Genomic DNA, 140481 nt, shown 5'->3' on the forward strand with positions numbered 1-140481 from the left:
CTCTTCTCTCAAAGAAGACACTTTGAAAGCTAATCACAGTTCAGTTCAATCAGTCACTGATATCAGATTTCGTTCAGTCACTTATCTCAAATCCAACGATGCATCTGTCAATTCACAGTTCCATTCAAAAAGGGGAAAAAAACATCCTTCCCGAAGAAATGAATGTAAACAACCCGATTTCAGTCTCTGCTGTCCTCTTGATAACTTCCTTCTCCTCTTCTTCTAGCGTTCGATTGGGTAGCTCGCCATCAACGGAACTTTCCGATGAATTCAAAAAACCTGACCTATTAAAAAGCCAGAGATCGCAACACAATATATATTTATCTTTGTTCAATATCTCTCAGGTAAGTTATTTCCTTATATTACAATAAACATTCACAAAATAAAAGGTTTTTCAATAATTTTACATTAAACTCTCTCTCTTTTTTCAGGCTCACGTGTATCACGTCAAAGCAACGTGAACTACAGCTCCGTGTGAGACTAATTAACTCAACGATTTAACTTATATTACAAAATCACATAGCCTACAAATAACACATACATCTTACAGTTTCAATAAACATGTGTATTCACAATTGTCTTGTGCTTATTTCAAAATAAACAGCGATTGAACAATAACTCACCACATCCAGTATTTCCACACGGTAATACCTCAAGATTAACATCCACACGAACATAAAATTAACTTTCTTTCAACCTAACTGTCTCTTCATGAAATCCAAAACATTTTAAACAAAATCAACAATTTACACTTATATTTCCTCCCTTTAGAAAATACTTGCTCTAACTTATTGCTCTCCTGTCGGTTGCTTTGTTAGATCCCGCTGATTCCTAATGACTCAGCAGGGCGGAGTTTCTCAGTCTTCTCTCATTGGTCAATTCTATTGTACATCTTATTCAAACTATTCCTTTTCCACATTTTATTTATTCCTCCTACATTATATTTCAGTTTAACCATCATATATAAGTTATAATTGATTTAAACTATATACAATTATTTTTATGAATCCTGAAATTAAGTCAGGGTTACAAAAATCAATTGTATTGTTTTGACCAAATTTTTGCTCTGTTATGGGGTCCGCACAGCCATGTTGGAGCCCAGTGTGGATGCCTATGTGCATTTATGACAGGCCGATACTGATCAATACTATCGCTCTAACCCAGCGGCCTACCAGGAAAATACCCAGTGCTCCCGATGGTCAGTCTGCTACTGTGCATGACCTTTCAGATGAAGAAAGAAAAAAACCTGATTTATCTTCCAGAATATACAGTACCTAATGTACTCCTATCCTTAACCAAAACCTAAACCTAACCTTACCCATAACAGTGCTGACATCAAAATTGCTTTTTATCCAAATGCTTCTTTGAATGGATTCGGAAACATATGAGTAGTTCAAACCATAACCCAAATTCTTAACCTAACCCTAACTCTAGGTTAGTTCAAGTGACGTAAAAAAAAAACCCTTCCTGGGAATTTGCTGCATAGTTGCACTTGTTTAAATTTGGCCCATTTCCAGCAAATTCATATTGACAGAGAACAGGCTGATGAGTGACAAAATTACAATTTGCTTTTCTATAGCAGCTCTAATGATTTGTCTCCACAGGAAAATCAATACCACCGATCAAAATTGAAAACTTCTAAATTGCATATCAGTTGGTCTCCTATCCGCTATCTTCATATTTTTCAGCGTATCCTTTCAGTGTAGGGGAGGGTACTTCTCCTTAGTATGTTTTTAAGACTGACCTGAATCCCCACTTGCAGTCCTTCATTCCAGAAGTGCTAAGCCTCCAGACAAACAAACACTCACACATAAACTTGATTTCCCTCTCTTCACTTACTAAAGATACTGCAGAGCAAAACAGCTGTTGTATTTCCCCTTTCAGAGTTTGTTTGTGTCTACAAACCTCTTGTCAGAATGCATTAAGAACAACAGCAATTTTAACCTGGAAGCTCCATTCCTCCTCCATCTCTCACACTATTGTTTTCTATTATTATCTCTCTCTCTCTCTCTCTCTCTCTCTCTCTCTCTCTTGCATATATGTTTCATGTGTTTCAAGAACACTTGTTTAACCCTGAGGTTTAAGCTCTGAGGGTGATTCAAAAGACGTTCTGTTTAAAGGCTAAAATAAAAGGCATATAACTGGACAAAACAAATTATCTATATATCTATCTATATCTATATCTATATACTATATATATATATATATATATATATATATATATATATATATATATATATACATATTTAGAGAGAGAGAGAGAGATTATGACTCAAAAAACTTGAGCCAAAAAAATATTTTGTGTTTATATGACAAAGCAATCAAAAGTTATAACAAAAATAATGTATCCTAGTGTCCAAAACCATCTCAAATTGTGTAAAACTTCTCCAAACAAATAAAACATAATAATGTTTAACATGCAAACAGAACAATGATTATGTCAGGATGTTGGCTTTTGGCCTTCTGTGTGTTTCTGTCTGTCTTTGTCTCCCCATGTGTGTTTGTGAGTTGGTCTGTTCTGGTGGTGTGGCAGCTCCCCCATTGATTACTTCTCACCTGCAAGCCATCTTCTCATCACCAGCCTGCTCTGTTGACTGAGTTCTCAGTCATTCATCGCCAGATTGTTCAGTCTACCAGCGTGGTACAAACATTAAGGCCAACTTTAGTTTAGATTTTAGTTCTTTTGCTTTTCTCGTTCAGTATTTTTTTGTGTGCTTATGTGTGTTTCCATGTGCTTCAGATTCACCATCCAAATGCCAACCTGTATTCAACCACTTACCTCTTAAGTCATCTTCAGATCCACTCTCCATCAAGCCTGCCATTCCAAGCCATCCAGCTCACTGCTCTGCTCAACCATTACCTCCTGCCTGTCCTATCCTCAGCCTCCAGTGGCAGATCAATCCCCTGTCTGCTCATCTTTCATCTATTCCCAGTTTGTTATTAAATACCATTTTATTATACTATCTCTCTCCTTATCTGTGTTCAGCAAATTGGGTCCAAATCATTGTTCAGGCATAACAGAACAATCTGGCCACCATGGACCCAGCTGACACAGACTCAGTCCATAAAGCTCTCCCTGGGCAAGGCATACTTCTCGGACCTCACGAAAGACAGTTATGGGATCTCACTGACAGAAACCAAGCCATAAAATGTCAGATCTAATAAAGTATATAACAAACCATAACAGGCCCTCACCAGGAGAAGGGGGAGTACTGGTGAACCGAACTACATCCTCCTCAGTGTCTTCTCTCCACCTGCAACTACATGCTACACTATGTTTTAATCAGCAGTCCCTTCCTCTGTTAACTCTTGTGGATTCAGGTGCTGATATCCGCTTTCTCTATGTTAAGTTTGGTTCCCAGACCGGCATTCTGACTGAATCACTGAACACTCCTATCACCGTAAATGTCTTGGATGGAGGAATACTCTTATTCTTAACCAATTCCTGGTCCTGTCAGGAAATCACTGTGAGTACATTCAGTAATTTTATATCCTCACCTACATCTCCTCTGGTCTTAGGACATACCTTGTTACGAATTCATAACCCACACATCGACCTCATGAAAGATAATAAACTGCAGTATATCCTGCCACTCCTTCTGTCTGCAGTCTGTTCTACCTCCATCTGAGGTCGCTGTAAAACAATCCGCCTAGAAATGACTTGGGTGAGGTCTTCAGTAAGGAGCGGGCCCTCTCTTTGCTGCCTTATCACCCTTATGACTGCTCGATAGATCTTCTGCCTGGCACCCCTTTGCCCACCAGTTGTTTATATGAACTCTCCCGACCTGAACGGGAGGCCATGAAGAAATACATACACAATTCTCTTGCAGCTGGCATAATCCGCTAATACCCCTTGGCGCTTGCTTCTACTTTGTGGCTAAAAAAGATGGCACTCTCCGCCCTTGCCTCAACAACATCACCATCAAAACCAAGTATCCTCTCCTTCATTAACTTTGCATAATGCATATCACTTGGTGAGAATTCAAGACTGGGACAAATGATAGACTGCTTTCAACACACCCCTTGATCACTTTAATATCTTGTGATGCCTTTTGGACTCGCTAATGCCCCTGCAGTGTTCCAGGCCTTGGTGAATGATATCCTTTGTTATTTCCTCTTCGTTTACAATATCCTGATCTTTTCTCGCTCCCCTTCAGAACTCATCAGTCATGTCCGTCAGGTCAAGGCAGACAAATGTGAAGTCCATGTCAATTCAGAAAACTTCTATTGTCGATTCATCAGGGACTACAGTCGTGTGGCCACAAATCTCACCAAGCTCACATCAGCTTCCATCCCTTTTCGTTGGACTGTTGAAGCAGATCAAGCCTTTGCTAAACTTAAGGATTTGTTCACTTCAGCCCCAGTGTTGATCCAGTTTGACCCATCTCATCAATTCATAATGGAAGTGGATGCTTCCGACTCTGGTGTGGGAGCGATTCTGTCCCAACACTCCGCCCTTGATGGCAAACTCCATTCCTATGCCTTTTCCCCCCGCTTGACCAGTGCTGAATATAATGACATCAGGAACCTTGAATTACTAGCTGTCAAGTTAGCCCTGAAGGAGTGGAGGCAATGGTTTGAGGGAACTGAACAACCGTTTCTGGTATGGACTGACAATAAAAACCTGGCTGGCATACAGACAGCCCGCTGGGCTTTATTTTTTTGGGTGTTTCAATTTCACTCTCACTTACCGCCCTGGCTCCAAGCACGGCAAACCCGATGCCCTCTCCTGTCAGTTTGTACCTGAGGAGAACCATTCGAGCCCTGAAACCATCCTTCCTCCCTGTGTGGTGGGGGCTGTTACTTGGGAGATCGATTCAGTGGTCAGAGAAGCTCAACACACCCAACCTGGTCCTGGTAATGGAGCCCCTGGATGTTTATTTGTTCCTGATGCTGTTTGTTCCCAAGTTCTCCAGTGGGGTCATGCCTCCACGTTTAGCTGTCACCCAGGTGCCAGTCGCAACCTAGACTTTCTTAAAATACACTTCTGGAGGCCTACCATGGACACTAATACTCGAGCCTCCATCGCTGCCAGATCTGAATGTGCTCATGGGAAGGCTTTGCGTTGTCCTCTGGCTGGTCTGCTTCACCCATTGCCTTTTCCCAGTCGCCCCTAGTCACACTTCACCCTCGACTTAATTACAGGATTGCCCCCTAACAAGGTAAAACCACCATCCTTACCATTGTTAACCACTTCTCCAAGGCAGTACTTTTCTTGCTCTCCCCTGTCTCCAATCGTGGACCACAATTCACCTCCCAGGTCTGGAGAGCCTTCTGCCGGGCTCTTGGAGCATCAGTGAGTTTATCTTCTGGCTTCCATCTCAATCCAATGGGCAAACAGATAGAATCAACCAGTAGTTAGAAGCAGCATTACTATTTGTAACAGCCTGTAATCCCTTGTCCTTGAGTAACTTGCTTGGATTGAGTACACTCACAAGTTCCTTCTCAGCTCAACCAGGGTCATGTCTCCTTTTGAGTGTTCCTTGGGATACCAGCCTCTATTTTTTCCATCCCAGGAGAATGACATTGCTGTTCCATCCATCCAAGTTCACCTCAACCGCAGCTGTAAGATCTGGATAGATGTTTGCTCTTCCTTCCACCATTCAGCTGACAACAACCGTCATTTTGCTGACTGCCATCGGATGACTGCACCCAATTACCAGCCAGGTCAGAAGGTATGGTTGTCATCTAATAACATCCTGTTGAGATCGGAGTCCAGGAAGCTTCAAAACATTGTTCAGGCTTAACAGACAAAAGGTTTGCATAGCAATAATAATTTTTTTTAATAATACGATTTCACAGAATGAGTTTCATTCGTGCTATTTGAGTCATCATTGAGTCTGTGTACTTGGTGCCATCTCCTGGTGACCATAGGTAACAGTCACCAATCACAAGTCTCTCTGCCCAAATATGGACTTTTTTACCAACCAGAAACTAATCCGATTGGTTTAGCATTCCATGACATTACATTTCCAATGACACCAACTGATCCAGAAGCTAATGAGTTTTCAGCCAGATTGCAAGATGCCAGATGTTGTGTGCACTGTGCACATTGTGCTTCGTGTCAATTATCTAATGATGTGTACGTCCGATTATCTTGTATGTGGGCCTCCTTTAAGTATTGGTGATATTTTTTGTTCTGTAAATTTTTCGTAAAGCTATGAGCAAAAACGAGGCATCAGGCACATGGCTATTTGATGAGATTCATGTTTACCAATTACCATAATATGTACAGTAAAGTATTAATATATTATCAAAATGGAACACTTCTGGTTTGTCTGCAATTTTCAAAGCACTTGTTCAGTTTTTGTCAAAATATCTACATGCATTGTAAAGTAGAGTTTCTAAGCTTTCAAACAATACTTTGTTTTTGGTAAAGACTGTAGTTCTTAATATTTTGATTATGGAGTGGAGCTTAATGGGTTAATTTCGTAACATGTGCATGCATGAATATATAAATTACATGGAAAGCATAAGATAAGTGAGCTTAAAGGGATGTTCCCTAAAAATGAAAGATCTGTCATTATTTATTAACCCTCATGTTATTTTAGTTTCAGTCCCCATTAACGTTCATCTTTTTTTCATACAGTAAATGGTAATTCAAGCTTTCTTTCCACCTAACATCTTCCTTTGTGTTTCACAGAGGAAAGAAAGTCAAACAGGTTTGGAACAACATGAGGGTAAGCAAATGATGACAGATATTTGTAACACCCTTTAACATCAGTCTGGTCGAGTCATATTTGTATGCTTCTGAATTTCAGGCATTAGAACAAGGCTAAACATTATTTTACATTCTATTTTTGTGTTATTTGCGCACAAATATAGCAAAAACACGTCGAATGTTTTAGGCTCTTTTTAAAATAAAATGACTTCTTTCCATTTCGTTCACTTCAGCAAAGCACAAGTATATATATATATGGGTTAACTACAACCAATATGTCCTCTATTTGTCCTTCAGATAAGAAATGTAAAAGCATATTTTGGTTTCGTCGTCACTGCGATTGGTCTCGGTCTGACAGTTCTTTTTCCAAGCTCACTTGGAAAGGTGGCCCCGGTTTGAGAGCAAACTGGCAGTTTGGATGCGCTCATCCGATGCGCTATTGTGACTATATTGACACTTGAGATTCCTCTCACGTTCAGAGCAGAGTATTTAATCGGTGAGTCACATTGCTCGTGGCATGAAATTGTAGCCGGTTTGCAAAATAACACATTTTCTCTTCACAACAGAAAAACAACACATCCTTACAACGAATTTGGAATAGCCAACGGCGAATGTATAAAATTAGAAATTTGTATAATAATAATAAACAAATATAAAGACATTTGGGTAGTTATGTCCCTGCAGATTGAATGGCTAAAGGTATGAACCAAATCGGAACGCTCTCTCATCTGATGCGCACAACAGGCGTAATATAGGTTTCCATAAACTTGCAATGCGTTGTAATAGCGTAAGGTAGTGAATGTGGACACTACGACAGCCGCAAGTAGAAACATAGTAAACAGATTGCACTAAAAATAAACCATGCGTAAAAGCACTTGAAAGTACTTGATATTTCATTCATGTCAACTTTTATTTTGAATTTCATGCAATCCGTTCATAGAGCTGCCTGGAACAGCGAAGCTGTTGTATATATGGGAGAAAAATTACTGAGCCTATGAAAGGTGTATTTACAGTCGTTTGCGTAATTGCACATCGACTAATTGAGCAAGTTCTTTTAAATTCGTCCTTACATTTCGATCTATTAATACACTGAATTTAATTCAAAAAGGGGGCTGAAAGGAGCAATCTGACATATTCTGACATTCAGATTCCTTGATTTCAAAACCGTTTAAACGCTTGAATTTGGACACAATAAACAAATTGATTCCGTATGCGTCCAGACGTTAACAGGTATAGAGAAAGCAGGTCAATGCATCGGTCTTTCCAATGACTTTGAACATGTTCAGTATTATTGAAGCGCAACACGTTGGAAAGGACTAAATAAACACCAATAATTGTGCGTGTATAACAATAATACAGAATCAATTATATCCCCTCTTAATTCTCCTTGATCACTGCTGGAGTTATAAATGTTAGTCGCAGGGTGGACTTACCAGGGTCACCCTTTGCTCTCTTGTTGATCAGTGCCAATCCTGGGACACCCGGTGCATGTCCTTACAAAGACGCATCCAATAATGTCAATCAAATTCCGTGATCACAATCCACGTCTCGACATATGTACCATAATATCACGTAAAGAATTAGCAGGATCGCAAAAATAAACAGAGCAACCAGTATTGCTTTGGTGACTGGGGATATTAAAGACTGCATGTTACCGGCGAGCTGGAGAAAGCACACACCGTGAGCGCAATGATGATGGATACGCGTTCAGGCGCCAGAAGCGTCTATTCCGGCCATCTGCATTGGTGCGTGCCGAGTGGGGAACCTTTAGTGAAACGCGTGGGCTCTTCAAAAACATGACACCCGAAAGCAGCACTGGCGCATCAATTGGTGATCTCTATGCGTGAGTACCGATTGCGCAAGGGGGTAGGCTGCTGAGGTCTCCTCAGACCACCCCATCGTCCAATACTACTCACACAACACATTTTGAGTTCAAAAGTTAAAAGTGAAAAATGAAAAGAACAAAGACAAGAAAATAAAGAAAAATACGAAAATCCTCCATAAAATACATCTTTTGATAGCTGTTTATTCGACTGTGTTGTGGAAAATTGGTTAGTGAAACTCTTAATGTTTGAAATATGTCCTTGGTCTTGGAGCTTTCAGGTTTTGAAATAGGTATCCTTTAATTTTTTGCATATTGTCTCAAAGCCATCTATAAAAAAAAAACAAACAAAAAAAAAAAAAAAAAACAGGTGTTCCGACGAGGTGATCCATAAGAGAAGAGGTGATTTTCATCGAGGTAATATATTTTCCATTGCAGGTAGATTCATTCATACTTAAGAGCTGTCTTCGCGCTTTGTTGCAGAGCATGAATATAACACTAGATGGCGAAGGAAACCAGCCCTTTTGCAATTTAACGCCTCAAATAATAATAATTATTATTATTATTTTATAATGATTTTAATTATTATTATTATTAGGAAATTATTAACATGATTAACATTACTATATAATAATAATAATAATAACAATAATCATACAAATCATATACTAATGATATAAACAAATATTATTATGATTATTATTCATATTAGGATATTATTATTATATGCCTAATAATATCAATTATTATTATTATTATTATTATTATTATTATTATTATTAGGCTATTATTAATATTTTTAAATAATAATAATCATAAAGATAATCATAAAAATCATAATATTAATAACATTAACGATTATTATTATGATTCATATTAGTATATTATTATATATGTCTAATGTTTTATTTTGCTATAGCCTATTTGATATTATAATTAGACTATTATTATTATTATTATTATTATACTATACTAATCATTCAAATCATAATCATAATAATAAAAATTATTATTATAATTATGATTAATATTAGGATATTATTATTATATTCCTTATGATTTATTTTGTTATAGCCTACTTATTATTAGGCATTAATAATAATAATCATCATCATAATAATAACACTTATTATTATGATTAGTATTAGGCTATTATTATGTGCCTAATGTATTATTTTGTTATTGCCTACTTGATGTTATAATTAGTCTATTATTATTTTTTTATTTATTTATTTTTTATTATGCCTTCCACATTTGATAAAATATGAAGTTAATTCTCATTTTTAGGTTGAGGAATTCTACGATTTAAATCAAGACTGAGTTGACCATGATACATAACTATGGAAGCTGGTTTCCGCCACAGATAAATAAAAAATGTGAGTTTGAAAGTCAATATAATGAGATATTAAGCCATTATTATGAGATAGAATCTCAAATTAATGAGAACATTTCTCATAATAATGACTTAGTATATCATAATAATAACGAGAAACTTTCTCACAATAATGACTTAGTTTCTCATAATAATGACTTAGTATCTCATAATAATGACTTAGTATCTCATAATAATGACTTAGTATCTCATAATAATGACTTAGTTTCTCACAATAATGACTTAGTATCTCACAATAATGACTTAGTATCTCATAATAATGACTTAGTTTCTCACAATAATGACTTAGTATCTCGTAATAATGACTTAGCTTCTCATAAAAATGACATGGTATCTCGTAATAATGAGAAACGTTCTCATAATAATGACATAGTATCTCAAAATAATGACTTAGTATCGCATAATAACGAGAAACTTTCTCATAACAATGACTTAGTATATTATAATAACGAGAAACTTTATCACAATAATGACCTAGTTTCTCGAAATAATGACTTAGTATCTCATAATAATGAGAAACTTTCTCATAATAATGACTTAGTATATCATAATAACGAGAAACTTTCTCAAAATTATGACTTAGTATCTAATAATGACATCCCAGCTAACAATGACCTATCAGTTCGCTGACGTTTTTTGGGTAGCATGCCAACCTATGGCAAGCACTCATTGGTCCACTAGCGATTTTTGGGTGGCATGTCGCCAGTGGTATGTCATGGTTGGGCCTCCATCGGCAGACCACTGGCCAGCTGATGGCAATTCGGTCCACTGTGGCAGACCACTTAATGCATTGTTTATAACTTCACTTGATAAGAATTAAATTGCACCTCAAAATACCATGCATATTTGTTTAAAAATGCCCATCAATTTCCACATAATGAAATTGCATCACAAAATGTATTACTGCAAACTGCTTTTATGTGTTCTGTTGAAGGTTCATCTTTGTGATAGAGAGTTTTGGTGAATATAGGACAAAAATGACAGTAAATGTATCTTTATTTTACAATTATTTATTTTACAAATAAAAATTAAATCAAAGTAATGAGACTGGTTTTAAGACACAAAAATGAAAAGTTTTGGTATAGAAAAATTAACAGGTAATATGCTCTGTATATGCAAGCACACTTAAATAAAGGGGTACGGTGTTTATAAAAACACGTATATAATGAAATCTTAAACTACAAAAAAGTGCAGGGGTGGCATTTTGCTCCAGTGAATATTACATTTAATCATTTAAATTACTTGACCATGAAAAATGTGTTAGGGTCACATAAGGATTGTTAATTATTTCTATAATGTTTACTCTTTGTATATATGCATCTATACATTTAAGTATATTGTGTTGATGACTTTTAATGGATGTGCACTGAATGCTTGTATACTGCTACTACAGAATGTACTCAAAGCATGTCGAATGTAACCACTTGACTAGAATGTTTTTTTTTTTGTAAAACATTTCCTTAATGTGTCATAAATGTAAACCTGTTGCACCATTTTATTTTATTCAGCTTTTTCTTTATTTTTTATTTGTAAAATATTTAAAGGTAAAATACAGCTGTATTTCCTGTAATTCTCACCTCTGTAATCACCAGAATGCAGGAAGTATCTCTGAAACTCAAATTATTTTGGAAAAACGTACAACAAAAAAAGTACAAAAATACAGCTATAAAAGCTAAACCTGCTTTACATGTGCTTCTGGACATCAGTTAATATTCTGCCCATGGTTTGAGCCTTATTGTGATGACTGACAGCCACTGACAAAAGACAATTCTGCCGCTGACCTGCCTCTGTTTGGGGCAGCTGCCAATAAATTATGATATCTTTTTAATAAAATATGCAGTGTAATATTAGTCTTGAAAAGCTATTTCTTCTCAGTGTTTAAAACATTATCATATTAGGGGATCTACATTAATGCTATGCCCTTTACTTTTTCAGTCTTGACATTATTATGTTTTTTTTTTTCAGACTCTGATCAGCACAACACCAGCAGGTCTAGGGCCACAACCTGCAAGGCCATCTACAGGTATATTAGATAAAGAGTGCAAAAATAGATTGTATTAAAGAGTTAGAGTACAGAAATGCAGAAGGTGGATTCATATTGGTCTGATGTGTTGTCACTGTGATCAGCAAGTCTGTGGATCCAAGGGCTCAACAAGAAACATATTTTGGCTGCAAATCAATTATAAATCCTGGAGGAAAGTACATGATTTAAAGACAGATATTAAGATCTTAAAAGAGGCTATATACTCAGAATAACTGGAAGCCAAAACTGTAATACACATAATAGCAAGGCCTAAAGCCTCTGAAACCTTGCCATTTCGCACTCATTATATAATGTACCTGTAGATGGTGTTGCAGATTTTGGCCATGCTGGTGTTGTGTTGATCAGGGTTTAAAAAAAATATTAATTAATGTCAAGATCGAAAAAGTAAAGGACATAGCATTAATGTAGATCCCCTAACATGATAATGTTTTAAACACTGAGAAGTAATAGCATTTCAAGACAGTAATATAACAATGCATATTTTATTAAAAAGGTATCAGCCTATTCATAGAATGCACAATTTATTGGCAGCTGCCCCAAACAGAGACAGGTTAGTGGCAGCATTGTCCTTTGTCAGTGGATGACAGTTATCACAATAAGGATTTTATACTGTAGCTTTATATTTGTACTTTTTTTCCTTTACTTTTTCCAAAGAAAATGTGAGTATCTGAGACACTTGCCACCCCTGCTGGTGAATTTTGAATTTGAATAAAAATGTAAACTATGAACAGCAAATACAATTTTTGGACAAATATTCTTGGGGAAAAAAGTAGCTCTCCTCAAATTAAGTGTGGTAATGAAGATGTTTGTAATATTTTGTACCTGCATGTAGGAACCTCATCCTGTAAATAATAGCAATGCAAACTTCTTACAAAATAATACTAAGTATGCCAATAGAAAAAAGCATTTTTAATATGATCATATTGTATTACAGGTATAATACAATCAAAATACTACTGTTAGGCCTAATATTTTCTATCATAATTGATTGATAGTCCCTTACAGTGTGTTCTTAGAATTAACGAATCACAGACGTAATTTTCTCATCACTAGGAATACTGCATTGAAAATGTATTGAAATTAACTGATCCAATTGAATAAAATAAGATCTGAGTAACAAAATGTAGCTAAACAAACATCCTTTCTGTATTACCAACTGCTCGTTTTGAAAAAATGTTAACCACTCATAAAATCAGTAAAGTACCTTATTGTGAGCAAATATCTTTCTGTTATGGACATGAATTGGTTAAAAGGACAGTGGCCAGTGGTGAACGAAATTTAAATAGTCCATGAGAAGATGCCGTGTAAATTCACAGGAATCATACATAAACAGCGGCATATGCCGTGCAAATTCACAGGCATCATACATAAACAGCGGTATATGTCGTGTAAATTCAGCGGCATCAATAATAAAAAGCGGCATATGTCGTGTAAATTCAGTGGCACCAGCCACAAACGGCAGCACGTCCCGTAAAGTCAACGGCATCTGAGCACGACACCGGAAGTGCTGCTACTAGATGCCGCTGACGCGATTTGAGCCTGCTGTCTCAACCGAGGCAAGCCTCTGGCGGCATGCTAGCCAAAAAACGCTGATAGGTCATTATTATGAAATACTAAGTCATTATTATAAGAAAGTTTCTCGTTAAATATGAGATACTAAGTCATTATTATGAGAAACTAGTCATTGTTATGTGAAACTAGTCATTATTATGTGAAACTAAGTAATTATTATGAGATAGGGCCTACTAAGTCATTTTAATGATAAATGTTCTCATTAATTTCAGATAATATCTCATAATAAGCTTAATATATCATTATATTGATTTACAAAATCGCATTTTTTATTTAACTGTGGTGGAAACCGGCTTCCATGCATAACAGTGAACACAACCCTTTACAAAAGCGCACGCACTTAAAAAACGCAAACAGGGCGTGGCGAGGCGCGTCTTTTTCATCCACTGTTTTGACTCACGCTAACTAGGCTACGCAGAAAATTATTGAATAGGACCACGCTTAGATCACTCAGAGGGGTGGGTAACTTTGGTTGCTGCTCTAAACTTCACTTTTCAACCACTTGTAATGTAGTTTAAGTAACGTTCATGGCTTGTGAAGCGTTCATACATCTACGTATTATTGACAGAATTTTTTAAATTGTGATCTTGTTGAAAACCTGACCGCACTGAAATTGTGTATCTTTTTTTATAGCAAGATGACTTCATACCTGTGGATTTTACTTTTGGCAAGTATTGTGGCAACAAGAGCGCAAGGTATAGTGATTTCCCTCTCTAAACATTTCTTGTTCTGTTTACATTATGTTTTAGTAACATCGTTCAGCTTTGTAACAGTTTGTCCTGTATAGTTAAACGTAGAAACGCAACAGTTGGCTAAACAGTGAGCGGCGGCAACGTCAGTTGGAATTAAACAGAGTTTGCTATTATTTATTTGCCCAGACATCACAAGAATTGGTCGAATATTTAAGTTTTCAAAAGAACTGCACATACATGGGATTGACACTTGGAATTAAAAATTTTCCACTTGCATGCTCACTCACCAGCTCATGGGGAGAATTGCATGAGAAGTTTTGGCACAAAGTACTTAAAGTTTCTGTGACATGGTAACATTGCCTAATACATTTAAAAGTATGACCAAAAATGACAGAGATTAAGCAGAGCAATCAACTCAGAATATCTCCAATTAGACCCCGAAGGTCACAGAAACCCCCCTTTTCAACCAAAACAAATTCTGCTCTGAACTGCTTTTTACGGAGAGTTGCTTTGGAACACTGTGTACTAAATGCATTTGATCCCATGACATACTTCCTGTGATGTTGTTCCTGGATTGGGCAGCAAAGCAAACCACAGGCATTCTCCTTTGTAATAAATGGAGCAGTGACTGTAGACATTTGTTTAGGAGGATCTTTTGTCATTCACGAGTTTCACATGAATGCAAGTTTTACTTGTTGGTTAAGCTAAAGTATTCTACTTTCAGGCACACCCAAATTCAAATTTGAATGTTTTTCATTTAATACTTGTGACACTTAAGTTTGCACCAATCTTCGCTTTACCAGAACTGTGAATGTAACTTGTAGCCTTTGGGCTGAGGAGTCAACTGCTTAAAAACTACTCCGATAAAAGGATAAGTCTGTTGTTTTAGTTCTGACTCAACAGCCCGTCATCAGTAGTTATGGGTAGAAAACAAAAACAGACCATTGCCCTGGCAACATAACTCAGAGGAAGATCTGGTGTTGCGTTTCATGTGGCACACACAGGCAGTGGCACACTCCACCTCATGTGGGTTTGGTAATCTGAGAACAGTCTCTTCCCCCTCCCCCAATAAAATGATTCTATTTAGAATTTTAACTCAATTTAAATGATCAGCTTCTTCTGAAAGTATGCTGAATTTAAATATTTTTTAAATTCAATTATTTATAGACTCCAAGTTTAAAAGTTGTACTGAGTATGTCATATGGATGTCAAAATACTGCATCTCAAAGGGCAGCGTCATTCTTTCAGGAGATCTGGCTTGCTGCACATGCTCGGCACACACACACACTTAAATGCTGTTCACTTCCCCTCCTCGCCGGAGTTCACTGGGAGATTACAATTGTATTGTTCCTGTGTGGTGAAAGCGCTGATTTGTGTCTGCCTGTGCTGCACATTCTCGACACCAAAGTTCGCTGGGCGATTTCTTTGTGATGATTTTGACATAAAAAGACTTCTCACTTAATAAAGTGCTTGTTGCATCTGCTCACTTTGCATATGCTCGACACACACGCAAATTTACATGCTGTTCGCTTCCCCTCCCCACTGGTGTTCGCCAGGAGGCTTCACACAGGCTGTTTTCTGTGTGTTGTGTTCACAAACTATGTTTTCATAAAAATCAGAAATGTGCTGTCACAAATATTGAGAAGCACGCAGTCATACACTGCTAATTCACTGCCGCAGGTCTCTGGGATGATACACAAATGTTTCTTTGTGTTGTGTTCACTAGAGGTCGACCGATTAATCGGCTGATTTTTTTTGCATTTTTTAACATAATCGGCATCGGCCAATATCCAAGTATATCAAGCCGATTATTATCATCTGTGGGCACATCTGTGGGCAGCCTAGTGTTGTTGTGGAACACATGTTCGACGCACGCTGCCCCTAGAGTCATTTTCCAGCAGAGTGAGTAGACCTCATCCAGTGCCTCAGGAAGGAGCTAAGTTCCTTGGAGAAAACAGTAAGGATTAAATTTGCATAACTTCTTTACATTTAATTAAAAACTTTTGATATGTTACTGCCAACTTCAAGAAAAAACGCGACAAACGCGATAGTTGACATGACGTTCGGCTACTTTGGATATTGATAGCGTAGTTGAAGTTGCATTATCACAGCAGAAGGGTTGCTATCATGTCATAATAAGTAAGCAAGAATTTTGCAATTACAGACAGTGAATCTGAGACTTTTATTTGTTCTGTTTGTATGTTTTATATTTGAGAGGGTTGTCACTCAATGCAGAGAAATATGTAATAAAAAAGAAACCAAAGCACTATAGGCTATTGAAGGACTGGCTTTGGTAAGCTCGGACGTTATCAGTTCTGCTGTCGGTACTGGAGAAATTAAGAAAATACATGTATTATTGCTATAAAGAGAAAGTTATTTTATCTCGCCAGCCATTTCTATGTATAATAATATGAAACCATTTGTCTGTGATGCAATTTAGCTATTCGCAGTCAGAGAGGGAGAGAGAGATCTCGCTCACGCGGTGCCACAGTGAGCACAACACGAGCCCTGCTTAATGAGTGACGACGGAGGACAGAACTGGTTACACTTTAGATCTGTGATATTAGTCTGATTTTATTTTAGATTTCACCTTCCAAAGATTATAAAAAGAATATTTATACATAAGCCGCATTCTGTCTAGCGCAACTTCCTTCCCTTCACAGCGGTGCACTGACATTTCTCCCTAAAACTCAAACTTAACATCAGAATCAGCACGATCGGTGATTGTTTTAAAATGCAGTCTAGCTACTGTTGCTAAATTGTGGGACGCGTTTAATAATAAAAAGAGCGCAAGAGATACCGTTCCCAAGGCGGCGCACGCTCCGAAACAGACCGCAACGAGACGAGCAAAGTATAGGCTACTTTGGGTTTCATGTGCGCGTCTAAACGATCAACTATACACAAAAATATGTCAAAACGATCGGCTTGGAGATTCACTTAAACACAGTTTATGTCTTAAATGGATATAGTTATGGAAATAGTTGGGAGAAAATATGGTGCATCAGGAGCCTATTAGATCTGAACTTGGTCTTAAAGGGGAAGCTGTCTAATAAACATGCTGACGATTGAGCCATTACTGCGAATCAAACAACAAAAGGCAAAGAGAAAATCACTTACAGCTCTTGAATTAATAACTTCTGCATTAATAAGCATTAATCTATCTATGATAAACTATGCAGTGTTATTTTACAATTGATTACATTATTAGATTTCTTTTTAGACCACACCTGAACGGTAATGTTAGTAGACCTTCCTGAAAATAAATCACTGTGCCTATATAATGTTTATCTTTGTGTAATTGTTTATCTTTGTTTAATATATATATGACAAAAAGAAACGTTAAGAATACCGTTAAAGTACCGGATCGATAAGCAGTATCGGTAAGAGTAGTAATATCATTAAAACCTTAACGATACCCATCCCTAGATATGCCTGTGCTTCTCTTGGATGCTCTGAATATTGGATTACATGTCTGGATTGCCGCTTAATTAAAGCTGCATTTGGATCTCAACCTTCGTGTCTCGGAGCAGTTTGTAACTTTTTATTATTTATGCAATATGTTTTTACATTATACATTTTTAATTTAAGTGCAAATTGGTCAAGTGTAAAATAAATGTATTTGTTGAGAAATTTTGTCTATCTTAAGTAATTATTTGTGTTACATTTTATCTTTCAAATAAAAGGTTCAAATAAGAGGTTAAAAACAAGCACATATTGGCCAAATATTGGGCAAAATAAATCGGCAGCATTAATCGGCCAACGGCCGACCTGGATTTCAAAAGATTGGCATCGGTCTGAAAAAACCCATATCGGTCGACCTCTAGTGTTCACACAACCAATGTTCTCACACAAAAGTGAAAGCACTTGTTGCGGCAGACGCACGCACACATTCACACGCTGCTCATTCCCCACCATCGCCGGGATGATACACAAATATGTTTCTCTGTGATGTTCACATAAAGGAGACAGCATCCGCTGTATGAGACGCACACACATCACACGCTGTTCACTCCTCGCCAAAGTTTGCCGGAATGTTGCAATGTTTCCGTGAGATGTGTTAAGGAATGATTCTTACAGAAATTAGAAAAGGGCTTGTGATGCCTTCTTGAGACACAAACCCCAGTAGTTGATTGGGACTGGGATATTACACAGACTACCTCTATGATGGGCTATTATTTGCCCGATCAGAGGCTCTGTTGTGCGAGTACAGCTTCAACCTTTTAACAACATCATGTTGGATCAGGCCTTGTGGTAATCACGGATGTGTTCAGGCAGGCGCCCAGCCTTTGGCACCTAGCACTTCAGTCGTCTGGAAATACTAGATCTCTCTTTGCCTTGAAGGCTTTTAATTCCAAGGTAGTGAATTGTCACGTTCTGAATCGATTGGACATGACCGTGGTAGCTTACATAAATACCATGCCCTGCTGGGGTGAATGTCATTCTGCAAGATACAGCGCTGTCTGCAAGATGCCTCTATGTGCTAAGTGCTGTGTGTTTACAAATTGGTGCTTTTCACATGGTGAACACTCTGTGAACTGCTCCATAGCTGAGATCCTTACGTTCTTCCAAGAGCAGCACATCGACATTTAAGTAGCAACTATGTGAGCATATCACGCCCCGGAGGCCCACATTCTATTATTCAGTTCTTCAAGGGAGCGAGGCGCCTAAACCCCCTCGCCCTGCTACAGTCCCAGCTTGGGACCGAGCCCCCCATTCGAACCATTGGAATTTGTTGAGTTGCGTGTGCTTTCTTTAAGACCGCACTCCTATTGGCTCTGGCCTCAGTTAAACGGATGCTGATATGCAAGCACTGTCGATTCATGTCTAGAATTCGGACCAGGGCTTTCAAAGCCACCAAGCCCAAAAAAGGCTATATGCCTAAGGTGCTTTCCATGCCCTTTAGGGCATAGGTAGTCCACCTAAAAACCTTTGCTTCCACAGAGTCTAATTCAGATGAGGACCACTTAACATATTTATTGTGGCTTGTGTGTGCATTACACATGTATGTGGAGTGCACCCACCAGTTTAGACTGTCAGATCAGCTCTTCGTTTGTGATGGAGGACGCCAAGCAAAGGCTCTCTCACTTGATCGATGATGCGATCGCCCTCGCTTATCAATCACAGGAAGTGAGATGCCCTGTTGTCGCGAAAGCGTATTCAACCAGAGGCATAGCATCTTTATGGGCATGGACAAATGTTGTATCCCTACAGGATGTATGTCTTGCAGCAGGTTGGCCTTTACAGAACATGTTTGCAAGGTTTTATAAACTAGGCGTGGCATAAGGAGCCCAAGCTCCTTATTAAAGGCAGGCTACCTGTTATAATTTTAAAACCGACTGTGTAGGCTGCTGTCCAATTTAATCCCACTAGAAATCACAAACACTTCCAAAAATAATAAACCTACCTCTGGTTATGAAAGTTACATTTATACTGTGTATATTATATAACTTGTATATATTCCCAGCATAAGTTTAACTTCCGTCTGGTTGTCACCATGTGGGGTTATTCATTATTCAATTTCATTATACAATTGAAATTTGTTTGTAATGAGTCACTGTCTGGCAGGCCTGTGACCTCATATACATATTCTTTTAAAAGTGTTTATACCCTAGTGTGTATCTCAGGTATGATGTCATGTAGTGCGACATGATGGGACTCCGTTCCCCGTTTTCCACAATTTCAAGTGAACTGAATCAATAGGGAACATCTTCTGTTACACATGTAACCTCAGTTCCCTGAGATGAAGGGAACGGAGACATTGTGAAACCTGGCCGCACTACTACTTCAGAGTGTCTAGGTCTGAGCGATGCTTTCTTGTCCTTCAGTCAGAAAATTCTTAAGAAATTATGTTTGTGCATTTGGAATACTATATGCAATAATTGGAAAGATGTATTAGTTATTTTTAAAGACATATTTCTTTTACTGCTTATTAGGGATTTCATAAAATATTGATTATTGATCGTCAGATTATTTTAACGATATATTTTTGAGGCATCAATATATTAAGATTAGCCAACATTTAAAATAGAAGCCTATTTACTCAGTTGACCTCCGTTTTACAGTCTGGCATAATAGCATTGGGAGACCACGAGAGGGTGATATACCATTTACTGAAGCGTGCGCACACACCCACACACAGGATGAGCTGAAGTGGTGCAGGAGAGGTAGTCCAAAGTTATGAATGTTTTTGTACTTGAAGAATTAACAAAGCGACATTGAGTTTGCAGGTTAGTGAAACTGTTGTAACATCGCAAACTGAACGATTAGAAATGAGATATTTATTATGTAATTTCTCTGTATGAAGCCTTTCTTTCAAACTGTCAAACCACAAAACGACATACTTGTAAATACATTGTGTTGGCTCTATTAGGGTTGGGCAATATACCGGTAGACATAATATACTGGTAGAAATTTGCCAACTGTATACATTTTGGATTATCGTCTCTATCGTGGTAATGCAAAATTTCCACACGAGAAATGTGTACAGCACATAACATGTATGCATTACACACACTGTGGGATAAATGGAGGAAGGCGGAGTGTGACTGCTCATTCCTCATATTCATTTGAATGAGAAGATGAGAGGAGTTTATGAAGGGCAAAAGTGTTTCCTCCATTGTGTGGAATTGGTTTAGCTTTAGAAAATGCAATACTGAGTAGAAAACAGCGATTTGCAATGTTTGTACATTTGTGTAAGTCAATATAACCATGTGCGCGTATATATTAGTGGTAAGGGCTTCACGTGAGACTGATTGAAATAATGAAACACAGTTTTTCACTGACCGCTGCTCGTGTCATTAGATGAAAAGCTTGTCTAGAACGTATTCGATGAGAGACTGTTAAAGCAAATTCAATGACAATCATCCCGTGCTCCAAACATGCCTCCCATCCAAACACGCACAGCTTTGCTTTGTTCGAGTTTTGCGCATGCAGTCTGAAACACGCAAGTGCATGTGAGTATCGGTCATCCCAGTCACTTCATTTGTGCTCGTGTAACAGAAAAAGTGCAGATCACACCTGTTACTCTTTCTGGTTTCTCTTGATATCAAGTGGGTTTTTAAAATGCACATCAAACGTCTTTCTAAAATTCTGTTCGAATGATGTTTGATATCAGCAAACAAACCAGCCATATGTTCCTTAATATATTTTCTTTATAGAGATTATTATAAACACAGAGCATAATTAAGTTTTTTGTGGATTTTTTTATTGATTTGTTATTTTACTTTTTGCATTGCTTTGAGATGTTAAGTTTCTTAAGGAAAGTTATAATAATAATAATTATTAAAAAAAAAATGTGTGCACATCATCAGAATGAAATGTGACATGTTTTGTCAAATTCAAAATAAAGAGAAAATTATATAAGATTTTATAAGATAAGATATAATTATCTTATATTATTATATAAGATAAATTATATGAGATTTTAAGTTTTAATTTATAAAGTATTTAATTGACTGACTGAAAGTTTAACAAACGCTTTATTATAATTGAAACTTTAAACAATTTTTTATGGAAGTATGTGTAAAAAAAAAAGTCCTGAAAATGAATAAAATAGAATAAATAAGAACGCTATCATAATTATAATAATAAACCGAATTATAAACATGATAAAAAATAGCATGTAAATATAACATGTTATATAACTAAAGCATGTTAGTTTACATGTTAGCATAGCATGTTAAATAACTACTAGATAAAAAATAACATCAGCTGTGTGATCTTTAAAGTAATGTCCTATGATTATTAATAATTAACATATACTGTAGGTGCGCGACAGCACAGCCATACTTCTCCTGTCTGTACCTTTAACTCAGTGGTTCTCAACTGGTTTTGCTTCAGAACCCAGATTTTACATGGGAAATGAAGTGGCGACCCACACTCAAAAAAATGAAATGTTGGATTTTCTAAAAAAAACTTGGTCAAGTGGGTTCCATATAGCTTTAAGTAATCTCAACAAAAAAAAAAGTTAATTTGCATTTACAAAAAAGGTTTATGTTAAGTTGACAAATATTCCATAAATACAACTACAGTGAGGGAAAAAAAGTATTTGATCCCCTGCTGATATTGTACGTTTGCCCACTGACAAACAAATGAACGGTCTATAATTTTAATGGTAGGTTAATTTGAACTGTGAGAGACAGAATAATAACAAAAAAATCCAGAAAACGCATGTCAAAATTTTTATAAATTGAATTGCATTTTAATGAGGGAAATAAGTGTTTGACCCCTCTGCAAAACGTGACTTAGTACTTGGTAGCAAAACCCTTGTTGGCAATCACAGTGGTCAGAAGTTTCTTGTTGCTTGGCCACCAGGTTTGCACATATCTCAGGAGGGATTTTCTCCCACTCCTGTTTGCAGATCTTCTCAAGTCATTAAGGTTTCGAGGCCTTTTAGAACCTTCAGCTCCCTCCACAGATTTTCTATGGGATTAAGGTCTGGAGACTGGCTAGGCCACTCCAGGACCTTAATGTGCTTCTTCTTGAGCTACTCCTTTGTTGTCTTGGCCGGGTGTTTTGGGTCCTTGTCATGCTGGAATACCCATCCACGACCCATTTTCAATGCCCTGGCTGAGGGAAGGAGGTTCTCACCCAAGATTTGACGGTACATGGCCCCGTCCATTGTCCCTTTGATGCGGTGAAGTTGTCTTGTCCCCTTAGCAGAAAAACGCCCCCAAAGCATAATGTTTCCACCTCCATGTTTGACGGTGGGGATGGTGTTTTTGGGGTCATAGGCAGCATTCCTCCTCCTCCAAACGCGTCGAGTTGAGTTGATGCCAAAGAGCTCGAATTTGGTCTTATCTGACCACAACTCTTTTACCCAGTTCTCCTTTGAATAATTCAGATGTTCATTGGCAAACTTCAGACGGGCCTGTACATGTGCTTTCTTGAGCAGAGGGACCTTGCGGGCGCTGCAGGATTTCAGTACTTCATGGCGTAGTGTGTTACCAATTGTTTTCTTGGTGACTATGGTGAGATCATTGACTAAAAATCCTCCTGTGTAGTTCTGGGCTGGTTCCTCACTGTTCTCATGATCATTGCAACTCCACGTTGTGAGATCTTGCATGGAGCCCCAGACCGAGGGAGATTTGCACAAACAAATAGCTTTTTATTTGCAATACAGCCAAGCCTTGTAATAAATATTTTATTAAAAGAAATACTAGAAATTAACATGACATCAACTCAAGATTGGCAGCACACCCAAAATGCTACAGAACTCGACAGGTTTTTTAGCCCTTATTAAATGGTGCATTTGTGGCTTGCATGTATTTTTGATCAATAAAATAAAAGCAAAAAATAAATAAATTCCACAGTTCTGAGAAAGAAATAAAATTTAAAAACAATATAAGCCGCAACATTGTACAGGAATAAGAAACCGAACATGCAATGATTTATTCCATAAGTACCTGGATTTTGTGTGAAAGTTTGTTTGCATCAAGTTCCATTATCACCTTGTGAAGAAACTCAAAGGTGTACTTGAGATCAGATGATAGCTCCGATTCAAGCTATATATTACAGCACTTTCACTCCTTCAACAATTATCCCAACATCCAATGGTGGTTCTTGAGGTCATGCACCTTCAGCTTGGACAATTAATTTTCAAATGACTATATTAGCATGTCTCTCTCAGCTTTCTCAAAGTCGACGTCCTAAAACAAGAAGAAAAACAACAATAACAGTTAAACAGTTTTCATTTTATTTATATAGTAATTAGTCTACTATTGCACATAATTTCTTCATATGTTTTTGTACCGTCTATCACAAAGTGTATTTGGAGTCCACATTGTAAAAACAACCTGTATTTAATGTATCCTGGGTCATATTTCCTTTAATGTTGCATAGTTTTGTTAATGGTTTTCATGTTCAAGGACATGCATCAAGTGACATTATTTTTGTTGTTGGCGTCAACAACAAAAGCAACAGGAAGTTTTCCCTGCCCCCTTTTAAAAATTGAAGAGCATATTTACTTATATGAGCCCATTATTATCCCATTTGTTTCCTAAATTCAAAAATAATTCAAACAGAACATGCATGCACAGAAGGAAAGGCTCCTCATTACCATGATTTAGGTCAGTGTAGCTAGTCTTAAATAATAGTAATAATAATTACAAATTATAGTATTTATGAAAAAATTTATCCTAGATGAAACACATCTTGAAACTTTAACTACAACTGCTACTGCTGATATAAAATGAGGTCTAATAGATTCTACTTTTAGATTATTTCGTATGAAACTATAAAATTTTGTAAAAATATAGCAGTTACTTTTACTCATGTAAAACCGTGTAACAATTTTGTAAAGATGATGTATAATAAAAAGGAAAAATCTGCATATTACAGTGTTGCTCTTTTCCTCCTCAGTGCTGTTTAGCATGTCTGGTCTGCTTACTGTTTGATGGGTTTGACTAGACTTCCTCCGTAATGCTTTAAACTAGAAAAGTCTCACTAAAATGTAAATTGGTCACATCAGTTTTGAGGTCTGCGCTCCGCATCATCGAGGGAAGCCCGGTTGTTGCAAGCGCACCAGAAAGAAGAGCAGATCATGATTGTGAGCTGGTTCCGTTACACTTGTGCTATTTCGAGATTATTATTAAATCTGCCTTGGGAGTCCTAAAAAGGCTATCACTTGTGCGGCCGCCAAAATATCTTCAATTGGAGAACTATGTCATTGAACCATCATGAGGTGTCTTAAGTGATTCTCGTATGGTCAAGTATTTGGTAAAAATGTTGCTGCTAATGTATTCTACCTTTTTAAATCTGTGATAAAAGCTGCTCTGGTGTCACCAGTGTATCTCTGTCATACTTCTCTTTGTGAGCAGTGATGTAACAGTGATTTAAATTTAAATCTTTCATGGCAGATTCCATGTCCAAACACCCTAAATAGATGGTTTTCCCTGTGAACTCTGTAAACAGAAAAATACTATTTCAACTGGAAAACTTGGTTTTCGTAGTCAATTTTATGGTATTTCTCATTTTGTCAAATTGTTTGGAACAAGCCATCTATACATATAGATAGCAGTAATAACACTAGCCTACTTTTTCAATCTAAAATTGTCTGGCAGGCCCTATTCAAATCTACTGCTGGCTGCCAGTTACCCATCTCTGGAATAAGCACATGTAAAACTGGGCAGGGCCACAAAATTTTTAGTGTGTGAAAGTGACCTGTTAAATTCCAGTCCAGGCTTTTACCCTCAAGGAATGTCTCTCTCACACACTCATAATTGTTTTAGTTTTTTTTTTTTTGTCTTACTGTTTGGTCATGCAAGAGAAATTAAGCAGAAGGAAAGGCAATGTTACAGATACGTTTTATTAATGTTTTGCCACTAACTTCTCACTGTATGCTATTAGTCACTATAAAGCTATTAGATGTTATACTTGAACTAATTTGAGTTGCTTCACTTAAGGTCCTTGTACAACCTTTTTTGGGTTTGTACTATGTGAAGTGGTGCCACATGCAAGTCTCAAGCTCAAAAGAGGTTAATTAGGTTCCACTTTTTGGAAAATGAATGTCAATACATTTCAATAATCATTTATGGGTTGTTAATTTAATAAGTATTTCACACATTGAGTCTATAAATGAGATGCATGTACATTTGTTGCTTGCAATTGAAATGTAGGGAATCAAACAAGATTGCTGTTCAATTGGCTGGATGCATCATCTATTGACAATTTGGATTTCTCAGGGGACACAAATTAATTGAGATATGTAACTGTTATGAGACTTAAAAGTGCCAGTTTTCTAGACTACATTATTAAGCTCAACCTTTTTCAGGTCAAGCACCCTTAGTGGACACAATATGTAACAGGGTCTCTGCTCCATCTCTCTCTATCCATTAACACCCACAAATTATAATCTCTCATCATTTGCTCACATTTATGGCATCTTAAACTCGTATGAATTTCATTCTTCAGCAGAACACAAACAGGGATATTTTAATGGAAATATGATGTCTGTTTGTCCATAGAACGCAAGTGAAAGGTGACTAAATTTTCAAGCTCTAAAAAGCACAAATGCAAATTTAAGGTTATCAAAAAAACTGTTTTTTTACTCCATGCATTCTGAAAGGATCTAATAGTTTTTTGTGGGAGAACAGACAAAAATATTACTCCTTTTTTGACAAAAATTTATATATATATTTTTCGAAAAGTTTCTGCCAATGTCCACAATGACAGTTGTTGATTAAAAAAAGAAAATTAGCTCTAGTGCCCCTTGCAGGAATGCTGAGAATGCAGCGTGTTCTTGCGTTGTGTTATAAATTGAGCGCTGACACATTTCACAACGCAATGACGCATGAAATCGAGGTTGCGTTGCTAGGTGCATTTGTGGTCACGTACTTGCGTAGAATATGTTTGGGCCTTAAACTTTCACAGCTTCAGGTCATGTAGATTGCAAATTATGTGGGAACTATAAAAAAAATACCAAATAAATGATATCAGAAGCACTCTTCTTGTTGAATAAGTGGAGCCGGAGCTGCTGCTCAGCTCAAGCAAAACTTGCATGTCGAGCGACTTTAAAAGGAAACACTCTGGCGTTACATCTTTAATGCAATTGTATTTAATGCATTATAGCTTTATTAAAGTTAAAAAAATCAGGAAGTAGTTCGTGTAAATAACTACAAACTCCAAAACTGGCATTACTCTGTGTGGCCAACACCTCTTCTATCAGTTGCGTGAATTGTCCTGATCTAAGATTGAAGAGATTTATACTGCACCTGCCTGATGCACAATCTGTTGCAGTGACGCTCGTCCCTCGAGCATGTGCGCTTAATGCAGATAGATTATAACGTGATGGCTTGTGACTTATTGAATCATTATATATGTGTCACTGTGCATTTCTTATCATAAAGAAAATTGGTCATATGCAGCTTTATTAATAAAAGAGAGTTTGTTTTTGTGAGTTAAAGATGGATTAAAGTGAACAAAAACGTGAGAGCGTGTAGTCTTTGCCCCATTATACATTGCAACAAAATAAGTTTTTAAATTTTGTTTTTGTTTTGGCTTGTTTTCCAATATAAATATCTAAATCTCCTTTAAAACAACATTTACTTTAGCAGCTATACTGCAGAAGAAAACATTTTATCTGAGAATGTTGAATATAATATTGAAAATATAAATATTTTGAAAAATCTAAAAAATGCAATCACCTGAGAAACGGCATATAAGATATATAGACTTGCTTTTAGAGAATAGATCTTGTATATAAGTATATTTTGTCTTTACTGCACATGCAGAAGTATAACCAATTTAAAAAATGCACTTATATACAAAATACATATCTTAATATCTTATGTTGCTTCTCAAGTAAATGTATTTCTAGACAATTTTAAATGGAACACAAGACAAAACCACTTGATATTAATAGGATTTTTTGCAGTGATTTTTTTTTTAATTTACTGAATTAAATCTAATAAAACGTCTAGGTTACGAATGTAACCTCTGTTCCCCGATGGAGGGAACGAGACGTTGTGTCAGAGAAGAGACACTAGTGGTCTCTCTTGAGCACCGAATATACCTCTGATCTATGAAAAAAGGCCAATGAGAAGTTGGCAACTAGTATTTGCATACCCCGCCCCTGGACATACAGGTACAAAGGCTAGGCAAATACTAGAGTTCATTCAGGATTTTTCTGAGGAGCCGGAAATGGTCCAGCCACTACAGCGGCTCAGCGAAGTGGCCGGGAAGGACACAACGTCTCGTTCCCTCCATCGGGGAATGGAGGTTACATTCGTAAGCTAGACGTTCACCTTCTGTCGCTCTCTCTCCACGTTGTGTCGGAGAAGCGACACTAGGGGTCCAATTTAAATTACGCCATGCGCTGAGCCTTGTACATGGTCTGACACAGGAGCGGGCAGGTGTTTTTACGTGCCAGATGACCAGCAGTATCAGACTGCACGTACCCTTCCCCAATGCCCCACCACAGTCATCGGAATCCTTTTGGTTACCCTGACAGGGGAACAAGGCGACGCTTGCCAACCTGGGAACAGGTCAAGCCTGGCTGGGCCTCTTTTCTCTCTATGTTTCTCGCATAGAGCAATAGACAGCCGGGGCCCTTACACGCACTGAGGGAAGGGGGTCTTACCCAATTTCCTGTTCTTTCAGGTGGAAAAGACCCTGCGGAGACCACCCCTACCCAGCTTGGGAGGTAAGGTGGTGAATACATCACATGTGTTTTTAGGCAACACGTGGAAGTGGCGCGGTGGAAGATCCAGCCTCAGCGAGGGGGAGTTGCTACAACACGGCGACCGGAGGACAGCCGGAACTGCCTAAGGAAAACGCGGGTCCGCTTGTAAGGGGACCGTATCGCGGAAAATACACACAGGGGGACTCCGCGTAGGAGTCTTCACCCTGTGGAGCACCTATTCCAGTACAGGGTAGATTTGAGTACCCGCAGTGGATTGGGTCTGCAAGTTCCTCCACCGAACTGCGGACCCATGAGGGCTAGGGAGGAATCGACCAGGGATTCGAGTTGAGTGGAATCTCCTGGGAAAAAAGATGCACAGTTTTACCTCAGCTGAGGAATGGGCGCTATATGCTAGCGATTCACCCGGCCAGCCCATCAGCGTGTTACCGAGTTCTACTGGCTCGGACCTGAGAAAACATGGGATGAAGCTGCCTCAACCCTAAGATTGTATTATCTCCTAAAGTTGTTGGGTTTCGCCCAACCCGCTTCTCTACAAATGTCTGCCAGGGAGGTACCCCTGGCCAGTGCCCACGAGGACGCAACACTCCTTGTTGAGTGAGCTTGGAACCACAAGACAGCGTTTCCTTTCCGCTGCCCCCCAAAGCATACAAAGAGCTGCTCAGAGTGTCAAAAGCTCTGCTTGCGGTCCAGATAGGTACGCAAAGCACGTACCGGACACAGCAACGATGGGGCTGGGTCTGCTTCCTTCCGGGGCAGCGCTTGCAGGTTCACTACCTGGTCTCTAAAGGGAGTGGTAGGAACCTTGGGTACGTAGCCAGGTCACGGTCTTAGGATCACATGATTGTCTGCCGGACCGAACTCCAGGCAAGTGTCGCTGACAGAGAACGCTTGCAGGTCCCCAACCCTCTTGATGGAGGCAAGGGCAGTCTTAAGAGAGAGGACCAGGGACCAGACGTGGAGTTTCCAGAGGTCTGGATGCGGATGCCAGAGCGTGCCCTGCCCCTGAGAAAGAAGGCCCTTCCTCAGGGGAATTCGCCAGGGAGGGGCTGTCGCGAGGAGTACGAGGTCCGAGAACCAGGCCCGGGTGGGCCAATATGGAGCCACTAGTGTGACTTGCTCCTCGTCCTCCCTGACCTTGCACAGCACCTGTGCAAGAAGGCTCACTGGGGGAAATGCGTACTTGCGCAGCCCCGTGGGCCAGCTGTGTGCCAGCGCGTCTGCCCCGAGGGGATCCTCTGTTCGGCCATACCAGTGGGAGTGGGAGGTCTCTCAGGAGGCAAGCAGGTCTACCTTGGCCTTGCCGAATCGTTCCCAAATCAGCTGGACCGACTGGGGGGGAAGCCTCCACTCTCCACTGGGCAAGTGTTGTCGTGACAGCGCGTCCGCTACCACATTGAGTTTGCCGGAGATGTGAGTGGCACGCAGCGACCTGAGTCGACGGGCGATTCGTGACGTGGTGGGAGCGTTCGCCGCCATGGCGATTTATGTACGCTACTGCAGTGGTGCTGTCTGACCTGATTAGGACATGTTTGTCTCAAATTAACGGGAGAAACTGTCGCAGGGCAAAGAAAACAGTCATCAACTCTAGGCAATTGATATGCCAGCGCAGCGGGGCCCCTCTCCAAAGGCCCGCAGCTGCGTGCCCGTTGCAAACGGCACCCCAACCCGATGGAGGCATCGGTAGTGACCAGGACGCGTCGGGACACCTGCTGCAGGGGCACTCCTGCCCTTAGAAAGTAGAGGTCTGTCCAGGGTTTGAGTATTTGGCGGCATGCGGGGGTGATTATCACACGGTGCGTGCCGTGGCGCCATGCTTGTCTCGGGACTCGAGTCTGAAGCCAGTGCTGAAGCGGTCTCATATGCATCAACCCCAGCGGCGTGACTGCGGCGGAGAATGCTATATGCCCGAGGAGCCTCTGGAAGAGTTTTAGAGGGACCGTTGTGCCTGGCTTGAACTTTGCGAGGCATTTCAGCACTGACTGTGCACGCTCTTTGGTGAGACGTGCAGACATTGAGACTGAGTCTAACTCCATTCCGAGAAAGGAGATGCTCTGAACCGGAGTGAGCTTGCTCTTTTCCCGGTTGACCTGAAGCCTCAAGCGGCTGAGGTGTTTGAGCACCTGGTCTCTGTGAGCGCATAGTAACTCTCGGAAGTGGGCCAGTATGAGGCAGTCGTTGAGGTAGTTGAGTATGCGGATGCCGGCTTCTCGGAGCTGGGCAAGGGCTACCTCTGCGACTTTCGTGAAGACGCGAGGGGACAGAGACACGCTGAAAGGGAGGACTTTGTACTGAAACGTCTGGCTGTCCAACGCGAACCATAGGAAGGGTTGGTGTTGCGTCAGAAGTGAGACGTGGAAGTACGCGTCCTTCAGGTCTACCGCTGCGAACCAATCTAGGTGCCGGACTCATGTTAAGATACACTTTTGAGTCAGCATTTTGAACGGGAGTTTGAGCATTGCTCGGTTGAAAAACTCGCAAGTCCAAGATTGGTTGTAAGCCGCCGCCTTTCTTGGTTACAGCGAAGTAAGGGCTGTAGAGACCCTTCTCCATTTCGGTTGGGGGGACAGGCCCTATCACGTCTTTGCGCAGGGATTTGGCATGTTCGCCGTGTACTGCGGAAATGGACGCCCGCGAGGGGGGGGGGTTGGCAATCTGAATTGCGTAACCGAAAGGAATCCGCTGTGAGCGGCGCACGTGCCCATGGAACCAATCAAATAGCCGCGAGGGGACGGGATTTTCAGGTCCAACATCGCGCTCGCGGTACCCGGGGAAGCATATCGGACCTCTGTGCATCAGGCTCACACTGGGTGCGCAGACGAGCCATCAACATCAGACGTCGCTGTAGCGCTCTCCGATGCAGCGGTGATTATCTTCATCCAATTCCGGGAGCTCAAGGGACCGGAAGGCCGGCCGCGAAGCGGGCTGCACGCATCCTGAGCTCAGATGGGAGCAAGCAAGCGTGCCGGGGAGGCGGGTGGTTCGTGGGGATTTACCCGGCGAACACAGTCCGTCATTTTCCCCAAATCGCCTCCACTGAAAAAAGGAAATAGCTCTATTATTGAGAATGTGAGTGCGGCAAATGAAATTAATTCACCAAAAGATTCTCCTCCCGGCCCCCCACGGAGGAAGGAGTGGTCTTACCAGCTCTGGAGCTAATGTCTCAGTCTCTGGGTCGGTCATCTCAGGAGCACCTGGGAGCCTTCCGGGTCCTCGAGGGGGTCCGTGAGATGAGGGGACGTCCATCTTCTGCAGGGAGCTCGACGCCGGGGCTGAGAGCTGGGCCCATGTTTGTTGAGGCGGAGCACCGCTTTTCTTTCTTTCTTGAAACCCGCAGGAGGACGCCCTCGGCGAGCAGACAGGGCATTGCCCCTGGCGGCAGGTTTGCGGCAGGGCAGGATGTGTGAAATAGCCTCTGTCTGTTTCTTCACCACTGAGGACTGCTGGGAGGAGTCGTCAGGTGGTGTTGCCAAATGGACAGAGCTGGGAAACGTGAGCGTTTGAGAAAGCATGCTTTGTCTACCTCCTCTACTGCGACCAGGTCCAGTCCATGTGTTGCGTTTCCAGACCACGAGGGTGGCCATCGCCTGTTCGAGTGCAGTTCCTGCGACATGTCAAGAACAGGACTACCCAAGTGCAAATTTTGGAGTGCCTTGGCCCGGTGGACTTGCAAGAGGGGGCCATGGCGTGCAGGGGGGGAGTGGTCTGGGACCGCTCTACCGCCGAGGGTAGTGAGAGCGGAAGAGCGAGGAAGCTTGGCTTGCTCAGCTCATCATGCACGTCCGGAAAGAAAGGAACCGGTGGGGGGGGGGCGCGGCTGTGAGCGGCGCACGTTCCCATGGAACCAATCAAATAGCCGTGAGGGGACGGGATTTTCCGGTCCAACATCGCGCTCGCGGTACCCGGGGGAAGCATATCGGACCTCTGTGCATCAGGCTCACACTGGGCGCGCAGAACCGAAGGTGGCGGCGCAGACGAGCCATCAACATCAGACGTCGCTGTAGCGCTCTCCGATGCAGCGGTGATTATCTTCATCCAATTCCGCGAGCTCAAGGGACCGGAAGGCCGGCCGCGAAGCGGGCTGCATGCATCCCGAGCTCAGATGGGAGCAAGCAAGCGTGCCGGGGAGGCGGGTGGTTCGCGAGGATTTACCCGGCGAACACAGTCCGTCATTTTCCCCAAATCGCCTCCATCGCCCGCGGCGCCTGCCTCAGTCCCGTAGGAAAGAGGTGAGGCGCGGGGGGCGGCTGAAGTGGCTTTCTCTCATGACAAAAGAAGCCGCGACCGCAATGCTGCCTCAGCTATGTTCTCGCACTGAGAACATAACCCATTGGAGAGAAATCGCTCATCCCGAGCTGGGACGGAAGCCAGCAAGCGTGCCGGGGAGGCGGGTGGTTCGCGGGGATTTACCCAGTGAACACAGCCCGTCATTGTCCCCAAATCGCCTTCATCGACCCAATACCGTGGGAAGGAGGTGAGGCGCGGGGGGTGGCTGAAGTGGCTTTCTCTCATGATAAAAGAAACCCTGCGACCGCAATGCTGTCATGTTATGTTCTCGCCCTGAAAACATAGACCATTCATAAAAACGCTGCCTGCGTGTAATCGCAGCCCAGGTACGCCAGGCAGCTTTCATGACCGTCGGAGGTGGGGAGAAATCAACCGCATCCAGAAACTACACAGAGGCGGAAACACGTCTTTAGAAAGACGCGTCCTGAAAAGGACATTCAGCGCTGCTGTATATTGCTCTTTTAGAGAAAATCACTCTTTTAAACAACTCTCTTAGAATTTGGGTTTCTGCACTTTCGAAGCGCCCAAGGGCAATTGCACTGCCGTGTAAGAAGGAGAAATCGCCGCTGTAATGCGCCATCAATCCAACAGCATGCAGATCGTCAGAGGAATACTGGAACTGGTGTGATCTCACGCGAACAGCATGCACAACCATCGGCTCCGAAGAAAATTTCTGAATGAACTCTAGTATTTGCCTGGCCTTTGTACACCTATGTTCGGGGGCGGGGTATGCAAATACTAGATGCCAACTTCTCATTGGCCTTTTTTCATAGATCAGAGGTGTATACGGTGCTCAAGAGAGACCACTAGTGTCTCTTCTCCGACACAACGTGGAGAGAGCTACAGAAGGGGAATGTATTTTTTTTCCTGTAATTCAGTGAATGTCTTTTAAAGATTATTTTGTCTGCTTTATTGTTAGCAAGCACATTTAATGCAACCTTTTAAGTCAAGGCACAAGCTGAATAGTCTGTTAAGAGCTCTGTTAAGTCTGTTAATAGTCGAATAATCATTCTAATAATCGTTAGATTAGACAATTATCAAAATAATCGTTATTTACATCCCTACTGCCAATAAATGTTTATTATGCACTGAAATCCACACGATTTGATTTAAACATAACATTAAAAACAACTGTCTTCTTGCAGAATTGGACCTTTCTGATGCCCTTTTTGATGTTGACGACAAGCGTAAGTATAGAGTTCTATTTTGTTTCATATAGTTACCTGTATGTTGATGTGATACACATGTATGTATGTGTGTATGTATGTATGTATGTGTGTGTGTATATGTGTGTATATATACATATATATACAGGTGCTGGTCATATAATTAGAATATCATCAAAAGGTTGATTTATTTCAGTAATTCCATTCAAAAAGTGAAACTTGGATATTATATTCATTCATTACACACAGACTGATATATTTCAAATGTTTATTTCATTTAATTGTGATGATTAAAACTGACAACTAATGAAAATCCCAAATTCAGTATCTCCGAAAATTAGAATATTACTTAAGACCAATACAAAAAAAGGATTTTTAGAAATGTTGGCCAACCGAAAAGTATGAGCATGTACAGCACTGAATACTTAGTTGGGGCTCCTTTTGCCTGAATTACTGCAGCAATGCGGCGTGGCATGGAGTCGATCAGTCTGTGGCACTGCTCGGGTGTTATGAGAGCCCAGGTTGCTCTTATAGTGGCCTTCAGCTCTTCTGCATTGTTGGGTCTGGCATATCGCATCTTCCTCTTCACAATACCCCATAGATTTTCTTTAGGGTTGAGGTCAGGCGAGTTTGCTGGCCAATTAAGAACAGGGATACCATGGTCCTTAAACCAGGTACTGGTAGCTTTGGCACTGTGTGCAGGTGCCATGTCCTGTTGGAAAATGAAATCTTTATCTCCATAAAGTTGGTCAGCAGCAGGAAGCATGAAGTGCTTCCTGGTAGATGGATAGGTTGACCTTGGACCTCAGACAACACAGTGGACCAACACCAGCAGATGATATGGCACCCTAAACATTACTGACTGTGGAAACTTTACACTGGACTTCAAGCAATGTGGATTCTGTGCCTCTCCTCTCTTCCTCCAGACTCTGGGACCTTGATTTCCAAAGGAAATGCAAAATTTACTTTCATCAGAGAACATAACACAATATTCAAATTTTCTGAGATACTGATTTTGGGATTTTCATTAGTTGTCAGTTATAATCATCAATTAAAATTAATGAACACTTGAAATATATCAGTCTGTGTGGAATGAATGAATACATTATCCAAGTTTCACTTTTTGAATGGAATTACTGAAATAAATCAACTTTTTGATGATATTCTAATTATATGACCAGCACCTGTTTGTTTATATATATATATATATACACACACACATATACATGTGTATATTATGTGTATATATGTGAGGTATCACCCTGGGATGCTTTTTAAACTGTATTGAAGGAGTTCCTATCTATGTTGGGCACTTATTATTTGGTCCAAGTCATCCATTTCAAATATTTTTTTTTTTTTAATTAAGTTTCAGTTTTATAATTAAATAAATTAATATGGAGGCACAAATATATTTTTGTCTACAAAACAAATTTCAAACATTTAAGCATACAACTTCAGATCAAAAGATTTTTAAGAACATGTGAAACATTTCAGTCAAGTGTTTCAAAACTTTTTGAGCGTGTGTGTGTGTGTGTGTGTGTGTGTGTGTGTGTGTGTGTGTGTGTGTGTGTGGAACAAATGTAAGCTAGACATTTGTATTGCATGGTGAAAATCATAATTTTTTGTAAACTGTGTAAACTATGCCACTAATATTTCTCTTAATTTGACTAATGATCTTTTTGTCAATCTTTAAAAGCCACTGAAAAGCCACCGGTGAAACCAGCCCCACCCAAAAACTCAAATCCAAGTAAAAAATTACTTTTTTATTATGCTCACACATATTATTATTGTTATATTTAGTATGTTGAGCTTTACTTAACATCTTTTACTTACTGTTTTACTTTTCCAGATGGGTTTGATCTGACAGATGTGTTTGATATAGGTAAGGCTGAGTGGGATTTGCTCCAATTATAATTTGTTTCTGTAAAGAAATTTGTAGAAATAGAAGGAAATTCAGAGAAATGAATATAACTGCTGTAAAATCACATTCAGAACAAATATGATCCATAATCATGATCATACAGAGAACATATTTTCATATTTTTGATTATTAATATTTATTGTTTGAAATGCCACCTGTAAACATTTGTGTTTCATATAGATTTCCTATAGAAAATTAGGCTGATAATATTTGGTCAGTGATGGATCGTTTAGGCTTTTGCAAAGATCAGTGGTATAAAGAATGCCTATACTTACAAATTTCAGCCCATAACCTATTTGCTTTTGTCTGCAGTTTATACCTGACCATAGATTGACCTTTTCATCAAATTAAGAACTCATTCGTAATGGTCTTCTCAGCCTCAGGATATAAATACTATTCAAGACCCTTGATCTGAATTTAAGAGAGTAATACACATAATATCAAATATAAACTGTGGTGATACCGTTAGTATACTTCTACCAAATTCCAGTAAAAAATGGAAGAAAAAGAATGTATATAATGTGTGCGTGTGTATATATATATATATATATAGATAGATAGATAGATAGATAGATAGATAGATAGATAGATATGTATAACAAGGATTTTTTTTATTTTAAAAAAACTAATCATGGCTGGTCAAAGGGCTAGAAATGGCATTTTAGTTTAGCAGAAAACTAAACGAAAATGTACACATGGTTAAATATTTTTGCTGCTCCAAACTTCAAAACCCCATAACTTTTTCCTCAATAACATCAAATTCACTTTTTCACTCAACAATGTATGCTCATATGAATATAAAACATTATAAGACACCGCTCTTCAAACATTCCTCGGATCACATCATTTATACAGATAAAAGTTAAATATGACTAAATATTAAATGACAATAATATGCTAAATAATCTCTTTTGCAATCAAAATAATTTTTGAATGTAACTGTATTCTGATTACCAATCCATTTTTATTGTAGTGAAATACAGTTACTAATATTTAGAATTTTAATTTCATAATCCCGTTACATATAGTCAGTTACCTCCCAACCCTGGCTATAGCTTAATATAATATATATTGTTAGGTTCAGTAAATTTTTGATATCTATTTATTTTCATAAAGTTATCTGACAACAATATAGTCGACTCTTTGTGGTGCTATATACCAAAATTAAAATTTGTTTTAATAGCTAAAGAATTGTGGACCTTCACAAGTCTGGTTCATCCTTGGGAGCAATTTCCAAATGCCTGAAGGTACCACGTTAATCAGTTACACTTTATTTTAAAGTGTCCTTGTTACAGTGTAATTACAAATGTAATAACTGATTATTACTAATTAACAACATGTACTTAGTATAGTTTTAGGGTTAGGGTTTGGTTTAGGGTTAGTTGCTTGTAACTAGGCATAATTGTTATTACTATTGTAAATAGATATAATATGTGTAACAAGGGCACATTAAAATCTGTTCATATGTACAAACAATAGTACACAAGTATAAACACCATGGGACCACACAGCCATCATACCTCTCAGGAAGGAGATGCTTTCTGTCTCCTGGAAATGAACGTAGTTTGGTGCGAAAAGTGCAAATAAATCCCAGAACATCAACAAAGGACCTTGTGAAGATGCTGGAGGAAACAGCTAGACAAGTATCTATAGCCTCATTAAAATGAGTCCTATATAGACATAACCTAAAAGGCTGTTCAGCAAGGAAGAATCAACTGCTCCAAAACCACCATAAAAAAAGCCAGACTACAGTTTGCAAGTTTACATGGGGACAAAGATCTTATTTTTTGGTAGAAATGTCCTCTGGTCTAATGAAACTAAAATTTAACTGTTTGGCCATAATGACCATGGTTATGTTTGGAGGAAAATGGGTGAGGCTTTCAAACCGAAGAACACCATCCCAACTGTGAAGCATGGGGGTGGCAGCATCATGTTTTGGGGATGCTTTCTGCAGGAGGAACTGGTGCACTTCACTAAATGGATGGCATCATGAGAAAGGAAAATTATGTGGATATATTGAAGCAACATCTTAGTTAAAGCTTGTTCGCAAATGGATCTTCCAAATGGACAATGACCCTAAGCATACCTCCAAAGTTGTGGCAAAAATGGCTTAAGGACAAAGTCAATATATTGGAGTGGCCATCACAAAGCCCTGACCTCAATCCAATTGAAAATTTGTGGGCAGAACTGAAAATGTGTGCGAGCAAGGAGGCCTACAAACCTGACTCACCAGTTCTGTCTTGAGTAATAGGCCAACTTTCCAGGAACTTATTGCGAGAAGCTTCTGGAAGGCTACCCAAAATATTTGACCCACGTTAAACAATTTAAAGGCAAAGACTAACAAAGTGTATGTAAACTTCTGAACCACTGGGAATGTGATGAAAGAAATAAAAGCTGAAATAAATAATTCTCTCTACTATTATTCTGACATTTCACACTCTTAAAATAGTGCTCCTAACTGACCTAAGACAGCAAATGTTTTCTACGGTTAAATGTCAGGAATCGTGAAAAACTGGAGTTTAAATGTATTTGGCGAAGGAGTATGTAAACTTCTGATTTCAACTGTATACATAGGTGTGTGTGTGTGTGTGTGTGTGTGTGTGTGTGTATACATATATACATTTTAAAATGTATTCAGATAATTAAAACGCGTTACATTATTGTGTCAGATGAGTTAAGCATTGATTAGACAATACAAAAAATGGCTTTAGAATTCAGTGTATTATTTTTTTGCATGTTATGGACTGGCCACCTATCCAGGGTGTTTCCCTGCTTTCAGCCCGAGAAAGCTGGGATAGAGCCTTGGGTACCAACATCTGTCGCTGGTTTGTTGTTTGTCCCTCCTTGGAAGGTAGATACTTACCACTGGTGACCGGGAGTACCCCACAAGCCTTGCCGTTTCAGAGATGCTCTTACCCAATGATCTGGCCATAACATATGGCCCTTGTCAAAGTCGCTCAGGTCTATACTCCTCCCCATTTCTTCTGCATTGAACACGTTACTACAAGAACTGATTGTTCGCTTACCATGGAATCAACCCAGACTTTGACATGTGGCCTTTTTAGGAGATGATCAACATTATTTGCTTCACCTGTGAGTGGTCATAATGTTTTGGATCATCAGTGTATATATGAGAACATTCTGGAGCAGTTGTATTTTTTTTTTTTTTTTTACTGAAACCTGTCTTCTGATTTTAACAACCCACAGCTCAGATTGAAAAATATGTCTTTTTATGATACTTTTTTATGTTTGTTGTGCCCAGATCCCAAGAAACCTACTTTTAATCCACCCACATCTAAAGGTAAGAAGCCACACAGGATGTTTATGTAATTTTGGGGTTGTGCTGAGGTGTTTATGTATGGTTTTTTTTTTTTTTTTTTTTTCTTTTCTTTCTTTTGGTATAGTTCAATTGGTCATTGCATCATTGCAGTTTTGCTTTTAATGGTGGTATAATGAAGGATAGTTTTCAATTAATTCAAATTTATCCTTTCATTATGCTTTTTGTCCTTTGTGTCGAGAAGTGTGAGATATCAAATAAATTAATGCACCATCCCTTATCTCATTTGCAGATCCAAAGAAACCAAATGAAGGTAAAATATACAAATGCTCACACCATTAAATAAATTCCATTTCTAAATCGGTTATTGCTTAATTCTTGTAATCAGAAGACTGTGATAAGTGAATGCTTACAACTATCTGTACAAAGGCCAGGTGTTAACACATGACACTATGATGTTTTCATTCTTAGAAGGCTTTGATCTGTTGGATGCACTTGGTCCAGGTAAGAATTGTATTGTGTGTTGCTATTTCTCTGGAACTTGCTGGGGTTTTCTTCTGTAGTTTACCATAGTAACATCTATTCTGTAGTTTTCTCTTGTGTGTTGTTTACAATCTTTCATTGGTTGCAAATCTATTCATTGATTTTAAAATAATTCAATTGTAATCCTGCTTGCAGTTTGCATCATTTTGGATCGACACATTGTAAAGGAACTCAGATGAGCTTAATAATATGATGTACTAAAATCGATTGTGTTCATCTGAAATTACAAATGACTTTGTAGGAGTTATTCCTTTGTTCACTTCTCTTCATTAATACAGTACATGTCTGTTGTTGTCCAATGCCTTTAATTTAGCTGTTTGTGAAGGTGCTATCAGGAATGATTTATAGGAATAATGGGTATGGGTTTTATTTGTAATTAGCAGTGTGCTCAAATAACACATTTGCTGTAATTTTGATTCATTGTTTCTTTTTCCCCTCTGCAGATCTTGAGCCCAAAAAGCCTCTAGTCCCACCCAGAGAAGGAGGAACTGGTACGCTTCTGTTTATGTGTGCAACTGTTTAAATGTATTACGCCATTCTTACAGTACATCCCAAAACATGCATTAAGATTATAATTTGCTTTGCTCTGCTATTATGTTTTATAAAATCTTTCATTCACTTTCATTAAGGTGGTGGATTTTTAGATGACAACGACTTGATTGATGTGACTGGAGGTGGGAGTGATTACAAGCCCGATGGAGGCCGAAGTGGAGGTTTGTGTCATTGTTTTTCTTAGTTTTACATATTCTTTAAATTACCATTATTCAGTTTGAGTTGTGGTTGTAAGTCTAGGCCTTTTATGAAAATAAATGGTAATAATCACAACCACCTTGTATTAAGTGCAGAGTTAAAATTATATACAGATAATTTTACCTAATCCAATTTTGGTATGAAAAAAACCTATTATATAACCTTTAAAACCTGGAACTAATCAGAAATCCACTTCTAATGTTACAGATATATTCTTAATTGTTGTCATATAGATTAAAATGTCTTATTTACAGTAAAAATAGAACTAAGAGAATGAAATATATTAAAATATAAAGTTGGCTGTGTAATTAATGCCACATTTAGTTTTAATAGTTCGTTGTAAATCACCATGAAGCACTGAGGTTTCCCGTAGAAGTTCTGTATAACTTTACTGACTTCAGTCTTCTCAGACTTGATCAATTTGATAAAAATATGTCAAACTATTGAGTATTGCATAATACATTTTAATAATAATCATATTACTGTGTAGTCATCTGTTCAGTGAAATAAATTAGTGCTGTGGGTGTATCTGACTGTGGGTTTTGTTTTTTGTTTAAGGGCGAGGCGCAGACCCTCAAAACGGTATTTATCTGCTTATATAATTTGCATATATGTATGCCAAAAATATTTTTAGGTTTATTTTTAGGTTACTGTAGCATGAAACATTATGTACACATATTGAAAAGTAGAACATTTTGATTTTATTTGCTGAATATTTCATTCTATGTAATTTGTTCTCTTGTTAGATGGCACCTCTGACCAACCTCAAGGTAAATTAATATATTTACTAATTATAATGAAATGTGTAATTTAAGGAAGATTCTCCCCCTATCCTTTAATCAATGTATTGGAAAAAATATCACCCACAAAATGATTGTTGTTTATAGTTGTGCACTTGTGTACAGTTTAAAGTCAGTCTCACAAACATTGATGTGAATGAGTGCCTTTTATGTTTCGGTACTCAGGCAAGGTCTCTTTTGCTCTCTCTTTGTCCCTTTATCTCTTGTAGCAATTTGTCATTTCTAAACCATGGTTCTACTTGCCAGTGTTTGTCTGTAACAGCTTTCATTGTGGAGTTAGCTTTTTGTTTCCTCAATAATGAGACATTTTATGTCTGACCACATGCTAAAACTTTTTAAACTAAAGTCTGAGCAAGACCATGGAAACCGAGTTGGTCTGATGACTAACTCTCACACAGTTCTTACATAAGGACCGGGAAGTCCAACAGACAGAAACAATTATTGTTAGGAGTACGCTGAAGATTTCCACTAGCAGGTTTTTTCTTCTATGTTGTTTTAGTTTATGAGCTTTGCAGTGTTCTATTTGTTTACCTGGTGAATAGTTGTATGTTACACTGGGGCCCATTCTTCATACATTGCTTAATACTTGACGTATGATAATATAATATATTCCAGATCTTCTAGTCATAATAATTAATCTCTGGCTAATTCAGTTCTTAAAACGCACGCCTGAATTTGATAAATATATCTGGACTGATAATTGCGCATTCTTCAATATTTGAAACCATGACCAACAATGCAGCGATTGATTGCCGACACAGCAGACCAATGCAATGACGTCATAAACATTTGTAAAAATATGGTTATAATCTAAATCATATCCATCTATACATTTCTTTATAAATTAATTCATGTATTCTCTCATCATTTGCTCTCCCTCATGCCATCCCAGATGTGTATGACCTTCTTCAGGAGAACTGTATTTTTAGAAGAATATCTCAGTGCTATAGGTCCATACAATGCAAATCGATTGTGATCACTGTATTGTATGGACCTACAAGTGGATGGTTATTATTGCATTGTATGGACCTAAAGAGCTGAGATATTATAAAAATCTTTGTGTTCTGCAGAAGATAGCAATATACATCTGGGATGGCATAATGGTGAGTAAATGATGAGAGAATTTCCATTTTTGTGTGAACTAACCCTTTAATGCTAACACCAACCAAAACAAAAGTAATTTTAAAAGGGAACACTTCCAAAGCAGCCAAAATAAAGAGAAAAGGCTAACAAGTTGTAAATAATTGAAATCTACTAAATCTATTGTAACTACTAAATTTTCAGTTGCATTATGCCTTGATTTTCATTTCAAAACAGCTTTTTTTATTATTATTTCGATGTCATAAATGTTAATCCTACTTGGATGATAAATAAATTAATTGTATTATGTGGGTTGCGAGGACATAAATGCTCTCTTTAAAAGTCTGTGTTGTTACTTGGTTGAGAAACAACAGAAATCATGAAAAATGTATATTTATGTAAGAGGGCTGCTTTTTCTAATGGCACAATAAACAATGCTTTTTTTTGCATCTCTTGAGCTAAAGAGGACGCCAAGTATCAAGGTCAATGCAGACTGTTGGCATTGTAGTTTACACGGATAAAATGCACCAAATATAAGACAAAGTATTGGCACCAAATATTAGGTAAATGACTCCCTTATGACTAAAGCAGTATGCCTAGATGAGTAAAATTGGTGGTACCTATAATTATCAAAAATTTTATTTTGTAACCTAAATATGTAATTTCTGTGACACTACCTAACGGAATTGCAAAACAAAACAATGTTTTTTAAAATCGCTTTCTGAATACACCCCTCGTCTGCAATTGTCCAAACAGTCAGAGAGTCCCATCCCCAACTCACGCCATTGGTCGAGTAACTTTGTTGGGGCAGGTGTAAGTGGGTTGATCAAAAGAAACGCAGGAATTTTTATAGACATTATTCACATAGCCGCTAGTGCCATCTTTGGTTTTAACGGGAATGAGAATGAAGCAGTGAGGGATAGACTTACTACCACTTCAATGGCACATTGAAAATAAGCATGCTGTGTGGCGTTTTTTTTTTTGTCTACTGCAGTACAGCACACAAAGGTGGTGCTACAGTGAATGAGATCTATTGCGTCACAGTGACAGTTTTTACAGTTTTTGAGAAAATTAACCTATGAATTGCTTAATAATTGTTGTCTCTACATATTTAGCCAGGATAGAAGAAAGTATTTTAACACTGAAATACTTAATAACAACTTATTGTTATTACACTAAATTATTATTGCTCATTGATCAAATGGGTGCTCTAGTAAGAATGATTCACCAAATGGGACAAACCTCTAGTATCAGCTTTGCTTAATAGCCACAATCTAATTCTGTTTGTGTTAAAAAAAGCCTGCTCTCAAACAGTTTTGAGTTTACAGACCTGTTGCTATGACATCAACTTTGAGATAATCTTCCAAGGACAGAACAATCCAGGATTGGGCCAAACCATCAATGAAATCCAGATAGTTTTATGCAGTGCCCTCAGTTAATCTAAAGATTGTTTGATTTGACTGTTCATTGTGCCAGTGGCTGTGTCCTAAATCTCTGCTTCGATTGTCTGTTGTTGCAGATCTAAACCAGCAGTGGCTCCAGCTTATCAAGATGCTAGGCGATAATTTACCTGAAGGCCTCAGTGTCCGGATTGCTCAGTTTAAACAAGTAGTGGAGCCCCTGTTAGAGCGGGTTCTGGAATTTCTTAATATAACAGAGCAAAAGACTGAGCTCTAAATGTCTTGAATGGGAATCTTCTTTGCTTTACATGATTGTTTACATGGTTTTAAAGTTGTTTGTAAGGCTTGGACTGCTGGTGCTTGGGCTTTTTTGAGGTTGAGATACAAATCTGGTAGTAATTACGGTATTTAATTGAATTAAGTTGGCTGTTATTAAATATGAATTATATTGTATTATTGACTGGTTTAATGTTTCTCTTTATGTAACAAGAGGTAGGTGGAGGCTACTTGTAGTGGTTTGAAAGAATTGTAAAGCATGTGGGAAGACCATCAAGTGAAGATTTTGGCTATGAAATGGAACTTATTATACAGTATAAAAGATCCTGTTACTTAATTTTTTGTTGTTTGTTTAGTGAACCAGAAGGGGGGGGTTATCCCTTCACATGTTCATATTTTTCCTCAGGACATCCTTTGTGACATCCTGACATATTGTGTGTACGCAGAAATGGAGATTTGTCATAGATACTATGATTAAAAACGCTTAAACAGAGTGGCTTTTGTTTTGCATCATCTCAACTGAGATCTAGTTTCTCATCTCCTTTGGTTTTGGGTGGTGTATATTGGCTTCCTGTTTTTTTTTTCTGTATATTGCGGCCATCTTATTATTATTCATTTCTGACAACATTTGTGTGTGTAACATGGTGTGGTACAATGTCCCTTTGGCTAAAACGTAACATTTAAGCTTACTTTGACCTTAAATATATACCAGAGGATTGAAGTTGGCAACGGTTTGTCCTTGTTATCCTGAATCTCAAAGAAACTAGTGGTGGGAAAGGTATGTTTTTAACCCCAGACTCATGTAATTACATTACACTGTAGAATTCACTGTTCCTATAGTCAGGTATAAAGAAACCGACACAAGATTACACATACCACACATAGCAGGCATTCATCCTTTGAGAGAACTCCCTTAGGCAAACAAAGTATATTGTGCATTGAGTTAAGATGTTGAACATCTGAATTTCTGGAACAATTATGTCTCATGAAAGATACCTTCAACATTAATAGCATTATTTGACTTTCACCCCTCAGATATGCTGCCACTTGTTTTTGACTGGCTTGTAGTTTTTCAGGCTCACGTTTTCTTATAGGCTCTTTTAAATCTTCTCTTCTACAGAAACGGGTATTTTTACTATCATTCTTCTTTCATTTCAGTTTTGGTAAAGCATTGAAATGGCTACTTTTTGTACCTTTTGTTCCTTCTTAATAAAGTTAAATGCGAGAATTTTCTTTGGTTAATGTTATATTAATTGTCAAGCAGGTCCCACTGGGTACACCTTATTAACAATGGCACTTTGAGAATGTATTGAGCGTGTGTTTGAAGAAAGCGACTATCCTCACAGCTGGCAATGTAAATTTGCTTCTCTTATTCTATAAACTGCCTGAGGTTTAGGGAAGGAAATCTGCATAGGTCTGAGTGTAATTTATCAACAGATTTTAGTTTCAGTGAGTTCACATTTAGATATGTCGTTTGGAAGCTTATATTTACAATCTTGTCTGTCAGGTTAACTCTTGCATGCATGTTTGCATACACACAAAAATGGCCGTACTCCGACTACGCCCAGTAAGTTTGGTTAACACACTGGTACTACTACAGTGGCTTATTTCTGTTACATTTTATTACATTAAAATTGCCCCTAATGTCAGATTACACACTTCCCAGTGTTTTGAATCTCTCTCTTTCTGACCTAAAACAATTAGATCAGCTCATTGACTGACTGGATGACTTTGAAAAGGAGACAGGTCTTAACCAAGGCAGAAAATAGGTTGTAAACTACAAGAGTCTTTATGGTATTTTAATTCGGAGTCAAAAATGCAAAATCTGCTTGTTAACTGATAATTATCTATAAATTGTAACTAATTTGAATTATTAATAATTTCTTGCTTAACTGGTAGAGCATGGTGTTAACAAAACAAAGGTCATGACTTTAATCCTAAAGGAACGCACATATAAATATATATGTAAATAGATAAATGTATAACTTGAATACACTGTTAGTTGCATGGGATAAGAGCATCTGCCAAATGAATTATTGCACATTAGCATTAAATGTATGTCTGCAAGAACAATTTGGACAAGCCAAGAGGCTTGTTTTCTGGTAGGGTAGCATTCTGGCAGGAAATTCCTATTGCACTCCCTAGTGGCATAAACCAAAACTGTGCCACTTCTTTTCCTGCTGTGAAATCCCCAAGGATCATTTTATTCCACAAGATATAATTGGTCAGCTAGTCTATTTCTCTAAATGTATTGATAACAGATAAAACCGTTTTGAGGGAAATGTTAATTCTTAGTTATCACTTTGTTTACACACTCTAAAAGCAGTTTAATCTTGTCCCATGCAGAGGCTGGAGGCGGGGCTCTTGCTGGCATAATCAGTTCTGTGGGTGTTGCTATCCTTGGTGCCGCATCAAGTTACTTTGCATATCAGAAAAAGAAACTATGTTTCAAAGTACAAGGAGGTGAGTTTGGAACTTTTCTGCTGTAAAATAACCGGAATCCTCATTTCAGCACTTTTTTTTTCAGTTTGGTTTTGAATTCTGAAAAGTTTGATCACATGGTTGAGCAGGTCAGACTGCAAAGAAAAGAATGACCTCTTTATACTTGACAAAGACAGTCTTTTAAATCTAAAACCTTTTAACATCCTTTTTATGTTTAGCTCTCTAAACTGTAAATGCAGACATGTTGCAGTAACAGTACAGGGTGTATTTTAGTGTAGCTTAACCAACACAGTGGGGGTTGGGGGTTGAGCACAGCACATGACATGGCAGACTGTAACAGCTTTGCTTGGATTTCAAAAGCCCACTAAGCTCAACAGATGGCTCTGTGGCGCAATGGATAGCGCATTGGACTTCTAAGCAACACTTAGAGAAGTGATTCAAAGGTTGTGGGTTCGAGTCCCACCAGAGTCGTGTTTTTTGAGGGAATATTAAGAGGCTAACAGAATTAGCACAGTGTTGTCAATGGTGAAAATGCTGTTCACATACAACATTAGAAACAAACAGAATTTATTCATGGGGTAATCTTCAATTTGCTTTTCTTCATAGGCGAAGACCCAGAGATTGGCAAAAACCAACAGTCTGATCCTCAAGGTAAATGTTTTACATTTATCATAATAGAAAAATTTTATATTTTTCTATTATAATTTAAAATTAAGCTTTATTAGAATTAGGATTGCCTATATGTATGTAATTTTTAACCCCAAAAATCACACACAAAGCTTTATGTTTGTTTCAGCCCTTGAATCATTAGTGTTAAATCACCTAATTGAGTTTAAATTAAATTTAAGTGGGTTTAAATTAGATAATCTATTGAGACAAGTCAACTTCATTTTATTTATTTGATATTTTTGACATGATTGTGACCATTTATTAAAGTTTTGTATGGATTTCACTGTTTTCTAATACCTTAGCCAGTAGATTCACTATTGTCAACTTACTATTCTCTCTCCCAAAGTTCTCAGCAACCTGCTTCGTTCATCCTAACTGACCTTAGATCTGCTCACTGAAAAATATATGCACCTTCAGCATGTACAAACATGGAGAACTTAACCCTATGGGAAAAGATCTGTTATGTCAGAGGTTGGTTTTTAAAGTTAATATGTTCACAATAGGGATGCACCTATATGGAAATTTTGGCAGGTACTGATAACTGATATTTCATTATACTTGGAGGATGATAGATGATATATTTGCAGATAAATCGAAATCTGGATATAAATTTACATTCTGTTTGCCTGAGAACAAAAACAAAAGGCTCTGCTCATAAAGCCATGTCCAGAGCACTTCAAATAAAAAACAAACATGTAAAGTGGATAATTGCTTTAATTTTAAAACAACTTAAAATGCAGAAAACAAGGAGTCTGTCAGGAAACATCTTAATCTTTCTTTTCCCATAACCATTTACCAAATGTAGCTAGTTAACCAGTTAAATAAAGGAATTTTACATTCATATGGCCAACTTTCTTTTATTAAAAAAAGTCTATTGACTGCAATTTATAATTAATTTGATGAGTGAGTGGCTTTTATAAATACAGTGCACTTAATTCAAACCTGTCAAAAGACCACAATAATGAGTGCATGCAGAAGGCACGAATCAATACCCTCATGGTTAGCAGTGTGTGCCTGAAAAAGCCATACTTTATCTGCTTTAAAATATCGGCCTACTTTTTTTTAGCAGACCGATAACTGATAACTTTAAAAATTATGATTTATCGGGCGATACCAATATATCGTGCATCCCTAGGTCACAAAAATTTTTTTTTTTTTTTTTACTTTTAAATTCAAATATCTAATTTGTATTAATTATGTTTTTGTTTAAGAATGGATTTTTCTCTTTAAAATTGCTGTTTGTGTTGATTTATTTTTTGACAACTAATTGCTTTATTTCTTGATGTGGCAAAAGAATAAGCCATTAAATAGATTGTAGTATTTTCAAACAAGTGCAAAAGATACAAATAAGGAAATTGTTACTATTTTTGTAGAAGTAGAGCAAGTTGCACGAGGCACTTGTTGTTGTAAAGTGTAAACTGATCCAAAGCATTGTTGTTGTTTAACAGTATCAGTTGTGCTTGTTTGTTGATTTTACTTTCTTTAGCCATTTTTTGAATGAAAATGTTTTACATGTGCTTTTTTTTATTGGTTACTGGATACAGATTGAATTGCAGAAGACAGACATACTCTGTATAATCTATTTCAGTGGCATTTGGTGGACTTTTTAAATGAGGCAGAGTTTTTTTTTTTCTTCTTCTTTTTAGTCCAATTTAAATTCATATTTCAGTTACATTTGACATTTACTTGGTTTTCAGGTTGAATCCATTCATAAATCTGATAAATCACAATATGAAAACACATAAGCCTATAATTTGTATGTTCATGTATGGTTTTCACTGATTAAAAAAAAAAAGTCACATACTTGCATTTGCAACAACATATTTATCAAAATACTGCAAGAGCGGCTGCTTTCATGTTTGTAACGTATATTTTCATGTACCTTTTATCTGTTCGCTTATTATTTTTTATAGTCCCCTTATTTTTGGATCAGTCATCTACTCCACTGTAATGCTGGCATGGAGCTGTATCTTTAAGAGTAAGTGCTCACAAAAAAAGTCACTGACACACCAATGTTTTTAGTCACTTCAAGATAATTTTAAATTTGGACGTGACCAAAATTGGAGTTGTCTGAGTCTGTTTTTACTCTGAAAATATCTCTCCTTCCATAAGCGTATCACATTTATGTGGGTGTGATCTGCGGAGACCTGCTGCGAGTGCAAGAGCATGAAAGCCTGGTACTGTCGCATTCATTGATTGACAGTGTTTTGAACAAATCAGTGCAATGTCTCTCCTTACATGACTTTTCGTCTGTAGTCTGCGGTTCTCGGCTCACATTCATGCCATGCTTTAGGAGCTCAATGAGATTGCAATGGACTCAAGGGAGGCATGAGAGATGCTGCCTCCCTCTGAAACTTTATCTAATGGTGTCGCTGTTACACAGAGTTACTTTGGAAATATGTCTGTTAAACTCATGATCTGAACCCACATTTCCTGATATTTAATTAGTTTTATTTATGTACAGTCAAGGATTTTTCTCACCCAATTTTTTTAAGGCACTGCCTCCCTTGCCTCCATGAAGAAATTGCCACTGATCTGTATAGAAGCCTAGACTGTATTGTTTCCAAAATGATGATGATGTACGCTAATGAGAATCTGATTTTATTTTGTATAACACAAATTTAATTTTCATCCATACATTTAAAATGTGTTTAAGATAAGTAGAAATACCCTTATTTCATTAATATTGTAAATTCTGGTGAAGTAGGATTTGATCGACTTGCATTTAATGTGTAATATGTGGAACTTGCTTTGAATTTAAGGAGCAATTTCAGCACAAGAGTCACCAACTTGAACCATAAATGACAGAGATTTGTTTTTGTTGTTGTTTTTTTTTTTGACTTGACCAGTTTTGTCTTTACAAATAGTGTCAGTTTTGTGTTTTTCTTTATTTCTGAGTTACATTTAAGTTCTGGTTGAATTTGTCTTGTTCACAAAATAAAGCCTATGGCCTTTTCTGAATTTAAAAGATTTTTGTTCTTATTTTGTTATGATTTAGTCATCAAATTGAACCGATTATTTTACATTATGGTGGCATCACTTTATTCATCAATTTAACCTGTTGATACGCAATCGACCGCACGCGGTAGTGACGTCACTCTGCTTACATTTAATATATAATTTACTGTCTATAAATATTAACAAATTATACATCTTTTCAAAGGTCTAATGGTTCAACATTGATATCTGATCTCTGTTTCACAATAGCAATGCTCCAGAAACAACAATTTAGTTATTTGTGCCAGGAGTACAAATGAAAACATGCAATATCAAAACGGAATTTCAAACCTGTGTTATGAAAACACAATCGCCATATGAATCCAGTTCGCCACACTTGTGTCAACTGTCCATGACAAGCGTCCATTGAAAAACATCCAATAGCACTTTTTGTCCTTAAAAGTGTTACATCTGGGAAATATTGATATATTCTCCATTATTTACATGAGATCTCGCCTGAAAGATTTACCCTTCGTCATCGTTCTCAACAAACTATGCAATCTGAGCAGCATTCATGTTGTAAAACTGTATATGATCTTATATAATAGAGTCTCATAAACCAAATGAGCATATCACAAGTCTATTTTTAAAAACTGTGTGTAGTTTCATTCATAATAGCCGAGCAGTGCAGTCAGATTTTGTGTTGTCTTGAAAGGCAGAGCCTTAATTTTACTCTGTACACCGCCAGTGATTTTACAGAGAAAAAACTTGCAGGAACCTCATTTTTTGTTAGATCTTTTTCAAATTTGAAACATAACTTCTTCAGACTTGTGGCTTCGAGAACATTGTATATCTGCATTTTCTTGGTACTTTTATTATAGTTTTTTTAGATTGTAAAAACATGTTCAGTACAAAATATTTCCATTACTAAAAAGTTCAGCTCTAACTTTATAAAATAACAACATATATTAATTCTGAAATAAAGCCCAAAGTGTCCTCTTTCAAAAGATACTACAACTGTGTCCATACTCCAAAGGGTCCATTAAATTCAACCATTAGCTCAGGTATGTTATTTGAATGTTTTGTGCTCCAAAAGGGGGTGCATATCAACAGCATAATTGTGTGTCATCTGATCCTGGTAATAAGGTAAATGACCTCATAATCGACATTCTGTGTCCTGTTGTAGTACTGTATGGGAGTTGAACGACCACCCCCGCGTGACCGTCTCATCAAACATTTGTTTTATTTCACTTGTCAGTTGAGCGTGGATTGCAGGCGCTCTGCTTTTGAAGAGTTTCGTCTCATCGACTGTTTATATTTTTAAACACTGTCATTGCACTTGTGCCATTTGCATTATTCCTAACAGACTTTCCTCCGGTTTTTTGAAGAGCGATACAAAATTGGATGAAGAATGGCGGGTAAGTTGACACTTCTGTTGCCATTTGCGTATAAATGTCAGACAACACCTCGCCCAGAGGCTTCTGAGTTCTTTGAAAGTCAAATCATAGGAAATTAGATATGGTATTCTAGAGCTCACTGAATGTATTCACTGGATATTTAGTCTGGCATGGTTTATTCTTTATCTATAGGCCTAACCTAACATAAAAAGCTATAATAATTAGATGACAAAGGAAGAATTTTGAAGAGGTTAAAGATTTTTTCGAAGAACTGTCAACAACAGTAACACATATGCCTGCCCTCTGTTGTTTATTTGCGCATAACTTAAAAATCTGCTAAAAACAAGGGAAACTATTCAACACATTTATACATAGAAGCATGTTGTCACAATTAGGGGTATATTTAAACAATAAATAAACAATATTGTTTTGGCCAACTGTAATTTTATTTAATGGTTTGTTTAAAATTACAACATATTTGCCCCAATATGCGACTGCCTGCCCTGGCATTTCTGAGAACAGTTTACCTTTTGTCAAAACACCTTCATAAGGCGATCCTTGCCTAAATGTCAGTGTGGCTTTAATGTGCTCTTTTGATCACCCATGAGCTATTACAAATTGTGATTTTGGATTTTTATTTTGAGGACAGAATTTACCAAAAAAATTCTAATTTAGGACAATTTCGAACTAGGCATATAGGTGCTTGAAACGAGTTTATACAAACCATGCAAAAAATAATAATAATAATAATAATAATAATAATAATAATAATAAAGAAAACAAGCATTTGTTATTTTAATAGTTTTTATTTTTTACCCAAAATCTTGTACGAAACACTGAAAAAAAACAAAAAACAGTTAAAATAGTTTATCATAACTATCCACCATGGAATGAACTTGTTGCGATAACCCAATTATCCAAGTTGTTGAACTTAGAAAAACTATTCAGCTGAAACAAATTTCAAGGCAACTACATCACACTCACCTATTTACATTCCCAGCATGCACTTCGACACGTTTAATGTCTTTTCATATTTGTTTTTATGTTTGCTGCTTTTATTTATGCTGTTAGTTGTTGTGTTTGTTGAAACTTTCAGTTATATGTCATGTAGCAATAATACAAAGCTCATCTTTTTATTCAATGATGTGTTTAATTGTCACCATCATTGGGATTTGCATGTAAAGTGTTGAGGGCCATGTGTGTCTCCTTAGTAAATTAAAGACTAAATGTGATTGAGGATTAAGGTGAAAATCTCAGATTATCAATTGACCATTTATTATCAAAAAGTTACTTTTACCTCTACGGTGGGATAATGGTAACTAATATACACTTATGAGCCAAAACATTATGACCATGCACAAGTAAATAGAATAATGTTGATCATCTCCTAACTAAGCCACATCTCAAGGTCTGGGTAGATTAGATGTATTGTAGCTTAATTTTGTTTTGCTGTAGCTTTTCCTATGTGTTGTAGCTTAATGTTATTGTAATGTGCCTTTTCAGTTGTGTTGTGACTTAATTTTGTTGTGTTGTGGTCTTGTGGCTTTTATTTTGTTGTGCTGTGGCTTTATAATTGTTGTTATTTATTTCCGTTGTGCCTTAATGTTGTTGTTTGTGGCTTAATTTTGTTGTGCTATGGTTTTCGGTTGTGTTGTGGCTTAAATATGTTGTTCTCTGCCATTTTGGTTGTGTTGTGGCTTATTTTTCTTTGTGTTTTACTGTAGCATAAAGGAATAGTTCACCCACAAATGAAAATTCTCTCATTATTCACTTACCCTGATGCCATCCCAGAAATGTGACTGTCTTTCTTCACAGAACACAAATAAAGATTTTTAAAAGACAAAGCTCTGTCAGGTTTTTATAATACAAGCACACGGGTGCCAGCATTTTGAAGGTCCAAAAGTCATATTAAGGCAGCATAAATGTAATCCACATGACTCCAGTCAGTCAATGAATGTCTTCTGAAGCGATATGATAGGTTTATGTAAGAAATAAGTCTATAATTGAAATGTTTGTAACTTTAAATCAGTGCTTCCACTCAGGGCTCTAATCTGGTTTGAAATGGCCGAATCGGTTGTGCAACGTCTATGTGTTGAATACAAGAGAAATGGGCGACTTTGACAAAAGCCAAATTGGGTCAGTGCATCTCTGAAATCAAGGCTTGTGGGGTGCTTCGGGTCAGCAGTGGTGAGTACCTACTGACAGTGGTCCGAGGAGAGACAAACCACAAACCGGCAACAGAGTGTTGGGCGCCCATGGCTAATCAATGCACAAGGGCAAAAAAGGCTATGATGTCTGGTCCAAACCGACAGAAGGTCTAAAAATAGTGCATCGCTCCCTGCTGCGAATGGGGCAGCGTAGCCGCAGACCTGTCAGAGTGACCATGTTGACCCCTGTCTACCGTTGAAAGTGCCTACAATGGGCACGTGAGCGTCGGAACTGGACCTTGGAGCAGTGGAAAAGTTGTCCTGGTCTGATGAGTCCTGTTTTCTTTTACATTAGGTGGATGGTCATGTGTGCCGTTTACAGGGTTGCGGAGTAACGGAATACATGTAATGGGATTACATACAACAAATACAAAATATAAGTAACTGTATTCCACTAGTTACAATTTAAATAATTGGTAATTAAAATACTGTTACATTCAAAAAGTATTTTGATTACTGAAGAGATAACTTTGCATTTTATTGTCATTTGTTTCATTTAAAGGTGGGGTATGTGATTTTCTTTTTTGACCATTTTTTCAAAATAACTTGAAATCCTATTCCTAACCCACTTACTGGCTGTAAATTAGAAGCACTGAAATGAAAATTAAGCAATTTAATCATCTGTGGAACGGGCAGGACTCGAAAAACTCCAGCCAATCATTTTCAAGACCATCTAGAATCATTGGACAGAAAATGTGTCAATCAAACGGTCGTACCATGCCCCCCTCCCCCCACCACCCTGGCGCGCGTGTCCCGATCGTGCGCATACTCAAAGCTCGTGACCCAGTAACAGGAAGCGATTGTATTTATGTATGCAGAATAGAGCTTTTATAGTGCTAGTGGGGTTGTTCCACATTTCTATGAATCCTGTTTTGAATAGAAGACCGCTGTACAGACGCCAGGGCTGGCTATGTTCTTTTTTTTACAGTTATGAGAAAATCAGCTCTACACCTTTCAAGAGTGGTACGCGAACCCCTCCTCCTGCTGTGTCAACAATTTGCTCTGAAAAATTGTCTGACAGGTGAATGCACTGTTTGACTAGTGAGTCTAGAACACTGCTAGAACACTGCGCATCTGAGTTTTCGCTCGTGCATGATTGCGCGTCCATGTTTTTCGAATGGGTGGAGTCAGGGCCAGCGTTGGAGGAGAGAAGGTAGGACCTTAGAGTTGTGTATTTTCAAAATCTGCTGGCCGTTTTGCAAATCACGTACCCCACCTTTAATATTTAGTCCTTTCAGATTGAAAAATGTATACATATAAATGATGTGATCCAAAGTGCATTTTTACAGCAGTGAAACATTTTCTTATGATGTGTGACATTCATACGAGCAGACAGAGAAGTAAGTTTGAACTATGTTTGGAGTAGAAGAAATAGGAATAAACCTTGTGTAAATTGTCAGCTTTATGCTAAGCTAAAATGCTATTTCTAGCCATTTTACATGCACCTTACCAGGCACGATCATATTTTGTTTATCAAGAAAATTCACGTTGGATCATAATTTCTGTTTTTCTAGTAAGATCTTTGATATTAGGGCAAAAATCACATTCTTGATGATAATTATTGTATTGTTTTCCTTAGATATAAAAATGTCTAAAAATATATAAAACAAGATCAGTTTGTTTTATCTTGTTTTAGAAACAACACTGCTTAAGATATTTAGGTTTTTCAGAGAATGTATTTTTAACATGTGTATTTTGTCTTACTGAGTTTTTATTGTCAAAACAAGTGAAAAAAAATCTACCAGTGCTGAAGAAGTAATCCAAAGTATTTAGAATATTTTACTGACCTTGAGTAATCTAACGGAATACGTTACAAATGACATTTTACAGCATGTATTCCGTAATCTGTAGTGGAATACATTTCAAAAGTTACCCTCCCAACCCTGGCCTGGGGAAGTGATGGCACCAGGATGCACAGTGTGAAGACTAAAAGCCGATATAGGGAGTGTGATGCTCTGGGCAATGTTCTGCTGGGAAATCCTGGGTCCGGTCATTCATGTGGACATCAATTTGACACGTGCCACCTACCTAAACATCGTTGCAGACCAGGTACACCCCTTCATAGCAATGGAATTCTCTGATGGCTGTGGCATCAATCAGCAGGATAATGTGCCCTGCCTCACTGTAATCACTGTTCGGGAATGGTTTGAGGAACTTGATGAAGATTTGGAGGTGTTGCCCTGACCTCCAAATTCCCCAGATCTCAATCTGATTGAGCTTCTGTGGGATGTGCTGGACCAACAAATCCGATACATGGCGGCTCCACCTCATCACTTACAGGACTTGAAGGATCTGCTGCTAATTACTTGGTGCCAGATACCTCATGACACCTTCAGGGTTCTTGTAGAGTCCATGCCTCGGTGGTTCGGCACTGTTTTGGCAGCATGCGAGGACCAACAGAATATTAGACAGGTAGTCATAAATTCTTTGGCTCATCGGTGTATGTAATTGAATTTCTATATTCAGTTTAAATGGAATTAGAATGAAATAAGTTGATTGAACTAAAAGAAAGTAAAGTTTACATGAAAAGACATTAAGCTCATCAAACAATATATTTTAATCAACTTTTATGTTCTGTTTGAACAACTTTTTCTCTTAAGAAAGACACAACTTAAAGTTTTAAGGCAGCCCGAATGCTATTTTAAGTTGAAACGAGATTTATTTATTTTTACAGTGAAGGCTACATGTAACATACAGAATATGGGATCTAGACTCTCCCAGAGAACACTTATTGCACTTTTGGACTCTGTCTACCATGTCTGTCCATTTCTGTGTGTCTCTCTCTCAGAAGCTCAGGCATTTGTAACCTTGGCCACCACAGATGAATACTGCATGGGGAGTTTAGTGATAGGCAAAAGTTTGCGCAGACATGGAACATCAAGGAAGCTGGTGGTGATGGTGTCCCCCAATGTCACCAGAGAAGTAAGGTGGGAGTTCAACATTCCTCTTATGTCTATTTAATATAATATTAATGTGTTTCATTCACAGTTTAAATTATTGTCATTTTTAACCATACCATCAAAGTTCAGAAGAGCTCAGAAACAGATAGAAATGTGATTAGGAGTAACACAGTCAACATTAGAAAATAACTTTCAAAAGTTTAATACTCTGTCAACTTTGAAACATCCATTAAGTACGTAAACGTTTTCTATACGGGAGTGGTGGTGGTGTAGTGGTCTAAAGCACATAACTGGTAATCAGAAGGTCGCACAGTCAGCACCACTGTGTCCTTGAGCAAGGCACTTAACTCCAGGTTGCTCCGGGGGGATTGTCCCTGTAATAAGAGCTCTGTAAGTCGCTTTGGATAACAGCGTCTGCCAAATGCATAAATGTAAATGTATTCAAGTGCAACACTGTATTAATATATTCCTAATATAATATATTTATAATCATATTTTCTATTGCTTCTTGGATTGAGGTTTTTGCCTCACTGATTTTTATGCATATGTCTAGGTTGTCTTTGGAGGATGTTTTTGATGAAGTTGTCATGGTAGATGTTTTGGAGAGTGGAGACAGGGCTCATCTCTCCTGGCTGGGACGTCCTGAACTGGGTGTTACTTTTACCAAGCTCCACTGCTGGACTCTTACACAGTACAGCAAGTGTGTGTTCCTGGATGCAGACACACTTGTGAGTACTTGGTTGTGAAGAAGCAATATATTTAGCATTATTGGTGTGTTTGAACTAAATAAGATAAACATACTGAAGATACTACAATATTAAGGTTTATTACTCTAAAACCCAAAACAAAAAAACTTTTAATTGGAGCAGGTTCATGTTTGAGGACCAAGGCTGCCAAGTCGCTCTAGAGCATAAGTTCAAAGTGCATGTAATGTGGACCTTGTTATTACAAGTTAATTATATGAAGTGGTAGAAAAACATATGATTTTAAGTTTGATTTGTATTTTATATACCAATTATGTATATACAGTACAACAAGGAACAAATAGAACAAAAACACAATTAAACACACACACACACACGTTGGTGCAGCTATCATTATGAGGACTCGCCATAGACATAATTATTTTTATACTGTATGAACTACAGATTCTATCCCCTAAACGTAACTCTCATAAAAAACTTTCTGTATTTTTATATTTTCTATAAAACATTGTTTAGTATCTATTTAAACGAATTGAATTATGGGGACACTAGAAATGATCTCATAAAGAGAATTTTTTGCATAATACCCTTATAATTACCAGTTTGTAACCTAAAACAATATCCTGGTAAACCACTTAAACCTGCCCCCCTATGTATGTACAGGTGAAACTCGAAAAATTAGAATATCGTGCAAAAGTTCATTAATTTCAGTAATTCAACTTAAAAGGTTAAAATAATATATTATATAGACTCATAACAAGCAAAGTAAGATATTTCAAGCCTTTATTTGATATAATTTTGATGATTATGGCTTACAGCTTATGAAAACCCCAAATTCAGAATCTCAGAAAATTTTAATATTGTGAAAAGGTTCAGTATTGTAGGCTCAAAGTGTCACACTCTAATCAGCTAAACACCTGCAAAGGGTTCCTGAGCCTTTAAATGGTCTCTCAGTCTGGTTCAGTTGAATTCACAATCATGGGGAAGACTGCTGACCTGACAGTTGTGCAGAAAACCATTATTGACACCCTCCACAATGAGGGAAAGCCTCAAAAGGTAATTGCAAAAGAAGTCGGATGTTCTCAAAGTGCTGTATCAAAGCACATTAATAGAAAGTTAAGTGGAAGGGAAAAGTGTGGAAGAAAAAGGTGCACAAGCAGCAGGGATGACCGTAGCCTGGAGAGGATTGTCAGGAAAAGGCCATTCAAATGTGTGGGGGAGCTTCACAAGGAGTGGACTGAGGCTGGAGTTACTGCATCAAGAGCCACCACACACAGACGGGTCCTGGACATGGGCTTCAAATGTCAAACGTCTTACCTGGGCTAAAGAAAAAAAGAACTGGTGTTGCTCAGTGGTCCAAAGTCCTCTTTTCTGATGAGAGAACATTTTGCATCTCATTTGGAAACCAAGGTCCCAGAGTCTGGAGGAAGAATGGAGAGGCACACAATCCAAGATGCTTGAAGTCCAGTGTGAAGTTTCCACAGTCTGTGTTGGTTTGGGGGGCCATGTCATCGGCTGGTGTTGGTCCACTGTGCTTTATTAAGTCCAGAGTCAACGCAGCCATCTACCGGGACATTTTAGAGCACTTCGTGCTTCCTTCAGCAGACAAGCTTTATGGAGATGCTGACTTCATTTTCCAGCAGGACTTGGCACCTGCCCACACTGCCAAAAGTACCAAAACCTGGTTCAATGACCATGGTATTACTGTGCTTGATTGGCCAGCAAACTCGCCTGACCTGAACCCCATAGAGAATCTATGGGGCATTGCCAAGAGAAAGATGAGAGACATGAGACCAAACAATGCAGAAGAGCTGAAGGCCGCTATTGAAGCATCTTGGTCTTCCATAACACCTCAGCAGTGCCACAGGCTGATAGCATCCATGCCACGCCGCATTGAGGCAGTAATTAATGCAAAAGGGGCCCAAACCAAGTACTGAGTACATATGCATGATTATACTTTTCAGAGGGCCGACATTTCTGTATTTAAAATCCTTTTTTATTGATTTCATGTAATATTCTAATTTTCTGAGATTCTGAATTTGGGGTTTTCATAAGCTGTAAGCCATAATCATCAAAATTATATCAAATAAAGGCTTGAAATATCTTACTTTGCTTGTAATGAGTCTATATAATATATTAGTTTCACCTTTTAAGTTGAATTACTGAAATTAATGAACTTTTGCACGATATTCTAATTTTTCGAGTTTCACCTGTATATATATATATATATATGTGTGTGTGTGTGTATATACGTATATGTGTATATGTATATATATATATATATATATATATATATATATATATTTGTATATGTGTGTGTGTGTGTGTATATATCTATATATATATGTGCGTGTGTATTTATCTATTTATATATATGTGTATATGTGTATATATATATATATATATATATATATATATATATATATATATACAGTGGGTACGGAAAGTATTCAGACCCCCTTAAATTTTTCACTCTTTGTTATATTGCAGCCATTTGCTAAAATCATTTAAGTTCATTTTTTTTCCTCATTATTGTACACACAGCACCCCATATTGACAGAAAAACACAGAATTGTTGACATTTTTGCACATTTATTAAAAAAGAAAAACTTAAATATCACATGGTCCTAAGTATTCAGACCCTTTGTTCAGTATTTAGTAGAAGCACCCTTTTGATCGAATACAGCCATGAGTCTTTTTGGGAAAGATGCAACAAGGTTTTCACATCTGGATTTGAGTATCCTCTGCCATTCCTCCTTGCAGATCCTCTCCAGTTCTGTCAGGTTGGATGGTAAACGTTGGTGGACAGCCATTTTCAGGTCTCTCCAGAGATGCTCAATTGGGTTTAAGTCAGGGCTCTGGCTGGGCCATTCAAGAACAGTCACGGAGTTGTTGTGAAGCCACTCCTTCGTTATTTTAGCGGTGTGCTTAGGGTCATTGTCTTGTTGGAAGGTGAACCTTCGGCCCAGTCTGAGGTCCAGAGCACTCTGGAGAAGGTTTTCGTCCAGGATATCCCTGTACTTGGCCGCATTCATCTTTCCCTCGATTGCAACCAGTCGTCCTGTCCCTGCAGCTGAAAAACACCCCCACAGCATGATGCTGCCACCACCATGCTTCACTTTTGAGACTGTATTGGACAGGTGATGAGCAGTGCCTGGTTTTCTCCACACATACCGCTTAGAATTAAGGCCAAAAAGTTCTATCTTGGTCTCATCAGACCAGAGAATCTTATTCATCACCATCTTGGAGTCCTTCAGGTGTTTTTTAGCAAACTCCATGCAGGCTTTCATGTGTCTTGCACTGAGGAGAGGCTTCCGTCGGGCCACTCTGCCATAAAGCCCCGACTGGTGGATGGCTGCAGTGACGGTTGACTTACTACAACTTTCTCCCATCTCCCGACTGCATCTCTGGAGCTCAGCCACAGTGATCTTTGGGTTCTTCTTTACCACTCTCACCAAGGCACTTCTCCCCCGATAGCTCAGTTTGGCCGGACGGCCAGCTCTAGGAAGGGTTCTGGTCATCCCAAACGTCTTCCATTTAAGGATTATGGAGGCCACTGTGCTCTTATGAACCTTAAGGGCAGCAGACATTTTTTTGTAACCTTGGCCAGATCTGTGCCTTGCCACAATTCTGTCTCTGAGCTCTTCAGGCAGTTCCTTTGACCTCATGATCCTCATTTGCTCTGACATGCACTGTGAACTGTAAGGTCTTATATAGACAGGTGTGTGGCTTTCCTAATCAAGTCCAATCAGTATAATCAAACACAGCTGGACTCAATTGAAGGTGTAGAACCATCTCAAGGATGATCGGAAGAAATGGACAGCACCTGAGTTAAATATATGAGTGTCACAGCAAAGGGTCTGAATACTTAGGACCATGTGATATTTAAGTTTTTCTTTTTTAATAAATGTGCAAAAATGTCAACAATTCTGTGTTTTTCTGTCAATATGGGGTGCTGTGTGTACAATAATGAGGAAAAAAATGAACTTAAATGATTTTAGCAAATGGCTGCAATATAACAAAGAGTGAAAAAATTTAAGGGGTCTGAATACTTTCATGTACTCCACTGTATATATATATATATATATATATATATATATACATACAGCTGTAAAGTGGTCCTTGTTTTAATTTCTTTTTTTAGTTTCTTTTTTTTTTGTTTTTAGTTTCTTGCTACTGGTGTCATACTATAATTTTTTCAATTCTGTTTATTCTATCCATCATTCTATCATGATTTCCAGTCTAACTTCTCATTTGCATTGGCAACCTTCTCATCTTTCTGGTAGCAATGTTAGTGGCTGTTGTGTTAATCTGTGTTGCAGGTACTGTGTAATATAGATGAGTTGTTTGATTATGAGGAATTGTCTGCTGCACCTGATTCAGGCTGGCCTGATTGCTTTAATTCCGGGGTATTTGTGTTCAGACCTTCTCTAAACACCCACAGCCAACTACTGGAGCATGCCACTCAGCATGGTAGTTTTGATGGTAAGTCATTTCAGTTATTTTTAGATTAAATTTCACTCAGTTATTATTAGTTTAATCTAAATTGGTTGCCCTCAAAGCATGTCCTAACTTTAATTAGCCTTGAATGTTGCTTTGTCAGATTTGTCAACCTTGTCTCATTGAACCACAATTCTATAGGCCTACCACAGTTTTGCTAAATTATTTTAACATGGCCCATTGTGTTCCTTAACATCTGTTTTCTGGTTAAATAAACACTTGAGGTTCTAAAACAACAATGATTTTTCCTCCTTTTCACACAAATCACGAATGAAAGAGCAGATTATGAATTCATGAACACCTTTCACCCTGAACCTCACACAATGCACAGACATTTTGAGGGGTATTGGCTCAAACTGAGAAAAAGGGCACCCCACCCCAAACCTCCCTTTCTACAGTTACAGAGATTGATTTACACATTTTCTAAAGTCATATTGTTTATAATTAGGCTTAATGCTAATATTGCTACTAGTGTTCCATTCAAAGATTTCCATGTCTTTCTCACTCGCTATCAAACACTTAGTATTATATCCCAGTAAGTCAGTAAATTACTCTCACTAGTACCTGCTGCTGATACTCAGAAGACTCTCCCTCACTCTCTGACCTTGAACCTTGTCGTTGTGCCTCATCTTCAATGGAAGAATTGTTACACAGAATTGTTATGTATTGTCTACATATATATTATTATGCTAAAAATACATCTCATGTAGAATAATGTATATATCAGTTCTTATTTTCTTACATTTTGTATACTAATATGAATTAAAATATGATTTACTTTCAAACACAAAGTTATACATTACTTTCTGCAGTGGCAGATGATTTTGAGGAAAAAAATACTGTACGTGAGACACAGTGTGAAGGATCTTTTGTTTTATATTTTCGTCATGATTCACCTGCTTGCTGGTGCTTTGAATCCAGCTTTGCGAAGAAAAACTCCCTTTATGAGCCTCCCTCTGCTTTTTCTATTTCTGTCTCAATCTTCTTTTTGAAGGCATGCTATAAACAGTGTGCAGTATACAATTTGCACACACAATATCCACAGCATAATATGATGTCTGATATGCAGCAGACCTGATATTATGTAACATTATTCAGTTAAATTCCATGGTTACTAAATTGTTATTATCACTGTTTTATTTATTTATTGGTCTGACATAAGCTTTATGTAAGTATATACAGTATACTTTAATACACATTATTATTGCTTTATATATTCAGTTCAGCAAGAATCCAAGGGCTCACTTTATATTCATAATTTATATTATAACTTTATGATTTAGCTGTGCAGCAGTTTTAATAATTGGACAGCCTACATTTAAGTTTAAATAGCAGCAAAGTTAAAGAAAAGTATTCATTTTTAGAGACTTACGTTAGCTCTGCAATCTGATCGTTCATCTTATGAAGTAATGCACATTTGTATCGTGTCTCGGGCCTCTGTAGCTACCCCCATGTGCATGTCCCTGTTCGATACAGTATTAAACTTAAAAACCCCATCTGTCTATCATCTCACATTTGATTTTTATAACATTATCGGATAAGTTTACGTTTAAGGTTTAGGGTTGGGAGGTCAAGTCATTTTTATTTGTATAACACTTTTCACAACACATTGTTTCAAAGCAGCTTTACAGACAATTATGCTGTAACATAAAATGCTAAAATGTCAAAGTCCTCATTGTGTGGTTTACAGTAAATGAATAAAGCAATTGAAAATCGTGCCTTAAAAATTATTATTTTTAGGCCCCCATTCAGCATGGCAATGGTGACTCAAAAAAAGTTGTATGTTTTGTGCAAGGTCAGGTAGGTTTTGTTGATTTAAAACTCAAACCAGCTTAAAACAACCTCAACAGCCGTGATATGTTTAAGGATCAATGTAATATAATTTTGCAAAAATGTAACCACAGTCACGTCATCTAATTTAGGTGCTTCTAGATAAATCTCTTAAAAATTGATTAAGTGATTGTTTATATGGCTTAACTTGTTATGTTTAGGAGGAGACCAGGGTGTTTTAAACACTTTCTTCAGCGACTGGGCTGTAAAAGATATCCATAAGCATTTACCATTTGTGTACAACCTCACAGCCAGCGCATTGTACACATACCTGCCAGCATTTCATCGGTAAGGAAACTCTTATTATTTAGGTACCAGTAATCCCTGATGGCATTTATTTGTGTACTACCGTTACGTATCAAACCCATAATTAAAATGAACAAATAAGTATTTCACTTCATGGTAAAATGATTTGTTCTTTTTACAGGTTTGGCCATCTGGCAAAAATTGTCCACTTTTTGGGTGGGACCAAGCCCTGGCACTATCCATTAAATGCGCAGGAAGCCAATGAGTCATCTCTTAGGGATTCCAACATAAACCTTGAGAAATTAATACATTTGTGGTGGTCAGAGTACTACAGTCAAAGACAGACAAAAATCCTAAAGGATGACTTAAATGAAGATTCATCTCTAGATTACCATGTAAGACAGTGTCAATTCTGTCATTTCAAAGGTATTTCAGGTTAAAGTGTTGCATATCAAAGTTATTGCAAAAAAAAACAAAAAAAAAATTGAAACTTTACCATTAATATAAATATTTGATTTAAAGGACCTTGACATAACATTTGCAAAGTTATGTAAATCACATGTGAGCCATTCAGCTTTGGAACAGTTCTGTAAATATTTGAGATGTGCAGATAGAATGTCAAGTTTACATGACAATCCTATAGAACATGTATTTACCCTTATCTGTATCTACTTTTGTTGTTTATTCAATGCATGTTTTTCTTATGTAGTAGAACAAGTCAGAGTCCAGTTCCTCCTGGTGTCCTTTCAGAACATCAGTGTTATCTGTCAAATCATCTCTGGTCTTTCTCTTGGTTTGCAGTTAGAGCAGCAATTTGCTCCTTCACAGACACCCCTGACTCCATCACAAAGCCAAAAGAGCAGCACTGAAGCCCATCACAGTGTGGAGAAGACACCCTCTCAACCTCTCTTAGATCTGAATTTAGATACACTGACTATCAGCTCATCTGAGAAGCCTGTGGGGATGGTAAGTGGTTTGTTTTCTTGTCATCCTTCTCTCTCTCTCCTACACTAGCGAAATGAGGGTTGTCGTCAGAAACCAGAATTGCTCTAGCATATTTGAGGGATGACTTTGTCTCTCTCTCTCGCTCTCTCTCTCTCTCTCTCTCTCTCTCTGTATTGTGGTCCCAACATTTTCCATAACTTTCTCACTATTCATAATAAAAATAACAAGAAAAAGAAAACTGAAATGGCAAAAAAAAAAAAAATAACAACCACAAATTGCATTGTTGGAATTAAAATGCCAGGCTGTTTTATGTTGCCACATGACATGATAATATTTTTTCAAGCCACATTAACCAAATTAGATTTTCCCTCCAATACTGCTTTATGGGGAAGACGCATGCTGAAATGCTCATCAAACTGAGCTTTAATACATATGTTTGTACATTTCTTGAACATCCGGATTTCCTTACTTCATCTTTGATAAGTTTAATAGTTTAATAGATGTTGTTTGTTCACATATCAACTTTATATAACATACTGTAGTTCACTAATTTGAGAAAATATGAACATTGCTATGTCAACTCTATACCACAATGAAACAGCAGTAATTAATTTCCTCATTTGGAATATTCATAGATAGTGGCATCAATTACACATTATTATTTATAGTGATATGATTGTGTTTACACATAAGTAACACATTTATAATTTCTGTTTCATGTAATTTGAAAAACAAAAACTGTTATATTTTACAGAAAGACTAAGAAGAAGGGTGGGCAATGAACTTTTAAAAGTGAGGTTAATCTCAGTTTTTAAGAGCAATATTAAAGGATAAATAATAATTAATCACTTAATTTAAGATTGTAGGAGTTTCAAATGTATAAATATGTCAATTCATAAAATAACATGAATATAAATGTAGTTGATATTTGTACTTTTTGAGAATTTTTATTTTTGGACCATTTTCAAATATTACCTACTTTTTTATTATTTATTTTTTACTTTTGTTTTACTTACCCAGAACAAAACCTTCTACGGAACATGTTAGATGTGTAGCGTAAGTTACTATGGCGATGGACACCACTAAAAGCCGGCCACCTAAAACCCAGAGTGAATGCAAACTAAACTAAAACTTAACTGGCTAACCACTGAAACCAGCTTCATGGTACAGGCCTAAGGACATTTAATCATATAAACAACAGTCTTCTTATTATTATTTAGAATAATACATTTACTCTAAATAAATAAAGGGAACAAATATTTTCTCGTTAGAACATAGTGCACATCATAGACGGTTAAAAGTATCACACCCTCTAGGGGTGTTGAGAAATCCAGTGACACACCCAACAACAGTGACTCACCCAACACAAAGAGATCATAAAACAGTTGTGCTTTAAAAAGGTTAAGAATGTGAAGTGAACAAATAATGCAAGGATTTGATCATGATTCCAATAAGTTACAAGAAGTGAGCATTTTTGCCATTTACTGTATTTTGTTGGATTGCATGCAATGCAAATCCACATACATTTTCTTATGCAAGTGTTTCATGAGAATTCCTTTGCTCCACAGTCCTCTCACAGTTTTTCTGATTTCATCAGTGATTGGTTTCAACATTAATATGTTATTTGTCCTGTCTTCCAAGAATATTCTTTTTGATGTCCTGTCTGGTGGGGACTCAGAGGAGCACTCTCTAGTTGTGCCTTTTTTTGGGCAAGAGAGTAAGGACACCGGCCCAGAGACTTCTGATGATACTATTGCAACCACTGGAGAAGCTGAACCAGATAACGTATGAAAATAAGCACATTTCTGTCAATGAGATCATCCTCGGTTAATCTTGTTGTTGTTGGTTTATGCTCTGAGTTCTGCTCAAAAGGATACAAACTGTTGTTGCACTTTCATACAATAAGTTTCAATCAGCTCCCTAGTTCACTATAGTTAGGGCACTGATCAGTGAGTCAGCCATTTCTAGAGCTGTTGCAAACACAAAAAAGTTCCAGTGCACTGAAACGTTCACTCCCTAAAAATTCAAAGAATGCAGCGTAAAAACCAGGGAGCTAGTTTCTCACAATGTTCCTTTACCAGAAACATCATCGTGCCCTCTAACGTCTGTCAAGTTGTTAGAAGACGAGTGCGTGTTTAAAATTATGAAGTCAAATATTTTCCATTTAAAAGAGATGTTGTGTCTTTCATCAATAATGTGTTTTAGAAAGAAGATTAAAAATATGTAACTTTTTATTCGTATTTATTTTATTTGATGTAATATATCTTTCATAATAACAGTGTACATTTTGATATCTACAACGAAAAAGCACAATAATATTATTTATACTGCAATGTTGCTGATTAACAGCTGCGTTTAAACACTCAACCTCGTTATTGTGTCGCTAGTAATTGAGTCATAAGTGTCTCAGTCTAGTGGATGAACACCCTTACCAGTGTACAATCGCGTTCATGGTATTCACGACCAGTGTTGGGCAAGTTATTTCAAAATAGCAATCCACTACAAATTATTAATTATTTCTCTAAAAATTGTAATCTGATTACTTTAATAATTACTTAATTGAAAAAATCACATTACTATTAATTTACTTTTAAGTTACTTTCTAAAACACTTTTCCACTCAAGAAATTCAAAATTATGTCTATATTAATTGTTCATTGTTACACCCAAGATATACACTCAGTAGCACCTCACATTTCTCCTACACAATGACTCATTACGGGGCCATAATTCATGTATTCGACATAAATAATATATTAGAAATAAGCATAACCCTAATCTGCTGCGGATTTGGTGCTCTGGGCAGCCAACATCACTGCCCAGGCAATCGGCAGGTCTATGGGTGGCCACAGAGCGATACCTCTGTCTGAATTTATGGGGGATTCCCAACAAGGACAAGGCCTTTTTGTTTGATACTCCAGTGTCACAGCATGGTATTTTCGGTGATACCATGAGTGTCGTCACCAAGAAGTTCCTGACGGCCAAGAAGTCGTCGGCTGTCTACAGACACATCCTGCAGAGGCGGGGTGGTGCCATAGCGCAGCCGGTCCACTCACAGATGTGACTATTTTCGTAAATATATCCAAGTTTGAGGTGGGTCTGTTTTTTAAGAATATATACTGCCATCTGATCGTGGTACATGAGAGCAGTATAAGAGTTTAAAGTAATAAACTGATGCCCATCAGTATATCCCAAAGTGTAGTAGGCTTACATATATTATTATTATTATTATTATTATTATTATAATTACATGGTAATTATAGTTTGATTATATCATGTCCCCTGATTGTAGATCCCAGACGAGACAGAGGAGGATAACCTGGAGCATCGGCGCATGTGGGAAGAGGGTCACATTGATTACATGGGCATAGATGCCTTTGACAACATCGAGAGGAAACTTGACAGATTCCTTGATTAACAGTGTTTGTGTATATTAGTAGCCTATATAACATATGATATCTCATTTTGGATTGCACTGTATGTTCATCATTTCAACAGTTTCACCACCTCAAATATAGCCATTTTGTCTACCTCTGTAGTATTTATAATCACCTGTTTTTAAAATTGTTAATTCGTAAGTACAACCGTTGAAACAGATTTCATTATTGAGTTCCTGTGTTAAATTACATAGCATATTTGATGCTATCCATAATTTAGCCTCTGCTGTGATCATTTGTTTGCAGCTTTAATAAATCTTTAAATCTCTATAAAATTATAATGTTATTATAGCCATTATGAAGCGATTACTTGATATCAACTTATCATAATAATGTGAAGATTCCAGTTGGGGTCTTCGAGAGAACAAGATGATAATAACTGTGAATTATAATAAACTGGAATGTAACAAATCTAGTAACATTTTCTGCAGTACTAATGTTGTCTTTTTGCCCTAAACAGGCATGTTTTGCCACTAGAGGTCAGGCTGTGAACAGTAAAACATCTTTAGTACAAGATCTACCACCACTCTTCTTTTTACAACACTATTAACCATTTAGATTAAAAAACAAGATAATGTATTAGCTCATGTGTGTACTAAGTGTTTTCCTGGATTTCAACTGGTAATGGTCATGATATTTCAATCCCTCCATGAGTTTTATTACACATATGGACCATTCTACTGAATTGGTTCAAACTCCAAGAGTTGGAAAAATAAAAATAAAAAGTTTTATTTTTCCCCCCAAAACTTTGTCCACACATAATTTAGGCTCACAATTCTAGAACAGAAATTTTTCATATATTTTCAGATTTTTTTTTTTTTTTTTTTTTATGTTCTTCCTCTCCCAAAATGTGACACCATAATAAATAGGATAATATTTATCTATTTTTGAGTTTGTTTCCATCCCCCATTTAAAGATTCATAAAAATGTCTAGAATATTAGCATTAAGACTTAGCTGTCTAGCTTTCTGGGCACTGTTACCCTTAAACGCATACCACACAGTTTTTTAGAGACCCTGACCTAATTTCACACCCTACCTCATCCATTTTTTTGGAGTTGTGCCCACACCTCTTAGTGTATCTCAATCTATCTCTTGTAAATATTGTAGCACACACCCAAATATACATAATGGTTTAAGTATCAAAAGTGTACAAGGTCATTAAAGACCCTAGGTATGTAATAATGTTTTTGTTTTTTTGCACTTCCATAAATTATATTTTTATGATTATTTAATATCTATATAAGTTTACCATCACAGGATATCTATTTCTTTATTACAAGAGAAATTATTGCGGTATTCATACATTAAATACTATATCACTTATAATTTGTGCAACAATCGACAGTGAATTATCAGTATATGCGTATACACATGATATACATGCTATTTCTTACTCAAGGTTGCGATGTTGTTTCAGTCATTGACTTAATTTACATTTGACATTGATATTTGACGAAGAAACAACATGGAAGTAAACTATAGCAAGTACACAGCAACAGTATGATATGAATATTGCCATTTGGGTGTACTAATGAAATAATATAAGTTGTGCATTTATTTAGACTCAATAAGTGCCTGAGAAAATACTTGTGTAGTTTATGTATAGATAATGTGTCATTTGTAGCTCAATATGTGTTTACAGCCAGTTGTGTCTCATGACATTTCAGTGTGAAAATAATTAATCCTGTTCTAGATTTGTCCTGATTTGTTGCATTATATCTTTGATATATGACAAATAAAACATTGAAATGTTGAAAATATTTTGAAATTTTTGCACTATGTGGGCATTTTGTAGATCCATAAATGTGCCAGGTCTCTAAAGACAAAAAATATCTAACTGTTTAGTGCAATTCCCAGGCATTTAAAGGGTTATCTAATAACTGTACTATTGAACACATTCTCAGCAATTAAACTTTTTTCTGGTTTTAATTTAAAATGTATTTAATAATAACTATTCAAAGCTAATAATTATTTCCTTGAAATGAATGGTTGAACATAACATTTTCAAAAATACATGTCAATACTGAAATAATTATGTCCTTACCAAAACTAAAATTTTAGCTGATTTTAAGCATTACTCAAAAATGCTTTTTTAATTTAATTATTTTGGGCTTTAATCTAAAAAAAGTACTTTGTGTATGTGCAGCAGTTCAAAGCTCATGACTATTTTCTTAAAATTAGTGGCTGAACATAACGTTGTGTCACTATTTAAAAAATTTCTCTACAGAAACATTTTCATTCGTGTCGGTTGTGACAGTTTAAGCTAATTTAAATGTATGTTATGATTATGAGGAAATAGTCATAAACTTTGATAAATTTAACCTAGATATTATATTTTAGAATAAAACCCAAAACATTTATTAAAAGACAGAGAATGTGTTTGGTTGTTAGTATTCTTAGTTACACACTGTTTTTTTCAGATTTTGGAGTACATTTACTTCCAAATGATGAAATCAAAGTACTTGTCCATACAGTCATGATGGACAGTGATGAAGTCTGACTTCCTGCTTGTATTTTTCTTTAAGATGTTAGATCTATTTAATTTGTTACAAACTTTTTGAAGATACATTAGTTATTTGACTAAGACCTTTTGTGTGTCGGTAGTGAAATTGAAACGTGGGGCAACATTTTCAAATAAAATTGTATTATTTAAACATTAAAACCTGAGTGGAATGTAAATTATTTTCTTTTATTTTAAAAGAAAATAAAAATGTATTTTGAAAAACACCATTGAAAAAAGCAAATATTAAAAAAAATATTGCAAAGTATTACAGTTTTTCTGAATTGCTAAAACACTAAAACGCATTCTCTGAACCAAATGCTCAGTGACCTAAACCCATTTGTTGAATTAATCACTCTTTTGACAAAACCTTAAACAAGTTCAGGTAGATAGACACCATTTGCAAATATCATCCACTCTTTTTGCAAAACTCTAAACCCATTCTCACTCACTATAACACATTTCGTACTGTGATAGCAAAATGGCAAACATACATCAAAAACAGGTACAAAACAATTGTCATAATTTACACAATGACTCAAAATTGTTTACACTTGTTTCTAATGATTTGATCAAACCAACTGTACAAAATATAAGCGTGATGCTGAGGCAAAATTAATCTCTCATTGACTGAATTTGCAGTTGCATAAAATTTTTTAATGTACTGTAATGTGCTTTTCGTTTAGTTTTCTTTGGGCTTTTGCAGTTGGACTACTGTATTTTTACAGTATGCAAGTGCTGTATACAGATATTCAATACTGTATTACTCAGTACAGTATATAATATATTCACTGTACTAAGTTGTGATTACTATACTTTATTATTTTTTTTATAATTGCAAAATGTGTTTACTATATACAATAAAAATAAATTCTGTAACCACATGCCCTGGATGCTGTGTTCTCAATTTTTTTATGTAGTGTCTAATGAATGCTCTGTAGTGTTTATATATTGACTGGCTTTGTGTATGATCTGAAAGCATTGTTTGATTTTGAGCACAGATGAAATGGTTTTGAGGTGATAGTTTGATTTTGCCAGAAGAGTCAGGTATTTTATGAATGTACTTTAAAGATTTGGTTATATGTTTAAAGTTGTGAGAAAATGGGTGTAGGTTTCAAGAAATGTTTCTTCGCAATTGTGGAAAAACGGTATTAAATATTTATAAAGTCGAAATTTAGGGGTTTGGGATTGCCACTTCCTAATAGAAAGAACTCTATAAATGATGATTTGTAAATATTTAGCTTATTACAGTTTTTCTGAATTGCTAAAACACTAAACTTCATTCTCTGAACCAAATGCTTAGCGGCCTAATCCCATGTCAACTCATTCACTCTTATTTGCAAAACTCTAAACACATTCTCACTCACTAAAACACATTTTGCACTGTGAGCAATTGTTGAAAAACAGTAAACAAAGGCAGCAAAAGTTAAACACAACTGCAACACAGTTATCATAGTTTACACCCAATGATTCAATTGTTCGCACTTGTTTCTAATGATATGAAAACATGATGTTGAGGCAGAATGACTCTCTAGTTGACTGATTTTGCAGTTGCACAACATTTTTGAGTTTACTGTAATGTGTTTTCCATATAGAGTGTTCTTTGCAGTTGGACCACTGTATTTTTATAGTATCCAAGTACTGAATTTACAGACACTCAATACTCTATTACTTGCAGTACTTACAGTATACAATTGTGACACTTTTCCACTAAGGAAGACACGGGAAACAGCGTCGGCTTCAAGGTAAGATACTTTAATTTTGATTTTTACAGACAAACTCAGTGTACACTAGGTTTCTCTTCTTTGCCTTGGTGTCGGGTTCTCTTCTCGAGGCTCTCTTGCTGCTGCCTTTTTATGCCGCTCTCCCCATGCTACTGCAATTAGACACAGGTGTTAGACATAATTTAGCTCAGGTGTGAGCGCCCTTACCACTTTTCTCTCCCGGACGGGCGCTTGACCACGCCCCCGCTGCCACAACAATATATTCACTGTACTACTGCAAGCTGTGATTACTATATTTTTATAACCGTAATTGCAAAATGCGCTTATTGTAATGTATTGCCATTTTGACAATGTTTCTTTAAGAGATGTTCTGGCATCCGTACTTGTCCCTATGTCTCCTCCTACTTTGTATGTGCGTTGCAGTACTAAGTAAAAGGTAGAGCATAGCTCTGTAATGAAGCTCTGTGTCAGTTGTATTCAATTACATTACATTTGAGACTCATGCTTATGGACTGCGAGTATGCCGATTGAGATGATATGTTGATCGATGCGATAATCGCAGGTGTCATAGAGAAATGCGTCCAAGAGAGACTTTTAGGGGAAGATTTAACTCTAACAAAAACAATCAAAATCGGCCAGCAGATTGAACTGTCACAGAATTAGATTAAAATAGTCAGAGAAGAAGAATCTCAGGTGCAAGTAGTAAAGGTGAAAACAAGATACCAATCTGCAAACAGGAAAGCCTACCAGAAAAATAAGACAAAATTTGTGCAGAAAGAAATGCATGCAAATCGACCAAAAAACTGTTCGAGTTGCAGCAAAGACCCACAACACATCAAGGAAAATGCCCAGCAAAAAGCTCTGTCTGCTCCTACTGTCACAAACCAAACCACTGGGTGGCAGTATGTCAAAAAAAGATCAGTAAACATATTGAGTGTGCAGCTGCAATCAGAAACAGAAGATGAGGAGATTCTGAGCATAAATCTGACACAAACAGATGACAATGGTGGTGATAAATGGACAGCAGACATTGAGATCCTGTCTCAGAAGGTACCATTCAGAATTGATACTGGTGTAAAATGTAACACATTTACTTTGAGTAATTACCAGACACTTCTGCATGATGGTGAACTTAAACACTCTAATCGAGTACTACAGTCCTACTCCAACCACAAACTGAAACTTATAGCTCCATTTGACCTTCTGACCAAATACAAGAGCACTGAAATAAAAACTGAATTTGAAATTGTGTACATTTCAAAAGAATATATGCTCAGTGGCGCAACAGCGGAAGCCTTAGGCTTAGTTATTCTGCTTGATGCATTGCAGCCTACTAAGAAAAAAAATAAACGCACACATTCCTGTGAGCCAACAAAAAAAAAGTGCCAGTTGGGCTAGATGATTATCCAGAGCTGGCATGCACTACTGGAACCTTGCCAGGCAAATACACAATTAAAATTATAACGCAAAAGGTGTGGTTCATCCTCTCCGCAAACCAGCCGGCTGCACTTAGGAAACAAATAATGGAGAAACTCGATGAGATGTTTGAAGTTGGGTATATCACAAAAGTCATCCAACCAACCGAGTGGGTGAGTTCAATGGTGGCAGCTGTTCGTAAGGACAAGATAAGGATCTGCATTGACCCAAGCAACTTAAATAAGGTCATAAAGAGGGAACATTACCCCATGCGCACCATAGAAGAGGTGGTCTCTTCAATGCCTGTTGCTAAAGTCTTCTCAGTCTTGGATGCAAAATCTGGCTTCCTGCAAATTGAATTAGATGAAGCATCAACATTTCTAACAACTTTTAACATGCCCATTGGCAGATTTAGGTGGCTTAGGCTTCCTTTCGCCCTGAAATGTGCACCGGAAATCTTTCAGCGTATTATGGATGAGATGCTTGAGGACATCAGCGTTGCAGTAAGCGTCATGGACAACATTCTCATAGCAGCCCCCTCACCAAAGGAGCATGATGGGATACTCCACAAAGTAATTCAGAGAGCCACACACTATAATCTGAGTCTCAACTTCAACAAATGCCACGTCAAGCAATCTTCTGTGCCCTACGCAGGACACCTGATTACATCAGATGGTCTGAAGGTAGACCCAGCAAAAATAGAGGCTGTTGTCCATGCCAACACCAACAGACAAGGATGGTGTCCGTTGTTTCCTAGGTTTCGCCACCTACCTGTCAAAAGTTCCACTCAAACCTCAGTGAAGTTGATGCACCTCTGAGACAGCTCCTCAAAATGGACACTGAATTTGCATGGCAACCAGCACGACAAGAATCCTTTGATAAGCTTAAGGACTTATGCACAAAGTCCCCTGTGCTACAATTTTTTGATCCGGCTAAGCCGGTCGAGATCTTCTGTGATGCCAGCAGCAACGGCCTTGGTGCTGTTCTGCTGCAGGACAGTCATCCAGTTGCCTTCTCATCTAGGTCACTGACAGATACAGAGATGTGCTACGTGCAAATTGAGAAGGAGATGCTCTCAATAGTCCAAGCATGTATCAAGTTCCACAATTACATATTTGGAAACCATGTCACAGTGTACAATGACCATAAACCTCTGGAAGATATTTTCAGAAAGCCACTGCTCTCTACCCCCATGCACATACAGAGAATGCATCTCCGCCTGCAGTGGTATGATCTAACAGTATAGTACAGGTGAGGAAAGGACATGGAACTGCCTGACACATTGTCTAGAGCACAGCTACCGGGGAACAAGCCAGAGATGGAGGGCCTAGAGTGTGTCTCCATGCTCATCTTTGTTTCAGTCAGTGTGCAGAGGTATTCATAGCTTCAGTACCGCACAAAGAATGAGCTCAGCTGTCTCCAACAAACAGTCCAACAAGGCTGGCCAGATCACACAGGCGTGATGTGCCTGATGCAGTACAACCATTTTGGGACTCTTGAAGCCAACTTGTCTTTGCTGATGGTGTTGTCTACAAAGGCTTGCGTATAGATGTACCCCCTTTCATGCAAGAACACATGCTTAAGCTTATACATCAGTCCCACTTAGGAATAGTGAAGAGCAAGCAGAGAGCTCGCGAGGTCCTATACTGGCCAGGTATGAGTTCCGAAATTGAGGAAATGGTGAAAAACTGCAGCAAGTGTGCAGACTTTCAGAACCGGCTACCTAGACAACTGCTCAGACCAACAGAAACACCAGAGCTCCCATTTGAAGAGGTGGCTTCAGACCTGTTTGAGTTTGAAGAAAACCATTATGTTATGCTTGTAGATTACTATTTGAAATTCATTGAGGTGGATAAGTTGAAAGACATGCATTCTCGTGCTATAATAGAAACTCAATTCAATTCAGCATAAATTACATTCATACCATTCTTTGAACAGCCAATGGCCCACAATATTGCTCTAAAGCCTGGTCCAAAAGTGGTTCAATGGGTCATAAATTGAACAATTATAGTGAATAATTATCAAAAAGTAATAAATAAACTAATTAGGACTAAGCTCGTTTCTAAATTATCTAAATTAGAAAATAAAAGATAAATAAATGTCTTAGTATTTATTAATAAATAGGTCAAAATAGCCTATAGTAGGTAAAATAAGGATCTAATTAATACATTACAAGAAAGGATACATTTCAGAGTCTAAATTGGGAGAACCATGTTGTGATGTTTTAAGTTTTGTTTTTTCAATACATCTTATCTGTTTTTATTACAGCCAGTGTTGTTGTCATTTCCTTCCCCCCTTGTTTTTGAGCCTGTCTCTTGAGCGAATTTAGACTTCTGATAACTGGTCCATATCTTAAATTAGTGCATCCTCCTTGTTCTCATTTCCATTGGTCAGAGGGTGCAAGAGAGGATTGCACTTGTGTCACAGCGCAGGTTACGAAAAGTTGGCGAGCCAGCCAGGAGACGGTTGCATCGCAACAAGGGCAGCTGTAGTAACAAAAAGAAAATTAGAAGTAGGAAAAGAAAAAAGAACCCACCAAGTGTTAATTTTAGATTGTGATTATGGAAATCATAGAAATAGAAAATGTGAACGTGGCAAATGCGCTCATAGTCAAGTATGGCTCGACAGCTCAGCTGTCTCCAACAAACAATCCAACAAGGCTGGCCAGATCACACAGGCGTGATGTGCCTGATGCAGTACAACCATTTTGGGACTCTTGAAGCCAACTTGTCTTTGCTGATGGTGTTGTCTACAAAGGCTTGCGTATAGATGTACCCCCTTTCATGCAAGAACACATGCTTAAGCTTATACATCAGTCCCACTTAGGAATAGTGAAGAGCAAGCAGAGAGCTCGCGAGGTCCTATACTGGCCAGGTATGAGTTCCGAAATTGAGGAAATGGTGAAAAACTGCAGCAAGTGTGCAGACTTTCAGAACCGGCTACCTAGACAACTGCTCAGACCAACAGAAACACCAGAGCTCCCATTTGAAGAGGTGGCTTCAGACCTGTTTGAGTTTGAAGAAAACCATTATGTTATGCTTGTAGATTACTATTTGAAATTCATTGAGGTGGATAAGTTGAAAGACATGCATTCTCGTGCTATAATAGAAACTCAATTCAATTCAGCATAAATTACATTCATACCATTCTTTGAACAGCCAATGGCCCACAATATTGCTCTAAAGCCTGGTCCAAAAGTGGTTCAATGGGTCATAAATTGAACAATTATAGTGAATAATTATCAAAAAGTAATAAATAAACTAATTAGGACTAAGCTCGGTTTCTAAATTATCTAAATTAGAAAATAAAAGATAAATAAATGTCTTAGTATTTATTAATAAATAGGTCAAAATAGCCTATAGTAGGTAAAATAAGGATCTAATTAATACATTACAAGAAAGGATACATTTCAGAGTCTAAATTGGGAGAACCATGTTGTGATGTTTTAAGTTTTGTTTTTTCAATACATCTTATCTGTTTTTATTACAGCCAGTGTTGTTGTCATTTCCTTCCCCTTGTTTTTGAGCCTGTCTCTTGAGCGAATTTAGACTTCTGATAACTGGTCCATATCTTAAATTAGTGCATCCTCCTTGTTCTCATTTCCATTGGTCAGAGGGTGCAAGAGAGGATTGCACTTGCGTCACAGCGCAGGTTACGAAAAGTTGGCGAGCCAGCCAGGAGACGGTTGCATCGCAACAAGGGCAGCTGTAGTAACAAAAAGAAAATTAGAAGTAGGAAAAGAAAAAAGAACCCACCAAGTGTTAATTTTAGATTGTGATTATGGAAATCATAGAAATAGAAAATGTGAACGTGGCAAATGCGCTCATAGTCAAGTATGGCTCGATCTATCGCAATTTGGTGATCGATGATTCAGCTTCTGAGTTCCATCGCAATGCCATAGTTGAATATGCTCATAGCTCTGCAATTCTGAACTTAACGCCCTTAACCTTGGGAAACCTTTCGAACCCAAGTGTTTCCTTTCACATACAAGCTCTGGCTAGCATTTATAAACGGACGGCCAGTGGTGCAGCCACTGATGGGTACATTGGAACATTGAAGGCTCTTGCTAAAGAGAGTAGGAGGCCCTTCTCGGATGTGCTTCGTGAGGAGTTAATAAAACTCCAAGAGGCCCATTCTTCTAACCGTACTCCGGTGGGAGCACAAGATGCAAGCTATGATGATTCCCACCCATGTGTTGCTCCCCAATGCAATTGTTGACCAATGCTGTAACAATAGGAATGCAATACCCAGAATCAAAAGACCCAACCAAGAGAGTAGTAGCCCCTGCGGTCTCCCCAAACTCAGAAACTACCATTGGTGGTGTCACATTAACGACTAGTCCCATTTTCCACGTGAGCGTTTCAGACCCAACAGGTGTTTAGAGAATGGTAGTAGAGCACATAGTGAAGACAGTTGATGCTGCAATGGCACAACAAGCCTCAGTCTGCCTTAGGGTTTTCTCAGGGAGGAGTGTCCTCCACACGAACCCAACAAGTGTAAGTGCAAGTGTAGACCTTTTACTGAGTGATCCGTCCATTTCAGATATGCATAGGACGCAGAGGATCTTAGACAGCCTGTTACCTCCAGCCGCAGATATAGTGAAGCATGTTCGTCCTCCAGCTTTGCCTGCTGTATATCTTGAGCTGCTAGAGTCAGTCTATTGTTCTGTAGAGGATGGAGATGAACTGTTAGCCAAGTTCATGGGCACCTTACAGAACCAGCGTGAGAAACTATCAGATTATTTGCATCGCTTGCGAGTTTTTCTGAGCACGACAATTAGGAGGGGGGGCATTGCAGAGAGAGACCACGACCATAGCATTTTGAAACAGTTTTTGCAGAGGATGCTGGGATGATGGTCTCGTCAACAACCTTCAGTTAGAAAAAAGGAAAACAGCCGCTCACTTTTCTGAGTTTGTGCTAATTTGAACAGAGGCAAGCAAACACGCCTCCAAGGAGGAACGGATGAAGAAGCACCTCGGGTCGTCGAAGACTCCTGTTGCTTACCCGAAACCAACTATCGCTCAGCAAGTGTCGGTTTGTTCACAGGAGGTACCGAGTTCAGTCGCTTCTTAAACTGACCTCGTATAAAGATGAATTGCAGAAGTCCAGGCCCAGGTTGCTACTTTAAGGCAGTCCCCAGGCCAGAAGCACCCAAAGGGTCGCTCTGAGGAAACTTAGTATAGCGCATTGAGGAAAGTAGTGGAAAAATGCAAATTCCTGCGCGCGGAGATTGCTACCCTTTTACTCAAAGACGCGATAGTGCCCTTACTTCATTGTAACAAAAAGGCTCTCCCGTCGTCTCCTCCTTTGGAGCCAGCAGCGACTCAGGCTGCGTGCCACTCACATCCCCGGCAAACTCAATATGAAAGCAGACGCACTGTCACGACAACACTTGCCCAGCGGAGAGTGGAAGCTTCATCCCCAGTCGGTCGAGCTGATTTGGGAACGATTCGGCAGAGCCCAGGTAGACCTGTTTGCCTCCCGAGAGACCTCCCATTGCCCCCTCTGGTACGCCCGAACAGAGGCTTCCCTTGGGGCAGACGCACTGGCACACAGCTGGCCTGCGGGGCTACGCAAGTACGCATTCCCCCCGGTGAGTCTTCTTGCACAGGTGCTGTGCAAGGTCAGGGAGGACGATGAACAAGTCACACTAGTGGCTCCCTACCTGGTTTTCGGACCTCGTACTCCTCGCGACAGCCCCTCCCTGGCAAATTCCCCCGAGGAAGGACCTTCTTTCTCAGGGGCAGGGCATGCTCTGGCATCTGCATCCAGACCTCTGGAAACTTCACGTCTGGTCCTTGGACAGGACGCGGAAGATCTAGTTGGTCTACCACCTACCATCTTAGACACGATCAACCAAGTCAGAGCCCCTTCAACCAGGCAGCTCTACACCCTGGAGTGGCGCTTGTTCGCAGATTGGTGTTCTTCCCGGGCTGAAGACCCACAGAGGTGCGCAGTTAGGTCAGTGCTCTTATTCCTTCAAGAGAGGCTGGAGGGGAGGCTGTCCCCTTCCAACCTAAAGGTGTATGTCGCTGCTATCGCGGCTCACCACAACGCAGTAGACGGCAAGTCCCTTGGTAAGCACGACTTAATCATCAGGTTCCTAAGAGGCGCCCGGAGGTTAAATCCCTCCCGGGCCAAGCCTGTTCCCCTCCTGGGACCTCTCGGTAGTCCTCTCGGGCCTCCAGAGACCTCCCTTCGAGCCACTAGAATCAGTTGGACTCAGGGCCCTCTCTCTTAAGACTGCCCTGCTGATCACGCTCGCTTCTATCAAGAGGGTCGGGGCAGTGGCGGTTCTAGACCACAGTAACTGGGGGGGCCAGGCAGGAGCCACTTGTGCTTTTAGGGGGCACACTTTTAACATGCATTTTAACCTACTTTCAGGATTATTTCAATCATTTTTTACTGCAGTCTCTAGAAGTAAGCTAATAAAACAATTTAAAATCAAATGAATGTTTCATGTTAATTTATTTCACAAGTAATTTTGTATTGTGATATCACATTTTTAGCACATCTAGCCACTTTTCAGCATCTGAAAAATATATATGACAAATATAACACATCTAGACACTTATATGACACAAACATATATAACAAACCAAACCAAACATATCCACAAATCAAATTAGGCAGTCATCTGGAAATGTGTTTGATTATCTTGGCTTTTAGCTTTTATTTATAAAAGCTGTATTCTGCAATTTCTATGGTTCCTTGCAAACACATCAACAAATTCTTCAAGATTCAATTTATTTGCACGCTTGGATTCAATACTCAAAACACCCAAGTTGCTAACTCTCTCATCTGCCATAGTAGATCTCAGATGTGTCTTGACCAGTTTAGAGTGGAGAAGCTCCTATTATTTGTGTTCTAACCATGTCTGCCAAACAACTCAAAACCTCATTCTGAATTGCTTTGCTGGTGTATTTGGCATTATGGATAGAATGAAAACCTTTCAGAGTTTTGTCATGTTTGGCAATTGCTTCCAAGATTGCTATGAAGTTACCCCTGTTGTCTGACCCTGACGACTCATTGTGTCCTCTTTGAGCAATGTTCTGTGTGGCAGTTAGTAGAAGTACTTCAGCTATTGTTTTCAAATACTCCAGATTTTCTTTAATTTGCTTGTCATGTTCTTTGTTTAAGGCATTTAGCAAAGTTCTGTTGTTTTTCACTGCTGTCTCATAGTCTTTAAATGCAACCATGGCTTGCTTGTGGTGCTCTGATCTTGCATGAATTGCAAATCCCCCTTCCTTGTAGGTTGCCTTCTTCCAGTTTTTAAAACCACTCTCAAAAACTGACAATGGGCTGTTGGGAGAGCTAAAATATCGACAGGCGTAACAATATGCAGAGTCTAATATTCTGGAGTACTCAAGCCAGGGATGAATCTTGTACCATTCTGCTTTGAAGCTCCTCTTCCTGTCCCCCATCAGTGTCTTTGGATATGTTGTTAAGAGTGGCTGCACGGGTGGATGATCTCTACTCTTGGAGATATCTGTGTAAGATGAAAGAGTCACAGTGAATAATTATTTAGCATTCCATAGGTATAAGTCAAGCTCAAATGATTAAAACAAACGTTTTTGGAAAAACAAATAGAGCTAAAGCTGAGTATTCTCATCTCAATCAGCCTAAACATGTACAGGTGAAACTCGAAAAATTAGAATATCGTGCAAAAGTTCATTAATTTCAGTAATTCAACTTAAAAGGTGAAACTAATATATTATATAGACTCATTACAAGCAAAGTAAGATATTTCAAGCCTTTATTTGATATAATTTTGATGATTATGGCTTACAGCTTATGAAAACCCCAAATTCAGAATCTCAGAAAATTAGAATATTGTGAAAAGGTTCAGTATTGTAGGCTCAAAGTGTCACACTCTAATCAGCTAAACACCTGCAAAGGGTTCCTGAGCCTTTAAATGGTCTCTCAGTCTGGTTCAGTTGAATTCACAATCATGGGGAAGACTGCTGACCTGACAGTTGTGCAGAAAATCATCATTGACACCCTCCACAAGGAGGGAAAGCCTCAAAAGGTAATTGCAAAAGAAGTTGGATGTTCTCAAAGTGCTGTATCAAAGCACATTAATAGAAAGTTAAGTGGAAGGGAAAAGTGTGGAAGAAAAAGGTGCACAAGCAGCAGGGATGACCGTAGCCTGGAGAGGATTGTCAGGAAAAGGCCATTCAAATGTGTGGGGAGCTTCACAAGGAGTGGACTGAGGCTGGAGTTACTGCATCAAGAGCCACCACACACAGGCGGGTCCTGGACATGGGCTTCAAATGTCAAACGTCTTACCTGGGCTAAAGAAAAACAGAACTGGTCTGTTGCTCAGTGGTCCAAAGTCCTCTTTTCTGATGAGAGCAAATTTTGCATCTCATTTGGAAACCAAGGTTCCAGAGTCTGGAGGAAGAATGGAGAGGCACACAATCCAAGATGCTTGAAGTCCAGTGTGAAGTTTCCACAGTCTGTGTTGGTTTGGGGAGCCATGTCATTGGCTGGTGTTGGTCCACTGTGCTTTATTAAGTCCAGAGTCAACGCAGCCGTCTACCGGGACATTTTAGAGCACTTCATGCTTCCTTCAGCAGACAAGCTTTATGGAGATGCTGACTTCATTTTCCAGCAGGACTTGGCACCTGCCCACACTGCCAAAAGTACCAAAACCTGGTTCAATGACCATGGTATTACTGTGCTTGATTGGCCAGCAAACTCACCTGACCTGAACCCCATAGAGAATCTATGGGGCATTGCTAAGAGAAAGATGAGAGACATGAGACCTAACAATGCAGAAGAGCTGAAGGCCGCTATTGAAGCATCTTGGTCTTCCATAACACCTCAGCAGTGCCACAGGCTGATAGCATCCATGCCACGCCGCATTGAGGCAGTAATTAATGCAAAAGGGGCCCAAACCAAGTACTGAGTACATATGCATGATTATACTTTTCAGAGGGCCGACATTTCTGTATTTAAAATCCTTTTTTTTATTGATTTCATGTAATATTCTAATTTTCTGAGATTCTGAATTTGGGGTTTTCATAAGCTGTAAGCCATAATCTTCAAAATTATATCAAATAAAGGCTTGAAATATCTTATTTTGCTTGTAATGAGTCTATATAATATATTAGTTTCACCTTTTAAGTTGAATTACTGAAATTAATGAACTTTTGCACGATATTCTAATTTTTCGAGTTTCACCTGTATATAGACAACTGGCCTATAGCGACTGACAATTTAAGCTCCTTGACAAACCTGACGGTTTGTCAAGACAGATGAAGTACTTGTAGATGCACAGGGCTCATCTTGCTCACACTCTGCCTCAAAGTCGCACTCGGCAGCCTCATCTCTTTTCTCTTCTTGCTCTAGATGTTCAGTGCTCTCACTCTCTACACTCTTCAGTGTCTGTCTGCTCTCTGCCTCCAGACCTGCTAACTCTATCCACAACTAAAATACCTTGCTGATGGGATCTCTGTTCTTCTGGACTTTCTTCTTTCTCTAAGCTTTCATATATTTCTGACTCTTTTTCACAAGCATCTTCTCTCTTCAGTCTTGACTGACCACTATTTTTATTTTTATTATTAAAGAAGGACATTATGTCCTTTTGGGTTTTTTCTCTTCATTTTAACTACAAAGGGGAAAAGGATGAAAAGAGAAGCTCACTCAAAAATCCTATCATTATTTACAAGCCGTTTAAAACCCATTTTACTTTCTGTAGATATAATGAAAGGAAACATATATAATAAAAGGAAATAGTGATTCTGACTGTGATGAACTGTCAGGCTCAAAAAGGGGGCAATAGAAAAAAACTATATGAAAACAATATGAAAAAGTCATATTGATTCCTTTTACTGTGATTTTATAATATTTTGTCCTTTTTTGAGCATGACAGAACACGGATGACAGAAAATCATTAGCTGACACGACATTAGAGTTAGAAAATAACAAGTACATTTTAAATTTTGGTCAGGTTATTCCTGGGGTCTGATGGTGTTTTGGGCCCTGGAGAAGTTTTGACATGCCTTGACATTTGTGCTTTTTTCAGTTGCTTAAATACACATTAATGGCTAAAGTCTGATAACACTGTATTCAGCACAAACTGGGCTGCAATAATATGTGAGCAACATGTTTGTATTTTTGAGAAAATATCCTTTATGCATGTTTAAAAAAAAAGAAAAAAAAAGATTTAAGTCAGTGAAATGACCCGCACACCTGAGGAGACAAATATTTTTTTTAATTAAAAGTAGAGATTTTAAGCTTTCTTTAGACCTATCTTCAGAAAGATGCTCACAGAGACTGCTGAAAGCTCACCCTTTTTATTTTTTTTCTTTATTTTACATAAGCACAAGGTTTTGTTGTTATTGTGAGTATACACAAATAAAAGTAGAACCTTTATAGTCTCTAATGATGTCTTACAGTTATTCGTGTGCACAAAGTGACAGAGAATTTTAAGTTGTTTTCGCTGTTATGAGGAAAAAAAATCAAGCCGGCGCGTGCGTCGACCCCAGAGGGTTAAATCTAAATTCTGGACATCTAACATCTCATTCATTGAGTGATTGACAAATCCTTTATAATGAATAAAAGACTTACCAGATTTTATCTTCACACTTTCGTCTGCTTCACATCACCTTCTAAAAAGACAAACAATTAATGTAGGCTTATATTTTCAAAAACGGAAAAAAAAATTGTTATAAGAGCCTGACTGAAAATTGTATTTCTTTAAGGTGTTACATCTGTTCTCTGGTAGCTGCTGACTCTTTGCTAAATTTGCATAGTCATGATTGCTTAATATGTAGTTTTAAAAAGACTAATATAAGCAACAGCGGACAATTGGTAGTTTAATATTTTTTCTCACTACGTGAACATGACTGAAATTAAATATTTTTGTTACCTGTATCTTTTTTGGGAAAAGATGTGCAGCTCCTCTCTGAAGTGCGTGATCTCTGCATACGGTTTCCTCTCCACATAAAAGTTATGGCACAATAAATAACTTTATTTCCATTACTGCCACCCACAGGACAAACTGCACATTGCACCCAAAATTGATTGGCGTGATTCCATTCCAAATTTAGGGGGGATTTTCAATACTGCCACCCACAGGACAAACTGCGCATTGCACCCAAAATTGCCCCTTCGTTGCTGTGTCCGGTACGTGCTTTGCATACCTATCTGGACCGCACGCAGAGCTTTAGACATTCTGAGCAGCTCTTTGTATGCTTTGGGGGACAGCGGAAATGAAACGCTGTCTCCAAACAGAGGCTTTCCCACTGGGTAGTAGACGCCATTTCATTGGCCTATCACACCCAGGCCGTGCCCCCTTGCGGGTCCGAGCTCAATCAACAAGGAGTGTTGCGTACTCGTGGGCACTGGCCAGGGGTACCTCTCTAGCAGACATTTGTAGAGCAGTGGGTAACACCCAACACCTTTACGAGATATTACAGTCTCAGGGTTGAGTCAGTTTCATCCCGTGTTTTCTCAGGTCCGAGCCAGTAGAACTCGGTAACACGCTGATGGGCTGGCCGGGTGAATCGCTTGCATATGGCGCCCATTCCCTCGGTTGAGATAAAATTGTGCATCTTTTTTCCCCAGGAGATTCCACTTCTCGAATCACTGGTCGATTCCTCCCTAGCCCTGATGGGTCCGCAGTTCAGCGGAGGAACTTGCCAACCCAATCCACTGCGGGTACTCAATCTACCCTGTACTGGAATAGGTGCTCCACAGGGTGAGGACTCCTACTCTGACTCCCCCTGTGTGTATTTTCCATGATACGGTCCCCTTACGAGCGGACCCGCGTTTTCCGGTCGCCGTGTTGTAGCAACTCCCCCTCGCTGAGGCTGGATCTACCACCGCGCCACTCCAATGTGTCGCCTAAAAAACACGTGATGTATTCACCACTTTACCTCCCCGCCGGGTAGGTGTGGTCTCCGCAGGTTCCCCCTGAAAGAATAGGAAATTGGATAAGACCCCCTTCCCTTGATGCATGTAAGGGCCCCGGCCGTCTATTGCTCTATGCGAGAAACATAGAGAGAAAAGAGGCCCGGCCAGGCTTGGTCTGTTCCCAGGTTGGCAAGCTTCACCTTGTTCCCCTGTCTAGGGTAACCAGAAGGACTCAGATTACTTTTTTGGGGCACTGGGGAAGGGTACGTGCAATCTGATACAGCCGGTCGTTTGGCACGTAAGAAATACCTGCCCGCTCCTGTGTCAGCAGAACACGTACACGGCTCAGCACATGGCGTGATTTAAATTGGACCCCTAGTGTCACTTCTCCGACACAATGTTGAAGAGAGCGACAGATGGGGAATGTCTAGGTTACGGATGTAACCTCCGTTCCCTGATAGAGGGAGCGAGACGTTGTATCTTCCCAGCCACGTTGCTGAGCCGAACCGCTGTAGTGGCCAGAACCATTTCCGGCTCCTCAGAAAAATTCTGAATGACCTCTAGTGCTTCCTCGCCTTTATACCCGTATGTCCGGGGGCGGGGTATGCAAATACTGGCTGCCAACGTCTCATTGGCCTTTTTTCATAGATAAGAAGTATATTCGGTGCTCAAGAGAGACCCCTAGTGTCGCTTCTCCGACACAACGTCTCGTTCCCTCCATCAGGGAACTGAGGTTACATCCGTAACCTAGACTGCCCTATTTATTCACCCTGTAATTCTGATTGGTGTGTTAACAATTTTTAGTCTTTGTGTTTGCACCTGGAGAAAAGTGTGATCTTTGAGTTTAGGTTGTGATGACTTCAGTTAATTATATTGAGAGCATGTGTTGGCTGAATGAACATGTAGTGCAATGAATGATTTATTTGTCCACTTTTCTGTACATTTTTGCAGAAAGAGTTTTGAATTTTGAAATGTGTGGAAACAGGTAAATAGTGTTTATGGTTATGGAAAATGTGTGTTTCTTTTTGGGAATGATGTAAAGGTATGGGTTTTTGTGCTACAGGAGCCAGTTTTTGTGTTGAAACCATCGAGAAAAACTGTAATTCCATGGGTTAAAATAGATCATAACATATTCATATAAAATATCTACTAACTTTTTTACTGTGGCACGACAGTTTGAACTAATTCGGAAGAATGGCCCATTTATCTCTCTTCAGGGACATTGAGCTGAGCCCTGTCTCCATATCTTATCAACAAGGCACCAAAAACCTTTTTTGTACATAAACTTAAAACATGCTACCTTTTCTGCAATCATATGATGGAGCCATATTTTCAAATACCTTTTCAGTTTTTATAGTCCCTTCAGTATTGCATGCGTAAGCCTGGTTGTGGTAGCAGGGGCGTGGTCAAGTGCCCATCTGGAGAGAGAGATGCGGTAAGGGCACTTACACCTGAGCTAAATTATAATTAACACCTGTCTCTAATTACAGTGTGCACAGGGAGAGCAGCATAAAAAGAGCCACACCGCCAGCAGATGGGAGAGAGAGAGTCGGGGTCTGGAAGTGTATTTTGAAGCTAGAGTTTATTGTGAAGCTGAAGTCTAGCGTGAAGATAAAGTTTATTGTGAAGCTGGCATGTTGTGGCGCCCCTGTAAAAGCCAATAAAAGCTCACGTACCTGAGTTGAAGGAACCTGTTTTCCTGTGTCCTCCTTGAAGTCGATACACTGGTGCCGAAACCCGGGACAATTCGAAGTACACCGCATGGAGTCCTCGCAGTTGGCCGAGATCCTCCAGTCCCTCGGCAGCCTCCATCAGTCCCACCAACAATACCTGCTTGAGCTTCACCAAGACCAGGATCGCCGGTTCTTTGAAATCCTGCGAGCTCAAGCAGAGGACTGGCATACGATCCGGAGCCTGCTTGGCCAGGAGAGAGAGCCCAGGCCACGACCCCAGACATCCGCAGCACCCTGTCCCCACCCACACTCCTGAAAATGCCGGTGGAGAGGCATTCATAGACCTGTTTGAGCGGATGGCTGTGGTCTGGAGCTGGCCGCGTGAACAATGAGCGGCCAGGCTCCTCCCGCTCTTGTCCGGGGAAGCCCAGCAGATAACCTCCTGGCCTACAACAACCTGAAGAAGGCAATCCTGCAGCAGGTGGGTCAAAGCCCGGAGCAATAACGGTAGTCTCTGAAGCTGGGGAAGTCTGACTGCCCATTTGCCTTTTCCCAGCGGCTCCGAGACGCGTTCCGGGTATGGCTGCTGGCAGGGAACCATGACGTCATGGGAATGATAGATCAGGTGGTACTGGAACAACTTAACCTTCGTCTGCCAAAGGGAACGGCGGAGTGGGTCCAGTGCCACCACCCGGCGTCACTGGAGGAAGCTGTCCGACTCGCAGAGGACCATTTGGTGGCATACCCGAGGGCAGAAGAGCCCTCCTCTCTCTCTCTCCCTCCTCTCCCTCCCCCAGTGTGTTCCCCTCCTCTCTCTCACTCTGATCTCTCCCCACAGCCTGTTCCTGCCCTGCGGTGGTGGAGCTCCTCGCATCCGCAGGGCAGGAACGGGCTCTGGGGAGAGACGCGTACCAGTACCCCATGCAAGGTGGTGGACACACCCCCCCCGCCTTGACAGCCCCTAGTGTTTAGAGTGACGCAGGACACTCAAACAAAGGAAGATACATCCCAGCTCTTAATACCATGGAGCCACCTGGAAATAGTTTGCCAGGCAGCTCACTATAATCCGATGGCAGGTCACCTAGGGGAAAGAAAAACACTGAACCGCTTAATAGCCCATTTTTATTGGCCAGAAATTGCCGGCGATGTCCGCAGGTGGTGTGCGGCTTGCCGTAAATGTCAACTGGTGAATCCACCGGCCATTGCGTACCCTTCCACTGATAGAGGTCCCCTTCGAGAGTTGGTATGGACCTTGTCGGGCCATTAGAGCGGTCAGTACGCGGACAACGAGTCGAATTACTCCCCACCTCGAGCTCCAAATTACTCGCCAAGTGGCAAGGACCCTTTGAGTTCACACGATGAGCGGGGGAACTCGATTATGAGGTTAAGCGAACTGATAGAGGGGGCGCACGTCAAATACATCACCTCAACCTCCTGAAATTATGGAGGGAGGCGGTCCCTATGACATTGTCTAAGGTAGTTCCGGAAAGGGAAGAGCTCGGCCCGGAGGTAAACACCAAACCTAATCATAACACTCCGGTCACTTGCGGAGACCACCTCTCACCGTAGCAGCACACTGAGGTTGCCAAGTTGCAACAATAATTTGCAGATGTGTTCTCCCCTCTACCAGCTCATACGAACCTCATCCAGCACCACATCAAGACCAAACCATGAGTGGTGGTATGAAGCCGTCCCTATCGCTTGCCCTAGAACAAAAATACAATGGTTCGGGACGTTGGAGTTGAAGGAACCTGTTTTCCTGTGTCCTCCTTGAAGTCACTACACTGGTCTACATAAGAGATCTTTGAAAATAATTCCCCCACACTCCAGGTGGTACTATAATCATATAGTGTATGCTGTCAATATAGGATCGATAGTGATAGCGAAAAATTTGTCATCAAATGCGATTAATTTAATAAAAAAAAAAAATATATATATATATATATTTAAAAATATATGTGATGATTTGTGTTAGATCAACTTAGATTGACCTCCTTTTTTAAGAGTTTTGAAGTGCATAAGTACAAACATGTTTTTTTTTTTTCTCCCTTCCTGTTGTGGAAGAAAATAAAATCAAAAGTGGCTTTTACCCTGGGTGGCCCTGTTGTGCCTTTCTATTTATGCTTATGTTTTTCAGTGAATTTAAGAGATTTGATCTGGTGCTGCAAGTGAAATAAACACTGCTACAGCATTTTTATGTTATTTTAAAGTCTGTCTTCAGGAATGCTCTGCTTGAGGGATATTTCTCAACTTTTGTCCCATTTCTAATCTTCTCTTCCTTGCAAAAACTTTAGAATGAATTGTGGCTTCTCAATTATACACTCATCTCACTGTAAACAATCTTTTTGAGCTTCTTCAATCTGGCTTTCGTAAACTCCACAGCACTGAAATAGCATTTGTTAAGGTCACAAATGACTTGTTAATAGTTTCGGACTCAATTCTGACCCTTCTTGATCTCAGTGCTGCTTTTGACACTGTAGATCATTCTCTTTTGCACACTCATCTTGAAACAGTTTTTAGGTGTTACTGATACTGTGTTAAACTGGTTCAAGTCTTATCTCTCTGATCATCTGCAGTTTGTTTCCTTGTGTGGATGTAGGTCCAGAGTTGGTTTGGTTAAATGTGGTGTTCCTCAGGGATCGATTTTGGGCCCTTTATTTTTTAGCATTTACATATTTCCCCTTGGTCAACTTTTAAGATCTCTTGGTCTTAATAATCATTTTTATGCAGATGAGACCCAGATTTACATCCATTCCAAACCTGGTGATTGTGTGGCTGTCGCCTTTCTTGCACAATGTATTACTGAGATAAAACGTCTCAAACTTTTCTTTGTCTCATCACTGACAAGACTGAGGTTATGCTCATTGGTTCACCCCACCAGTTTCGTAAATCTGGTTCTTTAACCTTAAATATGGATTGCTCTGCTCTGGAGTTTCAAACAAAATTGAAAAATCAAATCTTTGATGCAAATTTAACATTTGATCCTCATGTCAAGAATACTGTTAAAACATCATTCTTCCATCTCAGAAACATTGCAAGACTGCACCCCATGTTATCTTTCTCAGTGGCTGAAAAACATATCAATACTGTTGTATTTTCTCGAATTGATTATTGCAATGCTTTTCTTGTTGTGGTCTCTAAATCTACCTTAAATAAGTTGCAGTATGTGTATCTGCTGCTAGAAGCTTGACTAGGACCATGACAAGTGATCACATCACTCCTATCTTGGAGTCCTTGCACTAGCTCCCTGTCAAGTTTTGTGTAGACTTTAAAATTCTCATGCTTACCTGCAAGGCTTTGCATGGTTTGGCCCCTCAATTCTTGTCTGAACTTTTTACGCCCTACACTCCAATGCATGATCTTCACTCCACCGAATCTGTTTTTTTAACTGTTCCTCCTACTCGTCTACATTCTATGGGTGACAGGGCCTTCTCTTCTTTTGCTCAAAAACTTTGGAACTCTCTTCCCTCTGAGGTTAGACATGCCAAATATTTTAGTATTTTTAAATCTCTTAAAACTCACTTTTTTAGGGTTTCTTTTCTGTGATTATAATTGTATTCTTTTTAAACTGTTCTGATTGCATGTTTTCTTTTTGTATTTCAATGTATTTTATTTTTCTTTTGTAAAGCGCTTTGAGGTGCTATAGAAAATTAAGTTTCATTATTATTATTTCTCTTCTAATAATGTTTTAAACTGAGCACAAAGACAGAGGAGTACTTGTTGCTTATCATTCTTATCTGGTAAGTCAGTTATGATGAAATACATGACCTGTTTTGCATATTATTAAATAATGCATATATTTATAAAATATAAGCATGCATAATTTATACATGTATATTATATTGGGTATCTTATTAAATCAGTATTATTAAAATAATAGTTTATTTACTAGTTTAAGTAATATTAGCTTCATCCTAAAACATAATCTAAATACTTTGCAAGGCCATGGCATAAGAAAGTTGATAGTTACACTATCAATATACTTTTAAATTCATCAACTTCTGGCACCAGACATACTTTCAGTGCTTCACAAAGATATTTTGTAAAGTTTATTAATTTGTATAAGGAATTTTATGTTATGTTATTTTTAATTATGCCTCCTCTGAGATATTTGTCATGCTGTTCTTTCTCTTTTGCCCTACTACATTACATGTGTCATGGTCTGGTCTAGACATGCATCATTAAAGCTGAAGTAAACAGGGTTACCCAGTTGTAAAAATAAGTCTTCTAACAACTATTCTAGAAGGAGAGCTTGTCCACATCTGTTCATCATTATTGTTTGTGATATACACATTTCTCAGGTCTGTGTCAACTCTTAAATGAGGAACATTTAAATTTGGATTTGAGATGATCAAATTTTAATAGTTTAATCTGGTATTTATTCTATTTAAAAGAATGTTTTTTTTTTCTTTCTTTTGACTAGTGGGGAGTTATAGAACGAATAGGTAACATATTTAATACAGTCCAAAATAAGCACATTCTTAACTTGCTGAACTCTTGATATTTGTAAAATGATTGTTTCTGATGCCATAATTAAATCAAATGAAGGTTATTTAGCCGAGCTCTTCATTCAGAACTTCCAGTGGCTCCAATCCAATGCACAGCCACACTGTAACACATTTGAGTATTTCTTCATTTTAAAGCCCAGCTGCTGTGGTCAGAGAGGTGTGAATTTGTTGATTCCAAGTTTTGCATTATAACAAAACACATAGATATCACTGAGACAGACATGTGAAGATGACAACTGTGAAGATGACAACACCAATTACAAAAGCTGAGACCTAGTTTTACACGCACACACCAACCTATTGCATTAATCAGCAACATCTAAAAACCAGAGAGTGGATGAGAGTTCAGTTTAGTCAGAGGTATCATCATGTCAGAGAACACCCTAATTCTAAGTTTCCAAAATCCTTATTTTCACAAGCAGTACTTATTTATTGTCATCTATTATTTGGGAATAGAGAAAACTTCTGCTATTATGAAATTAACATGTTATTAAAATAACATAGGATTCAGAAATGGGTAATATGCTGGCAAAAAAGAAACAAAGAAAGAAAGAAAAACGGTGAACCTGGTGTGGTCATTGAAACAGGCACGAACCAGAGCAGCCCGAAAATAGAATAACATCAAGAGATACTGTACCTATATTTAATTAAATAAAGAATGGATTCAGACTTTGATTTTGGAAGGGTTTATGATGGGCATGAATACTACATTTTGAGATCTATTCATACTCTATAGGCTATATGAATAAATTACATGCAGTTTTAGGCTCGTTATTTTTTCACACCTCTGTCAAAACACCAATTCCAGAGTGTCAAAACAAAATCATGGAAAAAAGAGCTAGACAGCTGGGTTTTATTCAGAATGTACAGTCATCCCTTAACTGTCTCATCTTAACCGGTGCAGACAAGCGTGCCCAGGTGTGCTCAAGATGAGGAGCTCAAGCTTCATGTCTGTCTTCACTGAAGCAGGACATTGAGTTAGTAGCAGAACAGACACAAAATGGTTAAAAAAAAAAAAAAAACTCAAGGTTATTTTGTTTTTACTCTTCCATTGTAATATAGAACAGTGCACTCAAATAAATTAAGATGCTAATGACAGAGCAAATATATACAATTAAGCTACAGTGAAGGTAAATTAAACAAAGGCAATTCACCTTGAATAAATAATTTCTGCTGAAATGCAGATTACCATGCAAGATAAATAAGGGACTTTATCCTCAATGATTAGCTCATCATTATTAGCAATTAAATTTTTTACCCCAAGGATGCATTACGGACCAGGCCTATACTCTTTGTAAATATAGGAAATGAGGTCCCCCTCAAATCCCCTTGATATTTTATATCTCTATAACATTTTCATGGCAGTGTAATAACTCCCACAGAGGATATTCTTTTTCAGTCACACTCTTGGAAAAACATTTCCTTCTGATTTCTTACCCATTTCTATAAACCACAGAAGGATATTGTTCTTTAAAGTTCTTTAATGGTCCAGATGCTTTAAATGTGTGTGGGATCTGTTGAAATGTCTGACTCCTGCTCTCTGTTTACTACGTCAGACAGCATTTTCACAATTCAAGTCTAGACTTAAGACTCACCTCTTTAGCCAGACATACTCTTAATTTGGCAGTCAATCTTGTAGTTATGCGTGCATTAATCAAAAACAATTCTAAGTATATCTTAATTCTACACTATAAAAATAAAAATCACATCAAGGGAAAATTTACTGACCACTGCCTGCATTCTTAATCATGATCATTACAATTTAATAATTATCTTACTAAAACATCAAATAATTAAAATGTTCTTAAATAAACATATGACTAGTATTACACATATTATTTAACTAGATAATTTGCATTTATATATATATATTTGGCCGGCTCCCCCTGCTGAGTGTGGTTCCTCTAAATTATTTTTCCTTTACCTAAGGTTTTGTGTTCACTTGCTCACTGGGGGTACTATGAAACTGTTGTATGTAATGAAACTAAAACTATTTATTGTGAAATGTACTATCCAAATTTAACTGACCTGACTTAACAGCATAAAATAATAATAATAATTATAATAATATGGCCAAGTCTGCTATGACTGTCACAACTACTGATGGGTCACCTTTTTTGACCTCAGAAAGGCTGACATGAAAATGTTTTAAAGTCTTATTTATTAAAAAATATGGAAAATAGAAATACATTAGTCTTCAAAAGACAAATAATTTATACGTGTTAAAAGTGGGTACAAGATTGAGCCATTTTTAAACAGACCTGTTTAGACATGAGTCATATGCAGACACTATAATAGACAACTGTGTTGTCTATTATAAAATGAGAATCTGAGAATTAATTTAAAACTGAAGAAAAAAAAAAACATGTTCTAGCCACAGTTGTGTGATAACAGATTATGAAAATGTGTCATTCAATGACAAGTTCTCCAAGTATGATTGAAAAAAATATGTAGAGAAGTATTATTACATTAATTATATCCCTGAAAAATTGTGACATTCAGAATAAAAGGATGCCATTAAATGTATTTTTCATCTATACATTTTGACATAAACTGTCATTGTCAAACAATAAAGTAGAAAGATACCTCATAATATCAGTAGGTTGGTTATGTTGCTAACATAAATTGCTTTGCAAGCTTCTAAAAAAGTACCTTTAAACGTTTTGTAAATTTTTTGTTGCAAACATTGTAATTTTAAGCACCCATGATTTAAAAAAAATAATGTAATGTTTTTGTGTTGGGCTGATTCCATTCAATATTTCACATTGACAAATGCTGACAAATGCTATCAAACTTGGATGATAGCTCAACAATGCAGTTCCATGGGCATATGAACAGAAGATGTTGTCTGCTTCTCAGTATACATAAAGGTATGTACCTTTTGAGTCAACTCCTATCACATTTCTGGCTGTACATCTGTAGAATCCAGCATCTCTTGTTGTAGGGTTCTGGATGATTAAGGAGCCCTGAGGATGGAGGTACTTGTTCCCAAACAGGCGTGGTTGAGAGCTGGCAACAAGCCGTGTTCTATTTGGGGTCTCCCATGCCACTTCTGCTTTGGGGATACCTATGACCACACAGTTAAGTTGTACTGCTACTCCTCTTCTAGCATAGGTGGCAGGAGCTGGGCCACTTGTAATATGAGGTGGATATGCAATGATAATAACTGGGACAGTGAGCAGGGAGTTTCCATATTCATTGGAAGCCCTGCAGGTGTATGATCCCCTGTCATGGACAGAAGCTTGCTGGATGGAGAGGGTCCCATTGGGAAGAACGGCATAACGACCTGCTCTTTGAGGTCGGTTTAAGACCATCCCACTTGGCAGGGTCCAGCTGAGACGGACAGAGTCTGTGTTTGACAAGCAGTGCAGCTGGACATCCTCCCCATTTATGATGCTAAGGGGTGAGTTGTACATGTTATTGATCTCTGGCTTATGCCCTGGCGTTAGTGTAACTGTTCTCTCAACCACTCCACCGGCATTGCGTCCCAAACAACGATATGTGCCTGCCTCTGAGAGAGCAGGGTTACTGATGACCAAAGTCCCGTCAGACTTGTGAAGGAATTTATTGAATTGCCCACCTCTCAATAGTGGGGAGCCATTTGGAAGGATCCATGTCACCTGTGGGGCTGGTGACCCTTCAACTGAACAGTTTAGGTTAATGATCCTGCCCACAGTCAGTGAGACTGACTCCATTTTGGGACTCCTAAGTTTTGGCTTTTCTAAAATGTCTGTTACATCAAGCTGAATAACAAGCCTTGTCTCACCTCCCTCATTACGAGCAATACAGGCTAACTGGCCTGAATCGGTTATTCTCACTAAGCGGATATCCAGAGTGCCATTGCGATGTACTGTTATTCGACTCCCAAAATATGGTGCAGGGAGAACAACATTCTCTGGGAGAACCCACATGACACGTGGAGCAGGGGTGCCAGTGGCCTCACAATCAATCAATTTTCGCCGATCTCTTACAGTAGACACTCTTAATGAATTTGTGTTGCCTCTGAGACCATTAATTGCTGGAGGAGAGACAAGGATTTCTACTCTGGTCACTTTGCGATCCTGCCCTGCAGTGTTCCTAGCCAGACATACATAGTTCCCACCATCAAATCGCTGAACTTTCTGAATGAATAGAGTCCCATTAGTATCTATAATATACTTGTCTGAAACTGAAGTGATGACTTTGTTAGTGGGTGAGAACCACAATATAAGAGGTGTTGGCTCACCTTTGGCACTGCATTTCAGAGAGACAGATTCTCCGTAGAGAACCCTGACGATATCCTGTGTCTTATTCTCAATAACAGGCACATCTGCAACTACAATAACATGCACTTTCATCTCATCTTTACCAATCTGGTTCTCAGCATAACAAGTATAGTCACCCTCTTCACGCATCCCTACTTCATTGAAGAAGAGTGTTCCATTGTCAAAGACAACATACCTTTGACTTCGACTTCCAATATGATGTTCAGGCTTCATGACATTGTTGATCATGGTGCCATCAGGCAATGCCCACTGGATTTTTGGATTGGGTAGCCCTGAGGCCACACAGTCAACCTTTAGGTTACCTCCATACAATACAGTCCTATCCACCTCTGTCTTCTGCTCAATTTTGGCTGGTTTTGTTAGGATGCTGACCTTAAGGGGCACAAAATCATCGCCGATTTTGTTGCGAGCAACACAGAGATATTCACCATCATCTTTCTCTGTCACAGAGAGGATGGATAGTGTACCATTGGCAGATACTTTGATCCTTGGATCATAACTGAAATATAAAAACAAAAATAAAAAAAAATGTGACAGCAGGCATAATTTGAAAAATTTTATATTTTCTGTTTGAATTAAAGTCTAACAACATAAAAGCAGCATTAATGGAATTGCAGTGGTAGGCCTATGTGTGACAGGCAAAAATATTTCAGTAATTATATTTGTATTATAGAAAAATGAATAAATAAGTTATGTAATTATTTTGTAGAATTGCTTGTAATTAGAAAGTTGTTAGAGTGTTTGTGTGGCATGCAAAGTGTACCTGTCCGATGAGTCAAAGCAGAATGGAGAGATATGCAGAAGGGAAGAAATAGAAAGGGACTATGTGCAAATATTTCCTAAATGTATAAACCCAGTATCTTTACAGGACAGGATATGTGCTTCAGTGAAGTGTTTATATTACCTGTAGTGAGCATCTACAAGCTTTTTGGATGGAGTCCTCCAGATGATCCTTGGTTCTGGGTTGCCTGATGCAATACAGTCCAGGTGCAACCTGCTTCCATAGACCACGTCTGTATTTTGAGATGATGAGAATGTAATCCTGGCCCTGGAGGATATTATGGATTTCCTTACAGTCAAATTAATGGCCCTCCGTGCTGTGCCAACCACATTGGTTACTGTGCATTCATATCTACCCGTATCTGTCAGAGAAAGACTACGAACATGTAGTGTCCCATTGGGGAAGACAAACAAGTTTCGTCCGTTACTAAACTGAGAGGGATGGAGTTGCTTGTCATCAGGGGTAGTCCAGCTAATGGAAGTGGGAGGGGCAGCCTGGGCAATGCAATTCAATTGGGCAGTGCTTCCTTCTGGAAGAGTGACATTCTCGTGCCTTGGCTGTTGAATGATTGGTGGCAAGGCAGCAACAGTGAGTCGAATAGATATGGCATCAGCACCTGCTGCATTGCTAGCAATGCATTTGTATATTCCTCGATCTGTGTGTCTGGCCGCTTTTATGTGAAGCGTGCCATTGGATGAGGCTGAGATTCTCTGATCAGACGGGCCATGAGTAGGTCCACCAGAATGTACCATTGCCCTATCAGGGAGGACCCAGGTGATTCGAGGCTGAGGATGCCCTTGAGACTGACAATCAAGCACAACATTTTCTCCAAGGTATGCTGTGGCTTCTCTATAGCGTGTCTGCAGTATTCTAGGTTGTTCAGCCAAAACAATTAAATTAACCATGGTCTTGTCCTCTCCATACTGGTTTTGGACACTGCAGAGGTACTGGCCTCTGTCCAGAGGAAGTACTTTGTGGATAACGAGTGTGCCATTAGAGAGGACCTCAAACCTCTGGACCCTAGTGTTCTGTGTGACACTAACTCCTGCATGAAAAAATAATGACACTCTTTACACCACAAAATCATTTTGAGTAATCAAAATGCACCACGAGTAAAACATTTGGACACACCTTCTCATTCTTTATTGTTACTATTTTCCATAGAAAAGAAAAATAGTCTGCATTTGGAATGGAATACTACTATATTATTCTTACTAGTTCTGCCATTTATAGTTAGTTAGCCAAAGTAAACAACAAAATATGAAATAACACCACTGGAAGAATTTCAAACAAATCCAAACTATCTTATATTTTAGCTTCTTTAAAGTAGTCACCCTTTGCCCAGATTACAGCAGTGCACCCTCTGGACATACTCTCAAACAACTTCATGAGATATCCACTTGGGATGCTTTTTAAGCAGTTTTGAATATGTTCCAATTCATTCTGGGCTCTTGTTGGCTACCTTTTATTCAGTATCAATAAGTTTTAGTTTAGTAAAGAATCATATTCAAGCTCAATTTAAGATAATGAGAAACAAAAATGCAGTCAAGAATTCTCAAACTTTTGACTTAATAGTGTAGAATAAACTTGTTGTATGGATTAAACATGATTCCATTATATTTTTTAACATACCCATTATGACTAACTTTATTCCATGGAACACCAGAGGAGAATTTTTTAAGAATGTTTTTCTAACAATGCTATTTCCCATACAATGAAAGTGAATGGGGACAGAGGCCTTCAGTCCCTGACATTTAGCTTAAAACTACTGTCAATTATTTTGGACACAGCAACGGACAGGATATGATGTCTCGCTCGAGGGCTTCTGTTTGTAATAATTAATAAATCATGAATAACAAATAATATAAAATTAAAAATGTTAAAATATACTATCTCCTCACTTTACTGCAACAATAAATACATTCAGCTAAAAATGATTGATTCTTTATAATAAGCCAAGAGGTCAGTTTGTGACGTTTGATTCTTCTATTGGTCACACGTCGTCTTCTCATCCAAATGTGTAGGTAAGAGTTTATCAAGTTTAAACTTTGGTGCACAGATTGCGTATTTATGGAATGAAAAATTGTTTTGCTTGCATTTCAGGCCTCAGAAGTGCAAAATGCAGGGTGACTTATTTTTCCTTTTGTCTCCAATGGAAGAAAGAAAGTCATACAAGCTTGGAATGACACAGAGGGTAAGTAAATTTTGACAGAATTAAAGATACATACTAAAAAAATAAAACATAAATTAATCCACAAAACATTTAAGGACATGTCAAGTGATACTTAAAAAAAATTTCCTAACCTATCTTACCTGTAGAAACTTTAGTCCAGGAAAGGAAAGGATTGGGCATCCCCACAGCAACACAGGGCAAATATGCATCAGATTCGGTCTGTGCTGCAACAGAGCTAATGTCTGTGCTGGTGATTTGAGGTCTTCTTCTACCCTCGGGCACTACTGTTTGTTTTTGTTGAACTCCTCCTGATATGATGTAATGTACAGTAGAGTTGCCACTACTCTGAACACCTTGCCTCATAGAAAATTGCTGCTGAGTTGAGGAATATATTGAAGACAATGTTGGAGTTATGGGTGCTTTTGTAATGGTCTTTTTATGGATGTTTCCCTCTAATCTTTGAGATCTTGTCACCTCAGATTTGAAATTTGTGCCACTGACAGTATATGGTTTAACACTGTGTGACTGATAAGAAAATAGTCTAATTGTAGATGTTGTTCTACTGGATAATTCAAGTTTACCAATGGTTTCCTGGCCTGGGGTTACAAATCTTTCTTTGTGACTGTCAGGAATGTGATTTGAATTGTCTGTTTCAACTACACTGCTTGCAGAAAGGGGTGTAATTGGGCAATGCGTATTTGTATGTGCTGTAGGGGACTTTATGGCTGTTGTAGTTGTTTTTGTGGTAAGTATGTTTTCTTTAGTAAATGGAGGCACATTAACATTTCCTGATGAACTCCAAGGATTCATAGCTGTAGTTGAATCTTTTCTGTTGTGAATGCTATAAGCTGAAACCCTGCTGGGTTGTGTGGTTGCAAGCATTAATTGTTGAGAGCTTTTGGGCCTGTCTGTTGGAATCAGTGAACTCTGGTGAGCTCCTTCAAAAATGACTGCCGTCACTGAACCACGTTGGATTTTTGCATAATCATTTTCGATGGTTTGATGCTGGGTACTTGGGGAAGATGAAGAGAATAGCCTGAGTGGAAACATCCTCACATGCTGTTTGGATGACATCACATTTTCAGTGTCTGTAGGTTTATATTGGTTGTTTGTTTTGTCTGGACTTTCACCTGGGATCTCTTCTGATTGTGCTCGAAAGCTCTCAAGGGAGTCATCTGATGTTGGGCTTGAGCTGGCATCTTCTGTAATTATTTTCTGTTGTGTCTCTTCAAAAGTTTTAGTTGCAGGGGTATGGATACTAGTAAACCGCTCATGGTCAGCTGCCTTCACTGCAGGATTTGTAATTGGAGGAGATAATGTGTATTTTGTTTCATTGTGCAAAGTTGCTTTCTCTTCTTCTCTTCCAAAACTAATGGATGTTGATGGAGTCACTGAAACTGTTGTGGTGCTTTTGAGTTCTTTAGTTGCCTTAGCATTAGGTGAGTCTCTATTCTTTGTAACAGACCATTTTTTTTGGTGTATGAATTTATGGGTTTGGTGATTCCTGCCACTGTATAAAGGATCTGTGTTCTCATTATGAGTCATTTTGCCTAGTGACGGTAGTTGGCTGTGAGTTAATGGAACAGTAGTATTAATCTTGGCTCCTGCACTTTTGGCCCATTGAGATGTTTCAATATTAGTTTTAGAGAAAGCCGTTGTCTTAGTAACGACTGAAAACCCATTCGTGACCTCAGAAATTAAAGATGAAGTGGGCTGTGGGGGGGCATTTGTGAGATATACAGATGATTTAAAACTGTTTGTCTTACTTCTACTTCTATTAGGCTTTCTACGTCTTCCACCAGTCCTCCTCTTGCTGGATGAGTTACTAGCACGTGAGGATGAAGCAGTAAGTGAATTAGAGGAGGTTGCTTTATTATTTCCTGAAGTGGGTTTGGTGGTTGGTGTCACAGTAGTAAACAGTGGAATTTTTGAGATATTATTTTTCTGCAGCTGAGATATATTTTGCTTTTGTAGGAGCTGTGTTCCTTGCTTAATTGTAGTTAGGATTTCAATAAACGAGTTGGCATCACCATATGTTTCTCCACTTGGTTCTGTGTCGACCTTTGTGGAGGTTGATGCTAAGCTGTAATAAGTCTTTCCTTGATAATCCTGTCCTACATGTTCAAGACTTTTTAAAACCCTGTATTCATTATCATCATCATCATGATCAACGTCATCATATGAACTCTGCAATGCTTCAGCTACTCTGCTATCATCCATTGTGTGGCTTTGTTTTTTCTGTAAATTAGTTCCATATGACATTGTGCTCAACATAGTGCTTATTTTAAACCCCTCTGCAACTTCTGAATGTCCCACAGTAAAATGGGTCATCTGTGGACCAATTGTTGATTGTGCAATATGTGTGCTAGCTGTAAACACATCTGAATTCATATCAGTTTCAGGTGCAGCTATCTGGTAAATAACATGTCTCTGGTCCTCAGAATCCAGAGGTCTTATGTCCATGTTGTAATTAGTAACCAGAAATGGCATCTGTGACATTGTGACTGCGTACAATGCCTCTTCAAATGGTACTATTTTTGTTGTACCTTCTGCAGATGATCCTTCAATCCTGTTAGTAGTTTCTGACTTCTTTGTGTAGGCAGTCTCTGACTCCTGTATTCTGTATGTACTGCTATGAACTGATTTTGGATTAGTAGTTTTTGTACTAGTTCCACCACTGCGAACTTTTGCCAAAATGCTAGCCCAGCGCTTTGGATCTATTTGGTTGTTTGATATACTTATTCTTCTTCTTGACTCTACAGTGTTAACCCTGTCCCCTCCCGTGGTACCTACTCTTCCCCTTGGCATAACAGGGCGTCTCCAAGAATTCCTAGATGTATGGCCACCTCTTATTCCCATATTTGGGACCCTCCTTCCACTGGGTAAATCAGCACGCCTCAGAAGGGCTTTCTCAGAAAGCTCTTCAGGTTCATTATCCCCAGATGACTCCACATCATTTGTCATGATTACTTTTATTTTGGTTGAAAGTCCCTCAGCAGGTTGAGGCCTGCTGGAGTATTTCCTTAAGGGGAGGATACCTTGTGGTCTTGCTATTATTACTTTTGTTACCAAAGTGTCCATCCCATGCTGGTTTCCTGCTACACACTTATAGGATCCACTGTCTGAAATCTGACTGTGTCGAATAATCAGAGTTCCGTTTGATGACACAACTGTCTTGGAAATGTTTACCCACTTGTTTACAATGCTTCCATCAGGAATAATCCAGTGTACATCAGCATCAGGCGACCCAGTGGCAACACAAGGAAGGGAAACAACTCCTCCTGCAAATCTTGTAATTGGCTCTGTTACTCCTTCACCTCCAGGAGGTGGGCTGGAAGATTCCTCCACTGTCAGACGAAAAGGGAGGATAGTGAGGTCATCGGAGACCTGTGCAATACAATAGTACACTCCTGAATCAGAATGATCAAGAGATTTGATTTCAAGCAAGCCAGAACTTGAAGCTGAGAGCCTGTTATCACCACTGCTATAAGGTGTTTTTAATGTAGAGCCATCAGGGAGCATCCATTTCACTGACTGATTCCCAGAGCTATGTATTGCACAGCTTATCTCAACAGGACTTCCCACCACAGCAACCTGCATAGTTTTAGTGTCATTTTTGGAATCAATTATAACCCACCCCCTTTTCTGCTGTCTTAAAGATTCAGTCTCCACAACTTCAGTCAGATGGGTGCTTAGAAGGAGTCGAACAGTTTTACTTGTAGACTGAAGTCTGTTAAGCTGGAGGTCCATTGATGACTGCATTAACCAGGATGGCTCAGCTACTATGTTTGCTTTCACTCCTGTATAGTAAAGAGCATCCCTTTTAACATCTTGCCGATATCTGAAGCTAATGTAAGGGTCCTTGCTTAACATAATTTCCCTTTGAAGGTGGGCTGGAACACCACTGTAATATGCAATCAATCTCCACAACCTCTCATAATTGGACCTATCAATGGGACACTCTAGATCTAATGTCAGAGTCAGGTTTGCTGATATTTGATACTGGTTAACATAGTCCCAGCCTATGCTAGTCAGCTCTCTTGGCTCAGTGACAATGCAGTTCAAGTCTACTTGATTTCCATGTTCATCTGACAGGCCCAGGGAAATGTTGCCAAGGGGTTGACGAAATTCATCCATCGTCAGGAGTTCACTTTCTGTGTCCTCAGAGGAAATTACTCTGTGTGGGGTGCTGAGAACGGGACTATTGCAAGTGGGCCTCTCTAAATCCTGAAGTTGTTTCTTCTTTAGGTGTTTTGGAGAGGAACACAAAGGGCAGAGCTGGCCTTCATAATAAGCTTTGTCCTTCTTACATTTTAACACACCTGGGAAATAAAAAAGAGGGGGTCAGAAGTAAGTGGACATTCATCATGATAAGATAAAGTCCTAAAATGATATGTCCCTTTAGCATGCTCTATCCTGTAAACACATTATAAACAGATCTTCAACTAATATTGCTGTTTTTAATACTGTATAATTATAAATGTCATCAAATAATCTTATGAAGCATAAAGTGTTGCCATAAATAGTGACATAAAATACAACTCTATGTCACTATTTCTACAGCTTTTCCTTCTATGTGATAAGAACCTCCAAATTTGGAGATTTTTACAACAACGTCATGATAACAATGACCTTGCGAATTTGTATTCCACTCTTTGAACCATCTCATGTGGCAGTCACAGGTCCAGGGGTTCCCATGCAAGGACAGGTTCTCTAGATATGGCATGCCTGCCAGCATCCACTTTGACAGTGTGGTAAGGGCATTATCAGACAGGTACAGGTGCTTCAGGGTGGACACTGGGAAGTGTCCAAGAATGGAGAAAGTGGAGAAGGTGGCTGGGTGGAGCTGCTGAAGTTGGTTGCCCTCCAGTTGCAAAAGACGAAGAGAAGTGAGGCCTTGAAATGCATCAGGGTTGATGAACTCAAGTTTGTTGTGATCCAGGTGCAGCCTAGTGACACTCCAGAGACCAATAAGGGTTTGTCTACTAATTACCTTCAGTTTATTATAGCTTAGTTTCAGCATCTGAGGAGAAAGAAGCATTGAACCAAATCAATAAATGTATTTACATTTGCTTTAACAATCTGAATTCAAAACCTTCACAAAAAAACAACAACATACAAACCAAAAAAAAAAAAGTACAGAGAGAATGATTTATTAAGTGGAAATTTCAAACAATAAAGTTGACAGCACCTGAAGGGATACGAGGTCACGGAATGTTCCATCAGGAATTCGATTCATATCATTCCCATGCATCAAAAGCAGCTCTAGTTTTCGTAGCCCAGCAAAAGAGCTGTACGCTATTTTATTTATAGTATTGAACCTGAGTGGAGGAAGGACAGAGGAGTGAAATAATAAGAATGTTAACTGATATGCTGCAGATTTACCAAATAGAATCTAACATCAAATTTCAATTTATTTCGGTATGATGCCAATCTTGCCTGGGACAGCCAGACTAAGTCTTGAACATCCGTGCATTGTTGTAGTTCATCTGTAAAATGGTCTGAATATTCCTGGCATTTAAAATCATCAAGGGACATTCCCAATAACCTACAGATGAACCCAACTGGATGTCTGGTGAAAAGTCTTGAAACAATGAATAATAATATTTCGTTTCAGACATGCTAAAATGACCTAGATGACTGAAAACCAAGGTTATATCATACTATGAATAATGGTTTAAATTTGGGTCTGTTTATCATACAAAGTGATTGTATAACTTCAGAAGAATTGTAAAATAGTGCACAAGTCATAAGGACTGCTTTTACTGTGGCTTTATGGTGTTTTTTCCATGACAGCCCAGAGCTACTAGATACTGTTTATTACATTTAAAAGTGAAGATAAGTAATATAAATTGAAGATTTGTTTTTAATTTCATTTTGTGTAGGGGCATATGAATGACCCCAGTTACAATGGTTGCTATGTCACTGCTTTTGTGTTCCACAGAAGAAAGTCAGACATAATTTTCAGTTGGGGTAAGTAACTGTTAAAGACAAAACTAGCTGTGACATTTAATTTTTTTTACGAAAATAAAAACAAAACTGAAACAAAACTAAACTAAACTGAAATTAAAAACGTTCACTGCAACAGGAACAACATTTTTGGAGAATTTCATTTTTTTTACTCTATTTACTGATTCTGCTCAATTAGACAGGAAGGGGCATCTTATCAATATACAACTATTAAACACAGTTCACTATGTAGGGGCAGGTAAATCTGAGAGGGGCTCTCAACAAGAATAAACAAATGTGCAGGCTACAGTGGTGCAGATGCCTAAACTCCATGCACTGCAGTATGTTGTGTTGTGAATTTCACAAGTACAACTTTGTTGCAATTAGTTTGATTCTTGTGTAGTTCCTGATTATGCAGTAATGATTATGAGTAATAGGTATGTGAAACAATTTGTGGTGCTATAAGATCTAAGTTAAGAAACATTAAAACGAATTACCAATAAACTGACATTGAAAATAATAATACAAAATAAAAAAAACATACTCAAACTAAAACTAAATTAATTACCATTCTGACAAGCCTTAAAGATAGAATGAAAGCAAACAAACAAAAAACAACAACAATGTGTGAAGACAATATTCAAATATTCTTACCCCAGGTTCATCCGTTGCACATGTTTGGGCACGCCAGTTGGCACGGTAAGTAAGGAACGGAAGGTGCAGTGCACCTCTGTGGGCTGGTGGCATGCACATGGCTTCGGGCAACAACGTACCACTACTGGCAGTGCTACCATCACCAGCATCATGAAAACCTGAGAATGAAAGCGGCCCATCTTCAGCCCCGCAGCTGCAACCGCCTCAGACTGCAGAAAGACGCAGCAGTTGGAGCGGAATATTGCAAAAAAGCCTGTTGTCGAGAAAGAAAAAAAAAAAAAAAAAAAAACTTTATCAGAAGTTAATATCTACAGCAGCAAGGCGCTCGTCCAGAAGGACTGAGATAGAAAGACTAAGCAAAACGGTGCTTATCGAGACACATGAAATAAAGCATTTGGTGTTGAAAGTATCGGTTATGATTCATCTAGCAATACTATACGTGAACATTGTTTTACAATAGGTTACTGTCAGGGCTATCACTACTGGACTCTGATTTAATAAATTACTGAATTAGCAAACCTTATTTTTTCTTTGTTGATAGGATATTATTCCAGCTACAATCCGACATGATTTTGGTCGACAGCACCCTTCAAAATTTCATCTCCGGAGATAATGGTGTGATAGTCCATTTACTTCAGGCAGTAGGCTAAATTCTCTACTGACGATAAAAAAGAAGCAAACTGATTTCATTCCTAAATTATCTTCTTAATCCAAGACGAACCCGATTGTTTGTATTTTGTTCATACAATAAATATAAATCTTTAAAATCTTACAGAAAGAAGCGTCTTTCTGTATTTGAGAAAAGCCTTGAAGACTCCAGCTGTGGAACTGCTCGTTATGTTGGGAAACGTGAGAGTGGAACTTTCATATGGCGGTGGCGCGCGCGTTGATTCTTCTGGGCACAGTGCGCAGGGCTCGAGGGGAGTGACAGACCGACAGTCTTTCCACGCTGTCCTGAAGGCAATGCATTATTAGACAAGGACTTGCTGAAAAGCTTAGTAACACTATACAACAAGGTTCTATTCATTAACATTAGTTAATGCATTAGCTATCATAAACAAACCATTGAGAATATATATATATATATATATATATATATATATATATATATATATATATATATATATATATATATATATATATATATATATTTCATCATTTGTTAATCTTTTTTAATGTTAGTTAATAAAAAATATTACGGATCATTGTTAGATCATAGTGCATTAACTAATGTTAAATATATATATATATATATATATATATATATATATATATATATATATATATATATATATATATATATATATATATACATATATATATAGCCTATATAGATATTTTTTTAAATGTATTACTATATGTTAAAGTTAAAACTATTATTTTTTAAGATTAATAAATGCTTAATAAGCATTGTTCATTGTTCATTTTTACTAATGTTAACAAATGGAACCTTAATGTAATGTGTTACCAAAAGCTTTAAAAAAAAGTCCACATAAAAAATAGTGTATTTTTTTTCTAATTCATTGCAAAGGAAAATTTTGGTCAGTATCAACACACCTATATGTAAACAGTGTTCCTATAGGCACCTTAGGAAAAGTACCTGAAATAATTACATTCCCATGAATGTTCTGGCCCCACGTTAAATGGAAAGACTCTATTTAAGTAAAGGTTGCAAAGTTCAAAGCCTTGTCATTTTCCTCCTAGACCCTGATCCATGCCACACACACACACACACACACACACACACACACACACACACACAGAGAGAGAGAGACAGAGAGAGCATATTCTAAACTGACCCATGATGTCCCCTAGGTGAGTTCACAATGTACCCTGAAGCATTAAAGAAGAGAATGTAGGGGGCTGGCCAGGGCAAAGGTCAAAGATCCTGCCCATTTTATTAACCACTTGGGAGATTCCATACATCATGTCATTTCAAGCAGATAGCACACCTGTTTGAAAATGACCTGTAGGTGCAGTCATCATCAGTGTTGGAAACAGAGGCACTGAGCATACACAGATTGTGTACATGAAAAACATAAATACAAAAACAAAATATAATCACCATCTCCAACATAAAATATAACATAAAACAACCATTGTTAGCAAGGCTGGACTGGGAAGAGAAATCGGCCCGGATTTACGTAGCAACTGGCCCAAAAAGTTGTTGAGGAGGGTGTTCACTTTCCTTTTCTGCATATCACAGCGCCATTTTGTGGTCTGTTGTGCATAACGCGGCCCATCACGGCCCATTCAGCACGTTTCACAAACTTGTGAATTCTTCCTCCATCACCTTTGATGGCCTTGCACAGGAGTTCTCAAACTTAAGTCAGGCCTCCAAGAGAGGCTCTATAAGAACTACCACCCCCCCCCCACCCCAATAACATTTGACACACTGTAATCCATTTTTAAAGAATTTATGAGTGCCCGAAAATATTTCTAACAATAAGTACAATAAATTACTTAAAGTTGCTTTAAAAATACAATAATGCTACTTTAAAGCTTATTGTAAATTTTGATATGTCTGGGATGTGATTACATTTGATAACATAGAGCTTGAGGACATAACATAGTTAGAGATTGTGAGGTCAGAGGTGCTTTGTAAACTGCTAATTAGAGACTTCTGTTGATTTTATTTACAATTAACATTAAAGGGTGCAACCACACTTTGACAACAACGCTGTATTGGTTTAATAATATTTTACAGAGGTGGGAGGAATCAAAGCTTGCGCCTGTTTTTCCAGACACTGTTTTGAAAGCAAATGTAACTAACAATGAAGCCATACAATGTAGGCCCTGTCCACCTGGCTAGCACATGTTAACAGTGATTCCTGAGGTTTCCTCTGACATGGAAATGACCTAAAGACCTAATGCATGCATGATCTTCTGGCAAATACCTTGTAGATGCATAAAAAGCTTTGCTTTTGACCTTTGAGATCTTCATGAATCTTGCTATAGAAAAAGACTGTTAGTCTTTAACCAGAACACATGTGGCAAATAGTAAATATAAAAGCTGATTCCTTTAATTTCAGTGCTTTATAACATTTTACCAGCTGTATTTATTTTTTTATTTGTTGTCCTCTTTTGGCCCTGAAATGTGTTCTTTATTATCCCCTTTACTAATGAAAAGTGTCAGTTTCCCATTTATGCTGATCCTCATCCATTAAAATGGAAACAGCAAAGGTGGTCTCAGATTAGCAAAAAGCAGCTACAAACAATGATCTATACTTCCAAAGTACTGGTTGTTTGACCATCTGGCTCAAGACTGACCTGCACACAACTCAGTAATAATAAACAACATTCCCTAGACAATTAAGCACTGTTTATTTTCACTGGTGGCCTGGTCACATATATTATAGTGATATTTGAGACAAATTACCTTATAATATGTAAAGTAGCTATAATGAACAAAGTTTCTAATAAAAGATAGAATACAAGGGTATATGTAACTAACTTTGAATAAGCCTGAAATTAATCAACCGATCACATCTGGTATTACCATTACTCTTGAAATATTGCCAAATTGATCTACACTTTAATGAAAAAGCGAGTGATGGACATTTAATGAAGTTCTAAATGTAAGTTTTGGGAGGAGCTTGTTCATCTAGGCCTGCCAATCATATACCAAGGATATATAAGAGCCTGCTTCCCTCGCTTCTGCGACGATTAATTCGGCATCCCTCCATCTCCCCATCTCCAACTTTTGATTTCATAATTCATAAACCATTTATCTCGAAGCTTAAGCACAGTACCATGCTTGAGCCCATCTGCTTTGGACAGCATGCCAAATACCTTTACCTTAATATACTGCAGGAATATATGTACCTTCAAACTCATGAAAAGGGCATATCTGAGAAAGATAAGAGTTAGAAAGCAAGCACTGACAAGACAGTTACAGATGCCATGTTAGGCAGCCGTATTTACTGTAATTACGTTGCTGTAATTACTTTTGGCATTTTACTGTAGAGCTCACTATTTGGTTTCCATTATGTCAGTATTATAGCATTCAAGTTTATTGATACAGCTTCCTGAATTCTCATATAACCTTTGTCTTGTCTTTATGGCCCAGATCCCCAAGGCCTCCACATTGACAGAACTGTATAATAAACAGCGTCCCAACCCGCTGTGTGCAGCTGGGCAATTGCTAGACAAAGAGTGAAAACCCACATACTCCTTGTCTTACAGTATTACCGTAGACTTGGAGCACAACGAAACAGTAAATAAAATGTAAAGTGTGTAGTTACTGCTAGGAATTACAAAGAAAATGACAGGTTTCAAACAAATTCCAACACTCCCCCAGACTGCCATTGGTCGGTACAAACAAACAGTCCCACCAAAACTCACACAATTGGCTGTGCCAGCCAGGACACTCAAACAAACAAACCAATGTATGATAGCACTTAGGTCAACTCTGTTTATATTTTTATCATCATAATTTTATCATATTTGTATCATTCCAGATTAAGTTGGGATTGGAGACAATAAATTAACATAAAAAAAAATTACAAATTGCAATTTCAGATCATTGTGTTTCCTGTTGTATTGTATTGTATATGACATATCTCAGCAGTGAAGCTGAGAGGACCTCTCTACAGACACATCTGTCTTAAGAATGCAGTAAGTATCTTAAAGTAGTATTGCATTATAGCCCTTCAAAACACAATTGAAATCTTCATATGGGGCTTTATTTACAGTATATAAACTTGGCAACATATCTAAGTCTTCAGGTAGGCACACTTTATAGTTATATAGTTTGCTGACAAATACATTTTGTCCCAGTTTTGATAATGTATGGCTCCTGCAACAGATAAGTCACATGTTGTCAGTTGCAACACAACACCTGGTCTGGATTATTGTGATATGAGATGACAGTATATCAAAGAAATGTTTACAATATTGAGAAATCATGGCAAAGGTATGTGTGGAAACTACTGGACATGATGGCACACTCATGAAAACATGCCCTGGCACATTCTTTATTTTTTACTGGTTTCAAATTAAAAGGTATAAAAAAATCATGCAGAAATGAGCTATCCCGCTCTTCAGAGAAGGAAGCAGTTTTTCTGCCTTTAACATTGTATTGAAAGTTGCAAACAATATATTGTCTGCCTCATTCTATGAACAGAATCCACATAAGATCAGAAAAGGATATCAATGTGTACACGCTGTATGGTTTTGAAGGAGGAGCAGCAAAAATAGTTAACCTTGTGTAAATTATCATGTGAACATTTAGCTTAATGCTAAGCTTAAATGCTTTTTATAGCCTTTACATGCATCTGTTACCAAGCGTGATTATATTTTATAATGAATTCACAAATGCATGTTGATATTAGAGCAAAGAAGTACTGCAAAAATATTATTCTGTACAAACATATAAAAATCCTTAAAACAAGATACATTTAAGTGAATTTTCTTATTTTATTTACTTTATAGTAAAATAAAATAATGTTTTGTTTATAGTAAAAACAAGTGAAAATATGTGCCAGGGCTGAAGAAGTAATCCAAATAATTTATATGACATTATTTACTTTGAGTAATCTAACCGAATATGTTACAAATGACATTTTACAGCATGCATTCTTTAATCTGTACCAGAACACTTTTTAAAAGTAACCCTGCCAACCCTGTACATGGTGATTTTCCCCTCTCACAAATGTATGCAGCCCATATAGATGGTAGCAGAACTCTGGTATTCTGATTAAAACAATTTAATGAAGACCATATGTGGAATGGTACTTTAACATATACCTTTCTGTCCAGGTTGTTGCATTTGAGGGAGAGTATCTTAGAATGATCATTAATAAAATTCCTGACAGAAAAGAGAAAAAAAAAAAGCCTGATCCTAATCTTTTTTTTTTATTAAACCTAAACAAGGTAGACACCTTTTGAAATAAAATATAAATTCAGCAATATTTTCTGTGATAAATGTGAACATTTTGGGATAGTATGCAAAATTTAGTTGATGCAAATGTTGAAACTGCTTGGAAAACCTGAGGTAAGAGAACATATAAATCAAAATTATCCTAGAAATCCCAGATTAGGCTGTGTAACATATTTTCAACATGTCTGGCTCATATCACAAACAGATGCTAAGCACATAAAAAGGAAAATATCTACTGTAAGTACAGGATTAAATAACAAAACTACCTGAAGCAACAGTAATGACTAAAACAAGCCTGTTCTCATAATTAACTCAACAAATGTTCAAGAATACTTTTCAATTCGATTACTGGATAAAGCATCTAAAGCATCAAATTGAAAATAAACTTCAAACTGATTCACTGTACTATTAAATTCTGTAACAAACCTATTATTCTTTTTATTTAGACGAGCATGTTCACCATATGCTGATAAAAAGAGAGTTAAACTGTGCCTCCAGAAGGGATATATTCTTAAACTTTGATTTTGATTGAAAGATTTCTGAAACCACTTAGTCATGGTTGGGGTGCAAAAGAAAAGGTCTACTAATATATTAGTGCTCTGACTACTAAATATTTATACAAGAATATTGGTTTGAATCCATATTTTCTAAGCGAATAAACGTGTACCCCAAATTTTGTGTGCTTACCAGCTTAACAATGTAAAGATTGATATCACACCAATGCAAAATATGTCCTAAGAAGTAGTATTGTCAAATAGTAGCTGTGAGCATTAGTGGTTTTAACAGATGTATCTCTAAACAAATCCACATGGGCTCATTTTGAGGAGTCTAGTGAAAGGCTGGTATGTGGAAAAAGGTTTAGAATGACCCCCAGAGGAAGAGACCCTTACAGGATTCATTCACAAGCTGAGGGAGGGTGTCCTATGGGAGAGTAATTAAATTACAGAGCTTGTGACATGAATTTCATATATTGCTCATTCAGTTAGATCATCTGTATTATATATTAAAATGAGAAGATCTCAAATCATATGTACGTTTAGTTCCCCGTCTGTCGCTGTCTCTTGAGCGCCGAATATGCCTCTGATCTATGAAAAAGGCCAATGAGAAGTTGGCAGACAGTATTTGCATACCCCACCCCCGGACATACGGGTATAAAGGCGAGGAAATACATAGAGTTCATTCAGAAATTTTCTTCTGAGCAGATGGTCGTGTATGGAGTCAGCTGCAAGTCACACACCCATTCCTGCGCATTACAGCTGCTTTCTCCTCTGCACGGCAGTGCAGTTTGCCCCTGGGCGCTTCGACAGCGTAGATAAAGGGGTTATTTTCTCTAAAAGAGCAAATACACAGCTGCCGTTGAATGTCCTTTTCAGGACGCGTCTTTTTAAAGACGTGTTTCCGCCTCTGTGTAGTTTCTGGATGCGGTTGATTTCGCCCAACCTCTGACGGCCATAAAAGCTGCCTTGTGTGCCTGGGATGCGATTACACCCAGGCAGCATTTTATGAATGGCCTGTGTTCTCAGTGCGAGAACATAGCCATGACAGCATTGTGGTCGCGGCTTTCTTTTGTCATGAGAGAAAGCCACTTCAGCCGCCCCCCGTGTCTCGCTGACCTTCCTATGGGATTGAGGCATGCGCCATGGGCGATGGAGGCGTTTTGGGGATAATGACGGGCTCCGTTCGCCGGGTAAATCCCCTCGAACCACCCGCCACCCCGGCACGCTTGCTTGCTTCCGTCTGAGCTCAGGATGAGTGCGGCCCATTTTGCGGCAGGCCTGCTGGTCCCTTGAGCTCCCGGAATTGGATGACAAACTACCCTTGATGGTGGAGCGTTCCCAGACCGCTTCTGCCCTGCATGCCACAGCCCTTCCTGCAACCAACACCAGGCCAAGGCACTTCAAACTTGCACTTGGGTAGTCCTGTTCTTGATGTGCTGCAAGAACTGCGCTCAATGACCGATCGTGGCCCCCGGGTACTAAAATGCCTCGCCGCCTTCAGGCCGGGCACGGCGGTCCCTTTAAAACCTTTCCAGAAGCTCCTGGGGCATATAATATCCTCCGCGGCGGTTGCGCCGCTGGGGTTGATACATATGAGACCGCTTTAGCACTGGCCCCAGACTCGAGTCACGAGACAAGCATGGCGCCACAGCACACACCGTGTGATCATTACCCCCTTGACAGACCTCTGCTTTCTGCAGACAGGAGTCCCCTTGTAGCAGGTGTCCCAACGTGTCCTGGTCACGACCGATGCCTCCAAATTGGGTCCGGGCACCGTATGCAATGGGCACACAGCCGCGGGCCGTTAAGGGGCCCCGCTGCACTGGCACATCAATTGCCTAGAGTTGTTGACTGTTTTCTTTGCCCTGCGGAAGTTTTGCCCATTATTTCATGACAAACATGTCCTAATCAGGTCAGACAGCACCACAGCGGTAGCGTACATAAATTGTCACGACTCGCTCATCGTCTCCTCCTTTGGAGCCAGCAGCGACTCAGGTCTGCGTGCCACACACATCCCCAGGTGCTGTGCAAGGTCAGGGAGGACAAGGAACAAGTCAATCTAGTGGCTCCCTATTGGCCCACTCGGGCCTGGTTCTCTGACCTCTGTACTCCTCACAACAGCCCCTCCCTTTCGAATTCCCCCGAGGAAAGACCTTCTTTCTCAGGGACAGGGCACGCTCTGGCATCCGCACCCAGACCTTTGGAACCTCCATGTCTGGCCCTGGACGGGACGCGGAAGATCTAGCTTGTCTACCACCTACCATTGTAGACACGATCAACCAAGCCAGAGCCCCTTCTACTAGGCATTTTTACACCTTGAAGTGGTGCTTGTTCGCAAATTGGTGTTCTTCCCGGGCCGAAGACCCTGGAGGCTGTCCCCTTCCACCCTAAAGGTGTATGTCGCTGCCATCACGGCCCACCATGACGCAGTAGATGGCAAGTCTTTGGGTAAGCATGACTTAATCATCAGGATCCTAAGAGGCGCCCGGAGGTTCCTTCGAGCTGCTAGAATCAGTTGGACTCAGGGCCCTCTTTCTAAAAGGCTGCCCTGCTGATCGCACTCACCTCCATCAAGAGGGTCGAGGACCTGCAAGCGTTCTCTGTTAGCGACACTTGCCTGGAGTTCGGTCCGGCAGACACACACGTGATCCTAAGACCGCGACCGGGCTACGTGCCCAAGGTTCCTACCATAGTCCGTCAGAGACCAGGTAGTGAACCTGCAAGCGCTGCCCCGGGAGGAGGCAGACCCAGCCCCTTCGTTGCTGTGTCTGGAACGTGCTTTGTGTACCTACTTGGACCGCATGCAGAGCTCTAGACGTTCTGAGCAGCTCTTTGTCTGCTTTGGCGGACAGCGGAGAGGGAACGCTGTCTCCAAACAGAGGCTTTCTCACTGGGTCGTGGATGCCATTTCAGTTGGCCTATTGCGGGTTCGAGCACGCTCAACAAGGAGTGTTGCGTCCTCTTGGGCACCGGCCAGGGGTATCTCTCTAGCAGACATATGTAGAGCAGTGGGTTGGGCAACACCTAATACCCTTGCAAGATTTTTTCAATCTCAGGGTTGAGTCAGTATCGTCCTATGTTTTCTCAGGTCCGAGCCGGTAGAACTCGGTAACACACTGATGGACTGGCCGGGTGGATCGCTTGCACCTAGCGCCCTTTCCCTTGGCCTAGGTAAAACTGTGCGCTTTCTCCTCCAGGAGATTCTGCATATTCGGAGCCCTGGATGATTCCTCTCTAGCCCTTGTGGGTCTGCAGTTCAGCGGAGGAACTCGCTGACCCAATCCACTGTGGGTTCTTAATCTACCCTGTACTGGAATAGGTGCTCCACAGGGCAGGACTCCTACGTGGACTCCCCCTGTGTGTATTATTTGCGGTACGGTCCCCTTACAAAAGTGGACCTGCATCTCCCTTAGGCAGTCCCAGCAGCCCTCCGGTCGCCGTGTTGTAGCAACTCCCCCCACCTTGAGGCTGGATCTACCACTGCGCCACTTTCCACATGTCGCCTAAAATGATGTATTCACCACTCTTACCTCCCCTGCCGGGCAGGTGTGGTCTCCGCAGGGTCTTTTCACCCTGGAAGAATAGGAAACTGGGTAAGACCCCCTTCCCTCGATGCGTGTAAGGGCCCAAGCTGGAATTCCAAGGGGAATGGGAGGGTCATCAGCTCGATTGGCACATCAATTGCCTCAAGCTGATGGCGGTATTTCTGGCCCTGAAATACATCCTCCGACATCTGAGAGGCTGCCATGTCCTTGTGTGGGTAGACAACATAGCAGCAGTCTCCTACATAAACCATCAAGGAGGTCTACGTTCTCGCCACCTGAATTTGCTGGCACGTCGGATTCTCCTTTGGGCCCAGGGAAAGCTCCTGTCACTCAGGGCAGTTTATATCCCTGGACGCCTAAATGTGGGAGCAGAATTTCTGTCCAGACAAAACATACCGAGGGGCGAGTGGAAACTCCATCCCGAGGTAGTTTACAGAGCAGAAGTGGACCTCTTTGCCTCTCAAGAGACTGCGCAATGTCCCCTCTACTTCTGTCTAAGTCACCCCCTGGGGCTGGACGCGATGGCGCATACATGGCCCAGAATGTGTCTGTATGCATTTCCCCCGGTTTCTCTGCTCCCGAGAGTCTTGGCCAGAGTTCGCCAGCAAGGGTCTTGCCTCTTACTGATAGCGCCTCACTGGCCGAACAGGATTTGGTTCTCAGAGATTTTATCTCTCCTCGACGGCTCGCCTTGGGCGATTCCAGACAGGAGGGACCTTCTGTCTCAGGCACAGAGGACGATATTTCATCCCCGGCCCGAATTGTGGAAACTTCATGTTTGGCCCTGAAGGGTACCGACTGAGGGACACAGGGCTGTCGCCTGAGGTTATCGAGACCATTCTTAGTGCTAGGGCTCCCTCCATCAGAAGAATCTACACCAATAAATGGGGTGTCTTCGAAAAGTGGTGCAGTTTACATGGTGCAGATCCAGTTAATTCCCAAATTGTTTCAGTTTTGGACTTTCTGCAGGAAAAACTGTCAGCAGGAATATGCCCCGCTACTCTCAGGGTTTATGTGGCTGCCATTTCAGCTTGCTATACCTTGATGGACGGGGTGCCTTTGAGGAGGCATCCTCTACTCGCTCCCTTCATTCGTGGAGCCAGGCGACTGAGGTATCCTGTTAGGACCAGAACTCCCTCATGGAACTTAGCAATAGTCCTGGAGGGTCTGGTGGAGACCCCCTTTGAACCTCTAGAGTCAGCGTCTGACAGACTTCTGACTCTCAAGATGGTTTTTCTTATGGCAAAAAACCTCTCTTAAGAGGATCGGGGATCTCCAGCTCTGTCTGTTTTGCCGGCCTGTTTAGAATTTGCCCCAGGTATGGCCAAATCTATTCTGCATCCTCATCCTGTCTACCTTCTTAAGGTGCCTTTTTCGACACTACATCCTGTCACTCTGGAAGAATTCTGCTCCCCGCCGTTTTTAATGCCGGAACAGGAAAGATTTCACGGACTCTGCCCAGTCCGTACCCTTCAGACTTATGTCCACCGCACTAGCCAGTGGCGTAAGTCAGGGCAATTATTTGTCTGCTATGGGGGCCGCAACAGGGGGGTGGCCGCTACCAAGCAGACTATGTCACATTGGGTGAGGGATGCTATTGCCCTGGCCTATGAGGCACGCGGTCAAGCTTCGCCAGTAGGTGTCAGGGCTCACTCCACCAGAGGGGTCGCCTCCTCTAAAGCCTTGGCAAGAGGGCTCACTCTGCAGCAGGTTTGTGATGCGGCAGGCTGGTCCTCTCCGCACACATTCATCAGATTTTATAGTTTGGATGTTCATGATACTCTGGGCTCTTATGTCCTTGAGTCGACATCTCAAGTTCAAATCTGAGACCTCTCGCGTTTTTGTGAGCACACGTCACAACCGTAGGGGTCCGGACAGCTCCAGTGCGGCGGCGTGGGTATTGCGTTCCCAAAAGTGCTTAGCAATGTGCAGCATCATAGTGAAGCTTTTTGTAAAGGGAACGTCTCAGGTTACATGTGTAACCCTTGTTCCCTGAAAAAAGTGGAACGAGATGCTGCACTTCTTTGCCACACTGGGACGTCCCAGGACTGCTCTTCAGAAAAAGATATCTGACGACATGCTGGTGACGCCTCTATTTTATAGCCTGGCCACAGGTGCATCTAATGATCATCACCAGCCGAAGCTATAAATTCCGGTCAATGTTCATTGATGTGTTACACACTTATTCACAGCTGGTCACAACGCAGGATTGTTCCCAAAAGCGCTTAGCAAAAGCGCAGCATCTCGTTCCGCATTTTTCAGGGAACAAGGTTTACACATGTAACCCGAGAAGTTTGTACCATTGGGTGTGAGTTTTTAAAATTGTGTGTGAAGATTTGAGAAAATGTGAATTGTTCCAGGAATTGTATCTAAGCAATTGAGAAAAACTGTAATTAATTGTTCAGTTCTAACGTATGTAAATTCAGAATAATTTGAACATTGCAATATAAAGTGTTAACAACATCTCTACATTATAATTTTATATGATCATTCACTGTTCAGTATCCCAGCAGGTTACAGCTGTTCTTCCTATTCTAAGCCCCAATAAAACGCCCCTCAGTCCTTGACACACTGACATACTCAATAGGCACCAGTAGACAAGTGAGTCATGCCCTGGCAGAAGTTAAATGTATTCTGGCATAGTTTCCAGAAGATGTCTTAGCTTTGAGAGAGGAAACATAAAACTGAACCTCATGGCTGAAAAACAAAACAAAGATTTATCATCAATTTAAGCACTGCCTGAGGCCTTCCTATCAGCCCATCTTGCTTCTTAGTGCAATTTCCTTTAAAGACAGTTCAGGCATTTCAATGTTAGTGATAACAGGTTGATCAAATTGCTTACAAACAAATAGGACATGTATAGAACACCGGTTTCACTTGTTATACAGACATTTAGGAATTTATTGTGTGATTCAGCATTCTTTATTGAAATGTGCATTTTTTTTATTAAATAGCTAATGTGCTAAATTGAGGAAGAAAAGGGAAGAATAGAAGAACATAGAAGAGCAGAGCAGAAAAGGAGAGAAGAGAAGATAACTTCAACCAAATTTGGGCAAATATCTTGCTATTACCATGAACTCTGTAACTTTATGACATTAAGTTATCAAGATAACATGGTCTCCCATAAAGGGTGACGCTGTCATCACCCAGTGATTACTGCCTTACAGGTAAATTGACATTTGTTCACCATCGCTGCTTTGTCCTTTGACGAATGAGCGAGGAAACCTCATAAGAGTCTTTTCTGCGCTGCAGCTTCAAACAACAAGACTGGAAGCAACATCAAAACCGAGGTTAGGATTAACAAACAGAATTGCTAGAAAAGTGCCTTGTTTTTAGAATGGCTGGTTTGTGCTTTTATGAGAACTGGAAAATAAATCAGTCAATGCTTTCAAACAGAATTATGTAATCAATTTGAATCAATACACATTCTATTAACTGACAGGGAAATTTGGTTTGCAGGCAGAAACACCATAAAGAAATATATAAATAAAAGCATCTATTATGACACTACCATTATCACAGTCACACCCGCACAAGAGAAAATACATATTTCAGTAACTGAATCAAAGATAGAATTTGACAAGTGCAACACTACATTCTGCCAACATATAGTCACATGACAACTCATAATAATTTGTACAAAATGCCAGTTTAAAATTTAGATTTAGACACTTCAAGAAAGGAAGTTATAATTTATTATTTATTTATTGTTGTAAAGCAGTTCAATGGAAAGGAGGAGGCGAGAACCAGCTTGACAATATAAAAAATATTTTAATGCTTAACTTAAACAAAATATAAACACACACACGACGGATATGTCCGTAAACGATCTCTCTCTCTCACACCACCGTCCGCAATCGGCCTTTATCCCTCTCGGAGGCTTAATTAGCCTGATAAGGGACCGGGTGTGTATAATCATGACCTGGCCCCGGCCTCCGCCCTGTCACAATTGTTACTTAATAAATAATTATTTCTGCAATACAAAACACTGATGTATGTAAATAACCTGGAAAATGCTTCCCTCATCTCATTCCAAATACAAAGTTTTTCTTCTGTGGAATACAAAAGTTACATTCCCATCAAAAAATTGTTTGCTTAATTATTATATCAGTATCCGCCTTCTGTAACGATCTGAAGACCAGTTCATGTTGAAGTTCAAGTCCAGTTGAATCAATCAATATACTGTAACACACTATCAATACAACACACATCAACACTGGATAAAACAATCTAGTACCAAAGTCCAAATCTTTCTGACAGTTACAGCTATAAATACAGTATGTACACATAAATGTCTCCTATGATCCTCAAAGTAGCTGAAATGCTAAACCACTTGAATAAGACCAGTGAAATATCATTTCAATTAGATATTTTTCTCCATGCAAGGAGATCCCCCTCTAATTTGATTCTCATTTCCGTGCAGAGACGTCCCATCTCATCAGACTGCAAGACTGCAATCACAAGAGTGGCAGTTAATCCTTTCCCCAAAGGCCTTGCAAATGGACGTTCAGATCTGAGTAAGCATATTTGTGCAATGACCATCACCAGAGTGGCCTGCTTCAAATTCAGTTCCCATTACACTCAACAGCTGGTTAATCAAGAAATATTACACCATTGCCGGTGTAAAAATGGGGGATCTTGGCTGACCTAGTTATGGTCTTTTTGTATCTGCTGACCTTAACTGTCCCGCAAAAACTGTCCCACATATCTATGCTAGGGATGATATCACATAATTCTACTGACACTTTAAGGGAATAGTTCAACCAAAAATGAAATTAATTAAAAGATCATATTATTATTTACTCTTATTTACTGTTATCATTAACCCATATGTCGTTCCAAACCCATGTGACTTTCTTTCTTCTGTGGAATATGAAAGGATACATTTAAAAATATTATGTCACAATAACTGATTTCGATACAATAGCAGTTGATAGTGAATCACTTTGAAGCTTAAAAAAGCACCCAAATGTGTAATTAAAAGATGTCCTTACAACTCATGCTTCATATTCCAATTCTTCTGAAGGTAAACAATCAATTAGTGTGATGAACCAACCAAAATTTAAGTCATTATTCACTCTGAAATAAAATAATTGATCAACTTGGGTATTCAGTACACAAATAAAATATGGTGAAACATCAGTGTCATCAAACTTCATTGGTTCATTGGGCAAACTGTCATGACATCATGACACAAAAATCAATAAGGTTTTATGTTACTGACATGTTGCCATACAGTACTTGAGTTGAGAGTCATACGGGTTTGGAACTACATGGGGGTGAGTAAATTATGACAGAATTAAAATTTTTGGAGGAACTACATACCTCTTTAATCTTGGGATGACAATGGAATGGCAATTTAAAGATTTGTTTTCCCAATATTTGAATACAAAAGTGACAGACCTACATATCTCTACAAACTAAATTGTGCATCTTATCAAATCTTTAGATAAGTAACCCTTCCTTTTTTGGAAGAGCAGTTAAATTAGATTATGTTTTTACCTTTATCGTCTATAGTGAACAAGGATACGGATATTATCAGTAGAGAAAAGTGATCAGTGCATGACTTAGAAACATGCAATTTGAGTTAAACTTGATGATTTCCAGAGAAGGATGAGATTCAGCTGTCTGCTTTCTTTGTTTACCTCAAGGAAATCTCAAATAAGTATGTTCCAAAGCATGCTTGAAAAAAAGAAAGTTTTTATAATAACTTACTAAAATTTGACTAATGATTTGCAGAGTTTAATGCTGGCTTCATTACATTATATTGATTACCTTTCCTTCTAAATTCCTTCCATACAGTGGCCAATTCACATGACTGGAAAAATTTTGAGAATAATCAACACTTAAAAAGCTAGGTTTAACAGAGCTGTAAACATATATTTTTTTGATTATCATGCCTAAATGTTCCTACTATCTTACAGATGTCACTGTATAAGGTGTACTTGGAAATCACACCTGTCTCTGTGAACAGTAAAGAGAAACATTATATATAAAGAGAGAGAGCTGTTCTGTTGTTGAATCTTTGTGACAACAGCGCTGAAAACAATCTAGACGCAGCGCAAAGAATGAAACAGAGAGCAAATGTCAACATTCGTTATTGAAAATGTGAAGTTCTTTTTAACTTTACATGGTGTTTAAAATATGCTGGTCCTGCATACGCACCACAACGAATAGACCAGAACACAGGGGTCTTAACATGTGTTTTTTTCAGTTGAAGAAGTTCTTTTTAACTTGACACAGCATCTAAAAATGCAGTGCTCCCGTGAGAGATGCTAAACGTGAAACGTGACGCAGTTGTCAGAAAACATATATCTAGGGAATGTTTACATGTAAAACGATTAAAAAACAGGTTCAGTTTGAACAGCTCCTTGTTCACATGACACAGCACTAGCTGATGTTTCTCAGAGTTACCTCTCAAAAAACAGCCTTCTGTTTCAGTTGACTGTATTACATTGTATACGGCGCTGTATTCGTAAATATCCCTATAATTTTTTACTGTGTGAGAAACCGCTACAAATGATTCAGTGGAGAGAGCGCAAAATGTAGGCTACTGAATTATGAATTGATTCAGACTGCTTTGCAAGCCTTTTTGTTGTAAAGCAGTTCAATGGAAAGGAGGAGGCGAGAACCAGCTTGGCAATATAAAAAATATTTTAATGCTTAACTTAAACAAAATATAAACACACACACATGACGGATATGTCCGTAAACGATCTCTCTCTCTCTCACACCACCGTCCGCAATCAGCCTTTATCCCTCTCGGAGGCTTAATTAGCCTGATAAGGGACCGGGTGTGTATAATCATGACCTGGCCCTGGCCTCCGCCCTGTCACAATTGTTACTTAATAAATAATTATTTCTGCAATACAAAACACTGATGTATGTAAATAACCTGGAAATTGCTTCCCTCATCTCATTCCAAATACAAAGTTTTTCTTCTGTGGAATACAAAAGTTACATTCCCATCAAAAAATTGTTTGCTATAATTGCTATAATTTTTTACTGTGTGAGAAACCGCTACAAATGATTCAGTGGAGAGAGCGCAAAATGTAGACTACTGAATTACGAATTGATTCAGACTGCTTTGCAAGCCCGTTTGGCCAATTCACTGAAAATAACCAACTCAAAAGAATTATTCATTCACAAACTGAGCACTGCTAGTTATTTTAAACAGCCAATAGAAATACAGGACACATTCAATGATTGGTGAAATATTCTGAAAGTAAATATTTATCATGTCAGTTGGAGCCCTCATGGTACAGCTGTACAGCTATATATATATATATATATATATATATATATATATATATATATATATATACACTCACCTAAAGGATTATTAGGAACACCTGTTCAATTTCTCATTAATGCAATTATCTAATCAACCAATCACATGGCAGTTGCTTCAATGCATTTAATGCATGGAAAAATGTTGCCTGGTCTGATGAGTCTTGATTTCTGTTGAGACATTCAGATGGTAGAGTCAGAATTTGACGTAAACAGAATGAGAACATGGATCCATCATGCCTTGTTACCACTGTGCAGGCTGGTGGTGGTGGTGTAATGGTGTGGGGGATGTTTTCTTGGCACACTTTAGGCCCCTTAGTGCCAATTGGGCATCGTTTAAATGCCACGGCCTACCTGAGCATTGTTTCTGACCATGTCCATCCCTTTATGGCCACCATGTACCTATCCTCTGATGGCTACTTCCAGCAGGATAATGTACCATGTCACAAAGCTTGAATCATTTCAAATTGGTTTCTTGAACATGACAATGAGTTCACTGTACTAAAATGGCCCCCACAGTCACCAGATCTCAACCCAATAGAGTATCTTTGGGATGTGGTGGAACGGGAGCTTCATGCCCTGGATGTGCATCCCACAAATCTCCATCAACTGCAAGATGCTATCCTATCAATATGGGCCAACATTTCTAAAGAATGCTTTCAGCACCTTGTTGAATCAATGCCACTTAGAATTAAGGCAGTTCTGAAGGCGAAAGGGGGTCAAACACAATATTAGTATGGTGTTCCTAATAATCCTTTAGGTGAGTGTATATATATATATATACAAACACACACACACACATATAAAAAAAGGATTAAAGAGGGCAGCAAAATGGTGGAAGTTAAGAAAGCAACTGAAATCATCATCAACATTTTGAATTGCCAAGAAGCACCTCCTGACAACTGGACTTAATACCTGCACCTAATACCTAGAAGGAAAGTCATTTTAAATCTGGTTGTGCAACTTAAACAGTGCTGAAATTCATCTCTATAGATGCCTATATGCATACAGTATATATCCCTAAACAATGTTGGGTATGTTACTGTGCCAAAAAAGTAATCCATACAAATTGCTGTTTACTTCTCAAATGTAATCACATTACAGATTACTTCATCGAAAATTGAATTACATTACTAAATGTTTTACTTTTAAGCTACTTTCTAAAATTCTTTTCACAGAAAGGTTTGTTTTTCCATGCAACAAATTGCCTTTTTGCTCTTTGTCACACATACACTCAACAATGCATGATTGTTCCTTATAATGACAGCTGTCACAGAAAAGCAAATGGTTGTACATAATAACGGCATTAATTTTTTTAAATGTAATGTATGTGTAACCCCTGAAATGTACTTAAAAGTAACGGAAACACTTTACAAAAAGTTTGTTAACATTAGTTAACTACATCAGTTTACATGAATTAACAATGAAAAGTTATTTTAAAGAATTAATTAATCTGGGTTAATGTTAATTTCAACATATACTAATATGTTTTTAAAAAACTAAATCAAAACTAAAAAAAAGTTGCTTAGGTTAACGTCTAGGTTACGTATGTAACCTCCGTTCCCCGATGGAGGGAACGAGACGTTGTGTCAGAGAAGCGACACTAGGGGTCTCTATTGAGCGCCGATATTCACCTCTGGACTATGAAAAAAGTGATGAGAGTTGGCAACCAGTATTTGCATGTCCCGCCCCCGGACATACGGGTATTTAAGCGGCGCAAATACGGGAGTTCATTCAGGATTTTTCTGAGGAGCCGGAAATGGTCCTGCCACAACAGTGGCTCGGCTCAGCGACGTGGCAGGGGAGACACAACGTCTCGTTCCCTCCATCGGGGAACGGAGGTTACATACGTAACCTTGACGTTCCCCTTCTGTCGCTCTCTCCACGTTGTGTCAGAGAAGCGACACTAGGGGTCCACTTATAAAAGCTCCACGCGCTGAGCCGTGTACGTGAACTGCTGATACATGAGCGAGCAGGTATTCTTACGTGCAGGACGACCAACTGTATCAGGCTGCACGTACCCTTCCCCAATGCCCCATTTAAGCCATCAGGATTCCTTATCGTTACCCCGGAAGGGGGAACAAGGTGCTGGCTGCCAACCTGGGAACGGGCCAAGCCTGGCCGGGCCTCTTTTCTCTCTATTTTTCTCGCATAGAGCAACTTAGGCCGGGGCCCTTACACGCATTGAGGGAAGGGGGTCTTAGCCCTTATTCAGGGTGGAGAAGACCCTGCGGAGGCCACCCCTACCCGAGAGGGGAGGCAAGTTTAAGTGGCAAAACCATCAGAGGCCTGACTTAGGGCCTATGTGGAAAAGTCGGTGCGGTGGTGGATCCAGCCTATAGAGGGGGGAACATACAGCACGGCAACCGAGGCAGCCGTGACTGCCTAAGGGAAGCACGGGAGTCCGCTCGCTAGAGGGGACAGAACCGTGGCGTTACACACAGGGGGAGTCCGAAGGAGGCCTTACCTGTGGAGCACCTACACCAGTGCAGGGTAGCTTGCGGTACCACGAGTGGCTTGGGTCGGCGAGTTCCTCCGCTGAACTGCGACCCACGAGGGCTAGGGAGGAATCAACCAGTGTCCCAAACCTGAGATCTCCTGGGAATGAAGGCGCACTGTTTCCCCTGGTTAGGGGGAAGGGCGCTAGGTGCAAGCGATTCACCCAGTCAGATCGTGAGCATGCCACCGAGTTCTACGGGCTCGGTACCTGAGAGAACACGGGACGATACTGACCCAACTCGGAGATTGTAGAATCTCGCGAAAGTGTTAGGTGTTGCCCAGCCCGCTGCTCTACAAATGTCTGCTAGGGCAGTGCCCCTAGCCAGTGCCCATGAGGACGCAACACTCCTGGTGGAGTGGGCTCGGACCCGCAAAAGGGGGGGCACGGCCTGGGTGTGATAAGCCAGGGAAATGGCATCGACAACCCAGTGGGCGAGTCTCTGCTTGGAGACAGCATTCCCTTTCTGCTGTCCCCCAAAGCAGACGAAGAGCTGGTCAGCGCGTCTAGTGCTCTGTGTGCGGTCCAGGTAGATACGTAAGGCACGTACTGGACACAGCAGTGAAAGGGCTGGATCTGCCTCCTACCGGGGCAGCGCTTGCAGGTTCACTACCTGATCCCTGAAGGGTGTGGTAGGAACCTTGGGCACATAGCCCGGTCGCGGTCTTAGGATCACGAAAGTGTCTGCCGGACCGAACTCCAGGCAAGCGTCGCTAACAGAGAACGCATGCAGGTCCCCGACCCTCTTGATGGAAGCGAGCGTGATCAGCGCGACTTCTGTCATGGTGGGCCACGATAGCGGCGACATACACCTTGAGGGTGGAGGGGGACAGCCTCCTCTCCAGCCTCTCCTAAAGAAACACGAGCACTGACCTAACTGCGCACTTCTGCGGGTCTTCGGCTCGGGAAGAACATCAGTCCGCAAACAGACGCCACATTAGGGCGTAAAGATGCCTGGTAGAGGGGGCTCTGGCTTGGCTGATTGTATCTACGATGGTAGATGGTAGACCGGCTAGAACTTCCGCATCCCATCCAGGGGCCAGACGTGGAGGTTCCAGAGGTCTGGGTGCGGGTGCCAGAGCGTGCCCCGTCCCTGAGAAAGAAGGTCCTTCCTCAGGGGAATTCGCCAGGGAAGGGCTGTCGTGAGGAGCGTGAGGTCCGAAAACCAAGTCCGGGTAGGCCAATAGGGGGCTACCAGAATGACTTGCTCCTCGTCCTCCATGACCTTGCATAGCACCTGTGCAAGAAGGCTCACTGGGGGAAATGCGTACTTGCACAGCCCCACGGGCCAGCTGTGTGCCAGCGCATCTGCCCCGAGGGGAGCCTCTGTCCGGGCATACCAGAGCGGGCAGTGGGAGGTTTCTTGGGAGGCAAACAGGTCTACCTGAGCCTTGCTGAACCGGTCCCAAATCAGCTGGACCGACTGGGGGTGGAGCCTCCACTCCCCGCCAGGCAAGCTTTGTCTTGACAGCGCGTCCGCTATCACATTGAGGTTGCCGGGGATGTGAGTGGCGCGCAGTGACTCCAGTCACTGCTGGCTCCAAAGGAGGAGACGACGGGCGAGCTGTGACATGTGGGGGGAGCGTACTCCGCCTTGGCGGTTTATGTAGGCTACGACCGTGGTGCTGTCTGTCCTGACTAGGACGTGTTTGTTCCGAGTTAACGGGAGAAACTCCTGCAGGGACAGAAAAACTGCCAGCAGCTCTAGGCAGTTGATGTGCCAGCGCAGAGGGCCTCGGTTCCACCGGCCTGCGGCTGCGCGCCCGTTGCACACGGCGCCCCAACCCAATTTGGAAGCGTCGGTTGTGACCAGAACGCGTCGGGACACCTGCTGCAAGGGTACACCTGTCCTTAGAAAGCAGAGGTCTGTCCAGGGTTTGAAGGTTTAGCGGCAGGCAGAAGTAACTTTTACGTTGTGCGTGCCACGGTGCCATGCTCGTCTCGGGACTCGAGTCCGGAGCCAGTGCTGAAGTGGTCTCATATGCATCAACCCCAGTGGCGCGGCCGCCGCGGAGGATGCCATATGCCCCAGGAGCTGTTGGAAACGTTTTAGCGGGACCACGGCACCTGGCTTGAAGGAAGCGAGGCATTTCGGCACTGACTGAGCACGCTCGTTGGAGAGACGTGCTGTCATTGAGACTGAGTCTAACTCCAGACCGAGAAAAGACATGCTCTGGACTGGGGAGAACTTGCTCTTTTCCCGGTTGACCTGAAGCCCCAAACGGCTGAGGTGCCTGAGCACCTGGTCTCTGTGTATGCATAGTAACTCTCGAGAGTGAGCCAGTATGAGCCAGTCGTCGAGGTAATTGAGTATGCGTATGCCGGCTACTCGGAGCGGGGCAAGAGCTGCCTCTGCAACTTTCGTGAAGACGCGAGGGGACAGAGACAGGCCGAAGGGGAGGACTTTGTACTGATACGCTTGGCCGTCGAACGCGAACCGTAGGAAGGGTCGATGTCGAGGGCAAATTGAGACGTGGAAGTATGCGTCCTTCAGGTCTACCGCTGCGAACCAATCTAGATGCCGGATGCCAGATAGAATTTGTTTCTGGGTGAGCATTTTGAACAGGAGTTTGGACAAGGTCCGATTGAAAACTCGCAGGTCCAAGATCGGTCGTAAGCCGCCGCCTTTCTTGGGTACAACAAAGTAAGGGCTGTAGACACCCTTCTTCATTTCGGTTGGAGGGACAGGCTCTATCGCGTCCTTTAATAGAAGGGAGGCGATTTCTTCACGCAGGGAATGGGCATGTTGGCCGTGTACTGCGGAAAAATGTATGCCCACGAAGGGGGGCGTAGACCTGGCAAACTGAATTGTGTAACCGAGTCGAATGTTCCGGTGCAGCCAGCGTGACGGGTTGGGCAGTGAAAGCCACGCTTCTAAGCTCCATGCTAGGGGCACCAAGGGGACGAGTTTTTTGGATGTACCCGGCGGGGCTTCGCAGCGGTGCGGAACAGGTAATGTGGCGTCGGGAGGCAATGTGGCGTCCCGAGACTCCGGTGCTGAGAATAAACTCAAAGCACTTACCTTGCTCCGCGCACCCAGCAGGGGGTGGGTTCATGACTGAGGAGGAGGTCTGATGCTGGCGTCCTCTGGACTCGTCTGAACCGGCCGGCCGGGGAACAGTCGTGAGGCTGAAGGCGGGGACACCGCGTCCATGGAGCCGGGACTGTTGAGGCCTGAAAGCAGAGTGCCGTGAGAACGGCATTTGCGGGCCAGGTGACCCCAGAGACAACAAGGAAATAGCTCTATAGCTCCTCCCGGCCCTCCACCGGGGAACGGAGTGGTCTTACCAGCTCCAGAGCTAACGTCTCGGTCTCTGGGTCTGTCATCTCAGGAGCGCCTGGGAGTCTTCTGGGTCCTCAAGGGGGTCCGTGAGACGATGGGCGTCCAACTTCTGCGGGGGGGCTCAACGCTGGGGCTGAGAGCTGGGCCCACTCACTTGTTAGTTGAGGCGGAGCACCACTTTCTTTCTTTCTTGAAAGCCGCAAGAGGATGCCCTCGGCGAGCAGACAGGGCATGGCCCCTGGCGGCAGGTTTGCGGCAGGGCAGGATGCTTTTTTGCTTGAAAATAGCCTTCGTCTGTTTCTTCACCACTGAGGACTGCTGGGCGAAGTCGTCAAGTGGTGTCGCCGAATGGACGGAGCTGGGAGACGGGGGCGTTTGAGAAAGCGTGCTTTGTCTGCCTCCCATACTGCCTGTCCATCGTTGCGTTTCTGGACCACGGAGTGGCCATAGCCTGTTCGAGTGCAGTTCCTGCAGCACGTCAAGGACAGGACTACCCAAGTGCAGATTTTGAAGTGCCCTGGCTCGGTGGACTTGCAGGAGGTGGCCATGGCATGCAGGGGGGAGCAGTCTGGGACCGTTCTACCACCGAGGGTAGCGAGAGCGGAGGAGCGAGGAAGCTGGGCTTGCTCAGCTCGTCATGCACGTCCGGGAAGGAATCCGGGGGGGGCACGGCTGTGAGCGGCGCACATACCCGCGGAATCAATTAAGCCCGGGGAAGCATAGCGGACCTTCTTGCGTCAGGCTCAGACTGGGCGGAGACCCGAAGGTGGCTGCCCAGGCGAGTTATCCGCATCCGACGCCGCTGTTACGCTCTCCGATGCAGCGATGATGTCATCATCCACTGCTGGGGAGCTCGAGGGACCGGACGGTAGGCCGTTAAGCGGACCGCACTAATCCCGAGCGCGAGGGAAGCAGGCAAGCGTGCCGGGGAGGCGGGAGGTTTTCGGGGGGATTTACCCGGCGAAAGCGTCCCGTTATTCTCCCCAGATCATTCTCCATCGCCCGCGGCACCTGCCTCAATCCTGTAGGAAGGAGGCGAGGCGCGGAGGGCGGCTGACATGGCTCTCTCTCACTACAAGAGAAAGCAAAGATCGCAACGCTGCCGCGGCTGTGTTCTCACACTGAAAACATAACCCATTGGAGAGAATGCTCATCCCGAGCTCGGACAGAAACAAGCAAGCGTGCCGGGGAGGCGGGGGGTTTCGAGGGGGTTCACCCGGCGAAACGGAGCCCGTCATTGTCCCCAGATCGTTTTCATCACCCTCGGCGCCTGCCTCAATCCCGTGGGAAGGAGGCGAGGCGCGGGGGTGGCTGAAGCGGCTTTCTCTCACTACAAGAGAAAGCCTACGACCGCAATGCTGTCATGGCTATGTTCTCGCACTGAAAACATAGAACATTCATAAAAACGCTGCCTGCGTGTGATCGCAACCCAGGAATGCAAGGCAGTTTTTATGACCGTCAGAGGTAGGGAGACATCAACCACATCCAGAAACTACACAGGGGTGGAAATATCGTCTTTAAAAAGACGCATCCTGAGAAGGACGTTCAACGCGCGCTGTGTTTTGCTCTTTAGAGTGAAATTACTCTTTTAGAATAACTCTTTCGAGTTGTCTGCACTGTCGAAGCGCTATGGGGCAAGAATGCACAGCCGTGCACAAAGGAGAAAGCCGCTGTTATGCGCCGTCAGATCCAACAGCATGCAGAGCGTCAGAGGATTAACCAGGACCTTGGTGTGTAACTCGCAGCAGAGTTCATGCACGACCATCGGCTCCGAAGAAATTTTCTGAATGAACTCCCGTATTTGCCCCGCTTAAATACCCGTATGTCCGGGGGCGGGACATGCAAATACTGGTTGCCAACTCTCATTGGCCTTTTTTCATAGTCCAGAGGTGAATATCGGCACTCAAGAGAGACCCCTAGTGTCGCTTCTCTGACACAACGTGGAGAGAGCGACAGAAGGGGAACATTAGTTAATATATTATGAACTAACAATGAACTATGTTTTTCATAAAGCGACATTAACCAAGAAAAGAAATGCTTTAAAAAATGAATATTTATTGTTTATTCATGATACATTTTCTAATTCTAACAAATACAACCTTATTTTAAAGTATTTCTCTTAATCAAAGTTCAACTGTTCATCATTTTAAATTTAAATTGTAATGCCCAGGGTTGGGAGGGCTACTTTTAAAATGTATTCCACAACAGATTACAGAATACATGCTCTAATATGAATTTATGAACATATTCTGTTAGATTACTCAAGGTCAGTAACAGAATCTAAATACTTTGGATTACTTCTTCAGCACTGGTAGATGTTTCACTTGTTTTGACTATAAAAACTCTGCCAGAAGTAAGACAGAATACACATGTTAAAAATACATTCTCTGAAAAACCTAAATATCTTATGCAGTGTTGCTTCTAAAAAATGTGATCTTGTTTTAAGATATTTTTACTGAAAAACAATACAAAAATTCTCATCAAAAATAAGAATGATATAATAATAATAAAATTTTGCCTAATCTAACTTGAAAACATGATCGTGCCTGATAACAGGTGCATGTAAAATGGCTGGAAATAGTATTTTAGCTTAGCATATAAACACAAGATTTATTTTTATTCAAGCTGCTCCAAACTTACTTCAAAATTAGTTCACTGTCTGCAGTATGAATGTAACACATCTTAAGAAAGTTTAAAAGCTCTTTGTATTCCATCATTTATATGGATAAATGTTTTAAAACTGAATAGACTAAATATTAAATGGAACAAAGGACAGTAACCTCTTTAATAATCAAAATACTTTTTGAATGTAACTGTTCTGATTACCAACAATTTAAATTTGAACTGTAGTGAAATACAGTTATTAATATTTTGTATTTTAAATACATAATCCCATTACATGTATTCCATTACTCCCATACCCAGGTAATGTTTTACATTGTTTTAACTAAAAAAGTAATTAGATTACATTAACTAATTGTATGTTCCTCTGATCAAATCAAAACCCATTAGACAGATATTACAGAAACTTTAACCCTCAGTTCCCTTTCTGTCACTCGACGTTGTGTCGATGTAGTGACACTAGGGGTCTCTCTTGAGAGACTTGTTGCCTCTGAACTTGAAAAAAGGCCAATTAAAAATTGGTGAACAGAATTTGCATGTCCCTCCCACGGACATACGGGTACAAAGGAGGGCGCAATACAGCTATTCGTTCAGATTTTTTCTTCAGAGCGGAGCTTTTGTGTGTTCAGCAAGCTGATGTTTCCACTACTGTTCAACTCACCTCTGCAGAGCTTTGCTGTTGGATCTTATGATGCGTTACAAGTGGCTTTTCTCTTCTCTGCATGCCAGTGCAGTCTACTTCCCTGGGCACTTCGACAGCACTTCTAAAAGAGCAAATAACCTCTAAAAGAATATTTTCTCTAAAAGAGTACATATTGGCGTTGAACGTCTTTTTAAAGATGCGTCTTTTTAAAGATCCCTTTGTGTAGTTCCTGGATGCAGCAAATATCTCTCCGCTTCTGACGGTCATGGTTGCTGCCTCACGTGTCTGGGCTGCGATCACACCAAGGCAGTGTTTATGAATGATTCATTTTCTCATTGCGAGAACACGACCATGGCAACATTGCGGTCGCGCCTGTTCTTCTTCTGAGGGAAAGACACTTCAGACCCCCCGGAAGCTCAGGCTGTTCTGCCCAAACCCGGGCCCAGCTCTCTGCCCCAGCACAGGAAGCTCATGGCCCTGTCTCACAAACCCCTTCGTGGACCGTAAGGCTTCCAAGCGTTCCTGAGATGATCGAGTGACATAGCTGCTACGGAGCTGGCCTCTAGACCACTCCATCCCCCAGCAGGGAGGGCCAGCAGGGAAACCTTTTACCCCGACTGGGCTGTGGTACCCAAAGGAGCAGCTTCCTCACTCCTTGATTCACCTAACACACCGTTCTCACTGCGGTCTGGTGCCAAACACCTGCAGTCATCGCACCATAGACGCGGTGCCCTCGCCTCCACGCCTTCGACTGTAGACTCCCGGCAGGCTGGTTCTGACGAGTCTAGAGGCCGCCACCACAGGACATCCTCCTCAGTCACTTTCCCATCCCCAGCCGAGTACGCGGAGCAAGGTAAATGCTTTGAGTTTTAACCGTCACGAGATGCAAATTTGCTCCTCAACATTACCTGTTCCTCTCCGCTGCGAAGCCCCACCAGGTATGTCAAACGTGATCGTCCCCCTAGTGCCCCCGCCCGGAGCTTGGATGCATCGCTTACGCTTTCCAACCTGGCGCGCTGGCTGGCCAGGACCATCCGACTTGGCTACGTGATTCAGTTCGCCAGGTGCCCGCCCAGTTTCAGCGGCATCCGCTTCACTTCGGTGCATGACTTGAACGTCAACACTCTGCGAGTGGAAATCACAACCCTTTTATACAAGGACGCGATAGAGCCTGTACCTCCAGCCGAGATGAAGAATGGTTTCTACGGCCCTCACTTCATCGTACCCAAGAAAGGCGGTGGGTTGCGGCCAATCTTGTACCTGCGAGTACTGAAGGCCTTACACAGACTCCCGTTTAAGACGCTCATGCAGTAACTTATTTTAACGTGCGTCTAGCATCGAGATAGGTGCATGACTTGAACGCCAACACTCTGCGAGTGGAAATCACAACCCTTTTATACAAGGACACGATAGAGCCTGTCCCTCCAGCCGAGATGAAGAATGGTTTCTACGGCCCTCACTTCATCGTACCCAAGAAAGGCGGTGGGTTGCGGCCAATCTTGTACCTGCGAGTTCTGAAGGCCTTACACAGACTCCCGTTTAAGACGCTCATGCAGTAACTTATTTTAACGTGCGTCTAGCATCGAGATTGGTTTGCGTCTAGCATCGAGATTGAAGGACGCATACTTTCACGTCTCAATTTTGCCGCGACACAGACCCGTCCTACGGCTCGTGTCCGATGGCCCATGTCACATACCGTGTGACCATCACCCTTCTCTGCCGTCAGCTATTCAGCCCCAGGACAGATCTCTGTTCTCTGTGGACAGGAGTCCCCCTACAGCAGTTGTCCAGACGTGTCATGGTCACCAAAGACGCCTCAAATCTGGGCTGGGGTGCCATGTGCAATGGGTGTGCAGCCACTGACCCCTGGTCAGGACCGCAGCTGGGCTGGCACATCAACTGCCTATAGCTGCTGGCTGTAATTCTTGCCCTGCAGAGATTTCTCCCACCTTTTCTGGGCAAGCACATCTTTATCTGCTCAGATAGCTCTACGACTGTAGCATATGTAACTCACCAAGGCAACTTTCACTCTTGTCGCATGTCGCAACTCGACCACTATCTCTTCCTCTGGAGACAGCAGCGGCTGAGGTCGCTGCACGGCACTCACATCCCAGGCACCCTCAATACGACAGCGGACAAGCTGTCACAACAGGCCACTCTCAGTGTAGAGTGGAGACTCCACCCCCAGGTGGTCCAGCTGGTTTAGAATCAATGGGGTGAAGCACAAGTAGACCTGTTCGACTATTGGGCATCCTCCCGCTGCCCGCTCTGATACTCCCTGTTGGAGACTCCCCTTGGGACAGACACACTGGCAATCACAGGGCTGCGCAAGTACGCATTTCCCCCAGTGAGCTACTTGCACAAGCCCTATGCAAGGCCAGGGAGGTTGAGGAACAAGTCACTCTTGTACTCCTTTGTTGGCCCACTCAACCTTGGTGTTATGGAACAGCTGACCGGGAGTACCGGGTGTACATATCACTAAGGTGCACACATGCGCTCTTACTCCCAGGTGAGCCCACAAAACTCGTGCTCCCTGGATGTCCTTCCCTTCCTACCTTCACTAGACAGGACCTACCACCACGCCACTTCCATGTGTTGCTTTGTAAGCCCATGTGACGTATTTGCCAGATGTTGATGACCCCAGCCTGGGCAGGATGTGGTCTCTGCGGGGTCTTTTCCCCCTGAAAGAATAGAATTGTAAAAGAACACCTTCCCGGATGTGTGTGATAGCGTTAGATGGCCACAGCTGCATCTAAAAATCTATGGAGAGAAAACATAGAGAGAGAAAGGCCGCGGCTGGCACGGCTGGCTGTCACTTCGCTTGTTCCCCCCTCAGGGATGCCGGGAACCTAAAATGTATATGACGTCTTATGGGGCGTTGGGGAAGGTTACGTGCAGCCCGATGCGGTCTGCTCCTTTGGCACGCAACAGCTTGCTTGCACCTGAATCAGCAGTTCAGTTGTCGTGATGACCCCTAGTATCACTACATCGACAAAACGTTGAGTGAGTGACAGAAGGGGAACGTCTAGGTTACTGTTGTACTGTTGAGGGAACTAGACGTTGTGTCCCTCTTGCCACAACACTGTACCAACCGCTGTAATGGCCGAACCTTATTCACGGCTCCTCAGTGCAAAACCTGAATGAACAGCCATATTGCACCCTCCTTTGTACCGGTATGTCCGGGACAGGGACATGCAAATTCTGTTCGCCAATTTTTCATTGGCCCTTTCTCAAGTTCAGAGGCAACCGAGGCCCTCAAAAGAGACCCCTAGTGTCACTACATCAGCACAACGTCTTGTTCCCTCCATCAGGTAACGGGGTTACAGCAGAAACCTAGACGTTTTATCCCGAAGTAGCCATACATGTTTCAGAAATTCTGGCAGGGGTCAATTTGTACACTGCAAAAAAATAACATGAAAAATATATAAATAAATTACAACATATTGCTGACCAATTAAAACATGTTATCATTCCATCTTACCTGGAATCACACTATAATTAACACATCTCTACTTACAGGCACTTTTCCCACTACATTTAAGCAGGCTCGAGTAACCCCGCTGCTGAAAAAACCTGCATTTAACCCCACACAGATAGAACACTATAGACCAATCTCTCTCATCCAATTAATGGCAAAAACACTTGAAAGGGCAGTTTTCAATCAAATCTCTTCCTATCTCTCACAGAACAAGCTTCCTGGATGACAATCAGTCAGGCTTCAAAATTGGACACTCCACCGAGACTGCTGTCTGTCACTGAGTCACTGAGACAGGCGAAAGCTGAATCCAGATCATCCATTATTATTCTGCTGGATCTTTCTGCAGCCTTTGACACAGTCAACCATCAGATTATACTCTCCACCCTCTCTACTCTTGGCATCACAGGAACTGCGCTTGACTGGTTTAAATCCTATCTCTCAGTTAGATCCTCCAAGGTAGCCTGGAGATATGATGTATCCAAGCCACATCAATTACTTACTGGGGTACCTCAGGGATCAGTGCTTGGACCACTTCTCTTCTCTATATACACAACATCACTGGGACTCATCATTCAGTCACATGGTTTCTCTTACCACTGCTACACTGATGACATGCAACTCTACTTGTCTTTCCAGCCCAACAACACCATAGTGACTGCTCAAATTGCTGCCTGCCTGGCAGACATCTCGGCCTGGAGAAAGGAACACCACCTGCAACTCAACCCAGCCAAGACCGAACTCCTTGTCTTTCAAGCTGTTGAACACAACATCACCATGCAGCTACGTACAACTACAGTATCACCTTCCAAAACGTTCAGAAATCTAGGAGTAACCATCGATAACAAGCGTAATTTCACAGACCACATCTCAAAGACTGCAAGATTATGTAGATTTACACAATATCAGGAAGATAAGGCCATTCCTCTCTGAACATGCCACACAACTGCTTGTTCAGTCACTTGTCATAACTAGACTGGACAACTGTAACTCTCGGATTGCAGGCCTCCCTGCATGTGCAATTAGACCTCCAGAATGCAGCAGCACATCAGTCTTTAATGAACCAAAGAGAGCACATGTTATACCACTCTTTGTCTCACTCCACTGGCTGCCTGTTGATGCATGTATTAAATTCAAGGCTCTGATGAAGACATACAAAACAGTCTCTGGTCTGCTCCAGCATACCTAAAATAATTTCTGCAGAACTACACGCCCACCAGAAGCCTGCGGTCGGCTAAGGAACGTCGCCTTGTCGTACCAACACAAAGAGGCACCAAAACACTTTCTCAGACTTTCAGTTTCATCATACCACATTGGTGGAATGACATTCCCAACTCCATCTGCAAAGCTGACTCACTCTCTGTCTTCAAAAAACAACTTAAAACACATATTTTCTATGAGCACTTATAAAAATAAAAATAAATAAAACCAAAAAAAAAATTCTTGTTGCACATTAATCTGTTTTGAATATTATTCTGATGCTAGTGAAACTTTGTAGTACGGCATTTTCGTACCACTATCTCCTTAAGATGATTCGTTTATGTTTTCCTCTTTTGTAAGTCGCTTTGAATAAAAGCATCTGCCAAATGAATAAATGTAATGTTAAAGTTCATAGCATTTTTTATGTTTTTGTATATTTGGGGTCCTAAGTAATTATTTATGTTTTCTGAGCTAGATTGGGTCTCTTAGACCCCAAAAAGAACACAAGTGTTAATAAAGAGTTGAAGGATCAAGTGCTGCTGGATCTGAACAATGCAAAAATCCTCCAGGAGATGGACTTTCAGCCAAATCTGTGATTAACCATCAGTGTTTTCCTGTGGACTGTGTCAGTGAAAAACCTGCTCATGAAACAGCTGCACAGAAAAAGTTGTGATCGGAGCCAAAGACAGACTTGAGTCCAGTATATGCAGGCAGCATGACCACGCAGCACTCTTTTTAATTTGTCATTGGGGACCCCTTTGTCAAAGACTGGTGTGTAGGGTGGGATGAGGGAGATGAGGGCTGGTGTTAGTTCTGGGGTCTAATTGTGTTAGAAAGGTATCATTTGATAGAAAGGAATGCATGCATATAGTGTATGATTTTACAGAGATAAATATATGCGTATATTTGGGATGTGTATAGTTTGACAGATATTCATGTATACGTGGTGTATGTGATGGGAATGTTGGGGAGACAGTATGTGTGTGTGTGGTGTGTGTGTGGCTGTTAATTTGTCTTTCATGTCAAGTCATATGTCAGGTGTCTAGACCTTAATTTATAATAACAACATATAAAAATTTTTACAGGATTGAAAACGTGGCTGTGAGGGATACTCTTGCCGGCTGCTTGGCCAGCTGATGCTAATTGGTGTCAGAAGAGGGATTCGAACCTAAGCTTTAAAGGAATATTCTGAGTTAAGCTCAATCGACAACATTTGTGGCATTCTGTTGACTACGACAAAATTATTTCTAATTGTCCCTCCTTTTTGTTTTCTTCAAAAAAGCTAAAATTTTAGATTACAGTGAGGCACTTTCAATGGAAGTGAATGTGGCTAATTTTTGGAGGGTTTAAAGGCATAATGTAAGGCTTATCATTTTATAAAAGCACTTAAATTAATTCTTATAATAAAACTAATGTATTATTCTAGCTGTAAAGTTGTTTAAATCGTCAATTTTAGTTATTTTAGGGTTTGTTGACATGACATTGTAATAGCAACAAAGTTGTAAAATGGGCCAAAACTTTACACAGAAAAGGTTAGTAAGAGATTTTATCACACTAAAATCATGTTACCATGCATATTGGTTATGATTTGTGGCTCTAAGTTGGGAATAGTGAGTATTTCAGTGTTTACGGATTGGCCACATTCACATCCCTTGTAAGTGCCTCACTGGAACCCAATTTTTGGGGGGGGGGGGTTTATAGAAAAGGACAGGCAAGTCAAAATAATTTTTTGTGGTAATCAATATTATGCCACAAATGCTGTCGATTGAGCTTAACTTGAACCTGGAATATTCCTTTAAAAGAAACTGCTTTGTGTAGCCCCTGTGGCTTTCTTTAATGTTGTCCTGATGTCAAGTTCTCTCATATATGTGTAATTCTGTGAATGAACTGTTATTGTAAGCAAAGCAGATTCAAAATGTATGTATAAATATTCTGGATCTTATGAGTCAAGCAGCTTACATAGCCAGCAATAATATAGAATTTGTTTCTTCCTTTTATATCATAATGAGTTCAGCAATATGGACAGGAAAGCTTGTGATATATAATGGTTAGGTTAGGCCAGATGGGGTTTCCTCTGTTATAGTATCTTATTGTGGGTGTGGTGTTGGTCTGATGACAGGACTCTTTGATGTAATCAGAACCTATTGTCGTTAAAGTGCACCATTCACTGCAGTGACCTTTCATTACAAAGTGTATGCCAATAGTTTTGTTTCTAAATGGAGGTACTTGGGGTGTTTTTTGACCTGTTCAAGTAAGCGAGGAGTTAAGTGAGTGCCGTTTGGATGAATGAGATAATACTGGTTGGCTTTTCTCTCTGTTAGGAGGTAGATTCCATCACACTTAGCACAGCTATTTTTTAAGGATTATTCTGGGTTTAATAAAAGTTAACCTGCTCAATCCACAGCATTTTTTAAATAATGTTGATTATCACAAAAAACTATTTCAACTTGTCCGTCCTTTTCTTTAAAAAGTTACAGTGAGACACTTACAATGGAACAGTTTCTTACAATGGGGCCAAGTTTTGGAGGCTTTAAAGGCAGAAATGTGATGCTTATAATTTTATAAAAACACTTTAATTCTTCTGTTACACTTGTGTATTATTAAGTTGTTAAAATCATCATTTTACAGTCATTTAAGGGTTTTAACGTTTGTTGACATGACATCGTAATGGCAATAAGTTGTAAAATTGGCTATAACTTTACACAGAAAAGTTAAAAAGGTTAGTAAGTGATTTTATTGTTTATGTCTTGTGGCTAGACTTTTGATACTGTGATTATTTAAACGTTTATGGATTGGCCCCTTTCAATTCCATTGTACTGTAAGTGCCTCACTGTAAGCCAAATATTAGCTGTTTTTTTTTTAAGAAAAGGAGGGGCGTTTGAAATACATGTTGTGGTAATCAGTATTATACCACAAATGCTGTCGATTGAGCTTAACTTGTATTGAAACCAGAATATTCATTTATGGTTCTCTGGCATCATGCGCACTACTGTTCAAAGTTTATAATCTCTGTGAAGTTGTTTTCTTTTAAGACATCAATATTTTAATGCACTAAGGTTGCCTTAAATTGTTCAACAGGGCAAGAGATTAGAACACTTTAATCTTAATTTAATTTAAAATCACTTAATTTTAATGTTGCAAATTACTATTTCTGTTTCCAAAAAATGCTACTGCATATTTAATTCATCTTGCTTTCCATTTCTCAAAGAACCTGAAAGGATCTTTTTAACTGTCTATTTTTCAAACTAGAAACTTGATGTACTACATCCAGTTTGCTTTCTACTTATTGCCTTCATCTCTCAAAAGAACAATAGACTGAGTTTCTATGTTAGATATTTTTGGCCATTTTTTAAACAAAAATTGAACTTCAGAAATTCAAATGTACTCGATACTTCAACAACTCAAGCAAAAAAACAAAAACCCCACTTCATTAAATAGTACATACAATTTCAACTGTAGTGTACTGTCCATTGTCACCATCTGCAAGTCCAAGTCAAGTTCCAATATAGTAGCACTGACTATGAAATATATTTATTGCTATTAGTTAAATGCTTCAAAGTCTTTTTTACCCACAGTTCCACCACTATGGAAAAAGGGAAAATAGAGGAAATAATTAAATGCCATTACCTGAGGCAAACAGTGTCAGCCGGTGAATGATGCATTGACAGTTCTAAGATTAAAACGGTCTTAACATTTCCACTATTGAAATTCTGATGGATATTTAGCACCACAAACATACATATATGAATGTCCACATGAATGATGAATATACACCAGATTACAGTCTAGTCTAGTGGTTATTGTTGTTTTCATTTTAAGATAAAGGTGTTTTTCTGCTTTCCTGTCACATGTGGAAATCTATTACACAGAACTGGGAATGTGCGAATGTGTGCACACATTCATGCCATACATTAAACTATTTCAGGTTGGGGACAGATGAATCTTGCAGGCATTTAAAACACCGCAAGGGAATTATTAAGTAAAATTAATCTGTCCCAGCGGTGTGTC

At 39.8% G+C, this 140481-nt stretch overlaps 3 protein-coding genes and 1 non-coding gene across 11 annotated transcripts; 3 read left to right on the forward strand and 1 right to left on the reverse strand.

Moving 5' to 3' along the window:
* The first annotated feature begins 13795 nt into the window (after positions 1–13795).
* Positions 13796–49008, forward strand: cd99 (CD99 molecule). Of its 2 annotated transcripts, XM_052126558.1 has the most exons (15): positions 13813–13950; positions 14126–14187; positions 33754–33795; positions 35471–35521; positions 35624–35656; positions 38958–38996; positions 39265–39285; positions 39444–39476; positions 39959–40006; positions 40145–40228; positions 40824–40847; positions 41012–41035; positions 46168–46284; positions 46870–46914; positions 47279–49008. In XM_052126558.1, exons 2-15 carry the CDS (start codon positions 14130–14132, stop codon positions 47305–47307), a joined length of 648 nt encoding a protein of 215 aa, XP_051982518.1. In that variant the 5' UTR covers positions 13813–13950; positions 14126–14129; the 3' UTR covers positions 47308–49008. The 2 variants fall into 2 exon arrangements, with proteins under 2 accessions (XP_051982519.1, XP_051982518.1); XM_052126559.1 differs by lacking the exons at positions 46168–46284; positions 46870–46914; positions 47279–49008 and adding an exon at positions 43665–46154 and having other exon boundaries at positions 13796–13950.
* Positions 46643–46734, forward strand: trnar-ucu (transfer RNA arginine (anticodon UCU)). Its single transcript is given in 2 exon segments — positions 46643–46679; positions 46699–46734. It is a non-coding gene; the product is annotated as a tRNA-Arg (tRNA).
* A 2073-nt stretch (positions 49009–51081) lies between the features above and the next one.
* Positions 51082–71408, forward strand: gyg2 (glycogenin 2). Of its 7 annotated transcripts, none has more exons than XM_052127208.1 (10): positions 54312–54626; positions 55325–55885; positions 56262–56400; positions 56927–57101; positions 61400–61562; positions 63569–63695; positions 63835–64048; positions 64455–64619; positions 66240–66383; positions 67890–71408. In XM_052127208.1, exons 3-10 carry the CDS (start codon positions 56306–56308, stop codon positions 68013–68015), a joined length of 1209 nt encoding a protein of 402 aa, XP_051983168.1. In that variant the 5' UTR covers positions 54312–54626; positions 55325–55885; positions 56262–56305; the 3' UTR covers positions 68016–71408. The 7 variants fall into 7 exon arrangements, with proteins under 7 accessions (XP_051983169.1, XP_051983165.1, XP_051983166.1 ...); XM_052127207.1 differs by having other exon boundaries at positions 54570–54626; positions 55304–55885; XM_052127209.1 differs by lacking the exons at positions 54312–54626; positions 55325–55885 and adding an exon at positions 51082–51287 and having other exon boundaries at positions 56262–56395.
* Positions 71409–92421: 21013 nt separating this feature from the next.
* Positions 92422–106340, reverse strand: mxra5a (matrix-remodelling associated 5a). Its single transcript, XM_052127662.1, has 7 exons — positions 106060–106340; positions 105541–105793; positions 104129–104258; positions 103570–103960; positions 99078–103259; positions 96888–97809; positions 92422–96482 (listed from the first exon to the last, which is right to left on the reverse strand). Exons 2-7 carry the CDS (start codon positions 105717–105719, stop codon positions 94574–94576), a joined length of 7713 nt encoding a protein of 2570 aa, XP_051983622.1. The 5' UTR covers positions 105720–105793; positions 106060–106340; the 3' UTR covers positions 92422–94573.
* Positions 106341–140481: the final 34141 nt, after the last annotated feature.

This window comes from Xyrauchen texanus, chromosome 5 (assembly GCF_025860055.1).
Source record: "Xyrauchen texanus isolate HMW12.3.18 chromosome 5, RBS_HiC_50CHRs, whole genome shotgun sequence".
Classification (NCBI taxonomy): Eukaryota; Metazoa; Chordata; class Actinopteri; order Cypriniformes; family Catostomidae; genus Xyrauchen; species Xyrauchen texanus.

Coding starts and splice junctions, on each gene's coding strand:
- cd99 (XM_052126558.1), top strand. CDS start 14,130: ATGACTTCATACCTGTGGATTTTACTTTTGGCAAGTATTGTGGCAACA. Junction 38,997..39,264: donor TAATCCACCCACATCTAAAG/GTAAGAAGCCAC, acceptor TCTCATTTGCAG/ATCCAAAGAAACCAAATGAA. Junction 39,286..39,443: donor TCCAAAGAAACCAAATGAAG/GTAAAATATACA, acceptor TTTCATTCTTAG/AAGGCTTTGATCTGTTGGAT.
- gyg2 (XM_052127203.1), top strand. CDS start 54,566: ATGATTGCGCGTCCATGTTTTTCGAATGGGTGGAGTCAGGGCCAGCGT. Junction 56,401..56,926: donor AATGTCACCAGAGAAGTAAG/GTGGGAGTTCAA, acceptor GCATATGTCTAG/GTTGTCTTTGGAGGATGTTT. Junction 63,696..63,834: donor TACCTGCCAGCATTTCATCG/GTAAGGAAACTC, acceptor TTCTTTTTACAG/GTTTGGCCATCTGGCAAAAA.
- mxra5a (XM_052127662.1), bottom strand. CDS start 105,719: ATGGGCCGCTTTCATTCTCAGGTTTTCATGATGCTGGTGATGGTAGCA. Junction 103,961..104,128: donor GTGACCTCGTATCCCTTCAG/GTGCTGTCAACT, acceptor CTTTCTCCTCAG/ATGCTGAAACTAAGCTATAA. Junction 97,810..99,077: donor CTGGACTAAAGTTTCTACAG/GTAAGATAGGTT, acceptor TTTTTCATGCAG/GAGTTAGTGTCACACAGAAC.